The following is a 132868-nucleotide window of genomic DNA, read 5'->3' as shown; positions in this document are numbered from 1 at the left end:
CGGCAAGCTATAGAGCTTTAAAATAAATCTTTCTTTAAGATAACTAAATCTAATACACAAAGGAGGAAGGTTGGCCTCGATTTGCATAGCAGCTATTGGGCTAGTTTTAAGTGCACCCAATATTGTACGCATACATTTATTTTGTATTTTATCCAGACTATTAACAATTTTGCTGTCTGCGGCGAAACAATGAAAGCCATATTCAAAATGACTACGAATAAGCGATTTATACAAAATTAACAATATTTTAGGGTCCGCTCCCCACGACGTTGCACACAAAGATTTTAATACATTATAAGCTTTATTCGCTTTAATTATAACACTATCTGTATATTTTTTCCAAGAAAGTTTTGGAGTAAATGTTACACCTAGAAATTTTATGTCACATGAAATAGGCAGTGGAATGCCATTGTATAAAATGGGAGGCAATATGATGCGTTTACGACCAATCACAAAGACTTTTGATTTGGTTGTATTTACATTTAAATTAAGATAAGAAAAGTATTGATATAAATTTACAAGTGCTTTATTAATAGTAGCGGCTAAATTAATCAGATCAACTCCCGATACATAGACGACTAAGTCATCTGCATACTGTAGGTTTACTATATTTGGCCCCAAAATAAGGTTCAATCGTCTTATGTACATAATAAAAATTAAAGGAGACAATATTCCCCCCTGACAAACACCTAGAGAAGAAAGTCGTGGTCCATACAAATGTTTATTAAATTTTACATATACTTTTCTGTCAGTCAAAAAGGATTGTATCCAATTTATTATTTTACCTGGTATCCCTAACATTGATAACTCGTCACAAAGCACGGCAATATTTACACTATTGAAGGCACCTGAGATGTCAAAAAATACAGACAAAAGATATTGATTACTTGCTAAACATTGATGCGCATCAAGCTGTAACTGCGCTATACTCTCCCTAGAAGACCGACCTTTGCGAAAACCAAACTGATTATTAGGCAAAAGACAATTTTGTTCTATAAAGAACTCGAGACGTTGTTTTAGAAGCTGCTCAAATATCTTCCCAACACAAGACGTGAGAGCTATAGGTCTATAAGAGTCAGGTAACATTTTATTTTTGTCTGGCTTTAAAACTGGGATTAAACAGTCTGTTTTCCATTCTGCAGGAATAGTATTCTCCTTCCATAGGCGATTAAGATTATTTAAAAAGATGTTGAGACTGTGGCAATTAAGTTTTTTGAGTAAAATATATGGAATGGTATCAAGACCGAAAGATGTATCTCTTCTAGTAAATAAAGCGGATTTTAGTTCTTGTAAAGAAAAAGGCTCTATCAAATATTTATTACTATCATTAACAACATTTACATAGTTAGTTAACTCATTTGATACAAAGTCAGAAGTATACTTTTGTAGAAAATCTGGAATCCAACTATCATTCAACACACTGTCAGGAATGTAAGTTTTGTTAAATTTGCGCATGTATTTCCAAATTGAAGACAAAGGAGTACAACGATTAAATGAATTGCACAAGCCTATCCAGCTATTTCTTCTTTCACTTTTTAAGATAAGTTTTTTTAAAGCCCGCAATCTCTTAAACTCCACATAATTTTCATCAGTGGAGTTGTTTTTAAAATTAATGTAACCATTTTTAGCATTTAAAACTGCTTCTGTACACCTCTGATTCCACCAAGGCGACCAAGGATATTTAAAAGATTTTTGTGAACAAGAACTAGTAGCATTATTACTATTAGAACTTTTGGAAAACAGACAGCTAGGGATTGACTGCTTGGCAGCAGAAAGTAAAATATTACAAAAGGAATTAAAAGCATCTATTGAAGATAAAGTGTCAAATTTAACATCATCCAAATAAGAAACAACTAAGTTACTATACATATTCCAATTCACCTGCTTATAATTAGGGTGAGTGGGCAAATGTAGATTATTACATAATGTGTTTTGCAAACTAATACTATCACTACTTACTGCCATTTTTATTATTACAGGGAGATGATAACTACTGCCCAGAGGACTGTCAATAACTGACCAGTCACATAAAAGAGCCAAAGATGGAGTTACCAAAGTCAAGTCAAGAGCATTAGGACGCCAAGATGGAGATCCTATTGTGGTAGCTTGACCATTATTCAGAATAACAAGACCATTCTCATCTATAACCTCTAAAACATCTTTACCTCGAGGCAATGTATCAACACATCCCCACAACATGTGATGAGCATTGAAATCACCTGCAAATATCATTGGCTCTGGAATGGACTTAATTAAACTGTTTAAATTGTTTTTATTAAATGGAGGATTTGAATTGGAAGGACTGTAAAAACTCACAATACTCAGTTCTTTGTTATTAATTTTAATTTTAATGCAAACATTTTGTAGAGCACTATCATAATATGTATTTATGTTAGAAAATGTGATATTATTATGAATAAAAATTGCTACACCATTGTGTTTATTACCACAATCATTCCTTATTGTGTTATAGCCTTTTATTAAAAAATACTGATGTGGTTTTAACCAAGTTTCCGAAATTATAGCAATATGGATATGATTTTCATATAAAAACCTTGTAAAAATAAGCCTATTACTAATAATACTTTGAGCGTTCCACTGCACTATATTCAATGTATCCATAATAACAATTAACTAGGTGTCTTTTTTCTAAAAGTGTTATTCAGAATTTCCTTAATACTATTTGAATTTATAGTTAACTTATCTTTATTTGTACAAATTTGTAAAACTGCTTCAACCAAGAGGTTCATAAATTTGTCAGATTTTATAAGATTGCTCAGGTGTGTGTCAATATACTTTGAGTTTAATTGAGGGAAAGCAGATTCATTGAAGAGATCTGAGTATCTAACACTACGGGACTTCACTTTGTTTTCTTCAATTTTTTGTTTTTTCAGAGGACAGGTAGATGAGATAGCTATGTGATCTCCACCACAGTTGGCACATTTTGTTAAAGTTTTTGGACACATTTTAAAATTGTGATTGTCAGAACATATGGAACAAACTTCATTGTTTCTACAAAATTTAGCAATATGGCCAAATTTCATACAGCGTAGACACTGTTTAATAGGGGGTACATATACATTAACCTCATGCCTCCAGTGATCAAGTGTTACATACTCAGGTAACAACGTTGATGCAAATGTGACTGCAACAGTTTGCGTTGGAACAAAGGAGACAACACCCTGTGGGTCCTTTACTCGCCGCATGAACCTTCTCACAGCAATAACTTTTTTACTCGATGCAATTAATTGATGAATTTTTTTGTTGGAGTAATCAGTGGGAACAGAAGTAAGAACTCCAGTGACCTCCGTTTCAGAAGCCGGAATTGAGGCAACCATCTCCAACTCGCTAAGTAACTTTTCATTTTTTAAAAATACATTCGCATTGTTAGGCAGGTCAAAGGTAACACCAACTTTAAAAGCATTAACGGACCTCAGGTGCAACACACCCGATACGCAATGCCTCCTGATTCCATTTGACAGACCCAACCTGTCCTTGTCTGATATTTTGACTTCACCCTGCTTGCGATTGAGAAATACAATAAATTCCTTCTTATTTGAATTTTCGTCGTATAACCTATAATAATTTGTCGCTCTATAAGGGGTATACTTCTCTTTATCCTTTCTTCTTACAATGAGACGTTCAGTCACCTCCGCGTCAGATACCGAGGATTCGGATAGGGGAAGTTCGTCTGCTGGTTCTGCGTCGCTCTGGCCGTTCTTCGGCATTTTACCTGTACGCTTCCCCATGGCGATGGGGAAGCGCACTTAACAATTTATATATACAAAAATCGAATATTTATAAACCAGGATAAACAATTTACAAGTATGAAAAATATATGCACTATGAACAATAATTTAAACAATTTTTTTTGTATAAGCGCGCCTTCCTTCGTTCACTCGTTCCCGCCAAAAAACCGTCATTCACTTCAATATCTTTTGTCAAACGTCGAGAATTACTGTATATTTTTAATCTTCTTTCATTCAACGCAAAAGGCAGAGCCATACAGCCATCGTCAAAGGCAATAGTTACTTTTAGTGGAGTATGTGGACCATTGTATTTTTTTGGTTCAAATCAAATAAATCCAATTAAAATGACTTTATTGAGGTAGGTCACGGAAATGACACTTATGAATGTCAAAAGTTATCTTTTCTTTTTATATGTACCGCAAGTTCGGAAAGGGATGAGCTTTCATGAGAAGAAATGGCAAGAAACTCATACCCACTCTTTTAAATGAACATCTACAACTTCACTTTATCTGTTAAAAAATCATTTCAGTCACAATATATGTAATGTGATGCAACAAAAATATTCAAACGACAAAATATACTCAACGCTTTACACAAATAAGTAGGAAAAATGTAAATATAAATTGATACGTAAAAACAAGAGTACTTGAGTACTACATGCATCTACTATACATAAATCCACATACACTGTAAAGAAATAAAGGTATTTCGCGAACTTTTTATTAACGATTATAAAAAATAAAATAACTTTAATTTTAAAAATATGATCAAAGATTCTGGTTACAGGATCATCCTGCCACCACAAGTAGCACCCATTCACGAGCATGACGAATGGGTCAGCTTTCGACTGCCTTTATGGTTGGTAAAATTAATAACCTTCGTTTAATTTAATAAATAAATTATTTACATGTATGAAATGTATGTATGAAATTGAATCATGAGGAAATATTAAGTGCCCTGCGTATTCCCAGTTTGTAAAGATAAACAAATTAACATACGGTAAGGCACACATTTAAATAAAAAATACATTTACAGGGTATTTATTTCAAGTTTAATAGAATATTATTATCACTTATTAAATATTGAATAATTTATCTTAATAAAAACTGGTCAAGTGCGAGTCGTACTCGTATTCGAGGCTGAACCATCGGACGCGGTCCGATATCGAACCATATTCGATGGTATGTCACACTGTCTATCGAAAAAAAATATTTTAAATACGGCGCGGACCGTACCAAATCCGACCAAGTGCTTAGGCTATTAGATTCGTAAGAAATTATTACAAATTAGGATCTTTTATACCAATAAGTAATGAAACTTACGAAGAAGAAAGTTACGGAGTGCGCTATCCCGTTACTAAATACATACGCTATTTCACTCACATTCTACACTACTGCTACAATAGGGTGTATGCATGTAACTTATATTTAGTTCAAATGTTTTTTTTTTAATCTTTATCAATATTGACTTTATATTAAAAAGTATTTTCTAGTTAAATTTTAGCTGGATAATAAATATTAAATAAACAAGAATGCAATTGATACGTGCGAAATAAAAAACATCGAAACGCAATGCTATTAGTTGAAGCGCAGTGTGACGTCAAAGTCTAGATAAACTTAAGCAATGGTATTGTTCCTAGATATTGTTTTCGTTGGTTACCGATATATTAAATTTAATGTTGTTTTTTTTATTCAATGATCAGTATAATTATTATTTACAATGGGAAAAAGCGCAATCAGATAATCTTCCAAAAATAGAAGTGGCTATGATGCTATTTGATGACGCGTTTTTTGTGTTTCAAAGCCACAATTTATTTCTGCTGAATTTTAAAGAGTGAAAGCTACAAGGTAACTAAGTTGAAATTAATATAATTTTAAAGTTTTTTCAATTATTTTTTTCTCAAATTAATTAATTAAACTTAAGCATAATCTATAAATGCAAAATATAATTTAATTGGAATTACCATATTAAATGTTTTTTCTGTTATTAATGATCTCAACGAGAATGTGAAAATTATAACCATACCAATGTTACTGTTCTGTTTTAAGGTTACATTTTAAAGCAAAAAGCAAAAAATATATAAAAAACATGTAGTGTCGTGGGACGCTGGATAGGAACGAAGTTCCACAATATAAAAATATTAATTTTTCTGATTTAAGTACTAAAAAAATGGGCAGTTTCCACTGTCTAAAATAAAAAAGTGTATGCACGCAAGAAGTACTTCTTTGGCGTAGCAAAACAAATCCTTAAAATTATCTATTCTACGTTTGTAGAAAGAACTATATTGTAAGAATCGTGAAATAAATTATTGAATATGAACGATTACGGCTGTACTGGCTTGAACCCTTTGTCTGTCCTAATAATGGACTAGAAACCAAAAAAATTAATTAATGTCCCAAACGTCAGAAAATTTCCGAAAACTTTTAGTTTTAGACGTCGTTGTGCGCGCGCACCGTTTAATAGACGTAGAAGTTTATCTTCAATAACATCAAAAAGTTACTGTAAACGTTAATTAATGTAAACATTATGTTTTGCTTTTATGTCAATGTAATTTTGCAGTTATAAACCTATTTAAATATTCGTTTATTGTATTTTGGTTTGATTTGGCCTTATTACCAATGCTCTAATAAATAAAATAAACAATATATGTAATATTTTGTCAGAAATGTGTCATTTATCAATAATTGTTACATGTCAATTATTTATATATAAATAATAATCAGCAAGATATTGTCACGTAGCAACGATAGAGTTACGTTCTGGACGGTTTTTTTCCGGTTAGGATACCCTTCCGCATCATTCTATAAGGAACTTCGTTCCTAAAAAATATACACTAAATAAAAAATTACATATTCATTTCTAAATTGGTTCCATGTATAATATACCACAACAATATAAGCAAGTTGTTGGAGATACTTTATCTCTTCTTTTCTTACTTTCTTCTCATTGATTTTCTTTTTTTAATGGAAAAGAGGACAAACGAGCGTACGGGTCATCTGATGTTAAATTATCACCGCCGCCCATATTCTGCTACAATACCAAAGGAATCACAAGAGCGTTGCAGGCCCATTAAAAAAGTGTACGCGCTATTTTTGAAGGTACCCATGTCGTATCGTCCAAATCGTGACCGTACATTACAAGGAAGCTCATTCCACAGCTTATTCATACGTGGAAGAAAGTTCTTTGAATTTGGCGGCAGGAATCAAGTCGAACAGCTTTTCCGAACACTCCCTGTGATAAATGCATTAGTGTAGAAGACTCACAATGAAGCGACGTCCCTATGCAACGCCAAGTTATCTAGCCATTTACAAATCAGTGGTCCTCGACAATTCGAGCAGCTCTGCGTTGCACGCGGTCAAATGGTTACTGTATACACCACTTTGCTAGGCTATCCTAGCATATGAGTCTCTTGGAACTAGAACAAATACTTTATATAAGTAGTGCACTTTTCGAAGTATTTTAGTACGCACCAGAAAATACTTATAAGCAAATTTTTGCTTTGGTCAATTATTTTAAAAATCACAAAATGTAATTAAATTTATTACATTTCACCAGAATTATTATAAATTTGTTTATACAAGACAAGTGCTGACCCGGCAATACCCAGCGCCCAATCATTGTATGAATTATCATATTGTAATGAAATGTCATTGACTGAATTAGTTGTATTGCGATTTTATAGGTATTTCTAAGTTAAAAAAATATAGGTTACGAAAGTTAAGTAATCACCAACATATCATATACTTTCTCCGAAACACGCTGCATGTAATGGTAAAACTATTATTCCGATCGATTTAGTAGTTTTCGCAGTATAACCGAAGGAAAAAAGCAGCCGTACATTTATTAGTACAATATAGATTCTTAAGACTAAGAATCTGATGTCACAGTAACCCCGCGCAAAAAGGCGCGTTTGAATAGCCGAAATAGAGCCCGTGTAGAGACAGCTGTCGACGTGTGCAAATGACGAGTCGCTCGTCATTTGTCTCCGGGCCCCGTTGCGCATAAGACGAGTGTTTATTAATAAATAACGGACGTGTAATTACTCGTTTAATCATGGCCCATGAGGAGAGGACTCAATATTGGTGACCCCAATTAACACCGAACACAAAAAAAATATTTTCGGTGGTGCAAGTGACTTTGGTGAACTATTCAGTGGACAAATTAACTGCCAATTTTGATGATGAATCCGATACCAGGACAGTTATCTCAGACTGCTGCCCAGCAGGGGCCACTGCAAATGAAGCCGGAGCTTAGTGACGTGTCGGCAATTTCTGTCACTAACCGTATTCCCGAATTTCGGACTGACCAGCCAAGAGTATGGTTCATCAGAGCGGAAGCGGTACTAGGTCCTCAAAAGATTGCTGATTAAGTTCAGTTCCAGATTGTTGTGTCAAGACTGGGTAAAGAGGCTATACAGCAACTAACTGATTTACTTATCAAGCCTCCTGAGAGTAAAAAATATGAAGCTCTTAAGAGTAGGTTGCTGACTATTGATGAGGAATCGGAGAATCGCCAGATACAAAAACTGATTGGCGAAATGGAGCTAGGCGACCAAAAATCGTCGCAACTTCTTCGCCGTATGCGCGATCTAGGACGGGAGAAAATACCTGACAATATGTTAAGGATATTGTGGCAGGGCCATATTCCCACTGCTGTGCGAGCCGTGCTAGCCGTAACGGAAACTAAGGATATGGATAATTTGGCCGACAAAATCATGGAGACTTCGCAGCAGCCACAGATTTCTGAGTTATCCTCGCCTCCACCTATTGGAGGGGACGATAAGATTTTAGCTGAAATTGCGAAACTGAGCGTTAGGTTAGCCAATTTACAGAGATCTCGCAGCACTTCGCGTGGGAGAGACTCCAGTCGTTTCCGTCAACGTCCCCGGTCTCGCAATCACAGCCAGACCCGTCGCAGCCCTCAGAGCGAGGATTGGCTCTGTTTCTACCACTTCCGATTCAAGGAGCGCGCCAACAAGTATGTGCAGTCCTGTTCCTGGAAGAAGGGAAACTAGAATGTGCACAGATACATGAGGCGGATATCTGTACAGTTTCCCCAACGCATCGCCTACGTGTTATGGACTACAACAGTGGTTACAATTTTTTAGTAGACACAGATGCGAATGTTTCTGTTATTCCGGTAAGAAAACGTTATTGTAATAATTATTCAAAGTTATCCGATTACAAACTATACGCAGCTAACGGTACCGAAATTCAAACCTTCGGTATAAAGTCATTAGAGCTCAATTTGCGATTACGTCGTCCGTACCGTTGGGATTTTATCATAGCCGACGTAAAACAGCCGATTCTCGGTGCCGATTTTTTAAGCGCATATAGTTTGTTGATGGATGTAAGGTCACGCAAGTTGATAGATAAGGTGACTAATTTAAATATTTCAGCATCTATTGTGAACGTAGCTTCTGTGACCACTATTGACAAAAGTCATCCATACTGGGATGTAATTTGTAAATACCCAGATATTACTAAACCTGTTAATTATAAGAATAGTCCTAAGCATAATGTGTATCACTACATCGAAACTACAGGTTCTCCAGTTCACGCTCGTGCTCGTCAACTTCCGCCAGATAAGTACAAACGTGTAAGGGAGGAATTCATGGTAATGCAGGAGATGGGGTTATGTCGCCCATCGAAAAGCCCATGGTCTAGTCCATTGCACGTAGTACCTAAAAAAACGGCGAGATTAGGCCATGCGGAGACTATAGGCGATTAAACGCGATAACGAAGCCGGATCGTTATCCCGTGCCGCGTTTACACGATTTTGCTTATCTGTTCGATGGTATTTTCCCGGATGACATTGAAAAGACCGCGATCACGACACCCTTTGAACTTTTTGAATGATGACTTCCGGTTTTCGTAACGCAAGTCAAACTTATCAACGGTTTATGGACCATTCGGTACTTCAAGGTTTTGATTTTTTATTTACGTTTGTCGATGACGTAATCATAGCTTCAGAGTCGGTAGAACAACATAAAGAACATTTACACAAAGTTTTTGAACGTTTTTTGTAAATTCGGTTTATCTATTAATCTCAGTAAAGTTGGTTTGGAAAATCAAAAATTGAATTTTTAGGGCATACAATATGTAAGAATGGCATTCGACCTTTGGTTAGCAAAATCGAAATTATTAAAAATTATCCTAAGCCTAAAACGATTGATGAGTTACGTCGCTTCTTAGGAATGGTAAACTTTTATCGTTCTCATATTCCCAACGCAGTTAAATATCAAATAGTTTTAAATAATTATTTACGTGGTGCGAAGAAAAGAGACAAAGCACCAATTGTATGGACATCCTGTGCTGACGAAGCTTTTGATCGGTGCAAGGCGTGTTTACAAGAAGAGGTCACGTTATCTGCCCCACGTTGCGAGGTTCCAATTTCATTAATGACTGACGCTTCAAATTCTTGCGTTGGAGCAGTCTTACAACAATATGTAGATAGAAGCCGTTAGGTTATTTTCCGCAAAAAATTTCAGATGCTCAAACCAAGTATTCCTAAAGTAAGTACTTATGATCGCGAATTACTAGCAATTTACTTAGCGATACGTCATTTTAAAGATTTAATAGAAGGCCGTAAGTTACATATTTACACAGATCATAAGCCCTTAATTTACGCTTTTAAAAAAACGAGGTGCGGAAATGAAACACCTTGACGCATAAGACAGTTAGCATTCATTAGCGAGTATACTACCGACATTAGACATCTTACAGGTTCCGAAAACGTGGTAGCAGATTCCTTCTCAAGCATAGAGACGATACACTGTCCTACCTCTATTAATTATGAGGAGTTGTCAGACGCTCAAGGTGCGGATGAGGAGCTCTCAGACATTATCAATGACGTTAATAAGCGAACTTAATTCAAGAAAATAGTTATGCCCATGTGTAACACACCTATTTTTTGTGAAATATCGACGAACAACATTAGCCCTACTTACTTAAGCATTTTTGTAGATACAAAAATGCAATAAGTCCTAATTATGTATTGTGTCAAAAGTGACACAATACATAATTTAGGACATCCAGGCATACGCTCATCTAGAAAAATGGTGTCTATTAAATTTTTTTGGCCATGTATGAATCGTGACATTGGGATTTGGTCTGAGAACTGTTTAGCATGTCAACGCACTAAAGTAGTTAGACATACTAATTCAGCCGTGAAGCTTTTCCATCTTGTGGTAGATTTGAACACGTGCACATAGATCTCGTTGGACCTCTTTCAATGACGTCAGAAGGATGCAGGTGTTGCCTGACTATGATAGACAGACGCACACACTGGCCGGAAGCATTTCCTCTTAAGGATATTACTGCGGAAACTGTAGCCAAGTATGTGTATGATGGTTGGATATCACGTTTCGGTTATCTTTTAAGGATAACCAGCGACTAGGGACGCCAGTTTGAGAGCTACTTATTTGCTAAGCTTATGGTGTTGCTAGGTATCAATAAAATCCGAACAACCCCATATCACGCACAAAGCAATGGCGCCATGGAAAGGTGGCATAGATGTTTAAAAGTTTCATTAACAGTGCGTTTAATTCAAAAATCATCATCGTGGGTTGATAAATTTTCAACCGTATTGTTAGGTCTTAGAGCAGCTATTCGAACGGACAGTAAGCTTAGTGCAGCCGAGGTGTACGGTCAAACACTTCGCCTGCCGTCCGATATTTTTAATAAGGAGAAAATCACATCAAGTGATGATTTCACCTACGTTCAAAAGTTGCTTGGCATTTTGAACGGTTTAAGACCTAATTCCAAGTCTCATAGTAATTCGTAATTTTTTGTTCATTCTGATCTGAAAGACTGTGAATATGTTTTCGTTCGTAACGAGGTACATAAACCATTAAAGCCAACGTATGACGGTCCGTACCGTGTGTAGAGTCGTAAATCTAAGGTGTATAAAGTTGAGTTTCCTAACAGAAATGTTCAAATATCTATTGACCGATTGAAACCAGCATATTTCTGTTAAACATGACGATGAACATGACACCGACTTACGTACTATGACGACATGCTCAGGTCGTATTTCGCGGAGACCTGTACGTTTTGCTGATTTTAAGTTTTAAGTGTCCGTTGCACCAAATATTTTTAAGCTAATGTTTAAGCAATCGAATAACATTATATTTTATTATGAGTTGTGTGTTTCGCGCTTATAAATAGGAGTTATTGCGCAGAAAACATAATATTATATTTCATTTCAACGTTCAGCTAACAACTGTTTGATTTTTGTTTTGCATTATTAATTAACATTACCTTTTATAAAATGGGCAATTATAAGTCTAAAGAAGTTAACAATAATGTGGCTTTGGCCCAGGCCCAAGTAACTACGGTGCAAGTGAGTGTAGAAAACAAACTGAATACATTAGGAATTGTATTAATAGTTATCACGGTGCTACTTGTCATCGTATACGGACACACAATAGAATATTATGTTCACAGTTACATCTATTTGGGGAAACAAGTCTCATTCAATATAAACGGCAACTCAGAAGAAATTATGAGGAATATAACATTATCGTGGAAAAAATTCTGGTCGCTTAAAGAAATATTAAAAGGCAACTATAGCCTGCATATGAAAAAAATTGTGATGGACAGTTGTATTATGCCATGTGTGCTATATGGCTGTCAAACCTGGGCATTCACAAAAGAAATAAAACAAAAAATAGAAAAGATACAAAAAGGAATGGAGAGAAGCATAATGCGGATCAGGAAACTACAAAAAGTACGTAGCGAAGATATAAGAAAGAAAACTAAGTTTACCGATGCGACACTAGCTCACGCGCTAACATTGAAGTGGCAATGGGCTGGCCACATTGCACGCTACACATACAGAAGATGGACAATAGAGACCACCAAATGGAAGGGACCACCAGGTAAAAGAAGCACTGGTAGACCAAAGCAGCGATGGGCAGATGACATCGTGCAGGCGGTGGGGAGAAACTGGATCGATCAGGGCAAGGATAGGGAAAAATGGAAAGAGTTGCAGGAGGCCTATACCCAAAATGGACCCCATTTTGGGTATAGGCCTCCTGCAACAACCAAGAAAAAATAACTAATTCGGTCACTTTAAATAAAACTAACATTAAATTTTAAGAACTTTCAACTACTAACATTTGTTTGTAAAATAAGGGTTATGGAATAAATGGCTTATTATTATTATTATTATATTATTACTTGTCATCGTGGTTCTGTATGGAATGAAAAGGTACTGTAGAGCCAAAGTGCAAAACTGGTTGAGGAGACAAGTGATGCACGTTGCGCAACGTGCACACACATGCAACAACAACCCTTTGTTGTATAATTAGTGTAATTGTATTTTTTATGTGTAATGTTTATTATGTAATATGTGTAATGTGTAAACAAAATATTAAGTAACGTTTATCATGTATAAGTTTTTTTTATAAAGGGGAATATTGTGGGGACACCTGTCGACGTGTGCAAAAGACGAGTCGCGATTCAGTTGGCTCCGGGCCCCGTTGCGCATTAGATGAGTGTTTATTAATAAATAACGGACGTTTAATTACTCGTTTGATTTAATCATGGCATATGAGGAGTTGACTCAATACCCGAAATGTATATTAATTTTTTAACTCAAAAAGAATGTATTTAATAATAATTTGATCAGTTTGATAACTTTTAGGATTTAAATAATCAAATTTAAGTATTTTTAAAAGTCATGCATATAGCCTATTGCATGGTGGTCGTTTTGGAATTCGCTCTATTACATTTTAAAAGTTCTGATGTTTCATTACGGCTTATGAGATTCCTCATTCCTCTTGTAGAAGTTAGTTATAGTGTTCTGTGGGTAAATTTGGTTACCGTTACCCGTAAATCACGTAGTCAATGCATTGATCATTGTAAATCGACCATAAAGCAAAAAGACTTTATGCCCGTATCATACATGATGGGTGATTTAAAAATAAATAAATGTAAATAAATAAACCCCAATTTATTTTGTTTTGTAAATTTAAGCAGAATATTTTGTTTCTTTTCGAAGTAATGGGTTCGACAAAATGCTGCAGAATGTGTCTGAACTCTGAAGACTTGCACCCAATATTTTATTACCCAGAACACTACGTTAAATACACAAACATAATTTATGATACTGCCGGTATTAAGGTTAGAAATTTAAATATTAATTATAAATGTTAAATTTTGTTTTTTGTTAATTTATTGCAGTATGTTAACTCTGAAGATTGTTTCTTTAAGTTGATAATATTTTTAATATTCATGGAGTAACTTTTACGATAGATTAAGGACTCTTGAAAAAATCCTGTAATCCATCTGAAGTAAACAATTCCCACCATCCATGCTGTCTAACACCAGACGATTCAATAGATTTTTTAACTAACAATTTTTTTACCACTAACCTAAAAATATATACAACTGATAGTGTACATTATCACCAAGGAAAAGTTATTAGACCTCCTATCACGCAGGACAGTTTAATTGTACAGTATACCCAAAAAACATTTTTACACAGGATGCCAGCATGATAGGAATCATAAGGGCACCTTTTTCTGCCATCAAACAGTAGTCTTGAAGCACTCTTTCAGTATCAGTTCGAAGGGTGCTGTAATAAGTGTAATTAATTGGCGAATAAGACCTGAAGCCAGAATATATTACAGGGTCGCTGTGCAGAGCAGCACGAATAGTTGAAATATTATTTTAACCATTATGTTTGATGCATGTCACACTAGAGTGGTGCTGCACTGTGTGTTGATGGGTGTCACGGCAGAGTTGCCTCCTAGAGAATAATCTGACTTACAGCACCACAACCCGGAGTCTAGGGATACACAGTGCAACACAGCTCTTTCTCTTCCATAATTCGTTATTTTTGTGCACACAAAAAAAAATACCATATCCATGTCACAATTGCCACTATCACTCGTCTTGTATAGTTGCCCACATGTGAACTGGCTTAGAAATGACACGGTCTACTGCTAATTGCAGCTGTAATGCTATAGGTACCATTATGTGACCTGCCACTCTAACCGTGTTTGGCAACTAAATGCAAGGACTGATAATAAACACTTTTATAGACTGTGTTGAGATTGTGTTTTGGAAGTGTTTATTGCTAGAACAGTTTTTATTTTTCTACAACTTGTTTCATTGTTTCACACATGTATGATCCACTGTAGAAAAGACGAAGATTGTTCTTCTTCTGGTTTTGTAGTGAGTCTTCCAAGATTCATTTGGTACTGAGCTCTTATTTATTTTATTTATTTATCATATACAGACACTTTATCACATAATATTACATCATATTTGGTCCTTACACTAGGCACAGCCAGTCCTGTAGGCAACCAATTTACATTCTATGATTAACAATATGAACCGAAAGGTCAAAATGTGCACTCTATATGTGTGTGTGTGTATTGGTGTGTGTGAGTGTGAGTATCTGATTAATCATGTTACAAAGTATTAACATTATATGAATGCTAAGCTATCACTTTAAGAATAGCTTCGATGTCTGCATAAGTGAGTGTGTGTAACTCTGTATTTTAAATTTGACCTGATGGACCGAGCAATTTTTAATAGAACATTTTAAATTTACCTTGTTGTATGTAAGATTACTACAACATTTATTTTTCAGATACTACTATTTGTATTCTAGATTCTTTTCTGTGGTTTTTTGCCTTCTCGAGCTTGTTGTATTCCACTTGGACTGATTCTTTGTTTTTTTTTATTTTTTTTTTGTTCAGCCCTTCTGCTAAAATAATTTTGAGTTTAACTCTCATCATTCTGTGATGAGTGATAATGCTGAAATTGTTTATCACTCCAACATCAATAAATGTAGTAGATTTCATTTTTAGAGTTCCGTAGCCAAATGGCATAAAACGGAACCCTTATGTATTCGTCATGTTTGTCGGTCTGTCTGTCCGTCTGTATGTCATAGCCACTTTTATCTGAAACTATAAGAACTATACTGTTGAAACTTGGTAAGTAGATGTATTTTGTAACTCGCATTAAGATTTTCAAACAAAAATAGAAAAAAAAAACAAGAAATTTTGAACCAATACTTAGAACTGAAACTCAAAAATTTTTTGTCATCAAACCCAAACGTGTGGAGGTCTTCATGAATGATATTGAGGTTTCTAATATTATTTTTTTCTAAACTGAATAGCTTGCGCGAGAAACACTTACAAAATGCGCATTACTATGCAAACTTCCACCGAAAATTGCTTTGAACGAGATCTAGTAAGTAGTTTTTTTAACAAGTCATAAATATTAAACCGCAACCTATTAATATATTATTAATATTTAAGCTTTCATTAAATCAACTCAAATATAAAGAAAAATTATATTATGTTACTGCCTTTTTTTATGATCAAAAGGGGCGAGATGAGCAGGACGTTCAGCTGATTGTAATTGATACGCCCTGCCCATTACAATGCAGTGCCACTCAGGATTCTCGAATAACCCAAAAATTCTGAGTGGCACTACAATTGCGCTCCTTGAGACATAAGATGTTAGGTCTCGATTGCCCAGTAATTTCACTAGCTACGGCGCCCATCAGACCGAAACACATGTATACACATTACTGCATCACGGCAGAAATAGGCGCCGTTGTGGTACCCATAATCTAGTCTGCATCCTGTGCAAAGGAGCCTCCCACTATATTTTTCATTAGGTGAGATCCAAGTACATTTCCTGATCGTGCCTTTCTTGTAGAAGGTATTCATTATTCTCAAATTGCATTGTGGAGCTTGATCCACCAGTCTTTGTCCGGTGGCTCCATCATGTATTATTAATTTCTTATATTATTATTTGCAGGTAGAAATAAATGACACATTATCTCATGAAATTTGTTTACATTGCATAAGATTTATAAATAGGTCAATAAACTTTCGTAGAAAATGTGAACAGGTGCAGGAGATATTAGAAAATAAATGTAATATTAAAGTTTTAAGCAAATTGAAGATAGATCCAGATTTGACTAATATAGATATTGCAGATACATTGAGTAATTCAGATGATGATTTTAAGGATTATGATGACAATATTACTTTAGATACATTCCAAATTAACAATATACCAACAGAAAATGATAAAGCATCACATATTGAAAAGGAGGAAATGAAAGAACAATTTATTGATGAAAGTATCGCTTTTGATAAGAAAGAGAGGAGTTCAGTTCTTAAAAGAGTGAGTCGTAAAATAAAAAGCACAGATGGAAAAGAAAAGAGAAATGGCGATAGAGGCGAAGTGGAGTGTGAATATTGTCATAAAATTTTAACATCGAAACTGTCTCTACGGAATCATTACAAAATACATACTGGCTTTGATGTTGTTTGTGAGGTAGGTTTTAAATTATTTATTTTCTCAAAATGCACACTATCATTACAGAATATTATATTTTACATTTTTATACTTAAATTTTATAACATATTTTAAATAACGCTACTCTCGTGAATTCGCCCTGAGTGCAACAAAACAGATCCGTCTGTGAGGCTATTTCGAAGAGTATAATAATATATAGAGAAAAGAGAGCCCTCTCTACGCATTATGAGCTGTCTATTTGAAAACTAGCGCCATCTGGAGATTGGCCTCGAAAATAACTATGTATATATAAGCTCGAAATTATAAAATTCATTTTTAATGTTGTGACGCAATTAAATAACTAACTCTACTTTTTAATGTAGGTATTGCAGTTTTTTACTATGTTGAAATTGCGTGTAGAGTTAGTTATCTAATTTTGTCACAACATAGAACATAAAGAATAGATTTAGTAGTGTAAATATGCAAAATGGAACACGAGAGCTACACACATGCGCAAACGCTAGACTTAGCCGCCATTATAAATATATATATATATATATATATATATATTTATAGTGGGCAGTAACACAATTATAGAAAAGTTGAAAGGTTTCAAAGCGAGTGACAGCTGCCAAAGCTTTCATTTTCGGGCCAACTAACAGATGGCACTACAGTCTTCTGAAAACGTCACTATAAGGCGTCTGTCCCACTCCTATTTCATTAATTGTACGAAGTGCACGCGTCATCGCTGTCTGGCTTAACAAGTTGGTGCACGCGGTCGCTACTATCAGCAACAACGGCCGATATGGCGCCATACGTTCCTATCCGGAATTACAATATACAGTCTATTAAATATATCCGCATTATGCACCTTCCCTCTTAGCACTTTGAATAGATATGAGATCAGCGCCAGGTCCCTTCTTACCCTCAGCTCGCCATATCCTACCATACCCATAATAAATAATGTCGAGTACATAAGCGGATAAAAAGGGTAAACCCCGTATAGCCTCATGTATAAATTTATTTTGTATACGCTCTAAAATTAGAATACTTGGCTTGAGAAGCCCAGATAACGGCGGTACATTCTAACTGGCTTCTAACCAAAGTTATGAATAAATTTATAATAGCCATTATATTCGAAAAACTATGAGCGATACTTAATATAAACCCCAGATTCCTAATAGCTTTCTTACAAACCTTAGTGAAATGATCACAAAACGTCAAGTTGTCATCAAGACTCAATCCAAGATGCTTGACTTCAGATACCCTGCGTCATCTGCGCCCCGTCTACGTGGCTGTTAAACAATGTTGGATTACGAGATTTGGAGAAAGTAACAATAATAAAAGTATATAAAGTAACATAAAATTGGGCGGCGGTCATCTATTATAGCTAAGGCATTTGATCGTTTACGGCACAATGCGCTCCTCTCGAAATTCCTATCATTTGAGCTTCCCGAGAGTTTATATAAATGGACCACCAAAGATTCAAAGATATTTATTTTACCCGTACGACACAAAATGCCACTTGGGTATGAAAATAAGAAACAAAAATCTAAAATTATATCTAATGAGTTTAACTATTGCAGTTCATGCCACAAGTTAAGGTCTACTTGGAAATCAACTGCAAAGAAAAACCCAGCACAATATACAATTTTATTTTCCAGGCTAGAATTAAAATTTTTGTTGTTTGCCTATGTTGGGCTGAGCAGTTTACTTTCAGGCTTGCTCGTCATTTAAAAAGTCATTAATGGTATAGTAGCCTTTGATGCATAATTCTTGCTTGTCAACTGAAACTTATTCAAAGGGAGTTCTTGAATCTTCAGGTATCGTGTTGTAAAAGTGTACACCTCGGCCCACAAATGACAATAACATTACATAGCCGGCCGACAGCAGGCGCCAGTTTGGGCTTGCTTCTTGTATTCAAGTTATGCAACTCAGATTTTTTTTAATTCGGAGATATTTTTCTGTACATAGAGTACATTTTCAGAGATATATTGTCAAGCCAGTGTTAAAATATTTATTTCTTTAAATTGCACCACAAACCAGAATCCTCACTGGTCAAAATCCAAAGGTTGTTGTCGACTGATAGTGCTCAAACCCAAGTCGGTAAATTTTGGAGTTTCCTAAGGCTTGTTGCTATATCCTGCCCTGTTTTAACTTGGACATCATCCCCACCATCTGGACGTGCGGTGGTCCTCTACAGTGCAGTTTTTATGGAGCTTTCTTCCACGTACAAAAAGTACAAACACTTTACTTAAAAAGTAGAGTCTTGTGATTCTTCTCGTGTTACAAGATAATGTGGGCGGCGGTGTTCACTCAACACCAGGTTTTTGTCCATTTCGTTTGTCCACCTCTTCCATAAAAAAATCATGGATATTTATGCTGTCTTTGTTTATTTGGTTGGAGGAAAGACTTCTAAATCAATGAGAATCATATTTTTGTTTTAGTTAATCAAATGTAAACATTATACCTAGGTGCAGTTAGACAAACTATGTAGGAAATTTTTTTCCTCTATCACAGTGCATGTTGTAAGGTAACTTTTTCCTTGTGGATTGGTCACAGACCTAACGACCACTAATAATTAGCTCACTGAGTAGGTAACCAATTAGTTGGACTAAATCTAGTGTGCGTAACCTGATTTATCAATATGTTACGAACCCAACGCAAACTGGTAACGATTTAAAATGAATCTTAGCATCGGCTACCTAAAGTAGCTATTTACTTAAAAGCCTCTTTCTTTGACTGAAGGAAAAAACTTTAAGTTCACATAATTTTGCCGTTGTGTGTGTATAGTTAATAATTACTTTCAGCATTGTGGCAAAAAGTTCATAACACGTCGTTTATTATTGATGCACTGCCGAGCGAAGCACGGGTATGAGAAGACCGATAAATGTTCATACTGTGACTATACTGCTTCTAACGCAGAACAAGTCAAGGTACGTTACGATTTTTTTAATGACAAAAAGGACGAGACGGGCAGGACGTTCAGCTGATGATAATTGATATGCCCAGCCCATTATAATGCAGGATTCTTGAAAAATCCAAAAATTCTGAGAGGCACTACAATTATTGCGGTCGTCAATTCGTAATTTCATTACGGCGCCTTTCGGACCGAAACACAATAATGCTTACACATTCCTGCTTCACGTTACAAAAAGCCGGCATCCTGTGCAAAGAATCCTCCCTGGTAAATGCCTTTAGTCGTCTCTTACGACACCCTTGGGCCTGGGACTTCCCTATTCTTCTTATGCCCTGGGGAAAAACAGGGCAATGTTAACCATTGGCAACATATCATGTATGTTGAAAAGACAGTTTTATTAACCTTTTTAATTCTATGGGGCACACTCTCTTGTAGCAACAGAGAAAATATTGAAGTAACTCATGTCGTATAATCCTTTCTAGCACTACACAAGGAAGCTCATTCACTGACTTCAGTTTGGATGTGGCATAAAGTTACATGAAAAAAACACTGTAGATGAACGCTGCATCTAAATAGTTGGATGATGGTTTAAGTTTAAGGCGTGTAGTGGTTTGCCTAAATTTAGCAGGGATCAGGTCAAACCACAAATGATTTGACGGCGTGCGATCCAGAGCTGTTGGGATCAAGTGATCTGTTAACGGTAAGATCACTTGGCGATGTGTAGAGACGTCGCTTCATGGTATGTCTTCTACCGCATCTATGACGGGGAGTTTTCCGAAGAGCTGTTTGACCTGATTCCGCCGCCGAATTGACACCCACACTTTCGCATGACACGCCAAAAAATAGGGTATCCCCACCATCACTGGATGTTAGTGTACGTCCACAGTGCGCTTTTCCACTTTAAAACTAAGCTGTGGAATGAGCTTCTTTGTGCGGTGTTTCCGGGACGATACTATAACATCAAAAAAGGCGCGTACACTTTTTTAAAAGGCCGGTAAAGCTCCTGTGATTCTCTGGCGTTCCAGGAAAATGTGGGCGTGGGAGACCACTTTATATGACGCTACCCGTACGCTTCCTGAAAAAAACTAACTCTCCATCATAAATACGTACTAACGTGAAGCGATCGATCAGTACAGAATAAGTTTTAGAATTTCAAGAGTAAAAATATTTTTAGATCCATGAAAGACTGCATACGGGAGAGAAGCCGTACGTATGTAAGGAGTGTAACGCCGGGTTTCACAGAAAGAGTAGCTACCTGCAACACGTTGCTATCCACTTGCCCGAGAAAACTGTGCAGGTATTATGTTATCCTAGTATTTAAATCTTTTTGTTTAGCTTTAAATACCAGTTTTTAAAAGATGACATTTAATTTTGTTTTAAAATAATAAGAGGGATAATCTCATTGCCTCTCTTTTAGATCATTTTTGACATTTGCATAATATTACAAATGATTTTTTATACAATTAATGCAGGGAGGCTTCAGAAATACTGAAACTTTTTTAAACTTACCATTAACCCAGCCGTTCAATTAACTGACTCACGACACTGATGGCACAGCCTTATGGTTAAATCAGCCAGTCAATTGCATGACTAGCCCTTTCATTAACTGCCGTCATTCAATTAACCTCACTAACCAAAGTTGACCAACCCTAACCAAACATTGCACATTTACTTTAACGAAATGGCTAAACGGCATTTAATTATTTGGTAAAATGTTGTTTTTAACGAGTCAGCTAATTCTTTTTCAGCCATCTCATTCAATGACGGATTTAACGAAACGGCTATATATCCTATGCGTTGGCTAATGGCTGCGATGTGTATATATTAATTTCTTCCTTTCAGTGCGACCAATGTCCGGCGCGTTTTAAGTCAGTAACGTTAATGAGAATACACAAGAACCGGCACAGAGCGCCACAGTACAGGTACAAATGTGGCATTTGTGACAACAGTTTCGCGAGACGACGTAACGCCGCTCGACACTTGCAAAGAGTCCACGCTATGTCGCCAGACCATCACATCCACAGGCAGAATATCAACTGAGAACAATGTTATAAAGTTCCAAGGGACAGACCATAGTTTATTAATCTATGTCTCAATATATTTGAGAGATTGGACTATAACCTGGTGGCCGAACAACGGATACTGATTCTCTCCGTTCTCCAGCAGCACTCTTAGGCTGAAAAGGTTTTTAACTTTCTAGGATTGCCTTGTTTGGAGCTAAAAGAAAACTACACCCCCAACGTAGAGGCTAATTGCGAAAATAACCCAGCTAAACTAACTAAAATATATCCTATGACCCCGCATTCAGAATGCGTAAAATTGCCTACCTTGTGTCTTTGCCGGCAAGTGGTTTGGAATTTGCTTTTAGATCGAAAGTTAGAGATATACTCGCAAATATTTCGGATTAGCCCAACGAGTTTAGAAGCGATCGTATCAATAGATTTTATGTTGTTTTCTACAAGCAAAAAAAAGGTACAACTTTAATAAATAGGATAATACTAGATCACAAAGTAAAATCAAGAACAAATGAAGATCATGAAACAAAAAACATGAAGGGGGCTGGGTTTAGATAGAATCATATATTAAGTAAATGGATTGCTTATTCAAAGATAAATCCATTGTATTTTCCTTTATTGTATATGACGTAGTATTTATACATCATTATTAAGCTTATAATTTTGTGTTTTATTTCACGCCTCATTATAGTTTTTTTTTATGAAAATAAGAGAATAGTAATTGGTACGCCCTGCCGCTCAGGATTCTTGAAAAATCCAACAATTCTGAGCGGCACTACAATAATTGCTCTCGTCACCTTGAGACAAGATAAGATGTTAAGTCTCATTTGCCCAATAATAACATAAGATACGGCGCCCATCAGACCGAAACAATAATGTTTACACATTACTGCGAAAAAGGCGCCGTTGTGGTCCCCATAATCTAGCCGGCATCCTGTGCAAAGGATCCTCCCACTGGTATGAAAATCACCATCACAGCATTTTGCCACATCAAACTAAAAGTAATCCTAGGTATACAAGATCAGAGTGGATCTGATGTCGGATTGTGGATATGAAATACGGTCAATAAACAAATCGTCCACTTGAAATTTAATAATAATAATAAAGCCATTTTATTTCGTACTAAAAACAATTAACATTTGAAAAACCAATATGCTTAATAGATATAGACTATAAACTGTCTCTTAGTTAGGCGTGCCGATTGGCAAAGGCCTCCTCCAACGATTCCCACTCTTTTCTGTTTTGGGCCACTCTTCTCCAGTTAGGCCTTGCTGTCAATTTTATTTAATCTTCTCACGTTGTGTGCTGTCTTCCTCATTTTGTTTTGCCATCTCTTGTGTACTGTGCCCTGTACTATCCCCGGGGCATAAAAAGAATAGGGGAGTCCCAGGCCCATGGGTGTCCTAAGAGGCGACTAAGGGCTTTTGAGAAGTGGGCGAGTCACGGTGCCGTCTTTTGACGTCAGCACAATCGGGCCAGACTCGTCCGGGTTAATTACCACACTCGCACAGTAGCGGCCTAGTTCCGCTCTGTTTCGCATGGGTTAGTGTCGAGGACCGGTGGCCACCCGGTGGTAGAAACCGATCATCTCATGGGCTGCGTTCAAGCGCCAATTGACGATGTGCTTGCACAGATCCCCTCCGCTGAAATCGTAGTCTTTGGTGATTTCAACGGGCACAATGCCGAATGGCTTGGATCACGTACCACAGACTACGCAGGGCGATCTGTCCATAATTTTGCATTGGCGTATGGTCTGTCCCAATTGGTTGAGTCGCCAACGCGGCTCCCGGATGTGGATAGCCACATGCCGTCCTTATTAGATCTTCTGCTGACTACACATCCCGATGCTTACCAGGTCTTTGTCGACGCCCCTCTCGGAACGTCCGACCATTGCCTGGTCAGGAGTGTAGTGCCTATCCGACGCCCACGTCGCATACCACCAGTGACCCGCCGCGTTTGGCACTAAAAGTCAGCAGATTGGGATAGGATGCGTTCCTTTTTTGCATCCTACCCTTGGGGCAGGGTTTGTTTCCCTTCGGATGATCCTAGTGCCTGCGCCGTTGCAGTAGCCGATGTGATACTACAGGGCATGGATATTTTTATACCAAGCTCTGTAGTACCGATCGGTGGCAGATCACAGCCCTGGTTTGATGCGTCAGTTAAAGCAGCATCTGACTGCAAAAACAGGCGTATCCAACTTGGGTTGCGGCGCTGGACACAAAGAATCCGAACTGCATAGTTCTTAAGAGGAAATACAACCGTGCCTCCAGATTTTTTAAGCGGCAAATCGCCCGTTCAAAGTCACAACATGTCGTCAAAATCGGCGAGCAGCTTTCCCGAACGGAACACGCAAGTTCTGATCGCTGTCGAAAGCTGCTCTTGGTTACTTCAGCCAGCCAACAGCCTCCAACTCGACGCTTGACGACAACGGAAAAACATCGCCGAAACATCCCGCGGTGTCAGAGCTCTATGCCTGAAGTACAGTTCAGACAGAAAACCAATCGTGCTTACAACGTGTGCCCCTGAGTTGACGCTGGTGCTAACGCGTTTATTCCGGCACTCTTATTCCAAAGGCGTAGTCCCTGACTCATGGAAGTCAGCCCTTGTCCATCCGATCCAAAAAAAAGGAGACAGTTCGGATCCGGCAAACTACAGGCCTATTGCTATTACCTCCCTGCTCTCCAAAATCATGGAAAGCATAATAAGCCGTCAGCTCTTGGTATACCTAGAGGGTCACCAGTTAATCAACGACCGACAATACGGCTTTCGCCATGGTCGGTCAGCAGGTGATCTTCTGGTATACCTAACACATAGATGGGCTGCGGCTATTGAAAGCAAGGGGGAAGGCCTGGCAGTTAGCCTGGATATAGCGAAGGCCTTTGATCGTGTATGGCACAAGGCGCTCCTCTCAAAACTTCCATCATTTGGGCTTCCCGAGAGCTTGTGCAAGTGGACCTCCAGCTTCCTCACTGGGCGCAGCATACAGGTCGTTGTCGACGGACATTGCTCGAACCCGAAGCCCGTAAATGCTGGAGTGCCCCACGGCTGTGGTCTATCTCCTGCATACCAATGATATGTTGGACACCTCCAACATTCATTGCTATGCAGACGACAGCACTGGTGATGCCGTATACACGGGCCATGCAGGTCTCTCTCGGGAAATCATCGACCAGTGCCGGGAAAAACTTGTGTCTTCTATCGAGTCCTCTCTTGAGAAGGTCGCGGAATAGGGTAAATTGAACCTTGTCCAATTTAACCAGAAGACTCAAGTTTGCGCGTTTACCACTAAAAAAATTCCATTTGTCGTATCACCGCTCTTCGAGAACACTTCTCTTAAAGCCGCGCCTAGTATCGGAATACTGGGTCTCGAAATCTCGAGCGATTGCCAATTCCGTGGCCATCTGGATGGCAAAGCCAAATAAACTGCTCGTCATTAATAGAGCACGGCAATACTTCAAGCCGGCCCACATTCTAGCGCTGTACAAAGCGCAGGTCCGGCCACACATGGAGTATTGCTGTCATCTCTGGTCTGGCGCACCCCAGTATCAGCTCGATCCATTTGACCGCGTGCAACGCAGAGCAGCTCGAATTGTCGGGGACCCAGTGCTCTGTGAACGGCTGGATCACTTGGCGTTGCGTAGAGACGTCGCTTCATTGTGTGTCTTCTACCGCATTTATCACGGGGAGTGTTCTGAAGAGCTGTTTAATCTGATTCCTGCCGCCGAATTAGACATTCGCACGACACGCGACAAGTTAGGATATCATCCCCACCATCTGGATGTGTGGTGGTCCTCCACAATGCGGTTTTCAAGGAGCTTTCTCCCGCGTACTACAAAGCTGTGGAATGAACTTCCTTGTGCGGTGTTTCCGGGACGATACGACATGGGTACCTTCAAAAAAAGCGCGTACACCTTCCTTAAAGGCCGGCAACGCTCCTGTGATTCCTCTGGTGTTGCAAGAGATTGTGGGCGGCGGTGATCACTTAACAACAGGTGACCCGTGCGCTCGTTTGTCCTCCTATTCCATAAAAAGAATAAACCATTCTGTAAGTCTTTTGCTCCATTTTCCCACTTTATATGGCATCATGTGCCATGCCCATTTCCTCTTTTGTTGGTCGATTCGTTTGAGTAGGTCGGTAAATTTCCTTAGGTCAGTGTTTCTTATCTTGTTCTGTAGTTTATAACCGGCCATACTCCTCTCCATTGATCTCTGTTTTACTGCAAGTTTCTCTCTAAATTCTTTAGTAGGGTCCAAGTTTTGCAGCCATATGTCAGGCAAGGTAATATGCAGGTATTGAAACTTCTCGTTTTATATAGGTTCATACTTAAGTCTTTTGACTTCATAATTTATTTTAACGACCAGTATTTTTTTTTCAACTCGTTGCTATCCTGAGACTGATTTCTTTCGTCATTTGAGCTTCCATAGAGATTACTTGGCCTAGGTATAATCACATTTTCTAGAAATTCGTCTTTGATTTTTGTTTTGAGTTTTGTAGAGATTTCTATGCAATTCTCATGAAATGTCAGACATTTTAATTTTTATATGCACGAAGTCGGGGCGCATGGGCTTATTTACCTATACCTATGTTGGAGTTCTACGAACACTTGTGGGTGTAATTTACCGTACAGTAAAAGCTTCATATTCTCGGGGTATATGTTCCATAAATATGGCGCGAATATAGAATGATAATTTATATGGGATTACAGGGGATTCCTACTTGGGTGACAAAATAAAGAACAAACGTATAAAAATAAATTCTATTGAAGTGTTTACCACATTGATTAATTCTTATCTCCATATTAATGCTTTATAGAATATTGTAATTTTTCCTTGCTAGGCAGTTTTTAAAAATTGGTTGTAAGGTTTTTTACTTTTTTTTTAGTCCATTTGACGACGCTGTTACCAACGATATTGGATTGATACCTATTGGAATCCTCTTTATGTATGTACTGATGTACCGATTAGATCCGCAAATAAAAACATCTTTAGCCGCGAATAAGGGTATTAATTGCTGTATTGAATATTCTTTTTGGCTTATTTTGCAAAGGATCCAGATGGGTAGGTACTTCAAAAGCGCCTTTTTCTGCGTCAAGCAATGCAGCCACTATTTCATTTTATTGAACAGAATAAAAACGCCAACAGTGTGCCCACTCCTTTATTGTATTAAAACTATCGTTAATTCCGTCGCATCGTTAGCTCGCTGTCACAGTGGTGGTTATGTATATTTCTTACTCATTGTGGATAATAAAAATGCTGCTAGCATTTAAAAAATGTTACCTTCAAAATCGGTTACAATAACCACAAATTCGCTTTCCTTTCTTATATCTTCATTAAAGTTGGTCTAATAAATAATAATACTCTAGTCTAGTCTAGCACGCTAGTAGGATTGTAAGTGTATGGTCTTTTTTTTTATGGAAGAGGAGGACAAACGAGAGTACGGGTCACCTGGTGTTAAGTGATAACCGCCGCCCACATTCTCTTGCAACACCAGAGGAATCACAAGAGCGTTGCCGGCCTTTAAGGAAGGTGTACGCGCTTTTTTTGAAGGTACCCATGTCGTATCGTCCCGGAAACACCGCTCAAGGAAGCTCATTCCACAGCTTTGTAGTACGAGGGAGAAAGCTTCTTGAAAACCGCACTGTGGAGGACCGCCACACATCCAGATGGTGGGGATGATATCCTAACTTGTGGCGTGTCGTGCGAAGGTGAAGGTGAAAAGGTCTGTCCCACTATTAAATTGTATATGAACAAGTAATTTCAATAACCGCCATTGTGAGAAAAATAAAACAAACATAAAACATACATCATTTACTCGAGTACAAAATTATAATACAAAATACACAGTTACAAATAAATATCACTTACAAAACAACTTAACTAAAAACGCTAATAGGTCAATCCGAATGTGAAGGACTAGTCAAGATATATTACTCGAGAACATCTTATTAATAAACGCTGTGTAAAGTTACTCCAAGTTTAAAATTACTTCTCCCTGTCATGTAATTATGTAGTGACAAAAATAAGATAAAGACAAAAAGTTTTAAATTTGGAATAAATTTAATTCACGTTTATTAGTAACACAGAGTAAAACGAACCGTAGCGCCTATTGTCTATTACAACATGTCCTGAGAGCGGATATAGTTCAATGACCGAAATTCCATCCGATTCATGACATGAAAAGCTACTATTACCATGTGATTACTCCGGTCAGTTCAAAACCATAAAGTTTATTTTTTTATAATAAATAAAAATGTTTTAAATACAAATAACCGTATATATTAATACTGTTTTTAGCTGCTTTCAATCATTTTCACTATATTTAAACAGTCCACTTCCGACTTAGACCAAGTATAGTAACTAGAATAACAGCATCCGTCTCACTCACACGAGAAAAATAATAACTTATGCGAGTCTTATGTAAAGAAACGAGATAGAGTGATTAGATCTTGTTTCGCCATGCGTGCCGGTTTTTTCAAGGCACACCCGGTGTGCTAAACAAACTTGACAGCGCTGCACAGATATTTTGTTTACTTTTATTTGCGTCTAGAAAAATTGCTAATATTGTTGTGAAACGTGTGAAATATCCACTATTTATTCAACATCAGTGACAATTTTTAAGTAGAATCGAAGGAAATATGGTGCGATTATGTGTTTTACGATAAAAATGTGATAGTGAAAGAACACTTGTGTTATATTTTGTACCTATATGTAGGATATTATCTGTCTCAGGATGGCCACGCCAAGCCGATGTCTAGTTACTATACTTGGTCTATTACTTCCGAGATATCAGTCGTGATCGTTACCTTTTCTTTGTGCCACACGCGTTGACAGACTTGTAGAAGATATTGTTAAATCCTTACAAACTTATCAATCTACCCTCTTTATAAGTGCTTTGCTTACTCTTGAAATTCGTACTCAAATAAAATTCATTCATTTGGCATCACTTTTTTTTATAAATAATACGAGAAATGTTTAAGAATATTACGAAGGTATCTCTCTCTATTTAACTATATTTATTATGTATGTTTTTAAATGTTCTTGGTGCATGGGATTACTTAAATGTTTACGACAGTGCATGACCATAAAATAAAATATATCTCCCCCCATTGTGATAGATAGTGATGCGTTCCGGTATAAATATATTAAATTAATATCATTGTGATAGTACTTACTACAGATTTTATTCAATTCAAAATGATTTTCGGTCATTAACCCCGTCGTAGTAGCGTAAAATCTTATAATGTATACACATCGGAGGAACTGCTAAGGTTTAAGACCAAGATTATTTTTGTTACCCGACCGAAATAAAGTTTTTAAGAGCGTGTTGACTAGACTAGTAGTCTAGTCTAGTCAACAAGTACTTATTATGATCAACATATTCGTTTAGTATTGTTCTTTGGATTTGGAATAAGGTCTAATGCAGTTCTGCTCGAAAAATTTTAAAACTTATAAATAATTTTATAAAAAAAGGGGTTTGTTTTAGAAGTAAAATTATTAAGGCGCGAATTGAGGGTAACTCAATATTTATTCTGAAGGAAATTATCGCTAACTTCCGTCAGAAAAAAAACAATTGAAAAAATGTCTTAATCGTTAAAAATTTATCAAATTGCCCAGTAATATATTTTGGAAATCCCCATTTTTGTAATAATTAAATTATTTTTTTACTCCCGGACCAAAGTTTATAGGTTTCCTCGAAGGGTGAAAATACGGCCGAAAACGGCTACCCTCGTTTGCGAATACCAATCCCACTTGGCGCACTTTTATAATAAAATCTTATTTAAATATTATGTGTTATAATGAATATGAACTTTTTTTCAATTAATTATGCAATAGTTATTGCGATTATTGCTTTGGTAACAATAAATCTGACATTTTCCTTTCATGGATCTAAAAGGCTTCAAAATAGTGTATAATTTTATAGCATTTAATTTAGCATTCAATAATTTTAACTAACCACCTATCAATTTTATCAACAGATGGCGCTACACTTTTAACAACTGTCCCATCGCTCGGTAACCATGATGATCAATGTTATTTAATCTTTTAAGATATAACGTATTGAATGCCTTCTACCTAATACCACAGTATAGACGACCGATAGATTGCGATCTTAGATCATTTATACGTCTAGATAGAGTGTGACAGCTGTGAAAACGATTGACAGTCACATGTGAGACTGACAGTTTTGAGCAATGCACGCACACAAACACAAATCGCGAATGTAAGACTTAGATTGTCACGCACACTAAAGCATTAAACTTGGTCTACTTTTATTAGTTGTCTAACAGCAAGAGGCTATATACACGTATTAATTTTCTAAGGTTTCTTAATTCAGACCCGAATATTTCGCTGTACAATTCGACAAGTTTCAACCTAACTTTACACGATATACAAATATTAACAGCTCTATAATCAAATCCAAATGTTTTGAGTGTTAATTCAGCCAATATTCGTCCTCTAACAACACGTGTTTCGCCTCTACACGAGCCATCCTCAGGAGATGTTGACTCGCCCATCTCTGGCACGTGTCGAATTGTTTGAAGACGAATATTTGCGGAATTACCACTCAAGAAAACTCACAACATATGGATGATTATGGATTTCCGCAAAATAACGCCTACTTCAATAAACTTTCTATTATCAAAGCTATGTTATAATCACAAGCTGCCAGAATGCCGTTCAAACTAGTTTTGAGCAATAATATACTGTTTATCATAATCAACCTTAGAGTAAAAACCAAACGGAGAAGACATTTTAAGGGTTCAGCACTGAAAGCGTAACCATCGGCAACACTACTACTAAGACTCCAATGTCCATACGTCTGTCTGTCATATACCTAGTAGCAATAGTAGGACAGCCTTAAATTTTCACAGAGCGTATATTAATACTGTCGCTATGAAAAAAAGACGGTATTTCAAAATGGCCGCCATGTTAGTGAAATTTTATGGAACAATTCGAAACACTTTGAAACGTGTAGAAATAATATTCCACAGTTTTTGGAACGAAACCCCTTATCGCATGAGTGCTAGTTGAAAGAATGTGTAACATATTTTCCGTCAAAACCCCGTCTCAACCGTTCGCGAGGGGTAAAGTTAAATCATTAATTTCAACTACTGCTAGTAAGTCATGTTGACCGAGAAGTCTAAGGCGCCAGATTTATGCTCTGGTTCCCGAGAGGGCGCGTGGTTTGGAACCCTACACCTAACAAAGGTTTTTTATTATAAAATTAATGGTTAATAAGCAATTATATAAATTTATTTTAATTTCGGTTATTCTGCTGATATTAATATGTTATTTTATGTGGTTTCATAAAACCACACAACTGCTTTTTTAATTTCTCTCAGACGCTGGAAATTAATTTATTTGTATTCGTGAATCAATAATATAATTCGTTTATCAATAATATATTTATATACTACGAAAGAAACTTCAATCAAAATGAGTATTTCGCGACACTCGCTCATATTTTGAAGTGAAACCTTCTTTAGCATCGTTGTGATTTGAAAGTCGATGAAACGAAAAAGCGCGACAATAAAAAGGGACAGACTAAACAAATTCATAAGATTTAACGTTGAGAAAATAAGATTGGAAGCATTACAGTGTTTTAGTACCAGGCGATCATATTTGAAGAAGAGATTGTCATTTGTATGACACGAGTATACCTAAATGTGCGAAAACATAAATATGGTAGCGGTGATAGTAATGTCTTTCATAGCGGTTGAAATCATGTGTCATCCTAGCAACATGTACCAGGACTTCATATGCAATTTAGAGGTTTATGCAAAATGCAGTGTTCACTTATGACATGTGTACTTTGTACGCACGCAATTTTTTATTTATTTATTGTTTGTCTCTTATAATATTTATGCCTTTTGTATTCAAGTGTACTATATATACGTAACAAATAAACAATTTCTTTCTTTCTATTATATGTATTAATGCGATGAAACTAGCAGATCGCCTGTTTATGTTAAACGCATTATATGTATGTAATATAATATTGACACACCTTTTATACAAATTATCTTGCCCTGAAAAAGGCATATATAGCCTGTGTTATGGGTTGCAAGACAACGATATATTTAATGATATATATATCAACTAGCTGCCCCGACAGACGTTGTTCTGTAGATTATAAAAAAAAATACTGTTTTATAGGAATTTGCCAAAAATATTTCAAAACATCAAGAATTATTTCGTAAAAAATGATCCCTGTTGTTATAATGAAACTGTTTCACAACGGAACTATCAAACCGTGCGTCACTAAATCTCTCACATAAATTATATCCATACAAAACAAATATTGAAAATAAAAATAATTATGGGTCCTAAATCGAAAAAAAAAAACTATCCTATCTCTCAAGTTGGACCAAACTGCACTCCATGAAGTAATCACCATTAAAATCCGTTCATTAGTTTAGGAGTCCATGGCGGACAAACAACGTGTCACGTGATTTATATATATTAAGATGACAAGATCTGAATAACATTACATCAACAATCGAAAGTGATGCTATCGGCTGCGCCCAAAACTCTTGAAAATTTCTATAATATGTTGAATGTCTCATGGCGCTCTTCCTATAGCACCAACTCTCATACCCGGGTCAATTACCGACCTCGATGTTATTTTACAACTAACAACACACAAATTTGACAAGCGCACAAATAAATAATCATTCAAACAACAACAAAACCCTATCTGTGTGTGTATAGCGCAGGGTTGCCAGATTTAATTATTAAATCATGTAATTCTAGTTTATCAGTAGGTTATTTTGTTCTAGTTCCATTTCGAATGGGCAACCAACCAGTTAGGAAATAACCTGGTTGAACCCACCTTCTGCTGAACTGATAGGCCGTCTCCAGTAAATTTAATACTCTAAGATTTAAATAATATTACACTAATACACAAGTAAACCAACCCTAAATTGTTCTATAGTGAGTTGCTTGACACTATCTGTCAACGTTACGATGCAACGAAAATGATTTACATACATTTGACACCTCTTTACTTGTAAAAATATTTTTTTTTTACACATTTATAATCCATAACTCATTTAATTATAATAAAAAGTGTGTACTTATGTATGCACGCAAGAAGTTATACTTCTCTGGCCTAACAAAGCAAACCTTAAAATTATTGATTTTTTCAAAAAGAACAAAATTGTAAAAATCTTGCAACGATGGCTTTGACAATTAATTATTAAATAACTAATACGGCTGTACGAACTTGAACCTTTTGCCTATCATAATAATGGACGAAGAAACCAAAAAAAACGAGTGTTGCAAACGTCAGAAAATTTTAGAACCAACTTCACCCTTTCTTTCCTTCACTTTTGTGTTACAGTGATGCGCGCCCATCTTAAAATTTCACGTTCATTATATTTTCATAACGCGCCTAAAGAAGTATAACTTCAAAAATATAATAAAACCAAGACAGGAACATTACTAATCGGACAAAACTACACCTAGTCCGTACTCTCGTATTTTCCACATTCCACTATGGTGCAGTGACACGGACATTGAAAGCAGGGGACCGGCACAGAAATGATGCCTTCGTAATATAGTTTTGACGCCGCTTGCTCAGGATTCCTTGCTGTCTTAAAAGAACTCAGGATTCCAATAGATCAGCAGTTGTCTTTTTTTTAATGGAAAAGGAGGACAAACGAGCATACGGGTCACCACAGGAGCGTTGCCGGCCTTGAAGGATGGTGTACGCGCTTTTTTTGAAGGTACCCATGTCGTATCGCCCCGGAAATCGTATCTCTTTGAAAACCGCACTGTGAAGGACCGCCACACATCTAGATTGTGGAGATGATATCCTAACTTGTGGAGTGTCGAAGATGGAATTCGGCGGCAGGAATCAGGTGACACAGCTCTTCGGAACACTCCCCATGATAAATGCGGTAGAAGACACAATGAAGCGATGTCTCTACGCAACGCCAAGTGATCCAGCCGTTCACAGAGCACTGGGTCCCCGACAATTCCAGCTGCTTTGCGTTGCACGCGGTCAAATAAGTCAAGCTGATACTGGGGTGCGCCAGACCAGAGATGACAGCAATACTCCATGTGTGGCCGGACCTGCGCTTTGTACAGCGCTAGAATGTGGGCCGGCTTGAAGTATTGCCGTGCTCTATTTATGACGCCCAGTTTCTTCGAAGCCAAATTGGGTTTGCTCTCCAGATGACCGTGAAATTGGCAGGAGAAAAAAATTCTAGTAAAATAAAACATGTACGACATTAGTGACAGTGTCAATAAATCAATTTTCTTGTCAACATCCTGTAGTAATATTATTAGGCTGAAATGTTATAAATTTCAAATACCTAGGCCAAAGAGTATGTAGGCTCAACTAAAAAGCTGAGATATTAAACTATTCTATACATATCCACGACTAATAAATTGAAACTAGAATTTTTTATAGATATCCAAATCATAAATAACAATACCTCAGGACTGGATAAAACGATTTGAATAAAACATTGCCTCAACAATGCCCATCACAAGTCTCTTGCTCGTTTGCCCCTTGTTAAATATATCGTTATGCTAGCTGACCCAGCAAACGTTGTATTGCCGATATTAAAATCGCGATACAAAAGTAACTGTTGATCGTAGACGGGTGAAAATTTGAAGTTGTATGTATTTTTTAATGCTGACTCATAATCAAACAAATTTTAAAAAAAATGTCAAATAAATTAAAAAAAAAAATTGGCGTGGACCACCCTTAACATTTAGGGGGATGAAATAGATGTTGTCCGATTCTCAGACCTACCCAATATGCACTCTAAATTTCATGAGAATTTCGAAGGAGTTTAACTACAAACACCGCGACATGAGAATTTTATATATTAGATACATATTCATTGACCATTAAGTAAACAAACGTTATAATAAAGTAATTGTTCCAAAACGAGCCCAGGTTTTTGTACGTTTAATCATTGTGTTGTTGTTGGCAATACAGCTGTAGTACATAATTATTTTTAGGCGAGTAGTTTTATTATAAGTTCGTGACAGACGCTGAATTATGGAATTTTGGGCATAATTTGTAATAGATTTGGGAACATGCAAATGGCGCGAGTAACGCGATCTTAAAGATTGACCCCCTTATTCATAATAGTCCGCCAACCCAAAGCATTGTTAATTCTCGCTCTGTCTTCTTCTATTGACCTAAGTCAGAATGAGAAAAACACTCCGTAGCGACTGTTCTAAGTTAGCGGACCATTATGAATAAGGGGGTGAGCGTTTAGTGAAAAGGCTGACAGTAGACTAAGACACTCGATTGAGCCACTCAAAATTGCTTGCAAGATAGTAGCGTAGCTTCAATATGACAACAAAAAAGGTTAACATGGAACCATAGATTACCTATTATTATTACTTTTTTAATTACTTGTTTTACGGCCTTGCGTTCAAGGCCTTTTGTGTTTGATGAGTGATATGATGATAAGTATTAAATGAAATGAATCATTTCATCAAAAATATGCTTCTTTACCATAAAAATAAATCAGTTTTTTGAGTGTAGGTACTTCATGACTTAAAATGTAACAGTACCTACATATTTTGTCAGACCCAGAACGGTTAAATATGCCATAATATTTAAATAATTGCAAAGGTCGCCTTGATTTTTTTTTTTACCACGGAACCTAGGATGTATTTTATTGGAATTCCATGTTGATTTTTCTAGTGTCCGGCATACAATATCGCGGCCGATAGTAATAAAATTGCCATGTTATTTTGAACTGGGAAGGAATTATTCAGAATAATTCTGGTGTAAAAATCGCAAATGTCTTTAATGAACAAAAAAAACATTACTGAGGAAATACCAGTGGGAGGTTCCTTTGCACAAGATGCCGGCTAGATTATGGGTACCACAATGGCGCATATATCTGCCGTGAAGCAGTAATGAGCAGGTCTGAAGGCGCCGTGAAATTACTGGGCAAATGTGACTTAACATCTTATGTCTCAAGGTGACGAGCGCAATTTTTGGTTTCTTCAAGAAACCTAAGCGGCACTGCATTCTAATGAGCAGGGCGTATTAATTACCATCAGCTGAAAGTCCTGGTCGTCTCGTCCCTTATTTTCACTAAAAAAAATTACCAGACAGTCAGAATAAAATCAGTTCTATTCTGTCCTAATTCTTTACAAATTCGTTAACTTTCGGTAATGGGTTAAATAAAGATTATAAACGCCGTGTATTTACCAACCTTCTTTTTTACCACTTGTTTTTTAATGGCTCACTTAAGGCAACAACAGACGACCAAGCGTACCAGTCTAACATCGGCTCGACACTGAAAGCTCGCATGACCCGCTAAGAACAATTTTAGTAAACAACTGCCAAGCTATGTAAATAAAACAATAAAAAATAAAATTCCCGGCGTCTTGAGAATCGATCGGAGTTTCACAACCGATTTTGGTTTTAAAATTGCTGCTAATTAGGGAAAAATTGGTTATCCCTATTGAACCACTATAAGTTCGATACACTACAATAAATATCCATTCAGTCCGCACCCTCTGCTAGGGTGAACACATTTTGATGCGACTCCGCACGACGGCTGAGCTTATTCACCCTTCAATCTCCTGCTGAACTCCTCCTGTTGTAATTCTTTCCATTCTTTTTTCGCCTTCATCCGTTTGAGTTGACCATCCCTGGAAAATTGAGAAAAATTCCATGAGTATTAATTTAAACGCACAAAAGTGAAAACATTAATTAGCCTTTTTCGGACACTTTAATTGTCAAGCGGTGGTCATTTTCACTAAAATATTACCAGTTAAGAGAATCGCCCTTACAAACATGCCGCCACCTTTCAAAGACTCCGTATCTGTTTATTCCCTCAAATTAAAAATGAATAAATTTCTATTACATAAATATCAAAATCAGTATTCCAGCATTAGTTGCGTTCAAAGAGACTACGAGCCATTTTTTATCTTATTAATTGTCAGTAATTGTTATGAATTTTTAATTATAATAACTCTTTTTATGTTTGTTCTTGTTTTTAAGTTTAGTTTAGTAGTTAATTGTTATTAAGTTTAGCTAAGTAGGTAATTGTTGTACGTTTAATTTATTTATTTATTCAATGAACAAAATTAACTTAAAATATATTATAATAAAGACATACTCGCAAAACCTCTAAGGTTTATGTGCGAGCGATAAGTTCGCATTACAATAATTGTTTTAATTACTAGTCATATTAAAAATATACATCATAGGTATTCCAGGTTATTAGCTTCTAGATAGTATTTTTTTAGCTTTACTTTGAAATTTTTCTTTTGCAGATATATATCTATTAGATCATTAGGTAACGTATTTAATATCCTTGGTAATACATAGTTACAGGTTCTTTTACCATATTTTTTTTTATGATAATAAGGGACGAGACGAGCAGGACGTTCAGCTGATGGTAATTGATACGCCCTGCCCATTACAATGCAGTGCCGCTCAGGATTCTTGAAAAACTCAAAAATTATGAGCGGCACCACAATTGCGCTCGTCACCTTGAGACTAAGATGTTAAGTCAAATAAAATTGGCATTAAGTTAAACCTGAGAATAAACCAAGCAAAATATTTACAAATAGACATTCTGCTTAGATTGGTTTATTCGGACGTATAACGTATCCCGCGTTTATTTGCAAGGCTTCTTGACATTCGGAAAAGTTCAGAATTATCATTGTATTGAAAGTGTTGTCAGCGATATAGTGAACGTTTTGCATATTTTTGGTTTATTCTCAGGTACAACTTTAAGTTTATTTGTAAAGCTTAATATTTACAATGAAGATAGCGAATAGTAATTTTTCTCCATGTTCGAAAAGACATTGACTCCGATTAAATGAAGAAAATAAAACATGTTTCTATATATTACATACAAGCAATGACTCGCGGTTTCGCTCGCGTAGATAACGTTCTCGTGGTAGTGGAAAGACTAATAGGTCTGACTATAGATTTATTTTTGTTAACATAAAAGTTTTATTTGAATTCGTTATTATTTTACTATATACTAGCTGAACCAGCAAATGTTGTATTGCCATATAAATAGTTATTTTTAGTTGCGGATCTGCGGATGTAACAGAATAATAACGGGTCAAAATTTGAAGTTGTATGTATATTTTAAAGTTGTATCATAAAATAATAAAAAATAAATAATTTATCTAAAAATTAAAAAAAAAACAATGGGGTGGACTACCCTTACAATTTAGGGGGATGAAAAATAGATATTGTCCGATTCTCAGACCTACCCAATTTTTGCAGCACACTAAATTTCATGAGAATCGGTCAACCCGTTTCGGAGGAGTTTAACTACAAACACCGCACACACGAGAATTTTATATATTAGATCTATCATCAATAGTTTCCGCACAGCACGAAATGACAGATTTTTTATGACTAACTTTTTCACACCTTGGGTTATAGTATTGCATTTTTATATAGGATCCTACGTCACTCAGCGAAGCTTTCTCACGGTGAAAGAATATTTGAAATCGGTCCAGTAGTTTTTGTGTGAAAGCATTACAAACATACATACAAAAACACAAATGTTTCCTCTTATATAATATCAGTTTAGATATACGGCACGAGCGTCGCGGTGAGCGTTCTGAATAACTGCCTCGAAGTATCCGCACTTAAGACATGTTTTCATAAATTTCCCTCCATGTTAAAAGAGCTCTGGCGACGTACCTACTTGCGCTGCACTGGTATGCAGAACAAAATGGCGGCAAAATAAGCGATATCTCGCTATTGGTCGAGAAGTGGGCGAAATAAAAGTACAGTTACAAAAGTACGCATACAAATTATAACACAATTTTTTTCACAGTACCGGCCTTTTAGAAAGATGTACGCGCTTTTTCGAAAGTACCCATGTCGTATTGTCCTAGAAACACCGCACAAGGAAGCTCATTCCACAGATTGGTGGTACGTAGAAGAAAGTTCCTTGGAAACCGCACTATGGACGAACGAAAAACATCCAGATGGTGGGGATGATATTCTAATTATTGGCGAGTCGTGCGAAGGTGGAATTTGGCGGCAGATATTACGTAAAACAACCATTCTTTTTTTATAACAGTAAGGGTCGAGACCAGCCGTTCAGCTGATGGTAATTGATAAAGTGAGGAAGGAGGTCCAGGTCAGATACTCACCACACGAGGTCCACGAGGGAACACTCCCCGTGATAAAGCGATTGATATCAAGCGGCGTGAGGACGGAGGTCCAGGTCAGATACTCACCACACGAGGTCCACGAGGGAACACTCCCCGTGATAAAGCGATTGAATCAAGCGGTGTGAGGACGGAGGTCCAGGTCAGATACTCACCACACGAGGTCCACGAGGGAACACTCCCCGTGATAAAGCGATTGAATCAAGCGGCGTGAGGAAGGAGGTCCAGGTGAGATACTCACCACACGAGGTCCACGAGGGAACACTCCCCGTGATAAAGCGATTGATATAAAGCGGCGTGAGGAAGGAGGTCCAGGTCAGATACTCAACACACGAGGTCCACGAGGGAACACTCCCCGTGATAAAGCGATTGATATAAAGCGGCGTGAGGAAGGAGGTCCAGGTCAGATACTCAACACACGAGGTCCACGAGGGAACACTCCCCGTGATAAACCGATTAATATCAAGCGGCGTGAGGAAGGCGGTCCAGGTCAGATACTCACCACATGAGGTCTACCAGTCCGCCGCGGCGCGCGATGGCTGCCTTGACCCGGTTGGCGAAGTCCACGGCGGTCTCATGCGGTGCGCGGGTCATAGCAGGCAGGTACCACACGTCACACACGATGGCCCACGAGCTCATCATGTTCAGCAGGTAGTGGAGCATGCCGTGCCGAGAGCTGTTCCAGAACGCGTCGCCGAACCGCGGGTCGTATCTGAAACACGTTAACTAGTACAGCGACCCTTAGATAATTCACGGCCGTTCCCAATATACTATCTACAGATTGAGATAAATTACTACCTTCTACTGTCACTAATTGTCAATAATTTGAAGCTGTCACAATATACCCGATAAGTCATTCTTATCGCCTTATATTGAGACGCGTGAATTTAAATTTCCATACAAACTTCTATCGCTGGTAAGCTATACGTCGTCCAATTGACAGACAGCGTGTACGGATAAGGTGAGTTACATTCGATAGGTTTATTAAGACAGAAAAGTCAACGATAGTTACGATTTTTATCTCAAGCAAGAGATAGACTGAATATTAGGAAAGGCCGTTATACGTGTAGATACACTATGACAGCTGTGCTTTAAAGTTATTCTTTTCTTTTCATTTTTTTAAAGATGCAGTAGAACCAAGCACATCTAAATTTTGAGAAAATCAATGCCTTTACTCCTTTATGGGTCACTCAGGAAGAAATCTGATTCCCATAGTCTTCTGTATCTGTCTTTGGTAATTAGAAATCCACTACGAAAAAATTACGGTGAACCGAATATCGAAGAATCGAATATTAACATTTCAGAAATGAAATATATAATACTACATTTAATTATTTCAGATAAAAAAGATCCAAATTGTAATAGTAAGCAAGCTTATAAAACTAAATGTAAGTCTAATGCTAAGTCGTTTGTCCATCGTGGAAGTTCGGCCAGTGCCCCATTATGGGGCAATCTAGCCTACTTGCCATCACACCAAGGATGCTGTTGGTGCCATGCATGTCTCATGCATGGAAACAGGCATGGAAACCATCAATACGTTTGCTCTGCTGCATATGCTGTTAGGAAGATTAGATGTTGACCCGATTGGTGCTATATACTTGAGCTATTTTCATAGTATCATGTCTTATGGTATTCTGCTTTGGGGAAATTCGGCACATATAAACGGCATTTTTGTTCCACAAAAAAGGGCGGTACGATCAATCAACAAACTACATTTAAGATATTCCCTAAGGGGGTTTTTTAAGGACGTAGATATTTTAACACTTGCCTCTCAATATATTTATGCCAATGTAATGCATGTGCGTCAGAATTTAAATTTGTTTGAAAAGAGAAGCGACATTGACACATTCAACACAAGGCACAAACATAAATTATTGTGTTCTGGTTATTATCGTCTTCAAAGAGTACATTCTTCTTTTGTGGGAATGGGTGTTGCCTGCAAGAATTGCCCCTTAATAGATTTAAATCCGCTATCCTATTAATATTATAAATGTGAAAGTTTGTATGTCTGGATGTATGTTTGAACTTCTTTAACGCAAAAACTACTGAATGGATTTTGATGAAACTTTACAATAATATAGCTTACACACCAGAATAACATATAGGCTATTATTTATAAAACTATCGCGTGAATTATACTTTATATGGCAAAACAACGTTTGCCGGGTCAGCTAGTCAAGAATATTTTAATAAAAAGGCTTATTACACAGTTAATGACTGCCTAAATGACAAAAGCGCGTGATTACTTGGCAGAGCGCAGGGAGAGACACAATGACAATAATTTAATTTAGATTTAAATTTGTTCATAATTTTTGACAATGACAAGTGTATGTTAATACCCAAGTGCTGAATAAATGTCATTATTTCATTGTATTTTTTTTAATGGCACTCACTTGATAGCTACTGGATATATGGTTCCTCCAACTTCGAAGCTGCCCTTCTTGAACTGCATCACCGATGTGTTATTGATGCAGGTTCCTTCCGGGAATATCAATATCGGCGGGTTATCCGGGACACTTATATGTTCTTTTAAGCTGCAATACATAAATATATAAATCAAACTTAAAAATTATCAACATTTTTTTTATTTTTAAAGTGGTATCCCTCACTTCCGGGATTTATAATACAAATTAAATTTGTAACCAAAACGAGATGGGGATTTCTGGGCCAAAATGTAATAAGTTGAGATATGGTTTAAAAAAATTGTAATTTTTTTCTATTTCAAAATATATAACAAATAACCCTAATTCACAATCTAGAAAACGAGAAATCTTAAAATTAAGTTTTCATCATCTCAAAATTCATGATTAAAATGGGATATCGATTGCTATAATCGACTAATGTGAATGAGTTAATAAAATTCAACCATTTGCACCAGATGATTGATTCAATAAAAGTACAAAAAAAATACATCATAATTAACATGACATGCAAAATAATGTCTTTAGTTAAAAATATTAATATCAACATAACATTATAAAGAAATCGATCGAAGAAAAAGTCGATTCTGAATCTCGTTCTGTATTTTTAATCTGTGCTGACAGTGACAGCTACAGAATTGTCTAGAATGTCAATTGTCAATCACTCGTTTCGTAGTATCGTTTGGACGTACCTATGCGCTTTGTCATTTGAGTGTTTCCCGTTGTTTTATTGATATTTTCCTTCTTTCTATTTGACTTCTGATATTGCTAAACTTGTACGATCAATATCGTACAAAAAAAAAGCAATCGCATTTCAAAAATCAGCTGTTTAAATATAGATTGGTGCCCATATATTGCATAGCCTCAATTTTACAAAGCCTTCTATAACTCAGCTTTCAGATTGCCAAGAATTCTCAAATTATCAGTGATGCTTTTTTAATTTATAAGCTATTTATTGACACTAATTTCATCCTATTACATCTTGGCCCAATAATGTATGAAAGGGTATCTGTCTCCTTTATGAACGATGCGGGACCTCTCAGGTTCCGTCCGAGCGCACTTTCCAATCGAGTTAACCGTTCGAGTACGCATGAATCGTAAATCTTGGTATTTCTTATTCAATACTCAGGTTATGGCTCCATATATCCGATCTTTATATAGTCAATATCCTAATTTGCAAATATTCGGTTTGAGCAGGTTATCAACTGTAAAGTAGATCCTGTAGATGGAGCCACAACCTGAGAGTTGAACAAGATTTATCTATATGCGACATTCGAACAGTTGGCTCAATAGATCGCGGAGGGAACCTAAGAGGTCGCGGATTCGAGTCCTGCATCGTTCATAAATTTTGGTTACAAATTTAATTAGCTTAGCGAGATAAGTTTTTTTCATATCTAGAGATCTAAACTCTGTGACTCAGCGACCCTGGTAGAGGAGACAAGAGTGTTTGCGATAGAAACAATTTCTACTGATTGGATTAATTCAAAGCACATCTTGTTGCGGGATGTCCATGGGCTATTGCTGACCACTTCCCAACACATGAGTTTACCAGTGGGAGGCTCCTTTGCACAGGATGCCGGCTAGATTATGGATACAACAACGGCACCTTATTCCGCCGTGAAGCAGTAATGTGTAAGCATTATTGTTTTCGTCTGAAGGGTGCCGTAGCTAGCGAAATTACTGGGCAAATGAGAAAAAACATCGTATGTCTCAAGGTGACGAGCGCAGCTGTAGTGCCGCTTAGAATTTTGTAGAAGTTCTTCAAGAATCTTGAGAGGAACTGCATTGTAATGGGCAGGGTGCGTCAATTACCATCAGCTGAACGTCCTGCTCGTCTCGTCCTTTATTGTTTGACGACCTGTATATCCGAGTGGTTAGCGATCCTACCTACTAAGCTAGAGGTCCCGGGTTCGAATCCCGGTAGGTGCAAGCATTTATATGATGAATATGGATGTTTGTTTCCGAGTCATGGATGTTTAAATGTATTTATGTATGTTAAAGTAAGTATATTGTATTAAATATATCATTATCTTGTAACCCATAACACAGGCTATATATGCTTAACTCGGGGCAAGATAATTTGTGTGAAAAGTGTGTCTATATTATATTATATTGTCATAAAAAATGAGCACGTTCCCCGTCTGCCATCTCTATATAAAAATATTGATACGTACCGTCTGGCAACCGCATGTCTGTCTTTGACCTCGGACCTCTCGAACCAGATGTGGGGCGAAGCCCTGGCCAGAGCTCGCTGCAATAGCCCCAGAAACCCATTGTGTCTCTGACCGATCTGGAATTCATTTACTAGAAACTATTAAAACACTACAGAGTACTATTACCCCTGTGGATGATAATAAATATAACACTTATTTCCTCAAAATTTATTCCTTTGCTATTATTATTTGATTCCCATACTATTAGATGGGATTAGTATGGGGTCAACAGACATCGATAGTGTATGAGCAAGTTCTATTTTTTTTTATTCCCATACTATTAGATAGGTCAACGGAAATCGATGGTGTATGCGCGAGTGCTATTATCATTTAATTCCCATACTATTAGATGGGATTAATAATGGGGTCAACAGAAATCGATGGTGTCTGAGCGAGTGCAATTATAATTTGATTCCCATACTATTAGATGGGATTAATAATGGGGTCAACAGAAATCGATGGTGTCTGAGCGAGTGCAATTATTATTTGATTCCCATACTATTAGATGGGATTAATAATGGGGTCAACAGAAATCGATGGTGTCTGAGCGAGTGCAATTATTATTTGATTCCATACTATTAGATCGGATTAACAATGGGGTCAACAGAAATCGATGGTGTATGAGCGAGTGCAATTTTTATTTGATTCCCATACTATTAGATAGGATTAATAATGGGGTCAACAGAAATCGATGGTGTATGAGCGAGAGCAATTATTATTTGATTCCCATACTATTAGATGGGATTAATAATGGGGTCAACAAACATCGATGGTGTATGAGCGAGTGCAATTATCATTTGATTCCCATACTATTAGATGGGATTAATAATGGGGTCAACAGAAATCGATGGTGTCTGAGCGAGTGCAATTATTATTTGATTCCCATACTATTAGATGGGATTAATAATGGGGTCAACAGAAATCGATGGTGTCTGAGCGAGTGCAATTATTATTTGATTCCATACTATTAGATCGGATTAACAATGGGGTCAACAGAAATCGATGGTGTATGAGCGAGTGCAATTTTTATTTGATTCCCATACTATTAGATAGGATTAATAATGGGGTCAACAGAAATCGATGGTGTATGAGCGAGAGCAATTATTATTTGATTCCCATACTATTAGATGGGATTAATAATGGGGTCAACAAACATCGATGGTGTATGAGCGAGTGCAATTATCATTTGATTCCCATACTATTAGATGGGATTAATAATGGGGTCAACAGAAATCGATGGTGTATGAGCGAGTGCAATTTTTATTTGATTCCCATACTAAGATGGGATTAAAAATTATCAGTCAACAGACACCGATAGTTATTGAGCATTGTATATACATCCCAATAATGGCACCGCTGTGTTACCCACAAAGATTCAGATGTCCATCATAATAATGTTAAAAGGTTGGTATTTTTATTTACATGCTTAGTAATTAAAACGAAGTATTATTTTTGTCGCTCAGCCTGCAATGGCGAGTGCTATGCTCGGTGTTTCCCTGCGAGATCGAATCAGTAATGAGGAGATCCGTAGGAGAACCAAAGTCACTGACATAGCCCAGTTGGTTGCGAAACTGAAGTGGTAGTGGGCAGGGCACATAGCTCGATGGACAGATGACCTTTTGGGCAGTAAAGTCCACGAATTGCGACCACTTTCCGGAACACGTAGTGTTGGTAGGATCCCACAAGATGGACCAACGATTTGGTCAAGATCGCATGAATAGGTTGGGCGAGGGCAGCGCAGACGTCTTCCAGCTGACATGATGATGATTATTTTTAAGTGATTTCCCTTAACTTTGATTGTTTGAATGGATGAGATGATGGAGAAGTTGGCCGGCGGTGATCACTTAACATCAGGTGACCCGTACGCTTCAATTCAAGGTCTCCTGATAACCAATCATGTACCTATCTATTATAACGCGACTTTTCCCTTAATAATATTAGTATAACATTAATTTTATAACGGTGCCCATACAATCATACATGAAGTATCTTATCAAATGCTTACACTTAATTTGGGATAAGAACACACATCCCAGTAAAACAGACGACACATCACACAGACATATATAACAATTAAATGAAATCCAACCACATGCAATAAGCGGCCACCAAGACGATATTTACGAAATACATTTTTTTACGACTGGTAACACAATTATACAAATTACATTATTTACATTTCAATCACGCTTACACGCGCGGTTTTTTCCCGAGTTACAAATTATTATAACATTAGCAAATTATTTTAATTTTACTAATCGAATATTTTTGATTACTATTTGAAGTCTTTTTGAAAGACTTTTCTAACGACATACCACAGATTTTTAATAGGGTTTTTAAATCCGAACTATTTGCAGGGCAGTCTATGACGGAAATACGCTGTTCCGTGCGTTTCAGGGGCATTATCATATTGAAAGATCCAGGTTACAGGCTCTCCGTTGAACGGCTGGATCACTTGGCGTTGAGTAGAGAGTCGCGTCGGTTCATTGTGTGTATTCTATTGCATTTATCACGGAAAGTATTTCGATGAGGTTTTTCACGTGATTCCTGCCGTCGAATTCTACCTTCGCACGAAACACCACAAATTAGGATATCATCCCCACCATCTGGATATGTGTGGCGTTCCTCCGCAGTGCAGTTTTCAAGGAACTTTCTTCCACGTACTACACAGCTGTGGAAGAAGCTTCCTTGTACGGTGTTTCCGGACGATACCACATCGGTACCTTTAAAATAAGCGCACGTACTGCCTCAAAGGCTGGCAACGCTCCTATGATTCATCTGGTGTTGCAAGAGATTGTGGACGGCGGTGGTCACTTAACACCAGGTGACCCGTACGCTCGTTTTTCCTCCTTTTCCATATATTGTAGGGATAATTCTATTATACACTAGTGTGTTATATGTAGTTTGGTTTATGGCCCTAAGAAAGATGTAATAAGGCACATTTTACGAGCAAGTTTCTTATAGTTATTTATGGAACTGTTGTGTAATAAGGGGTATTAAAACACGAATGTGATTATAGTATGACATGATTGGTTTAATACCTTATTATCAACAGTTGCATAAAGGACTTTATCTACACCCAAAATATCCTCTATAAAAGATTCTGAAACAGTAAGCTTACTGCTAACATTAAAAAAGCCAGTCCTTGTAACCATTACAACATCCAAACGAGTGTTGTACTGAATTTCATTACAACACTCGTTTGGATGATGTAATGGTTATTAGGACATTGGGTGTTTTAATGTTGGTAATAAGCTAACTGTTTTAGAATAGTGTAGTGTAGATAAAGAATAATGTTCCATTTGTATTCACGTGTACTATACATTTTTTCTTTCTTCAAAACTGTTACCAGCCACAAAATCCCTCAACTTACCAGAGAGTAGCAGCTGTCACACATGAGCACCAGTACATCGATGGGGCTGGTGTGGTTGGCGACACAGATGCCACTCCTCGGCTTGTACTGCTCGTGATGATAGGTGATTACGGCGCTGATGCTCCGCGACAGGAAGTTGAAGCACATGAGCGACACCGCCGTGTTGATCTTCTGTTTCAACTGGCCGTCGGGTAGCGTGCCCACGACTGCCGTGAATATGATCAGCCACCACACCTAGCGGGTTGAGGGTATGGTAGGAATTGGCAGTGGTGGCCTTTGGGTGTACGCGGCTTTAAACGTTCTATGGCGAATGTATTGTGACGCGTAACAATTTATAACGCTCATAAATCAATCTTGAATTCGATTTTTTTAAATAACCTACGCGTAGTAGATTCTTTTTTTGAATTACTTCTTTTTGAAGTGAAACTTCTTTACGTATGAGAGAAATTTTATGGCAATATTGTCACGATTTTCGGTTACGCGCCATGTTGTTTTTTCTGACATTGACAGTGACATTCTTTAACCCACCTTCACTTATTAAGTTTTACTTTAATCGCGCGTAAAGATTACACGCACACACCTTTTTTTTATAAATTATAGCGCGCAATATGTGTGTGAAGATCTCGCTTCTTTCTAAACGTTCTATTGCTTAAAATTAAGCTTCATCTTTCGAATGTAATGTAACGCGTTGTAAAAGTTGTTTTTATATAAGTTTTTTTTTTATAAATTATAGCGCGCAATTCGTGTATGAAGATCTTGCTTGTTTTTCAATGTTTTATGGCCTAAAAGGAAGCTTCAAATTAGAGCGAATGTATTGTGACGCGTTGTAGAAGTATTTTTTGGCTTGTAAGACAAACATGATTTCGAAATTTTTTAAATAAATTATGGTGCGCAATACGTGTATGATATAAATCCTTTTTTATGGTTTCTTAATAACATTACAATAGTTATACTATTTTCGTACTAAAAAGACCTGAGGGAAAGTCACTTTATTTTTGAATTATATGCTTTTTAAATGTATATTTCAAACGTTTACATACCTATCTGAATAATTTACGATATAACAGTATATTAATAAAATATATTTTTATGCTTAGTTACTTATAAATATCAGCTGCATTAATGAAATTAAAATTAACACCATATTTTTCTTAAATAGTATTGACTTATATTAGTTAAATTATGCAAAATTTTTATTATTTTTCCATTTTAATGGCTTTCAAAATAGCTTACATTTGCGTGAGACATGATGATTTTGTGCAATAGTTTAACTTTTACGTGAAACCACATCAAAAAATTTCAACTACCCGCTAATAGGGCTTTACACTAAAGCCGCGAACACACCCTTAAAGACATCACAGACGTATACGAACATCGACCCAAAGCGATCGCAATAAAGATCAAAATCCTACCAAACAGAAACAAGACTTGTTACTCAGCACACACACGTCAATGATACTCGTGTGGTTGGCAACACAGAAGCTGCTCGTCTCCGGCATGTGCTGCGTGTCGTGGTACGAGGCCACGCAGGATACGCTCCGTATCAGCATTCGGTTCGCGACTTTATAGACGACACTGCCCAAGTATCGGCGGACTCTCCCATTTGGCAACATTCCGACGAGGAACATTATGGGCACCGTCGTTATGACCTGGGGTGGCCGCGATGTTTGGAGTCGAGGTTAGTTGGAGAAAAAACGTGTTAGTAAATAAAATATAATAAGGGTGACTATGAAAACATTTCAACTATAGATCTATTAAATAAAACACTTTTTAAAGGATTAAAACGCGTGTTTTTTATGACAGTACGGGACGAGACGAGCAGAAGGTGCAGCTGATGGTAATTGATACGCCCCACCCAATACAATGCAGTGCCACTGACCACTACATGATTCTTGAAATGCAAAAATTCTGAGCTGCACTACAATAATTGCGCTCGTCACCTTGAGATGTTAAGTCTGATTTGCCCATTAATTTCACTAGATACGGCTCCTTCCGACCTAAACACAATAATGCTTACACATTACTGCTTCACGGCCGTTATGGTACCCATAATCTATCCGGCATCCAGTGTAAAGGAGCCTCCCACTGGTAATTGTATCTGTGTTTCTACATCAGTCAAAATAAAATGATATAAATAGTTATAAAAACACCGTTACAATTAATTACACGCGTTGTAATCCTTTAAAAGTCTTTTATTTAAATGTGTAACACTCGCGTCAATCAAAGAATATACAACTATAGATCTTATTGTATTATCATAGAATTGTACATGCTTCTCCTTAACTAACGCAAACAAACTCATCGGACAGCTGATAGGTCAATGAACTAGACATATGTAAACATTATTTAAGGGAAAGGGTGCTTGATTTTACAGAGCGTTTTTTTTAAATAAAATATAACTTTTCTTGTGACAAGTAATGTTTAATATGTTTTAAATTTAAATATGCTTAAATAATATATACACTATCAAGTTCAAAAAAATTCATGAACAACCTTGATATATTAAATTTTAATTGAAATAAAAATCCTTCCAGTGCTAGAAATACAGACTTACTTAAAAATAATATACTCGTAGCATCACCTACTATAATATGACAGCTTTTGGGCGACTATTGTCATACTAAAACCAAAATTGATGTAACTTTTACCGAGTCATTTGTTCTACCACTATGTTATATAGGTAAGACAAGGAGAATGGATAGAATATATTTATAATAAGTCCTATGGAATAATTAAAAGAAATTTTAAAGTAATTATCATTTTGACTGTTTCATCTCAATATATTCTTGATAATGTCAGGGATATTCATAGGCACATTAACGAATTTGCTTAAAACTGTGATAATCAGGAACAAACATAAAATTTGTTATACCCACTACTAGGTTAAGTCATATTAGTCAGTCTTTTATTGGGCGATATATATATACGCTTTTACAACATGATCCCGGAAAAATTAAATTTAAAAGAATTGTTAAAAAACGTTTGTCTGGTAAAGGTTACTATAACATAAATGACTTTCTTAGCAATACCACAGATCGGGAATGGAGCAACCGCCCTTAGGCTATTAAATAATAAATAGATTAAAAAATAATTCCGCTGAGTTTCATGCGCCCGTTCTTCTCATGTCTGAGGCATACTTTTTCGAATGGGTGGTAGTTTTGGACTTTCAATAAGTGACATTAAATTTTATTATGATCAAAAATATTTGAATTTGAAGTGCTCATTCTTCAGTCCATTCTCCAAGTGTATGTGTCCGAGCATATTATGTTGTAAACTTAAAATAATTTATATATCTAGATAGCGCCTCTTGCTGCTAGACACCCGATGAAAACAGGCCAGATTTATAACATCAGTGTGCGTGACAAGCAACCTCTTACACTCGCGATTTGTTTATCACGTTGTGTTGGTGTGCGTAAATTGCTGCTCTAAATAGAGGTTGTCTGTGAAACTCAATTTTTATCGACTTTTTTACACTTTTCCAACAGTCTATCTGGATGTATAAATGATCTTAAGTTATAATATAAAACAAATTATATCATACTCTTAAATAACACTCACTCCAATGAAGAAGATCAGTATCCTCAGCGGCAACAAGAAGAAGTATCTCACTACGAAACCCATCATCCAGATAATTGTCAGCCTCCAAGTGAGAAATTCGTATTGTCTGAAATCAGATAGGTTTACATAAGGTTAGCGGTCTTTTATCGTGACCGTTTAGTGAGTGCTGGTTCTTTATTTAAACCCTTAGGGCTTTGAACAGGTTCCCAAGAAGCTACTGTAGTGGCTGCGAAATGAAACAATGCATACAAGACTAGAGATCAAATATACCAAATATTTGAACCATACAAAATTTAGGCAAATATTGTTTGTGCGATTTCAAATACAACTAGCGCCATCTCTTATCGACTAGCAAGCAAAATGATCTATACAAATGAAAACTTAACTTATTAAATCTGAACACGCTTTATTACACCGAGAAACCACGGTGACGCAACCAGTCGCGCCACCGTGGTATCCGTAAGCTACCAAATTAGACACCATACAGACAACAGAGTCACGTATGTTTAGTATGTATGTAAGTATGAAAATAAAGTTCAAGAGAACAAACACCGGTGGGTTTATCCTTATTTAGCCTTAAAATTTCAGTTTATTTTTGTATCTCAATTATCTGATGAAGATCCGCAATTGAAGGCCTAGTTTGAAATTCGATAATAAACCTTTCTGTATCGAAGTTATCCATCGTATGCAATTAGATGGGAGTGTCTGAGCTCTATAGTAAAAAGTGGTGTCGCGACCAGTAACGTTCTGTGCCCGCGCAGAGCTGGTTCCAAATTAGTTGCGCAACCAAACGGACAACAGGTGAGTAACTCTATATATTTTGTTGGTAGCGGCAACTGGTTGCGCCGCCATGGTGTCCGGTGAGTTAATAGCCATTAGTCTTTTTTTATGAAAATAAGGGACGAGACGAGCAGGACGCTCAGCTGATGGAAATTGATACGCCCTGCCCATTACAATGCAGTGCCGCTCAGGATTCTTGAAAAACCCCAAAAATTTTGAGCGGCACTACAACTGCGCCCATCACCTTGAGACATAAGATGTTAAGTCTCATTTTCCCAGTAATTTCACTAGCTACGGCGCCCTTCAGACCGAAACACAGTTATGCTAACACATTACTGCCTCACGGCAGAAATAGGCGCCGTTGTGGTACCCATAATCTAGCCGGAATCCTTCCTGTGCAAAGGAGCCTCCCACTGGTAAGTCTATGGCTATATTTCTATGATGCAATAAGGTTTACTTTGCGATTTAGTGTGATGAATATATTTAATAAGTAAATTAGTGTACCGATTAGTTCTGGTGAGCAGGTTCCAACTCCTCAACTCCTCCGCTTCGAAAACTGATGTGACTTGGTCTTCGATGATGGACTCCATGCCAGCTTTAACCAGGTCAAGGCAGTGATAGAGGTTAACTTCGAGACTATTCTGAAATTCAATAAAAAAAAGTTTTTTTCATCAGAATTTATCTACACCCATAACATGAATCCTCTATAAAAGATTCTGAAACAGTTAGCTTACTGCTAACATTAAAAAAATCCAGGCCTAGTAACCATTACATCATCCAAACGAGTGTTGTAATGTTGTACTGAATTTCATTACAACACTCATTTGGATGATGTAATGGTTATTATTACATTGGGTGTTTCCATGTTGGCAATAAGCTTCCTTTTTTAGAATCTTTAAACCCTGAAATACTATTCTGACACTTGTTAATTCTCTTTGTTGTAAGTTTTTGTTATGGCAAACTATAGTGCAGACAGTTCCCGTAGGAAATAGAGATACCTACAGACAACAGACGCATTGGTATCTGATTGGCTAATCGAATGCCAATGGACTTTCGCACCGGTTCACAACAAAATTGTCACCGAACACCTGCACAGTTCGCACGCACTTCGCATAAAATATTAAATAATTCATCAGTGGTCAACGACCTATCATCGCATCAAAGTTCTCGGTATAACGCAAATCATATTTCATTCACCAAAACGCCGAGAGGACAGTAACACTCACTTTAGCACCAGAATTCCTAGAGGATTCTCCAAAACTGGTCTCATTCTAACAAAATTTCTGAATCTATTCTTAAATTATTCAATAAAGAACGATAGGCCCCTTCTTGCTATCGTCTCCTCAAAAAGGATCGCTACCAGTACTTGCGAGATATTCCTCAATTTCCTTCATTCTGTATGATGATCAAGTATACTGCACTCATAAAGCAAAGTTGCGCAGTACCTTCATTTTCTATTGTCTGTGCCAGCAGTCAATTGTGTTGTCAAATTCATTAACTTCTGCACTGACATGTCTTAAAGAAGTTTAGCTACAAGTATAAAACATGAGATCATATACATGCAGACAACTAATAGGTGACAAACAATTTCATCAGACAAGTTTCATACAAATATTGTCTACGACAAGTTTTTTGTTATTGTATTTTGAAAACATGCATACAACTTGTATTTGTTACTTGCATGAAACTTGTCAAATACGTGTATAATTAATTTAACCTTGTAACCTTGGTGTAAACGAGGGGTAACGTTTCCCGCGTTTATTAGCAAGGCTTCTTGACAATCGGAAACTTTCCGTGGTTTATTCTCAGGTATAACTTTATGCCAAGTTTATTTGTAAGACCGATAACGTATATTAAATTATTTAGATTTTAATCTTCCTTTCGTAATTTTCCTTTCGTCGAGTAGAGGTCAGAACAGAACGGATTTTAAGAAATTTCACTCGTAAGCGGCTGCGGGGCGTTAATAGATAATAATATAAGGTTCATTCGGAAATACTTTTGAAGTTATATTTCTTTAGGCGCGTTATGAAAAAATCATGAGAGTAAATTTTAAGATGTGCGCGCATCACTGTAACACAAAAGTAACAGGGTGAAGTTGGTTCCTAAACTTCTCTGACGTTTGCGATATTTTCTTGTGTTGGTTTCTTCGTCCATTATGAGGATAGGCAAAGGGTTCAAGAGCCCTATTCGTTATTTAATAATTCATTGTCAAAGCCATCGTTTTAAGCTTTTTACAATACTGTTCTTTCTACAAACGTAGAATAGCACGAGGAATAAATAATTTTAAGGATTTTTGCTTTGTTAGGCCAAAGAAGTATAACTTCTTGGGTGCATACATAACTACACACACACTTGTTCTTGTTTCAATTCTTTCATTGGTTTTAAAAAAAAATCCTCACCTCAGGGTTGAGCTGCTCGTTCCTGTACCCATTCTGCAGCCGCTCCTGACTCTTGCTTCTCTTGTAGTTCAGCTCCGGCGAGGGTCCGAGGATCTCCTGGCGTTCTATCACGCTCATCTTCGTACCTGCAACCATTGTTGACGATCTACATGACTCATTAATTATTTTTGAAATGAAAACTTCACGGCACTTTTTGGTGGGGGAAAATCTTATGGGTTATTGCTCATGACTGGCGCACGCGATAAATAAATAATTTAAAAAAATATTTATTTATCGCGTATCGCTTACAGCAGTATATCTGTAGCTATACAGCTGACGTATTATGCAACATTACTGCTGGGTATATCTTATAAGTGAAATTGAATGGATTTAGTGAAAAGTTCAATCTGTATATACTGTGCATTGTAGAAATAGTATTTCTGTTTAATTAATATAATATTGAAAATAAGTTTTAAAATTTCAAATTGTAACACTAAAAGTTCTAAGTTTTGCTGTTCTGCCATTTTGTTTTTATAGAATACTAGTCGCTTGCTCTGACTTCGCGCTGAAGCAATTTGACAATACTAGTTGTAATATGCAGGTATAGTATACTGAAATAACAAAAAAGTACACATTCAGGTAAATGGGAGTAGGACATTGTTAACCGAGGGGAGAAAGTTGGCGTTTCCTAACGAGGATTGATTCTGAAGGCACTAGACGAAGTCGAGGGCTTCCGATCTCTCTACACCCAAATAGTGAAATCGCTCTTTTCTACTACGCCTTATGCTTATGCAATGTATGGGTTGGAATAGAAAGAATGAAATTAAAATTTTGATGGCAATAACCTTTATAAAGGCCGCCACACGTACTTAAGATTCGATTTATTTTTATGAAAATTAGGGACGAGACGAGCAGGACGTTCTGCTGATGGTAATTGATCCCCCCTGCCCGTTACAATGCAGTGCCGCTCAGGATTCTTGAAAAACCCAAAAATTCTAAGCGGCACTACAGATGCGCTCGTCACCTTGAAACATAAGATGTTGTCTCATTTGGCCGATTATTTCACTAGCTACGGCGCCCTTTAGACCGAAATACAATAATGCTTACACATTAGTGCTTCACGGGTGAAAAAGGCGCCGTTGTGGTATCCATAATCTAGCCGGCATCCTGTGCAAAGAAGCCTCCCACTGGTGGTGGTGAATACCCTTAGTCTCCTCTTAGGAAAACCTTGGGCTTGGGACTTCCCTATTATTTTCATGCCCCGAGAAAGCACAAGGCAAGTGTATCAAAATATTCAGTAGGCAAATATAAAACAAATAAAGAACGTGTTACAAATTGTTTTTGTTTCCCGCAAAACCACGAATTGTAGTAAATGCAGAAAATACGACTTGGCTACAAAAATCGTAAAGATTCTTAAAAGGCTGCAAAAAACATTTTTAGCCCAGTTGTCAAATCAATAATGCAAAGGTATTCTCCGAGAAAGTGTATTAAAAAAAATCGTCAATAGAACGAGTCATAACCCCCGCGCGTTGACACAGCGATGGAACCCTTTCATATTATAAGAGCCCCCGCACACTAGCGGCCAGATCGCGCGGTTTGGCCGCGCAGCCATGAGCGGGGCTATACGAGAGCTGCACTGAAAATTTCGGGAATCAAGGAAGTGACACAACATTACTATTTAAAAATGTATTTATTGCTTTTCGAAGTATTTTCCGCGAAATTTTACACATTATTCCATACGATGGAACCAATCATTGAAGCAACTATTCCATTCGGAAGTTGGGGTCTCCAAACTGGCCGTTTTGTAGGCGTCCACAGCTTCTTCAGGTGATGAAAATCTCTGACCACGCAATTTATTCTTTATTTTAGGGAAAGTATACAAATCATTAGGGCTTAGGTCGGGGCTGTACGGCGGATGGTCTAATAATTTTCTCGAGTCAATTCCATTTTCTCAACGACAAAACAAGTTTGACAAGTCCGAGAATCTTTTTTTAAATAAATAAATGGTATTCCATTTTTAAAACGAAATAGTTTTTAATTAAAAAGATTTTAACATGACAGGAACAGTGGAAATATTCCATTCCGGATACTTTTAGTGCAGCCTATGTATCGACTATTAAATAAACGATTTTTATTGGTTTTCACGGCTGTATCGGCGGTATCGCAGATACGCAGTTTTACTGATAAATAAAATATACTATATTTAGCATATTAGTTATGATCTTGACGAATTATCTAAATGATTATCAATAATTATTTTTGTTTATAATAATCGACCTCATAACAAAACAAACTATCTAATATATAAAATTCTCATGTCGCGGTTGTTTGTAGTTGAACTCAAACGGCTAGATCAATTCTCATGAAATTTTGAGTACATATTGGGTAGGTCTGAGAATTGGACAACATCTATTTCATATCCCTAAAGGTTAAGGGTGGGGGTTAATTTTTTATTTAAATTTTTTTGAATTTTTTTTTTAATTTGTTTGATTACGAGTCAGCATTAAAAAATACATACAACTTCAAATTTTCACCCATCAACGATCAACAGTTACTTTTGTATCGCGATTTTAATATCGGCAATACAACGTTTGCTGGGTCTGCTAGTAATATATATATGAACTTATAACAAACACGCAAGACTTGGCTACGGAAATAAAGCTTATTCTATATACATTGAGAACATTTAAATCGTTTCTCTTCTACCTTTCACCGAAATTTTACGGTTTTTGGTTTTTAAGACAGTTATGTAAAAAAGTTTTAGAGCGGTTTTTCAACCGCCGCGTCATATTTCAGAGCGCAGTTTTAATTTTAAGGCGAAAAGTAAGCAGAAAACACGCAAACATGATGTTTTTAGACAAGTTTTGTGGTGAAAGTATAGCATTTGGAGCTATGAACACTACTTAATCCTGTTACACATATCCTTAAGTCTTATTTGTAGGTTGCTACTGCTTGCTGTTGGTTATAGTTAACACTGCCGAGCCTTTTTGAACTACCACTTTTCTTTGAAGTTAAACAAGTTTTTTGGCATGGTGTGACGCATTTTTTTGGTACTTCTCTGAGAAAAGTTATTCTTATAGCTTCAACTTTTTTGTGTAGGTTCACTTATTCAGATTAGTAGTGAATAACGAGGCTTGTAAGCATTTAAACTGTTTTCCACGCAAGAATTATGAAAATATTGGCTTTGTTACATAGATGGCGGGCCGGCAGCCGTGAACTCATATCGCTCAAGGTCGCTGGCATTTAGTGTCGCCTTAAAGATATTTATCTCACATTTGTTTAACAACACTGCACTCAAATATTTTCTCCCAATTAACCGGTTCATTAGGGCTATAAAATGCTATAATATTCTTTAATTGTTAAATTTAAAACCGGTTCCAAACCTTGGAACAGAGCGATAACCGATAACCGTGTAAGTGAAATTCGCGTAAGTTCGGCTGTAATTTCATAACATAAAAAGAGGTAAAGTTTGTCAGCTTGTGAGGTTGTAGGGGGTATTCTCTGGATCTACTGCACCGATTTTGAAAATTCGAATACCAATAGAAATCCACGTTATTTGTGAGTGTCACCCTAAAAATTGAAATACTTTCGTCGTGGCCGGATTTACAAAGAAAGTCAGAGAAAAAAACAATGTTTAGCGCCACTCAGTATTATTGAAAAAAAAAAAAAAAAACAATAATCTGTACGGCATACTACTCAGTTGGGTCGAGTTAGTAAGTCTTTTGTTGGGCGATGTATATGCTTCTACAATATGATCCCAGAAAATGTACAAAACAAGTGTGTTACGAAATTTACAAGAATTGTTAAAAAACGTTTGTGTGGGAAAGGTTACCATAGCATAAACGATTTTCTCAATGACACCACGGACTGGGAATAAAGCGAACATCTTCAGGCTCTTTAATTATAAATGTTTATTGTACGATATCACATTGTAATCCATATGTTATATTTAAAAAAAAAGCCCGCTGAGTTTCTTGCGCCCATTCTTCTCAGGTCTGAGGCAGTCTCTTTTGAATGGGTGGTAGTTTTTGACGTTCAATAAATGATTTTAAATCCTATTTTGATTAAAAATATTTGAATTTGAATTGCAATTGCGGTAGTCACCTTCAATCAGTTTCTAAACATTTGCAGTATACAGCCTATAAAAAATTTAAAACTACTACTAATTAATTTACAATATTTTATATATAATCCCACTGCTAAGCAAAGGCCTCACCCTTCTACTTCCATTCGTCCTTATTGTTTTTTTTTACGAAAACAAGGGACGAGACGAGCAGGACGTTCAGCTGATGGTAATTGATACGCCCTGTCCATTACAATACAGTGCCACTCAGAATTCTTGAAAAACCCCAAAAATGCTGAGTAGAACTACAACTGCTCTCGTAATCTTGAGACATAAGATGTTAAGTCTCATTTGCCCAGTAATTTCACTAGCTACGGCGCCCATCAGATCGAAACACAGTAATGCTTACACATTACTGCTTTCATAATTTAAACCTTCACCTTTTCGTAATTTACTATAGGTATCTCCATTTAGTACCAGGTCTATCTCTTCTTCTTTTGTCATCTAAAAGGTACCACTCTGTTGATATACTGCTTCGTCTTTCGCTAGTGGCCCTTGATATGTATTATATTAATTAGTATTACAAATTAGTAATTTGCTAAGTCCTGATAAAACGCCTGCCATTTCAATAAAATCCGGACTTTTGGTTAAATTTCGTTTCTCGTCAAGATTAAAGACTCATTTGATATAAGTTAATATGTAGATTTATTACTATATTCCAATTTTCAATCTAATCACTACGTCATATTATCAAACAAAGTCTTCCACCTCGTCTGTCTATCTGTCTGTTCGCGATAAACTCAAAAACTACTGCGCCGATTTTCATGTTGATTTCACCAATGGATAGTGCGGTTCTCGACGAATTTTTTTATTTACTAGCATAACTAATTTACTAGCTGACCCAGCAAACGTTGTATTACCAATATTAAAATCGCGATACAAAAGTAAATGTTGATCGTAGATGGGTGAAAATTTGAAGTTGTTTGTATTTTTTAATGCTGACTCATAATCAAATAAAGTCAAAAGAAATTAAAAAATTAAATTTGGCGTGGGCCACCCTTAACATTTAGGGGGATGAAAAATAGATGATGTCCGATTCTCAGACCTACCCAATATGCACTTAAAATTTCATGAGAATCGGTCAAGCCGAAAACTATTATTTTATACTGGTCTACAGAAAAGTCCACGAGGGCATATATCTATCTCTTAGAAACAAAATACCACATCCATTTTAATGCTTTAAAAAATTGTCAATTATAAAGCGGTAACGTAAAGGATTGTGCAAAAGCTGTTAACACAAATACGATATTAATCTTTATCATTTTATTACAACAAAATAACTATATAATCATTCAAAAATATGTTTTTGTTTCATTTTAAACTCATTAACTTTCATTACACAATATTTCCAATGGCTTTAGACCACACTATTTCCGAATACTATTTTTTTTCTATTGACAGAACAGCGTCTGTGAGGTTAGGTAGTTTAAAATAAAATCCGGACATATTCGCATTAATCCGGACGAACGGTAACCCTTCCTACAAACAAAGGGCTCAGTTGTAAATTAAGGTGTGCCCCAAGGTTCGATCCTTGGTCCATTTTTTTTCTAGTCTATACTATCGATCTTCCATTTGTGGTAGAGAAACTCGCAGCAGATAACAACACATTCGATAACGATTCGATGCTTAATGATACTATGTTAAAAGTATTAAATTGGTTCACAAATAATAACCTATTGTTAAATAGTAAGAAAACCAATTGTATTCGATTTCAACCACCATATGAGCAACAAACAATGGGTACGGTTATGCTAGAGTCCAAAAACCTGGAATTTATAGATTCAACAGTATTTATAGTAATAACCTGGAATGTTGTCGTACTATGTCCCACAGTGTAGCTTTATGTAGACGTGTAAATTATTTAAGGACATAATATATCACAACTCGAACGGTTGGCTCAGTTGGAAGAGCACTCGCACGGAACGCGAGAGGTGGTGGGTCTGAGACCCGCATCGTTTGTTATCACTTTAAAAATATTACAAATTAAATATATAACAATTCTGTTTTGGTTCATACTTAATGATGACAGCTTTGACATTTATTTGATACATTTTATTGTTATAACATGCATACCCGGTTTACGTAAACACGGTTAGATTGTATTGGTGAAATGGCTTTGTCTTTAGTCGGGAACAAGACTGGCATTATCTAGTTTAAGTAAACTCAGATTGTAGCTTCATTGGTGAAACCGGCCCTTAGTCTCGTTCTATACTCACAATAAAAGTGGTCTGCGCGTCTAAACAAGTTTACATTTCCAATGATTGGTCATGCTACACATAGACGAGAGTTCATGATGTAATATGAAGGCGTTATATAAGTTGTTTACAAATACAGCCGGTCTTTGAAACATTACTACTATAACTGTGTGCGGGCTGCGGAGTGACGCAACGTGGAAAGCTGTTTGTAAAGAAATAGGTGACACCACAGACCCACAGTACACTAGCTAATATACGATCTGACAGCCCGATGATGCGTGAACAATTTTGATTTGTCACTTGTGTGCCTTAACTAATGGTTTTTTTAATGGATAGATAATAGAGGACAAACGAGCCTGGGTCACCTGGTATTAAGTGATCACCGCCGCCCACATTCTCTTGCAACAGCAGAGGAATCACAGGAGCGTTGCCAGCCTTTAAGGAAGGTGTATACGCTTTATTGAAGGTACGCGTGTCCCGGAAACACCGTACAAGGAAGTTCATTCCACGGCTTTGTAGTACGTGGAAGAAAGCTCGTTGAAAACCGCACAGAAACCCACGCATCCAGGTGGTGGGGATGATATCCTAACTTGTGGCGTGTCGTGCGAAGGTGGAAATCGAAACACTCCCCGTGATAAGTGCGGTAGAGGACACGCGTAAAGCGACGTCTCTACGCAACGCCAAGTGATACTCTCCGTTGCACGCGGTCAAATGGATCGATCTGATACTGGGGTGCGCCTGACCAAAGACGACAGCAATACTCCATATTATATTGCCGGACCTGCGCTTTGTAAGTTAGCTAGTTTAACTACTGTTACTGTAATCGATTTTGATTGGTATGCCTTAAATAGTCAGCCACGTTTGACATTAGCACCTCAGTATTTTTAATATTAAACAGAGCGTGCATACTATCACCCTGAAGGTAGTTGGTCAACTAGAGTCTGGTGACTTAACCATTAATTGTATCATACATACTTCAGTTACCAAAATGTAACTCATATATATCTACTAAACCACAACCAGTTCTTCTTTCCACAGGATGCCGGCTAGATACCACAATAGCGATTATTTCTACCGTGAAGCAGTAATGTTTTAACATTATTGTGTTACGGTCTGAAAGGGGCCGTAGCTGGTGAAATTACTGGACAAATGAGACTTTATTTCCTCAGCGGTACTGCATTGTAATGGGCAGGCGTATCAATTACCATCAGTTTAATGTCCTCCTCGTCTCGTCCCGAATTTACATTAAAAAAATCGTTTTAATTTTCATTAAATAAGTTAGTGCGTGCGGCAGCCTCTATAAAGGTTATTGCCATCAAAATTTTAATTTCTTTCTTTATCTTCCAACGCATATTATATTACTATGTGCAACTAATGAAGTTTAGACAACGAAAGAATATGGATTTAAAATGACGATTAAATACCTACTTATATAAGACTAGTGGACCCAACAGACGTTGTCCTGTACACACGTCTTAAATTTGAAAAATCGGTCCAGCGGTTAGGAGGAGTTCACTAACATACACATGAGCAGGAGAATTATATTATATGGATGGAATTGAGAATCTAAACCAATCTCAAATTCACTGAAACATACAAAAAATCATCAAAATCGGTCCAGCCATCTAGAAGTTCAGTGACATACACACGCACACAAGAAATATATATATAAAGATAAGTTAATTTTTAAGACGTAGTACATATATATTTAAGTATTGTGAACCTCTGTTTAGTGAAATAAAGTTTATTATTATTATTATTAGTGATTTATATACGATTAACAATAAAATTAATTCTCATCAACCCAAAGGTTGATCGCACCAATGATCGATTTTATCTCTCATAAAAAGTCTAGATGAAACATTACTTATGTACCTTAATATCAAAATTAACATCACTTATATCATAAATTTTACGAATAAAAATGTAAAATTATAATAAGATAGGTAATTTAATATTGGTTAATGCAATTTGATTATGGAACACCAAAAAAAAAAACAAAATATTGCACACTTACTGATTTCCTGTTAAAAAAATAAATTGCCTCAATTCAGTTCATTTACAACGTTTTCAGGTTTGTTTACATTTTCAGGTTAGTTTACGTAAGTCTTTTGTGGGGCGATGTATATGCTTTTACAACAAGATCTCAGAAAACATTCAAAGCAAATGTATTATACGTTATTCAAAAGAAGTGTTAGAAAACGTTTGTGTGGTAAAGGTTACTATAACATAAATGACTTTCTTACTGATACCACAGATTGAGAATGGAGCGACGGCCCTCAGGCTATTAAATAATAAGTTTAATTGTACAATATTAAACATATTTTTTGATAAAAAAAAAAGCCCGCTGAGTTTGTTACGCCCATTCTCCTCACGCCTGAGGCATTCATTTTGGAATGGGTGGTAGTTTTTATTTTTACTTTCAATAAGTGGATGTCACATCCAATTTATATAGAAATGAATTGCTGTTCGTTAGTCTCGCTAAAACTCGAGAACGGCTGGACCGATTTGGCTAATTTTGGTCTTGAATTATTTGTGGAAGTCCAGAGAAGGTTTAAAAGGTGAATGATGAAATAAATATGAAAATTCTCAAAATTAAATAAAAACAACAATTTTGCTTTTCCTTTGATGTGTTTAGAAATCAAATTGAAAGAATAGTTTAAAAAGAATATCTAATTAGAATTTATATCTTTCTAACATTCTCAGGAGGTAAAAAATAAACTTTATACAGAACAACGTCTGTCGGGTCAGCTAGTTTTGAATAAAAATATTTGAATTTGAAGGCTCATGCAGATTGTTTGTTATATCGAACATGATTGTCAACAAATCAGCTTACCATTGAGACCGTTTTCTTTGACCAGCGCTGACGGCGGCTTATCATCAGGTACGGGTGGATCTTCGTCTTCATCAGAACTGTCGAGCCTCTGCAGTTTCTTCGCCACCTCAATGTGCTGCCTTCCATACTGCGGATTTAATGTAAATGTTATCAGATATATTTAAAACAGCAATCCTTTGTTCAGGATGCCGGCTAGATTATGGGTACCACAACGGTGCGTTATTCTGCCGTGAAGCAGTAATGTGTAAACATTATTGTCGAAAAACCAGCTCTGAAACACGCTGCATCTTATAGTATAAATATTATTCGTTCTGTAGATTTCGCAGGATGACCGAAGGAAAATACCAGCTGTAGGTACATTTACTAGTATAGATTACTGGACAAAGGAACAAATAAACATATATTTCCACAATAATTGTTTATGCATATTTATATATTTTTTTAAATTCTTTATTCTTATTAAAAGTTAACTTAAAAACTAGAAAACCATCACTGTATAAGGGTGTGGTGTCCAAAAAATAAAAATATAAAGATATAAAAATTCATAATATTAATTACAAGTCAAATTTATTTTTTGTTATTCTCCATGTGAACAGATATCCATCATTTATATATAGGGCTCCTGATATCGTTAGATATAGTCGTGAGGATTTTATTTTTTGAGCTGCGCAATCGACTCAAAAATGTCGCGATTCTCGTTCTTATTACAGCGAAGAAGTCAGGGACCCCACCCTCCACGAACATGCCTGATGCGCTGCAGCATCTCGGAAGATTCGTAAGGGCCCTGTATGTATCATTATACTGGACCCTTATTCTTCTAAATGCTTTATGTGTAAATGTTACCCACAGCTGACAGGTGTACATGCCTAGGCAGTAAGCTTTGAATAGGGTAGTTTTTACATCCCTACTGCATTTAGCGAATCGTCGCGCAAGCATGTTTCCTCTGACAGCGAGGGCCCTTCGTTCTCGCTCGATATCTTCGTCATCTTGCAGCCTCTCCGTAAGCACGTGACCTAAATATTTGAACTGCTTAACATTACTAATAACCGTTCCGTTTAGATACACCTCAGGTACCCCATCCGGACCTCCACCTGCAGGGAACACCATCATTTTGGTTTTGGAAACTTTATATTTCAGACCATGAGCATTAGCATAATGCTCACAGACTGAAAGCAGCTTCCTCAACCCCTTGATCGAGGGGCTGAGAAGCACCGTATCATCAGCATAGCTAAGGTTACTGACACAAACATTTCCTACGTGACAGCCGACTTTGGTGCCTCTGAGCTCCTCGATCAAACCATTCACATACAGGTTAAAAAGATCAGGAGAGGTCACCCCACCTTGACGAACTCCACTTTCTAACCTATACTTGCTAGATGTTGCGCCGCCCCATTTTACAGAGTTCGTTGGTCCCCCGTACCAGAATCTCAGCAAATTTACCACACGTTACACACAACTTCGTCCATAGGATATTATAATTAACCAAGTCAAAAGCGCTGCTAAGGTCTAAGAAGCAAGCGTATACGGACGTGTGACGAGTTGTGTAGTGACTCACAGCGCTCTTCAGGCTAACAATAGCGGCATCTGTCGAAAGACCGGCACGGAAACCACATTGAGCATCATAAATCTTAATGTTCTTAAGAAGTACAGGTTGAATAAGACGTTCTAATATTTTACCTAGTATAGTGCCTAAGGAGATAGGTCAATAGTTCGTTGTACTACTAAGATCGCCTGTTTTATTCTTGACAATAGGTACAACTAACGTATGCATTAGAGCTTCCGGTAAGTATGCAAATTTGATACAAAGATTAAAAAGACAACTTAAATGATTAAATATTTTATCACTGGCCCAAAGTATATACTCGATACTGAGCCCATCGTGTCCCGGAGATTTGCCTCTCTTCATATGATGACTTTCGCGATATATTTGCTTGTGAATTCTATATCATCATCTTTATGATATGTTTTCGGATCGGGCATATACTAACTTTAAACCTTTTTGCAAATACTTCGGCTATATCTGACGGAGTCTGGCAACCCTCTACTGGCACAGGTAAGGTCTGTTTATAATAATAAACAGAAATCAGTTTGGTTTCACTAGGGGCTTATAAACAATTAATGCGGGTACTAGACTCATTGAGCACATCTTTGACGCCTGGGAAGAGTCACAGGATGCATTGGGCATTTTTTGTGATTTGTCAAAAGCATTTGACTGCGTCCACCATGAAACTTTACTCCTAAAACTAAAGCATTATGGAGTGAAAAATAGAGCCCTAAATCTGTTAAAATCATATTTAAGCGAAAGAGTTCAGATAGTCGATGTAAATGGCAAACGGTGTGGGAATAGGTGTTCCACATGGTGTTCTATTCTCGGTCCTTTCTTGTTTCTTATATATATTAACGATCTACCGTTTGTGGTAGATGATAGCCATGAGATTGTATTGTTTGCTGATGATACTTCACTTATTTTTAAAGTGAAGCGACGTGCGGATATTGATGACGAGGTCAGCAATGCACTCTCAAAGATAGTGCGTTGGTTTGAGACGAATAATCTGCACTTAAACAGTAAAAAAACAGTGTTTACGGTTCATTACACCAAACACAGCGGAGGTACAAACCAACGTACTTATAAATGACCAGAGTTTGGAACTTGTGGACACTACGGTCTTCTTGGGTATCACGTTAGATAAAAAGCTTCAGTGGGGTCCACATATTACCCATAGCAGCATATAGACTCAGCTCTGCGGCATATGCAGTTAGAAAGATTAGAGAGTACACGAATGTTTGCGACCGCTAGATTAGTGTACTTTAGTTATTTTCACAGCATCATGACGTACGGTATATTACTATGGGGTCATGCTGCTGACATTGATATAGTGTTTGCACTGCAAAAGAGAGCTGTTCGTGCTATATATCAGCTTGGTTATAGACAGTCTCTCAAAGAAAAATTTAAAGAAATAAATATTATGACTGTTCATTGTCAGTACATTTATGAAAATTTAATATATGTTCACAAAAATCATCACCTTTTTGCTCTTAATAGTGATTTTCATTATTATAACACTAGAAATAAGGGATTGCTTGTAACTAATTCTAGTAGGCTTCATAAGATACATAATAGCTTTAAGGGTAAATGTATACACTTCTACAATAAAGTCCCAGCCACTGTTCAGGCATTATCTATGAATAAATTTAAATGTTTTATAAAAAAATGGCTCTGTCGTAAACCCTATTACTCCACTGCTGAATATCTAAATGATCGGACAGCCTGGGACTAGATTGTGATTATTTTATAGCGATAGAAATGACTGTACAATATTGTATATTTTTATTGAAAAGAGCGCAAAAAAAAAGATTGGTGGTAGAGTTTCTTGCGCCGCTTCTTCTGTCTCAGAGCGCCATTTGTTTCCGAAGCGGTAGTAGTATCTAGTAGTATAAGAAATGACATCAAAATGTTTTGTGAGCATTTTATTCGTGATCATAAAAAAAAATAACTTTAATTTTAATAATCTGAAGGAGTGTTTCTGGTAACAGGATCATCCTGCCACCACAAGTAGCGCCCGTTCACGAGCATGACGCATGGGCCAGCCGTCGACTCCCTCGACCATATTTTACGGAAGGGGACGACCCGTCCCATGTCGTCGCCACAAGCAGTGACATTTAAGCAAGCTTGACGAAGCCTGTCACGAGAACTCAAAAAAATAACAAAAAAGTATCTTCATCTACATATTATGCAATACTCACTAAATACTCCTTAGGTATTTACAATTGACCATTCTGCTAAAATTTGTAATTATTAATATTATATATATAACTAGCTGATCCAGCAAACGTTGTATTGCCGATATTAAAATCGCGATACAAAAGTAACTGTTGATTGTAGATGGGTGAAAATTTGAAGTTGTATGTATTTTTAATGCTGACTCATAATCAAACAAATTTAAAAAAAAATGTCAAAAAAATTCAAAACCAAAATTTCGTGTATAACCACCCTAAAATTTAGGGGGATGAAAAATAGATGTTGTCCGATTCTCAGACCTACCCAATATGCACTCAAAATTTCATGAGACTCGGTCAAGCCGTTTCGAAGGAGTTCAAAGTTTAACACCATGACACGAGAATTTTATATATCTGTTTAATATAATTTATAATTTTAACGCTCCATCCAATTAGGAGCATGGTTTTGACTGAAGTATTTCTAACATTATTCAATCTACAAAAAATCTGCTGCAGGAAAAATATATGCTCGTGAACACTAAATCACTAAATTGGATTCAATCTGACCGACGGCTCGCAGTGTTGACGTAGAATTACAATGGGTCGCACGTTTAGATGAGTTAATAGATGGCTTTAATCAGCTTAAATCTAATATATAAAATTCATGTTAGGGGTGGTCCACGCCAAATTTTTTTTTAATTTTTTAGAATAAATAATAAATTATTAATTTATAAATAACATCATTATTATATAATTATATTATCATTAGTGGAAGTAGTTCTGATATGGTGATGATGATGTAGTTTTTATGATAGGTAGGTGTTATGTTAGGAGGTGAATTGATTAGGTTTAGACGTTAGAGTAACTGTTATGCATTTTTTCAACATTCTAAAATATAATAATTACTTGATTATAAATAATAATATATGTTACGTAACGTATTCGTTAACCTACGTTATTTTTTAAAATAAAATTTAGTTTTCGAAAGCGTAATTCAATAATTAATTCAATAACTACGCTTTCGAAAACTAAATTTTATTTTAAAAAATAACGTAGGTTAACGAATACGTTACGTAACATATATTATTATTTATAATCAAGTAATTAGATATTGATCTAAAACTAATTTTTGTCAGACTCCTCTGTGATTCCTCTGGTGTTGCAAGAGAATGTGGGCGGCGGTGATCACTTAACACCAGGTGACCCGTACGCTCGTTTGTCCTTCCTATTCCTATTGGTAGACTCCCGACCGAACTGTTTCCTAAATTGAATGGACTTAGAAAATGTCTAATCGCTCCATTTCAATTTAGTTGGCGTCCGAGCTTTGTTCGTGACAGACGTCTACGGAGGACATTTTAATAGGTACACTTACGGCCGTTCCCAATATTCAGTCTATCGCTTACTTGAGATAAAAATCGTAATTTAACTACTTTTCTGTTCCAATAAACTTATCGACGGTAACTAACCTTATCCGTACACACTACATACGAGGACGTATAGCTTACCAGCGATAGAAATTTGTGTGGAAATTTCAATTCACGCGTCCCAATATAAGGCGATAAGAATGACTTATCGGGTATAATGGGACAGCTTCAGATTATTGGCAGCTAATTTCTGACAGTAGAAGGTAGAAATTTATCTCTTACTGTACACAAACCCCCTTATTCATAATGGTCCGCTAACTTTATACAGCCGCTAAGGAGTGTTTTTTCTCATTCTGACTTATGTCAATAAGAAGAACACAGAGTGAGAATTAGCAATGCTTTAAGTTAGCAGACTATTATGAATAAGGGGGTTAATATTGGGAACGGCCGTGAGTTGTCAGTCGATTACTAACGTGTTTATTACAAACGATCAGCACGCCAGTTGATCTTCAACAGTTGACCAGTATTTTTGCCTTCAAATACCATATTCGTGCATTGCATTCGATTATTAAGTGAAGTAATTGTAAATTCTACTAAAGTGCTTATAGTGAGGAAGATGTTTTGTTCTACGACCTTAAACTATGTAGATTTTCTGCAGATTGAATAATGTAATAATAGCAATAGATACTAATAGTATACTTATTATCCTATGGAATATTGTTATGGGGCAATGCAGCCGATATTAATACCATCTTTGTGCTGCAGAAGAGGGCTTTTTGCCTTATTTATAACCTAGGTCTTAAAGAATCTTTGAGAGCATAATTTAAAGAAATAAATATCTTTACAGTTGACTCTAAATATTTTCTTGATAATGTTATGCATGTACATATAGGCACATAAGTGAATTTGCTAGAAACAGTCATAACCATAATGTTAACATCAGGAAATCACAACGATTCTAAAGAGGTTGTTGTTCACTAAAATGTTTTACAGTATTATAGAACGTATCAATATCTACAAAAATGTCCGCGATACAATATGTCCAACTACTGTAGTTATGCCACTAATTTTTACATTTCAAATGTTTATAAGTGCCGACAATAATAAAACCAACAACAGCTAAGTGAAATAAAACTTTAATGTTATCCAAATGTCTTCAAACAATTCGATTCGAATAGGAACACTTTCCTACGTGTTTCGCCTCTACACGAGACATCCTCAGGAGATATTGTCTCGCCAAACTCTGGCACGAGACTGAAATTAATCCAGGAACCGCTGCTTTATACCCTCGTCCCATGAAATGACGCGCTGTGATTGGTCGGCTGCTGAGACGTATTACCCCCGGAAGAGATACGTAACAATGGTGAAGGGATTTGTTTGTTCATTCAACAATAAACATGTTATTTTTGTGTTTTATTATTTCTAATTGGTCTTAAGACATTCAAGCGAAATCCTTTCTCACATGTATGTAAAATAAAATTATTATTGTTTCCGAGTGAGTGACCAGTCGCGATGTCAATTAAATGTTTCGCGAAGTGTAATTTTTCGGGATGATTATTTCTAAATGCAATAGGATCCTTTAATCTAATTTCGACCCGTTTGAGCTATATATACCCCGTTACGAGTGTCAACTTAATTTATAAACGCCGGATTTTTCGGAATTATTTAACTTTTATGTTAACAAAAATAAATCTACAGTTCGACTTTGTAAACTTTCCACTACCAAGAGATCGGTATCTAAGCGAGTGAAACCGCGGGGCATTGCTATTTATAATATATAATAGTACACGGGACTAACATCACAAATGGAATCTAGTTAAGATAAACACTCCATTCGGTCACGCAAAGGTCATTATTGTTTACAAATACATGATAAAAGTTGCATGTTAGACTCAAGGGCGCAAGGTCGACACAAATAATAAATAATATCATCTTTAACAGGCCTGTGTCACTCCATGTGTAGGTATCGAACCAGTGGGAGACTCCTTTACACAGGATGCCGGCTACATGATGGGTACCACAACGGCGCCTATTTCGGCCGTGAAGCAGTAATGTGTAAGCATTATTGTGCTTCGGTCTGAAGGGCGCCGTAACTAGTGAAATTACTGGGCAAATGAGACTTAACATCTTATGTCTCAAGGTGACGAGCGCAGTTGTAGTGCCGCTCAGAATTTATGGGTCTTTCAAGAATCCTGACCGGCACTGCATTGTACCCATTACAATGCAGAGCCGATCAGGATTCTTACGGGAGTATCAATTACCATCAGCTGAACGTCCTGCTCGTCTCGTCCCTAATGTTCATAAAAAATATCGAAATCGTTAGTAGGTCCTCTATAAAAGTTATTGCCATCAAAATTTTAATTTCTTTCTTTTTCTACCAACGCATATATTACTATCTGTAACTAATGTATTTTCACATCGAAAGAATATGGATTTAAAATGACGATTCCATACCTATTTATACCATAGAAAAAATTAAGCTTAATTTATAAGATGACCTTATACTAGATAGGTACAGTTCTAGGTAAAGAAGTCAACCCTAATGTCGTCAGAAGAGGTAGGAGTCATGCGATAGAAAGAGAGGCAACTTCTATGTAAATAAAAATGTAATTTTATAGCGCTGTGCGATCTGAATTACACCTTAGTGTGACGGCGAGAGTCCCTATTTCTTTAATTGATTTTGCAAATTGAGACTTCCGTAGTTTTTCCTTCAGTTATAATACTACGAAAACTACTGAACCGATTGGAATAATACTTAAACCATAAGATACAGCGTGTTTCGGAGAAAGTATTAGTATATGATATATTGGTGATTCATCCTCATCATCAGCCGGAAGACGTCCACTGTTGGACAAAGGCCTCCCTCAAAGATCTCCACGATGATCGGTCCTGCGGTGCCCTCATCCAATGTATTCTGGCGATCTTGACCAGATCCTCGGTCCATCTTGTAGGGGCCTACCTAAACTGTCCGTCGAGCTATGTGCTCTGCCCACTGCCACTTCTGTTTCGCAATCCTTTGGGCTATTTCAGTGACTTTAGTTCTCCTACGGATCTCCTCACTTCCGATTACATCTCCCAGGGAAACCCCTCGCGTAGCCCTCTGAGCGACCATGAGCTTTCCGAGTTGGATTCGACGAGTGACCTCTTTTGCGAAATCGGACCTGCCTAACTGGATTGTTTGTCCAAGGTAGACGTACTCCTCAACAATTGCGTGAGTACAGTGCCCAATTGTTACAGGAATAGGTGCGACATGGACATTAGACATTATCTTCGTCTTGTCCATATTCATTTTGAGACCTTTATTCCTTGGGAAGGTGTATTGAGGCCATCAAGCATATGACTTAAGTCTTCCATGGTGGTTCCATATGGTGATTCCTTATCCGGAACCTACATTTTTTGTGCCCAGAAAATGTACAAAACAAATGTGTTACGAATTTATTTCATTATTTTCTGTGTTTTGCAAATGTGTGAGTTTTGGGGACATTGGCTCCCATACTAAGGAAGTTCTAGGACACTTCCCGTAGTTTTAACTGTTCCGTGTGTCGAATAGATGATAAATATTATTCAAAGTCATTGTTAATTCGTTTATTATAAGTGGTTGTTATATAATATCAACAAAAATAATGTAGATAGTACTTATCTTAATACCTATACGGAAAGATTAAACATTATATCTGGTTTTTCACTTATTTGATAACGTGATTGACCTTTCTGGATCGACTCTGAAGACAGAAGTGTAAATAACATGTATACAGGATTGAAACGTCTCAAAAGAATATATTTTACATTGACATAGTTTGAATATTTGGTTATTAGAAATCCATAAAATATTTACATCTTTAACAAGACCATTACTTCAAAACCATTAGGCCTAAGAGAGACTTAAGACGACATAAGGTAAGATAACGTAACTACGGTCGTGTCGAACCCTGGAGGTAGATAGTCGAACGGGTGTCAATCACTCAACAACGCGCGTGTATGTTATATTTTCAATTAAATTTGTAAACAAAATTTATGAACGATACAGGACTTCTCGGGGTTGTTGTCGAGCGCTCTTCCACTGAACCAACCGTTCGAGTGACGTACCGTTCATAAATCTTGGTATGTCTTGTTCAACTCACAGGTTGTGGCTTCATCTACAGGATTTACTTTACAGTTGATACCCCAATAATTGCATATTAGGAAATTGACTTGAGAAGTCGCTCTTTCAAATCTAAACAATTTGTTACTTTTGTTTAAAGTGATATCCATCACTTTAGGGATTAATTAAAATAAATTTGTAAACAAAACATAAACTGAGATGTAAAGATAAGTGTGCATGTCGGTATGTGTATGTGTGTGTGTGTATTAACTCTTTGTTACTATGTAGAAGTATAGAAGGTTTCAATTATAGTCCAATTAATGTAACTCTTTCGTTTCTTTCTTTGCTTATGTGATGGGAATAAAAGTCCTTTCATACACTGAGAAGCAAGAAAATTGTTAAATAATCAAATCAAACGCAATCGATATACATCTGTTATCGTGCGAGTTGCAAAGTAACTTTGATCGTAGCGTGAAATAGGCGCCCGCCGTTTTATTCACGCGTGTCAGCCCTGAGCCAATAAGTACGAGTAGATCGTACTGTGCGTAAACTGATTTATCAATGTGTTACGAACCCAACGCAGCTACGAACTGTGTACGATTTAAAATTAATCTTACTACCTGGCAGTTAAAGTAGCGATTTCTTTAAAAGGTGTAACTAAGTATATTAACTTATATTATTTCTCTTTTGTACTGTATTATTTTCGATACAAAATCTCCCCAATAGTTAACCTATCCTACTATATAATATACATATACTTAGGATCACTGGTCGCTAATACTGGTGGCTCGGAAGACGAAATTAGAAGGCGAATGGCTATTACCAGATCTGCAATGCAGACGTCGACGAGGATATGGCGGGACAGGAATATCACCAAAGCTACTAAAGTTCAGTTAGTAAGATCTCTAGTGTTTCCCATACTACCATATGGTGCCGAAACATGGACAGTCAAAGAACGAGAGAGACAAAGGATTGACGCACTAGAAATGTGGTGTTGGAGACGAATGCTACGTGTATCTTGGACACAACGCCGCACAAACGTCTCGATACTTGAAGAGCTCAAGGTGAAAGAAAGGCTTTCATCTATAGTCAGAGCCCGTATCCTCAGATACTTCGGACATATCACGCGACGTGGAGAGCATGCCATAGAGACTTGTTGTTCAGGGAAGGGTCAACGGCAGATGGTCAAGAGGACGCTCCCCTATGCGCTGGACAGACCAGATCAAAGTCCTAACCAATACTCCCCTCAACACATGTGCCAGAGAAGCAACAACCAGGGATAACTGGCGTAGAATCGTTCGTCGTTCGACGTGACCACGACTGCTCTGTCAAGAGTAATCCGACGAAGAAGAACTATATAATATAGTATCCTACTATTAAAGGTCTACCTACTATTATTAAAAAAAATATAGTAGGCGATACTCCTATATTTTATCAGCATACAAAGCGCATATTTTCTGTTATGAACAAAGTGGAAAGTTGAGGTTGCTTAGAATAGTACGAAGGGTGCCACGTAAAAACCTGACAATAACAGCTCAAAGCTGTGAAAAATATTAATTTAAGAATTTTTTTAAAAAATTATTTTCTTTGTATCAATCCCTGTCTTTTATATTTTTTGGGTACTGGATCCAAAAATACAATATTCATACATTCATACATATAATCACGCCTCTTTCGCGTAGGGGTAGGCAGAGACCACTTCTTTCCACTTGCTACGATCCATACATACTTGTTTCGCTTCGTCCACTTTCATAATTCCTTTCATACATGCTCTTCGGTTTAGGCTACTCTTGACCTGGCCTTTTTTCAAGACGTCCCTGATTTGATCTTGAAATGTCCGCCTAGGTCAACCCCTTCCAACACTTTCATTCACACTGGCCTTATACACTTTTTTCGTCAATCGTTCTTCATTCATTCTCTCGACATGGCCAAACCATCTCAGCATACCATTCTCAATTTTTGTCACAACATCTTCTTTCAGACCACTACGTTTCACTATCTCACTATTTCCTATCCTGTCACTCAGTTTAACGCCTATTTCTTAACGCGATAAGATAAGATGATGATCTTATGATCTCAACTGCATTTATTCTGCTTTCATGTTTCTTCTGCCATACCCAACTTTCACTTCCGTACATGAGTGTTGGAACCAACACACCCTCATTTATTTATTTATTAGAAAAGGCTTACCAAATAGACATACAAATAAAATTGTGACTACTTATAATGTAACATTTCTTATCTATACTAATATTATAAAGCTGCAGTATTTGTTTGTTTGAACGCGCTAATCTCTGGTACTACTGATCCGATTTGAATGATTCTTTCAGTGTTGGGTAGTCCATTTATCGAGGAAGGCTATAGGCTATGTTTTCAAAATTAGGGATCCGTAATAAAATTGCTATTTTGTAACACAAGGTGTAAAATCGAAAACCTATTTTTGCGTGCGCTGCAAAAACTATTGACAATAGAACAAAATGATGTACAGGCTATAATATAGGCAATATTTTATTACTTATAAAACTATCGCGTGAATTATACTTTATATGGCAAAACAACGTTTGCCGGGTCAGCAAGTATTTAATACTTGTATATCTTACTTATAGGTATGCACAGCATTGCCTTCATTTATTATTGTAAGTTAAGTAATACTACTACAATATGTATGTTTACTTTTAATAAAAACTATAATTTTATACATCCAAATTATAAGGGCTCAAAAGCGTATTTTTTAAAATTGCCAAATGTATTAAAATTTATATCTAAATTACTATTACTATGGAATTTACTGTTATATAATTTTGAGATAAGTTGGATAGGTGAATTTGAGCCATAATTGTTTCTGAAGAATCGTACATGTACTGGCAGATATGTACTAATACGACAAGGATAAGGTGGTACACATAATCTTAGATAGAAGTAATGGACAGTCTAATTGATTATTTAATAATTTATATAAGAAAAGAATTTGTGACGCATTTCTTCGCAATTCTTAAGGTTTTCATATTGAATAATTTTTTTTTTTTTTTTATGGAATAGGAGGACAAACGAGCGTACCTGTTGTTAAGTGATCACCGCCGCCCACAATCTCTTGCAACACCAGAGGAATCACAGGAGCGTTGCCGGCCTTTAAGGAAGGTGTACGCGCTTTTTTTGAAGCTACCCATGTATTTATTATTATTTGTCATATAATCATGCAAACAAGCATACAATATTCGGTCTGAAAAAAATTGGCAACCCTATGTACGATAGTTTGATTAACAGCTGACTTACACGCGTCGCGGCGTGCGTCGGGTTGAACTTGCATCTCCATATACAGTGTGATATAACTCTGATAAAGAAGTGACCTTACATCGACAAAGTTCCGATAAGCATCATTTATTTCCGCGTAAAAAAGAATGTATAACGTGAAACCGGCCATCTTTGCCCGCATTTTTGCGTTATTTTTAATATTAGGAATAATATACGGTGGAATACTCACCGAATAGAATCATTATAATTCAATATATAAAATTCTCGTGTCATGGTGTTAAACTTTGAACTCCTCCGAAACGGCTTGACCGATTCTCATGAAATTTTGAGTGCATATTGGGTAGGTCTGAGAATCGGACAACATCTATTTTTCATCCCCCTAAATGTTAAGGGTATACACGAAATTTTTTTTTTTAATTTTATGATTTTTTTTTTAAATTTGTTTGATTATGAGTCAGCATTAAAAAATACACACAACTTCAAATTTTCACCCATCTACGATCAACAGTTACTTTTGTATCGCGATTTTAATATCGGCAATACAACGTTTGCTGGGTCAGCTAGTTATCATTATAAAATGTTCCAAATCACAAAATACTAGGCTTCTAAAGTCAATGGAATCCCGAAAATTAGCAATTTAAGGGGTGAACAAAATTAACTGCCAAAGCGCCCAACAAAACTCAGCTTTGATGCAAGAATATCGGCCTTAGGGCTTTGGAAATAATTTTGTGAAATATTCACAGTGACATCTTGTCTGTAGAATTCATATATTTCTTATTTTTATGGTGGGCAATTTTATACTATATACAAAAACACTAAATTTTCATCAATGCGTTAGGGTTGGCAAATGTCGTTATTATATAAAAAAAAAATTAACAAAAAAACAACCGACTTGAAGTCGGTTGTTTTTTTGTTTAAACAAAATGCATATTATATCTATTGTTTAAACACTATTTCAAAACAATAGATATAATATAGACTAAAAAGTATAAAAATAATTGCGTATTTTTAAATACAATCTAATTAATTAATCTAATTCTAGTTACGATTATTGTCATTTCTGTAATCGGTGTCCTTGTATGTAACAATTTGGCTAAATATGTGTAGATATACTAAATTTTTCAATGCAGCAATGAACGTAAGCGCTTCGCAATTTGATTACAGACAGTAAGAAATTCTGCCACAGATCGCACCCTTACTGTAAGTCGTTAAGGAGTCCCATTGATCATCATATTCGACCACAACAATTACTTGACCATAACTATGTTATGGTAGATGACTTAAATATCCGGATACCATAAAAAAGATTCGGCCGAGTATCGTTAATTTGCTTCTAAGAATTGAAGAGTTCCGATACTTTGTCATAGATTCCGTAATCCGAACTTAACCAAACTATCTTTGAAGTATATCCTTTCGAATAAAAAATGAATCATCGAAATCGGTTGGCGCGATATTGAGTTATTCGTAAATTTATCATCCACTTTGCTAAACGTATGTATAGCAAATTTAAGACTTTCTCATGGATGCAATTGTCAGATCTGGACCAAATTACAAAGGGACCACACGAGAAGCACCAGCTTTCAAATAAAAAAAGAATTATCAAATTCGGTTCACCCAGTCGAAAGTTTTGAAGTAACAAACATAAAAAAAGAACATACCGACGAATTGAGAACCTCGTCCTTTTTTGAAGTCGGTTAAAAAGTGTATACATTTACCCTTAAAGCTATTATGTATCCTGTATTAAGGCGAAGAGTAAGCAGAAAACACGCAGACATGGTGTTATTAGACAAGTTTTGTGGTGAAAGTATAGCATTTCGAGCTATGAACACTACTTAATCCAGTTACACATATCCTTAAGTCTTATTTGTAGGTTGCTACTGCTTGCTGTTGGTTATAGTTAACACTGCCGAGCCTTTTTGAACTACCACTTTTCTTTGAAGTTAAACAAGTTTTTTGGCATGGTGTGACGCATTTTTTTGGTACTTCTCTCAGAAAAGTTATTCTTATAGCTTGTACTTTTTTGTGTAGGTTCATATATTCAGATTAGTAGTGAATAACGAGGATTGTAAGCATATAAACTGTTTTCCACCCAAGAATTTTGAAAATATTGGTTTTGTTACATAGATGGCGGGCCGGCAGCCGTGAACTCATATCGCTCAAGGTCGCTGGCATTTAGTGTCGCCTTAAAGGACCACATTCAGTTCATGTTCATGTAACGGGGTTTCATCTGCACTATTACAAAATCTACACGCTCTGCAATCTCTGAAGCCTAGGATTGAGAAGTAAACACTCTTGGCTTAGTAAACTCAATAGCACTTACAGAAACAAATAATGTGTAATGTGTAAGCATTATTGTGTTTCGATCTGAAGGGCGCTGTAGCTAGTGAAATTACTGGACAAATGAGACTTAACATCTTATATCTCAAGGTGACGAGTCAGATTTTTTGGGTCTTTCAAGAATCCTGAGCGGTACTGCATTATAATAGTCAGGGCGTATCAATTAGCATCAGCTGAGCGTCCTGTTCGACTCATCCCTAATTGTAACAAAAAAAATGAAAAATGATAAGTATCGTTTTCGATTAAGACCTAAAATATTTATTATATACAGTCGCCATGTTGTGTACATTACCTGACCAATGAGCATTTAGTGCCCGCGCCCTCTCACCCGAGTTGGTTGAGCGAATTGTTTGCATTGCAAATAAGGTATTAAGAGTACTCCGCTACAAGATTGATAATATAAGCCCTCAAGAACATAGCAACAACAATGCAATGATTTTAACCTGATTGTACAGATATGCTTATCGTTCGTTCTAAAGTTCGTTCTCTGACGTCACTGGCTTATCACTACAATGCGAAAGGAAAGTTATCAAAATCGCCTTTTCTTTATATAACTTGATTGTTACTTTTCAATATATTCCTGATAACAGGGGCGTGCATATCATATAGGTAATTAGGCAGTGCCTACCTAACTATGAAACTAAATAAATATAGCACTAGTGTTAAAGTTTAATTCATTATAATAGATTCCGTTATTTTATGAGCAACGAGTTCTTCTATTAAACACCAGCTCATAATTTATTGAATTAGGCGTTACTTTGCGGAAATCCATAATTATACAAATTATTTAAGTTTTCTTTAGTGTTAATTCCGCCAATAATTGTTTTTAAAACAATTCGACACGTGTTTCGCCTCTACACGAGGCATCCTCAGACGAAGTCTCGTGCCAGATTTTGGCGAGACAACACGTCCTGAGGATGCCTCGTGTAGAGAATATGTCGATATCATATCTTATTTTAAATAAAAATATTTGAAACTGAATTGGGTTTCCAGGTGAAAAACTGTAAATGTCAGATTCTTTAAAAATCATGAGGTTTTGTCGCAATGAGAAAATTTTCGCGCACACTTATTATTTTGTTGTAGTCTAGTCTAAGATTATTTAAAACAATGATGTCATCGAACGCAAGACCAAGCTAAATTTAATTCTCACGTCTTCCACGGAAGTGCTAATTTTCGTGTGTTCCGTTATTACGTAATGGGTTTGGGAAAAAAGTTTCTTTGCATTTCAAATGAAACTAGAGAACTTTTTTCAAGGTTTATTAACATACTAGCTGACCCGGCAAACGTTGTTTTGCCATATAAATTGTATTGATCTTTTGCCTGCTAGTTGATAAGAGATGGCGCTAGTTGTATTCATTAGTAACAATCACACTTCTTTTATATTTTGTATAATTCACACTATAGTTTTATAAATTATAGCCTATTTGTTATTCTGATGTGTAAGCTATATTATTGTAAAGTTTCATCAAAATCTTATCAGTAGATTTTGCGTTAAAGAAGTTCAAACATACATCCAGACACACAAATTTTCACATTTATAATATTAGTTGGATGGCACAATTTTGTTCGATCACCAGATTGTAGGATAGTGACATGATCCTGTTGCTGTAGAAATTTTGTGGAATGATCAAAAAACGAGCGTATGGGTCACCTGATGTTAAGTGATCACCCACATTCTCTTGCAACACTAGAGGATTGCCGGCATTTTAGAAGGGTATACGCGCTTTTCAAGAAGGTATACCGCACAAGGAAGCTCATTCCACAGCATGGTTGTACGTGAACAAAGTTCCTTGTAAACCGCACTTTTAGCACATAACATATTTTTTTATGACATTACATAATTTGCGATAGTTTATGGATAACTCCGATCTCCATGAAAGCGTACGGTTAGAAAGAGTGTCACCTGTAGAAAAGTAAGTCCTTCTACTTTTTAATGTCCAAAAATTTATATATACAAGTTACCGTCCCCAAAGGACAAACCGGAAACCTATCACTAAGACTTCACTATCTGTCTGTCTGTCGATGTGTCACCAGGCTGTATCTCGTGAGCCGTGATAGTTAGACAGTGGAAATTCTCAACAACAAACACTAAAAAACCGAATAAAACATTTACAAATAAAACATTTAAAACATAAACAAATTATTTAACAGGGGATCCCTACAAAATTTATCATTTTTTTATAGATACGGAACTCATCGTGCGCGAGTCCGACTAGCACTTAGCCGGTATTATGATTTTTCTTCACACTTAAGGATTGTCAAAGTTCTTTCGGTATTGGCGTAATGGAACTGGAGATACAGTACAGCAACAGCGATACATGAACATCGCAAAAATGTGAGTGAATTTAAATGATACACTGAAATCTATGCTTGACAAGTCGCGGGCACCCGCTTGTCAACTATACACTAAAATCATAGACATGCCCCGGCACAACACACCTCGCTATAAAAATAATCTTATGCAAACTAGCTCTAAATTAACATTACACAGTTCCGGTCCCTACCCAATGTCAGTTAAAATTTATAATAAGTTACCAGAACACTTAAAAGCCGAAACTAATATTAAAAAATTCATAAGCTGTTTGAAAAAGTTACTTTTGGAAAAATTTTACTATTCTATTAATGAATACCTAGAGGAAAAATATATTTGAATGTCTGCCCCTCTGACGTTCATTGCTATGCCTTATTATGAGATGCATTTGATAATTATTTAGTACTACAATTTTGTTTAATAACTAAGTCGCATGTAACGCAATTTAATTAAATAAATAAATAAATAAACATTATACTCACAGAATGTACACTGTGACCCCACCCTATTCAGATTCTATTTTTACAATGTACACTGTGACCCTACCCTAATCAGATTCTATTATTGACGACCGATTACCATATTATCTACGGTATCTATGAGACTCAAATAGTTTAACATAAGAAACTGTAGACTTTGTTATTAACAATAATATAATAACTCCAAAACACATCCCAAAAATATAAGCTAATTCAAATGATACGCTGAAATCTATGCTTGCAAATGTCGCGGGCATCCGCTTATTAACATAATACTCACTCATATACTGTGACCCCACCCTATTCAACATTTATTTTTGACGAGCGATTACAATATTTACAGCATCTATGAGACAGCTAAAACAGTTATAAAGAAACTATATATTTTTTATTACCATACTAGCTGACCCGACAGACGTTGTTCTGTATATCTATACTAATATTATAAAGCTGCAGTGTTTGTTTGTTTGTTTGAACGCGCTAATCTCTGGTACTACTGGTCCGATTTGAATGATTCTTTCAGTGTTGGGTAGTCCATTTATCGAGGAAGGCTATAGGCTATGTTTTTTTTTTTTCAAAATTAGGGATCCGTAATAAAATTGCTATTTTGTAACACAAGGTGTAAAATCGAAAACCTATTTTTGTGTGCGCTGCAAAAATTATTGACAAAAGAACAAAATGATGTACAGGCTATAATATAGGCAATATTTTATTACTTATAAAACTATCGCGTGAATTATACTTTATATGGCAAAACAACGTTTGCCGGGTCAGCTAGTAATAAATAGAATAATGTTTTATATGAATTTGCCAATAATGTATCATAAAAATCAAAAATTATTTCGTAAAATATGCACCCTGCTGTCGTAATGAAATTGTTTCACAGCAGAACTGTCAAACCGTGCGTCAATAAATTCTCTCATAGAATTTATGTATGGACACATCAAAGGAAAAACAAATTTGTTGTTTTTATTTAATTTAGCAGCATTTTCCTATTTATTCACCTTTAAAACCTTCTCTGGACTTCCACAAATAATTCAAGACCAAAATTAGACAAATCGGTCCAGCCGTTCTCGAGTTTTAGCGAGACTAACGAACAGCAATTCATTTTTATATATATATATATATATTATAACAAAAATTTATGAGATGTATATAATTACATAGACAATACTACATCATTAATTTAATGAGCCTAATTACTGAATACAACCATCTTTTTCCAGGCGTTATTATTAAAAAGCGGCCAAGAGCGAGTCTAACTCGCCCATGAAGGGTTCCGTAGCAGCAAGTAACATAATATAAAAGTTCTTGTAGGTTTACGTTTTTTGATGTAATAAAAAAACCACTTACAAGATCTCGTTCAAACCAATTTTCGGTGGAAGTTTGCATGGTAATGTATATCATATATTTTTTAGTTTTATCATTCTCTTATTTTAGAAGTTACAGGGACGGACGGACATATTTTACCACTTTGGAAGTGTCTCGCGCAAACTATTAGGTATTAGAAACCTCTTTTCGAAAAAATTTTATAGACCTATCCATATATGGGTATCTAATATATAAAATTCTCGTGTCATGGTGTTAAACTTTGAACTCCTCCGAAACGGCTTGACCGATTCTCATGAAATTTGTATTGGGTAGGTCTGAGAATTACGAAATTATTTTTTAAAAATTTTTATATTTTTTTTAAATTTGTTTGATTATGAGTCAGCATTAAAAAATACATACAACTTCAAATTTTCACCCATCTACGATCAACAGTTACTTTTGTATCGCGATTTTAATATCGGCAATACAACGTTTGCTGGGTCAGCTAGTATATCTATATATATCATATATACTTATGGGTTTGATGAAAAAAATTTTTGAGTTTCAGTACTAACCTCCAAAATTGGCTGGTTTTTTTTCTATTTTTGTGTGAAAATCTTAATGCGGTTTATAAAATACTATAGATAGCGCTCGGACGGAACCCGAGAGGTCGCGGGTTCGAGTCTTGCATCGCAGGGTTATAACTTTATAAATAACAAATTGTTTAGACTTGCTATTTAGTTTAGTGTCTACGGAACGCTAACAGCTGTTCAATCTATCAATAGGTAAGTCAACCACGTACAGACGTCAAGTAATACTTCTTATATAGATAGCATACATTAATAACACTTATGACTCATCCATTAAGAGTTACAATCCTTTGTTTTGTCAAGGACTTTGTTCAAATTTAAAACAATGAGTAGGTATGGATTACAGAACAAAGATAATATTTTTATTTACAATTTAAGGCTGCCGTCTCTATAAAAGCGTTATGACGCAGTTCTTTTCAATTCTCACGTTCCGTATTCAATCAAATCAATATCACTTTATTCATTTCAGTCAAACTAAAAATGATACTTATAAAAGTCAAAAGCTACACTTTTTACCACGGACTAGTAAAAAAATAAGGACTCCGTGTCACTTTACATAACCGTGTAGGACCAAAAAAGCCGATTAACGCGTAAATACATAGGCCCACGCACACACTTACACTACTACATGCCGATAGGCGGCCATTATAAGAATTGTCATCGTCTGTGACAGATCAGTTTGCGTCTCAATAAAATATTTTAAAAATGCCGTCGTGCGTTGTGAAAAAGTGTAAAAACGATAGTATATAAGTATTTGTGGCCATATATTATTATTTAAGGGAGAAAATATTGTTGAAATGGTATCCCCCGAAACCGAACACACACTAGCATAAAGGTGCTTCACTTGCTGATATCACGGCGCGGAGTCCTCCTTTTTTTTACTACCACTGCTCAGTGCTATCACTGTAGAAAAATTCGTTCCGTTATGGACTGCCAGTATACTGCCTATGACGTCATAAATCGCCGCCATATTCTACTGTGAGCACAGGCGTTTTCGAGGTAAGGTACTCGCAGTACTTTGATCACGTGAGCAGTAAAAACCACTCGAGTACCTAAAGTCATAATTAAAATATTTTTAATTTGACAGTACTCCAACAACAGTTTTATTAATGAACTAGAAAACTTTAATACACTCATTTGAATGCTGCGTCAAAAAATTCGGCTGACAGTATACGGGATTGCATTCCGCTTTTAACAGTAACCAGTATAGCTGGCTATAAAGGAACTGTACAGTGGTCGCAGGGCATATCGGAACATACCCTTTACCTTCTAGACTTAGATTATTTATACTACATCTAGATAGACTATGACAGCTGTGAATATGTGGAAAAAAATTGAGTTCAGAACTAACCTCTATTTTGAGCAATTCACGCATACTGACACAGTGTCGTATAAACCGCGAGTAACACGTAACTTGTTACGCACACTAAACTTATATTCCTGGCCTGTTTTTATCCGTTTTCTAACAGCAAGAGAATCTATCTAGACGTAAAAATTATCTAAGCCATTTACCACCACTTCGAAAATGGTTGAGCTTTAATAATACTTCAAGTATCAAAAGTCTCTTATACAACCCTGTCACATTATCTCTGGATCTGACGTCGATGACGTCACAACGCCGCTTTGTTACGGTGTGCAAGACAAGAATCACTAGGATATTATTATTAATAAATAAACTACGTTTTTTTTTTTACAGTTTTACAGAGTGATGTAAAACTGATGAGTGTGTTGTGATGTGATTATTATTAAGTATTATAATAATGAAAAATCAATGAAAGAATCTGGGTTAAGTAAAAAAATTGCGTACGTACAAAGTAGCATGTGCCAGATGTGAAACCTCTAAACGACATATGAAGTCCTGGTACATGTTGCTAGGATGACAAAAGATTTCAACCGCTGTGAAAGACATTGCTATCACCGCTGCCATATTAATGTTCTCCTGGTGTCTATCTAGTAACGCGCATGACGTCTGAATATATTAAGGTATATTCGCGTCTTACATACAATCTCTTCTTCCACTATGATAGCCTGGTACCAAAACACTGTATAATACCTCCTATATAATTTTCTCCCACGTTCAATCTTATGAATTTGTGTCTGTCTTTTTATTGTCTCGCTTTTTCGTTTCATCGACTTTCAAATCACAATGATGCTAAAGAAGTTTTCACTTCAAAAAGTATTTATTTTTCTGGCAGTACTTACTGATACAATAAAAATGGGTCGCGGCAAATATATCTTATTATAATGGTCTTTTTACTTTCACGCAAATACTAATAAGCTTTTTAATTAAAATTGAAACTACAATAAAACACCCAACGATCCCAATCATCTGTTTAGACCCTTCCAACGTTAAAACTACTACAATTTTGTTATAGCTTTTTTTTAACCGACTGCAAAAAAGGAGGAGGTTCTCAATTAATCTAATTCTAGTTACGAATTGTAATTTTTGGGGTCGGTGTCATCCAAGATAGGTTTGAAACTACATACATAGTTATATGTGAGATGTGCTTGAGTCGTGAGGAGGCGAGAGCGGGCCGCGGCGGAAGGACACCGACTCTAAAAATTACAATAATCGTAACTATAGTTTATATATTATATTTTTATAGTTTTTAGTGCACATTATATCTATTGTTTTGGAATAGCGTTTTTGAAGTCGGTTGTTTTTTTGTTAAAAAATTTTAAATTGTTATTTAGTTTTTAACTGTTTTGACCTTAAAGATTATATGATAACAAATTTAATCGGAGTTTGTCAATTTCAATTACGAATCTTCTCAACATAAGCAACTTTGTAAATTGGAGGTAGCGTAAAAAAATTAATGGACCATTCAAAAGTGTTTTTATAAACCTACTTGAAAAAAATATTGAATAAAAACTGTGATCAAAAAACAAGATGATGTGCGTAATCGCAGTGCCTGTCAGACTTGAATACAATCAAGAATCCTGTGCGGCACTGCATTGTGACGGGCAGGGCGAAGCACTTTTTATTTTATGACAAGTTAAAATAAATAGAATTAAGGGACGAGACAAGCAGAACGTCCAGCTCATGGTAATTGATACGCCCCGCCCGTTAAAATGCAGTGAGGCTCAGGATTCTTGAAAACCCAAACTTCTTGCACTTCTGAGCAGCACTACAATGCATTCAGATGTTAAGTCTAATTTGCCCAGTAATTTTACTAGCTACGGCGCCCTTCAGACCGAAACACAATAATGCTTACACATTACTGCTTCACAGCAGTAAAAGACGCCCTGTTGTGGTACCCATAATCTATCCGGCATTCTGTGTTTCGCCTCTCAATGATAAAAACTCATGTCCTCAAACAAATCTCAGTATCAGTTAAACAGATATGAATGCGGTTTTCAACGATCATTTCTGGTATTCACCACATTACATTAAGTGCTTGTTTAAAAAAATGTTTAATTCTGCGCCCGTGCCCTTTGCTCGTACTATGCTTTTGAGGGGTTTTTCATAAACCTCTGCCAGACCTGCTGTCTTGCAGCTGTTGTATGTTTCTTTATCAAAAGATTAACAAAAACGCAATTAATAAGAATGCTATATCAATATGCATCTAAAAGGGGAATGACTTCATCAACCGTAATTGGAAAACTGACATTTTAATGTTTCTGCTACACAGCATGCCATCTATATTCCCACATAAATCTATTAAAACCATTTGCATATAGATTACTTGTTGGCAAACCATTAGACCTCACTAGCCTAACATAACTAACAATGACCTCAGAAACAAGATACATAAGGATAGCCCCTGACTCCGTACAATGGAGACACACAATGCCATATCTAATATATAAAATTCTCATGTCACTGTGTTTGTAGTTAAACTCCTTCGAAGTTTGGCTTGACCGATTCTCATGAAATTTTGAGTGCATATTGGGTAGGTCTGAGAATCGGACAACATCTATTTTTCATCTCCCTAAATATTAAGGGTGGTCAACACCATTTTTTTTTTAAATTTGTTTGATGATTAGTCAACATTAAAAAATACATACAACTTCAAATTTTCACCCATCTACGATCAACAGTTACTTTTGTATCGCGATTTTAATATAGGCAATACAACATTTGCTGGGTCAGCTAGTCTTAATATATATTTATTTTGTAACTGAACTCCTCCTTTCTGTGTGTCATCAGGTGGATTCGAGAATGGTTTAGATTCACAATTGAACTACCAACTAAATGGCTGGACCAATTTTGATGAACTTTATGTGTGTTCCAGTGAATTTGAGATTGTTTTACATTCTCAATACCATTCATATAATTATCTCCTGCTCATGTGTATGTTAGTGAACTCCCCCTAACAGATGGACCAATTTTTCAAATTTAATACATGTGTACAGGACAACATCTGTCAGGTCCACTAGTGAGATATAATAATGAACTTTATTTCATTAAAAAAGAGATCCATAACATGTACAGATATATGTATGTACTACATATGCTATATGCATATGATGTACACACATATAGTATGTACTACATATGCTATATGCATATGTAGTACATACATATATGTGTGTACATCATACTATATATGCATATACTATATGTATGTACATCATACATCATAAAAATATACTTATCTTAAATAAAGTGCAGTGTTGCGTTGAAACTGATAACCATGATAAGATCTAACTTGCGCTAAGAGTACCAGTGCTCATGTAAATCAACTCATATTGGTTTAAGTTAATAATACCATGAAAAGTGACTAAGCACACATACATTTAAAAGGTTTGTAACAATATTTTACAATAACTAATAATACAAATGATTTAAGTTTTCTTTAGTGTTAATTCGGATGTGTTGTCAACAACACGTCCTGAGGATGCCTCGTGTAGAGGCGACACACGTGTCAAATTGTTTAAAAAACAAATATTGGCAGAATTAACACTAAAGAAAACTTAAATCATTTGTATAATTATGGATTTCCGCAAAGTAACACCTAATTCAATAAAAAAAATAACTAATAATACATATTAAAAACTAAAATCATCCTATGTTGTAATAGCTATAGATAATGTAAACAGTATGTACAAATATATATAATGTATGTACTAATTTGGGTAATTCTTAAAAGTTAGATACTTGATGTGATCTTCAGTCTGTGTATGTGTTTGATAATATAGATAATTTGCACACAAAATAGGTGCATATGACATTGAGTTGCAGAAGCCGCCCATGTGAAGAAGAAGAAGTGTTTGATAGCAGCTATTTATTAACAACATATTTACACAAAACAAAATTTAGAGGATATATGTGTTGATATATTTTATTATAAAGATGACCTACAATTATTTGATGAGAGGTTGTACAAGTTGGAACTTGACATGATCTATGGGATGTGGAACCGTCAGAACTCAAATTGTTCAAAAAAGTATATACACAATGATCACAGCATGTGCCCATTCTAGTTCCAGAAATCTGGTATTTGGAGCATCTCCCCGCATTGAAACGCTTATGATGGACTGGCACAGGGCAATATTAATTAATTTTAGCATATTCCTATCAGAAAAAGATCTTGAGGTATAATAGAGATGTATAGAAGATGTGATGACAATTCATCAATTCAAACTATGTAGTAAACAGTACATTAAAGTCTATTTTATCTTAAGAGCTACCTACATCTTTAAGGTGTAAGCAAAGCTTATATTTTGACAAGAAATTGAATTAAGATTGAATGAAAATCAATAATAATGTATCAAAACTATAACAGTTTTGATACATTATTGATTTTCACTACCAATGTCAGCACTGTTTCTATATACTTCAGGACTACTCTATAGGGTAAAATCCAGGTATTACAGAACGGTCGCACAATTTATATCAAATAATGAAATCGTTAAGAACAACCTAAACAGTCACATCTGGATAACAAACAGGCGGCATTATACTGTGCTGGTATATTGACATAAAAAAATTATTATATTATGATGAAACAAATATTTCACAAGCGTAAACTGTTTAGAATTCTTAGCGAATAATTCACTTTTTAGACGAAAACGTGGGTTTAGCGGGCGGAAAAATAAATGCAACGTACATACCTCGAAAAGTTTTAGTAAGATATTCACATAAAGTCTTCGAACACCCAATGATTTTCCAATTGATGCTAAGAAGATAACACACAGTATTAATAATAGAAACGGAGTATATAAAATCGAAACTGCAACCGAAACAAACGACATAATTGCGATCGAAGCAAAATCGGACTGACTCAATGACTTGTCACTTGGACTTGAGTGATTTTAAATTTATGAATGAAATTGCTTGAGTGAGACAAGTGTCAACTGTCAACGCATACATTGCGTCATTGTGCCCTAATTGACATAAAACCACTTCAGTAATTCCTATCTACAAAACTCTCGTGTATTTGACCAATTAGGTATAAGGTTAGATTTAAAATAGAGTCTGGCAAATGAAAGATATACCCAACGATTTATAGGGATGGCCTTAGGATTAGTCTCCGCTTTGCTCCAACTACATACCGCAAGCGTATTCGCAAAGTGCGGCAAGTAACACTACGCCCAAGTGGGCGTACTCGAGCCAGTCTCGAACAATGTGTGACGTTGACGTGCAACATGATCTGTTAAACTTTGCTAATAATTGAAACTAATATGATGGGTTGGGTAGTAAAAGTTTGAAAAAATAATACTACAAAAAAACGACACTGGGATCGCATATCATCAGTAACTATGTATTTTATTAATTTTAAAGTAAAACTAGCTGACCCAGCACACGTTGTATTGCCGATATTAAAATCGCGATACAAAAGTAACTGTTGATCGTAGATGGGTGAAAATTTGAAGTTGTATTTATTTAATGCTGACTCATAATCAAACATATTTAAAAAAAAGTCAAAAAAATTAAACAAAAAATTTCGTGTGGACCACCCTTAACATTAAGGGGGATGAAAAATAGATGTCCGATTCTCAGACCTATTTTTTTTTATATGAGAGGGGGCAAACGGGCAAGAGGGTCACGGGATGGGGAGAGGTGAGGCAACCGCCCATGGACATCCGCAACAACAGGTGTGTCAAGAAATGCGTTGCCGACCCTTAAGGTGGGAGTATGCTTTTTTCTTGAAGGTCCCTAAGTCGTATCTGTTCGGGAAGACCGCTGCCGGTAGTTGATTCCACAAAGTGGCTGTGCGAGGCAAGAAATTTCGAAGAAAACGCGCGGTTGTGGAATGCCAGACGTCTACGTGATGCGGATGGTACTTTGCACGTAATGTCCGATGGTGGAATTCGGCCGCTGGAATCAACCCGAACAGCTCCTCTGAGCACTCCCCGTGATAAATGCGGTAGAAGATGCAGAGAGAACCCACATCTCTACGCAATGCTAGAGAATCAAGCCGATCGGAGATGACTTGATCGTCGATGATTCGAGCCGCTCTTCGTTGTATGCGGTCAAATGGAAGAAGCTGGTACTGGGGAGCACCCGCCCAGAGGTGAGAACAGTACTCCATGTGAGGCCGAATTTGCGCCTTATAAAGTTGCAGGCGGTGGCTTTTAGTGAAGTACTGTCTCGCCTTACTGAGTACACCAAGCTTTTTAGAGGCCAGTTTGGCCTTCTCTTCCAAGTGGCTACGGAACTGAACGTCGCTCGATATATCGACGCCAAGTATGCCAATACAGGCTGTGGCAGTTAGAGGAGTGATCTCGAATCGAGGGGATACGACAAAGGGAGACTTTTTAGTGGTGAACGCACAAACTTGTGTCTTCTTGGGGTTGAATTGGACTAAATTTTGTCGGCCCCATTCCGAGACTTTGCAAAGCATAGTCTCGATTTCAGATACAAGTTTGACCCGGTTCTCGTCGACGCTATCCCGGGACATGTTGGCACGGCCGGTGTAGGAAGCATACCCCGTGCTGTCGTCTTCGCTATGTCCAAACTCACCGCCAACGCCTCTCCCTTCGACTCAACCGCTTGCACCCATTTATGGGTGAGGTACGCTCATCAGAAGATCACCAGCTGAGCGACCCTGACGGAAACCGTACTGGCAGTCGCTGATCAGCTGGTGCCCCTCTAGGTATCCCAAGAGCTGGCGGTTGATGATCGACTCCATTACTTTGGAGAAAATGGAGGTAATGGCAATGGGGCGGTAGTTGGACGGATCTGAGCGTACACCTTTCTTAGGGATCGGGTGCACTAAAGCCGCCTTCCATAATTTCGGGAGTACGCCTGATGAGTAGGAGAGCCGGAAAAGACGGGTAAGGACCGGCGCCAGTTCCGGAGCACATGTCCGCAGCACTATCGGGGGAATGCCATCGGGCCCGCTCGATTTGTGAATGTCCAAGGTGAGAAGCGCCTTAAGCACGGCACCATGCCGGATTTTTACCTCCAACATATATGAATCGCACCGCGGAATATGCGGTGGTGGTGCACCTTGTTCATCCAGAGTCGAGTTGGACGCGAAGAGGGAGCCCAGGAGATCTGCTTTCTCTTTCGCGTCATGGGCCATAGTCATCATCCCTGTGCAGTGGCGGAATGGCTGGCTGGCAGAAGTTTCCTTGGACAGCCTTGGCAAGCGACCAGAACGCACGAGTTCCCGAGGGAAGGCGTGCAAGTCTCTCGCCAATTCTGCCAATGTGCTTCGACTTCGCGTCAGCAATAACTCTTTTGAAGCACCTGGAGGCATGATTGAAGTGTTTTTTAAGTTCGCTGGAATTCACATCCTTAGATACCACCGCATTGACCCAAGCCTGATAGCACTCCTGCTTTCGGCGAGAGGCCATTTTGCAGGAGCGGTCAAACCATGGTTGGGACCTGCCACCGATAGCCACAGAGGAGGATGGAATGAAGAGTTCCATACCTTGCAGTACCACATCAGCAACAGCATCAGCAGCGGCATCTGGATCTCCCAGCGAAAAACAGATCTGCCTCCACGGGTAGGATGCAAAAAAGCACCGCATCTCGTCCCACTCTGCTGACCTATAGTATGACACACGCGGCGACAGCCTAAGAAGCGGGGCCGTGTTGGGCGCGTGATCGGCACGGTGCTCCGGATCAGGCAATGGTCCGACGATCCCAGAGGAGGGTCAACGGAAACTAGGTAGCCGTCCGGATGTGAGGTCAACAGAAGGTCCAACAGTGAAGGTGTATGATCTTGCACATCTGGGATTCGCGTTGGCGCAATAACCAGTTGCGTCAGACCATATGCTAAGGCGAAGTCGTGAACAGATCTCCCTGCATGATCAGTGGTACGTGAGCCTAACCATTCGGCGTGGTGGGCGTTAAAATCGCCAAGAAACACGATCTCTTCAGTGGGGATCTGCTCCAACACGGAATCTGTAGCCATTTGGATGTGTTCGAGGAGCCGGTCAGTCTCTGCGTTACCGCTATGGGACCTATACAGGCATGCGTAGATTCGCGGATGGTCATCGCAGTCTACATGCAGCCAGATGATGGATAGGTCCTGTCCTTCAATAAAACTCAGGCGTCGAGAACAGCCATCCTCCCTGACGTAAACGCACACGCCAGCCCGTGGTATAAAGGAGTGTTCCAAATTATACCCCGGGTAGGAAAGGTAAGATGAATCAGCCAGGGAGGATATCTGTGTCTCGGTTAAAAAGAGTAGGGCCGGCTTCGCCGTCTCCAGGTGAAAGTGGACGGCATTTAAATTTGAGTGAAGCCCCCTGATGTTGCAAAAGTCCACAGCGAGTGTGGAGGAGGGTGGTTTGAGCCTCCTGCTCTGTTTGCCCCGAGTCAGCGCAGATTTGCCCCCTCCAGAATACGCGGGGCAGCCTGCGCAACCACTGTTAGGTACAGGCCCTAATTGTGGACGCCCAGGGACGGATTCTCCAGGGCTGCATAGCCTGGTACCGTCCTGGAGTAGTCTCGTTTTAGTCTGTGCTGCCATTTGTATTTGGGAGGGGGGGTGTAGGCCTCCGGATACCCCACTCAACGGAAGAAACACAGCGGCATAGCCGCTATTTCACGCCGGTTTCGAGTGGGGGAGTGGTATTTCTCCGGGCGTGCCGGCCCAATTCGGTTGTGTCCGTGAGGACCCAATATGGCACTACCACTCCTACCTACCCAATAAGCACTCAAAATTTCATGAGAATCGGTCAAGCTGTTTCGGAGGAGTTCAATGTCAAGTTCACCATGACACGAGAATTTTATATATAAGATAACACGAAGCGTATGTTATAAAATTTTAAAGAAGCCATTGAGCGTCAAGATGGCACGCACACAAGCTAATGTTTTTGTGTAGTGCGGTATCTAGTTGGAGCGCAGCGGAGACCAATCCTTAATCTAGGGGAATGGCAATACTAAATAAAATATCATTGTGACAATGTCAATTAATCTGTTGTGTCTTGCGGTTACACCGGAGTTTGTTTACATTGAGTTTCTTGAATATTTCTAAGCGAACATGGGCAAAACAACCAAAAGTGGCGTGCGGCGATTGTTATTTAATATAATGAGTAAATTTAACAAAAACAAGAAGAATAAGAAGTGATGCTGAGGCAAAAAAAGTAAATTTTTAGACGTCTTGGCTGACTTCTTAGATTAGTAGTACAGTGTAATGAATTTGATACTTGATTTCAGATAGTAATACAAAATTGTATATTTCTTGTGTCAGACATAGTTCACCTACCTACTATTTGCACAGTAATGTTTCTGTGTAATGTTTATATGCATTCATTCAAAACCAAATATTTTTATTCAAAAGAAGATATAAAATCACTTATTTAAAGTCAAAAACTCCCAAGACGTAGTATGTCACAGACCTGAGAAGAATGGGCCCAACAGACTAAACGGGCTTCTTTTTCATCATTCATTCAATAAAATTTATCATTTAATAGACTGCATGTGGTTGTTCTATTACCAATCAGTGGTATAATTAAGAAAGTCTTTTATGCTATAGTAACCTTTACCACACAAACGTTTTTGAAGTTATACTTCTATTGGCGCGATGGAGATAAATGATGAGAGTGAATTTTTACGATGCGCGCACACACCGTCACCTGAATTCTACATCGTGAAGTTAGTTCTAGGTGGCATGAAAATCGATTACTATGTTCAAGTTGTAAAAAAATAATTAATTTTCTATACTTGTTTACATTAACCTTAAATGCTGAGTGTTAACTAGTTGTTAAAATTAGATTTATTTTTCCATATGTCAAAGAAGTATAACTTCTAACGCTTGTACACACACTTTTTTTTAACAATTCTTTTGAATTTCGTAATACATTTGTTTTGATCATTATCTGGGATCTTGTTGTAAAAGATATACAACGCCCCAAAAAAAAACTAACAAACTCGACTTAGCCAACTAGTAGGTATTATAAGTTAATATTTGTTCATGGTGTTAACATTATTGTTATGACAGTTTCTAGCAAATTCACTTATATACCTATGTACATACATAACATTATGAAGAATATATTAAAAGGCAACAGTCAAGATGTTTATTTCTTTAAATTTTTCCCTCAATGATTCTTTAGGACCTCGGTTACTAGGATGCTGCAATCGCACGTCGTACCTCTTCGCTGTGGTATATATTTGAGCGAAGCGAGGTAAACTAAGTCTGTGTACAAAAACAAAAGAAAATTAATCCAAACAAAAACAATAAAAAGGATCTTTTAGAATTTGGTGCCATATTTAAACATGAGGAATTACCGCCTTATTTGGTCACGTGAGAAACTTGTGCTGATTTGCAAATTCAATAATTAAGAACCTGGCATTCAAATCACTCTCGATTGATAGTAGTGTTACAATTATAACTTATTGTGATTTGATCAATCGGCTCAATTTAAAAAAAATATAAATAGAGCGTGGTAATTTAGAATCAATTGTAATTCATGTTTGGTTTTAATTATCAAAATTGAATCAAGTCGAAATTCAAAATTCTGTCTGTTCTGTTCAAATTTTTTTAAAATCAGTCCATATATGGCCGAGAACCAATTTAACACAGAAATCAATTGGAGTCACCCGGTGGGAGCTCCGCTCAGCTTCGCTCAATAAATGATATCGGCAGCATTGCCTCATAGCAATATACCATAGGACATTATACTATGAAAATAACTAAACTAGTCGCGCTGTAACTACGTCGGTTAATTGTCTCATCTTTTTAACACTTAAATTAAAATATTAATATGTTTATTATATAATGCAATTAAAAAATAAAATATCAGAAAATAATAAAAAAACGACGTTTAAAAAAACCAACTTCTAAAACTAAAAAGTATCAAATAACTAAAAATTTTATTTCATACACCCACCCTTAATATTAATAAAATATTATTATTTATATGTTAATAAGTAAAATGAAATGTAAAAATATTAGACGACCTGAAAGTCCATCTACGAAAATATAATGGAGTTACAATTATTATTGTTATTTTTAGAGTCTAATGGTGGGCCGACCTATAGGTCTTAAGTTTTAGGGTGTGTTCCGATATGCACTGCGACCACTGTACAGTGTGACGTCAATTTAGTATACTGTGAAGCGGTTCCTTTATAGCCAGTTATACTGGTGACTATTTAAAACGGAACGCAATTTTGACGCAGCATTCAGATGAGTGTATTAAAGTTTTCTAGTTCATTTAAAACTTTTGTTGGAGTAGAGTCTAATTAAAAATATATTAATTAATATTTTAGGCACTCGAGTGGTTTTTATTGCTCACGTGATCAAAGTACTGCGAGTACCTCGAAAACGCCAGTGCTCACAGTCGAATATGGCGGCGATTTATGACGTCATATATTTCCTTAGAGTACTGCGGCAGTATACTGGCCGTCCATAACGGAACGAATTTTTCTACAGTGATAGCACTGTGCAGGGCTCGCAGTGCATATGGCAACATACCCTAAATCATGCTAGTAACCAAAGAGTAAATATATTATATCCACAATAGTAATAAGTTAACTTATAATATTCTGTGGCTATTACTTCATGACATATGAAAAATTAGTGCTAAATATATTCTTTGATATAACCTCAATCCCCCCCCTACTTACAAAAATCCTGAAGGGATTTAGCTTTTTTGCCGCAGTGCAATTTTTTTGGAAATAAATTTCTATTTTTGTGTCTCAACCGTATTCACTATTGTATTATACAATGTCAGACTTACCCTACGGACCCCCAGTACGAGTATCTCCCTTGATCAAGGTAATAATTTCTGACATAATTATGTAATACTGAGTTTGAAATTCGAATTTTATTTTTTAATAATTAAACCTTTTCAGACACTTTTCAAAATGAGTCTTTTGTCAAAATCGAATTTGAGAAGGCTACTTTACTTTTTACTATTTATTTAATCATGAAGTTTTTAAAGTATACATTGTATTAAAAACTGTTCCGAAGTGCAATAAGCTTGGTTGGAGTATATAACATTTTAATTACTATTAATAATCCTTTTTAGTTCGGTCGCTGGTCATTCTTATCAGTTGGTATTCTATATGGTGCCTTCCATCAGAATAGATTGTCCAAAAAGGAGGCTGTAATTAGGGAAATTGAAGCGAAAGAGAAGGTTATACGGGATGCAAAGATTAAAGAAGAAAAAGCCAGAGCAGCTGAAGGTAATTTTAGGGTTCTAAATTCAAACTTTATAAAAAAAAATGATAATTGCAGTGTCTTACAATTTCTGTTACATTTCCCTTTTGTAGCCAAATATTTTTATTCAAGTAGGTTTATAAAAAATCTACTGAAAAATCCAAAAATATATTTTGATCTTATTTATTATATATCTTATAAGAGAAGACCTGTTCTGATTTTATGGGATTATAGTATATTTTATTTTAAGAGAGAGTGTTGTAATTTGTAATTATGGATCATAGTACTTTTTGTTAGGTATAGTGTTACTTTTTGTGTGTAATATATGCCTTAAAATCATTTGTTTTCACAACATGTTTATTAGAATAAGTATTCTTGATGTTCTATTCCTTTATGATCTGCCTTTGATAAAGCCTAAGATATCCAAGTTCATTTTTCTAGTAATTTCTGATTCTAGCTTCGCCATTTAATCATTTGTTCGGAGTGTTGGTGTATTGAGTTGACACAAACAACTTTTACAACTATTTGTTGGCTTACTTAATATTTTAGTGTAAGTTGCTGTTACATTTGTCACCCATATTCTCATGATCTCTATCTAATGATGGCCTGTCGTCCCATGGTTGGGACCATGGTTGGTTGTTATTTTTTTTTTCTATTTGTGTTTCTGTATTCAAATGTAAAGACACAGACAGCTTCAAATAGGTAATTCTTAACATTAATTCTAATATCATGTATTTTTTTGCAAGTGAGGAAAAAGTTGTGTGTGTCCAATGAGAGCAAAGTATTTTGTTTCTCATGCCTTCTGTTACTAGACTCAAGATTCTTACCTTAAATCACTGGCTTACCTATAAGATGTTAGATTGAGATAAAGATATAAGAAACATTTAAACTTCTGGATGGAGACTTTGCACTAAAAGTACCATCTATTACATAATCCCTATTTTCCTTCTCTCTATATAGAAAATAAATATATTTATTTACTATAAGTCCTATAGTATAGAGTGACAATATCATAACATTTTGCAATAACACTTGGTAAATGTTTTGAAGCTACATCAGTTCAGAAAAACTCCCATATCTTGAATTATCAAAGTCCACTGATTCTGATGAGTTACCAAACAATTGTAAATGTACCCATATTACTATTGCATGAGTCTCCATAAATATTAAAAATAATTTATATTAAATTAAACTTTAAGAATTAAATTGTTAATTATTAGAGTAGTTTACTGCAGGATAATTGCATAGGTATTTATTACATTTACTATTTGCTTTGATTATGTTATTCTGTGATATTAACATAAGTAAGTTAAACAAAACAAACCTTAAAAATCAAACTATATAGTAATTTTTTCTCCATTATGCTGGTTTCAAATTACACATGTATTATAATGTAATATCATGCATATTCAGAAAATTATAAAGAATACACTTTTCCACACTCATGTGATTCCTCTGTTGTTGCAAGATAATGAGTGGCGGTGATCACTTAACATCAGGCGACATTCATGTGTCCTCTCTTCCTTGAAAATAAAAAATCTATTTATAATACAAATCAGATCTTAAGATGATACCATTCAGTTTCAAATATTTAGTGTTATTGTAATTTGCCATTGTTCTTTATCCCTCAAAACTGAGACAAAAGGGTGTGAGAAACTTATTTGGGCATCTTTTTTTGTAGTTTTCGTTATAATAAAATATATTTCCAAATTTGATAGCCTAAGAGTGGTTTCATCAATAGAGCACGGCAATGCTTCAAGCCGGCCCACATTCTAGCTTTACAAAGCGCAGTTCCGGCCACACATGGAGTATTGCTGTGTGTAGAGACGTCGCTTCATTGTGTGTCTTCTACCGCATTTATCATGGGGAGTGTTCCGAAGAGCTGTTTAATCTGATTCCTGACGCACGCGGAGACACGCCACAAGTTAGGATATCATCCCCACCATCTGGATGTGTTTCGGTCCTCCACAGTGCGGTTTTCAAGGAGCTTTCTCCCTCATACTACAAAGCTGTGAAATGAGCTTCCTTGTGCGGTGTTTCCGGGACGATATGACGTGGGTACCTTCAAAAAAAGCGCGTACACCTTCCTTAAAGGCCGGCAACGCTCTTGTGATTCCTCTGGTGTTGCAAGAGAATGTGGGCGCCGGTGATCACTTAACACCAGGTGACCCGTACACTCGTTTGTCCTCCTATTCCATAAAAAAAAGTGGTAGCTTCATTCCCCAGCTGTGGTATCACTTAGAAAGTAATTTTTCTTATAATAACCTTTGCCATATAAACATTTTTTATCAAATCACTTCAATTTCGTTACATATTTTTCTTTTTACATTTTTTTATTTTTCTAATGTGACTATGTAAGACTCTTTTAAGTAATGGGTGCTTTGGTGAATGCCCTACTGTGACAGGATGTTTTAGTTTGGAAAAAAGTCCAAATATATATTTTATTCTCCAGAATTCCATACCGATTTGTGTATACACATAATTTTTTTTTCTTTTCAGCCGAAATGAAGAATCTAGAAGAAATGATGAACCAAAAGGTTTAGATAAGTAAGAATACAAAGGGATTAACAGCCCAAATCAATATTATTTGTAATTATGTTGTATTTATCAAATAGAGATGATTAAAATCTATGGGTTTTTTTTAATTCAATAGTTCTTAAATGTTCATGCAATTTTCAAGGTTATCTAAATAGGTGAACAGAAACCATTGTTATTAAAAACGAGAAAATATGTTTATTTATTTACTAATAATCCAACAGCTTTATATAACATTACAATAGACTTACAAATAACTTTACAAATATGCCAAAAATACAAAACTTTAATAAGAATACATGTGTTATTTTATGCTAGTATTATTACATATGTTAATAATAATAGTATTTAAGAGGTGTGTGTGCGTGCGTGTATGTGTAATGTGTATATAAGTGTAGGTGAGTGAGGGTATGGGTGATTGAGTGTTTTCGTGTTTATGTTACACAATTTTATTTTCGTGTATTTTAAGTATTGAGATTTCTTGTAAAAACTGTTGCGGAGACATCATAAAAATGTCAGTACCTGCGTACTCAGTATTATAATGATAATAAGGGACGAGACGAGCACGACGTCAGCTGATGGTAATTGATACGCCCTGCCCATAACAAATGCAATGCCACTCAGGATCATTGAAAAACCCTAAAATTCTGAACGGCACCACAATTGCGCTCGTCACCTTGAGACATAAGATGTTAAGTCTCATTTGCCCAGTAATTTCACTAGCTACGGCGCCCTTCAGACCGAAACACAGTAATGTTTACACATTACTGATTCACGGCAGAAACAAGCGCCGTTGTGGTACCCATAATCTAGCCGGCATCCTGTGCAAAGGAGCCTCCCACTACGTACGTACGTTTAAAAATATTGTTCTGGGCATAGTTACATGGGGGACGTGAAATAAGGCAGTGTGACGGGTTCTATAGTCCGGTACGCTTAGATATAGATTCTAATAATTCCGAACAGTCTATAAGGTTATTCCATAACATATGGAGTAACAGTAAATCGCTTTTTTGCCGCCGTGTAAACAGAGGTTCCATTCTAAAGTGTACACAGAAATCGTCATAGGTGTCGAAATGAGAGTAATCCTTGACGCACAAGAATCTAACAAACTGCTTCTGTATGGACTCCATTCTGTTTATGTGTACTGCATAGTGAGGTGACCAAATATATGATCAAGGATACTCCTTACGTATGTTGAGTACAGAGTTTTTCATGCACGTTATATGTTACATTTTACCCTTCCTATTAGACTTCCTATTAGAGTCATAGTATGAATTTAGAGTTTTGTATATGCTAAAATATCAAACTATTTTCTTTTTGGTCAAATTATATATTTAAACAATATGTTATTGGGGCTGAGCAGGTTATCAACTGTCATGTAGATCCTGTAGATGAAGCCACAACGTGAGAGTAGAACATAGCATAAAAGTTTTTATCAATGATATGTCACTCGAACGTTTGGCTCAGTTGGAAAGAGCTCTTGTTGTGGAGTCTGGCGTTCGAGTCCCGCATCGTTCATAAAATTTTGATTTTAAATTTTATTTGTGTAATTATATATTTATTAAATTGAAATATTTACCCTATTTAATCCACTTGAGAACACACACTCGAGAAGGTAATTTGTGGTGAACTCTGGAGACTTGTACTAGACAAACTATTGAAGGCAGATTTTTTCTTCTAGAAAATATTTTTTTTACCATCTAATTAACTGTCCAAATTGCAGAAAAAACGGTAGTTGGTTGGGGCCAGCTCTGGCGAGCCATTCGGAAGATTTAGGATGGTATCTATATCTCCTATGGGTTTCAAAAGTTTCTTCGAGCCATTTGAGATCTTGCAATATTATGAATCATTAAATTTGAAGATTAGTTGACGAGCCTAGGTCTCAACTCTCACTTCCCCCTCATTGTTTGATGTTCAGTCCAATAGACATGCTATTACTACTTAAGCGTATCTGAGAAACTTGCAGTAACTTACACCATCAAGTGATGTCAGTCGCTGTCTTAGGCTAGGGTTACTATGGATGCGAGTTCTGACGAAAATTTGTTCTGACGAGTACGTCCGAAATCCTCGTCAGAACAAGGCGTTTATACTGTGCGCGTTTTCTGTTATTCTGATAGTCAGTTCGTTTCTGCCGTCCAGCGAAGATGGACGAATTTGATGAATATGATTTGACATCGATAAAGAAGGTCTTACTTCCGTTGATATTCCCGAGGTGGACTTTGAGTCCCTACACAATGTGCCAGTTTCACGGAGATATAATCATTACGGAAGAAGCGCGAATGAGACTGATAAACCTTGAAAAAATATTTTTTTAGTCCAACAGGTGAAATTCCGTTTCATTACAACCTACTGTAATAATCTATAGCCCTACAACTCATGTTCTTGATAGATAAAATGTAAACATTAATTCTAATTGCTCATGTACCTAATTAATGTAAACCCCACATCAAAATAAAAAATTGTACTTACTGCTAGTTTTTAGTTCTGTAGCAACTCTCTCCTACTTTTACCGAGAAATATCTCTGTTGTGATAATTTTTGTCTCTCATATCGCACAAACACCTGTTATCGTACACAAGACTGATCAGTTTATCCTTATCCATGGTGGAAACCAAATCACTCGAAATTCGCAGACGCAGGTCGTACGAAAAAATCAAACTCGTTTGAACGCTCAAGTGGTTCTGACGACGCCGTGCATGTTCTGACGCGTTCGTCGTTGCCAGTGTAAACACTGTCATTGGATGCCAGGCGTTAGTTTCTTCTGACGAATCCGTCAGAACTCGTCAGAACAAATTTTCGTCAGAACTCGCATCCATAGTAACCCTAGCCTTAAGCGGCCGAATTAAGATGGTCGCACGGACAGACCGGTTTGCATTCGAGGCGGTCGCGTTGGAGAGAGCCGCGCGACCGTTACCGTACGAACGGCCTGGTTAACATAACGTAATAACTTATATCTAAGTGACAGTTTAATTATCTTTGGAATCATACATTAATTAATATTCAACTTAAAAAAAATCTTTGTCCACCATTGTCCATACCTGAGGGTAATTATAGTCACTATGGGGACAATGAGAGTCAGCCTAGCCTAACAATTGTCACATACGTAACCTTTTGGCGAGTCCCATCCTGTGCAACTAGCGTGTGCCCATAAGCCACAACAAGTGCATCTATACCATAACTCATTGTTGCGACCAAATTCCATCGTCTTCATCATCGTCACATATCTGACTAAGACTAATATCTGATTCTGATGAAGTATTTAGATCTTGAAGTACGCGCCTTTTGGCCTTATTCGCAATATCTTTCTTGGTTTTCTGCTTCTTGCTAGCTTTCGGCATTAGGTGTTTTCCTTTGGATACTCTAAATGCTTTTTTATTTTCTTTTTCAACAAGGCTATCGTTGACGGGTGTTGATGTCAATATTTTTGCGTGTTGCTTCATTCGTCCTTTTCTCACGGGCTTTTCAGGAATAATTTTGATAGGTAATGGAAGCAGATCTTCAATATTGGAAATCAATATAGGAGCAGGAGCTAACATTGCAGATGAAGTCGACGGTATTGCATCAACTGCCATGGATGGTATTGATGGCATATGTTGTATTTCTGCAGACGATTTAGATGGTGTTAAAGTTGTAACCGACGAATTACACGGTATTGTAGCAGATGGAATGACGATTGAGGTATCTTGAATAATTACTTCAGGTTAAGACTTCAGCTGCGGTAAAATCTTCATCAGAAAAAATATTCGGATTATATGGGACAATACCTGATGCCCGGAATCCTGATTCACCTTTATTTATAGATGCCATGGTAGAATGTGCTCTATTTAAAATAGCTGCCACGTGGCATGGAGTTATTTTTTCTGCAAGGCGATTTTTCAAAAATAAATCGCACTCCTTTTTGTACAAAGCTTTGAGAGGACCAAAAAATGTGAGATCTAATGGCTGCATCCTGTGGGATGTATGTGGAGGCAGTGACAGCATATGTATATTATTTTGTTTACAAAAATCATAACATATCAGAGAAGTATGACTGGCGTGGTTGTCAAGTATTAATAAAACAGGCGCCTGTGACGATGGCTTGGTAGACCTACATGGCAAAGTGTTGCAGCCACTCAAATAATAGATGTTCATTGATCCACCCATTATCAGAACATTTGTATATAGCTCCTGCAGGACCGTCTTTTTCAAGCAGAGGAGTCATTCTTTTTCTAGGAAAGATGAACATTGGTGGCACAAAACTACCAGAAGCGCTCATGGCACACAAGAGTGTATTATTTTTTCCTCTTTCCCAACTTGTAATGGAGCCAACTCTTTTCATACCTTTGGGAGCTAATATTTTTCCAGGATCTTGCACTGTGGAAATACCTATCTCGTCGCAGTTATAAATATTATTAACAGTAAATTTATATTTGTCCGACAGATCTCCTAATAGTCTGTAGAAGAGTTGGACTTCTTCTTTATTGAAAGCCGTTATTCTGTTGATACTTGTAGCTTCGGGTTTCTGAATAGAAATGCCATTTCTTTTTAAAAAGCCATCTAGCCAGTCGCGTCCAGCCATTTTAGCAGCCTTGTCAAAATTGTTCGTTATTTTAAGGTCTTCTGCATACTGGTATGCTGCTTTCCTTATTTGAATCGCTGTCACTCCATAAAAAATAGTAGATAAATATTTTTACAGGAAGTCGCCCGAGACGTGGTTCTGATGAATTGTTCTTCTTTAACCGCTTTTGCAGGCTTGAAAAGGGTATATTCATGGCTTTAGCAGCACTTCTCATAGAATGGCCTTGAGTCATAAGAGCCTCAGCTTTTGACAGTGTTTCAGATGACCACTGGGCCTTATTTGTCGAACTGTGACGTATTTTTGGCATTTCTGGAATAGTAATTAATGAGTTTTTTTTTTTGATATGTTACAATGATTGCGGGCAATTGGAGTGGATTCTCATTGCCAGAACTGCAGTGACTCTTCTTACCCGATCGTACTAAATGTGTAAAAAAATAAAATAAAACCTTAATTTGCTATTAAAATACCAGAAATGGATTTTAAATCGATAATATAAGCTTAAAGACACTCAATAATCTGTAAGCATTAAAGTGTTATGTATTGATGTACTTACCGCTTATTTTGTGCACACGTAAACTTACATCAAATGAGCGCGAAACTGCGCAACGGCCTTCCAGTCCAAACGTAGGACGCGTACTAAGCGGGCGAGCGGGGTGCCGCGAGTTGTCATTTAACGAGTCTTTATGGACGATATTCGTTTATTTAGCTACTTTCGTCTAGGAACTAGAGAGCTGACCACCATTGCCCTCTGACTCTCATTGCCCCTTTTTCCCCTATCTCCAATCTCTTCGCAATATTGTCGAACTTATGCAGCGGCGTGGGGTTGGGCATTTCTGCATAAGAGTAAAATTTACGTCTCTTAATACCACGTGAGCTTCTTAAACCTCTGTCATTTATTTATTTATTAATCAGCATCGCCAACACAATCACTAACCAGTTACATTAAATATAATTCTAAATAAGTCTAACTCTAAGTGTTATTGCACTTACAGGCAACGACCACATGCAACTAAAACATACATAATTTTTGAATTTTAACAACATAAGAACTAATACTAAGATGCAATTTTTTTTTTCATATAGATATGAAAAAAAAAAATTGCTGATCGCTGATCCGACTTAGAAGTCGGATCTGCGATCAGTCACAAGACTATAAGCGGATGAGTTGGGTGAGTATGACGTTTAGACGAAGAGACCAGTGTCTCATCTGCCTTCCTATAACACATCCTTCCTTTTCAGCCTTTTCATCGCTCTGGGACGGATTAGGACATCATTAGCCAGGGTATTTGGGTGAACCGAGAGGCGATCAGCGTATTTCCTTTTGAATTTATCAATTTCCGACTGAACACTGGGAACGCCAAGATATTGATGGATCTCGTCATTTCTGGAAAACCATAGGGCACTTGTGATGGTACGCAGGATGTTGTTTTGCACACGTTGGATGTGCATGATGTTGCTTTTGCTGGCCCCCCACAGTGGGATTCCGTAGGTCCAGATGGGCTTCAATACAGCATTGTAGATTAGAAGCTTATTGTCAGTAGACAGGACAGAGTTTCTACCCATGAGCCAGTGAAGGTTTCGGAACCTATGACTAATTTCATCCCGTTTCTTCTTTATGTGAGAAATCCAGGTGAATCTTCTGTCTAAGTTAAAGCTTAGGTATTTCACTTTCTCAGAATCTGGTAGAACATCAGAGCCAATTTTGACAGGAGGGCAATTTCCCCTTCTTAACGAGAAGGTGATGTTGTTCGATTTTTGAGCACTTGCCCGAATGCGCCATTTATTCATACATGCATGGGTCTCGTCTAAAAGGTGTTGGAGCTTATTACTAGCCTGTGCTGGGTCTTCATCGCTTGCAAGGTAGGCTTCATCATCGGCATATGTTGCTACGGTGACATCTTGAGATACCGGTAAGTCTGAAGTAAATATGCTATACATTACGGGACCAAGTACTGCACCCTGTGGAACGCCGGCTTCAATTTTTCGTAGCGTAGATATGGCATCTCTCTGTTTCACTTGGAAAAGCCTGTCTTCGAGGTAGGACTTGATGATGAGGTAGAGAGAGTGTGGGAGTTTGTCTTTAACTTTGCACAATAGCCCTTTGTGCCAGACTCTGTCAAATGCTTGGTGAACGTCTAAAAATGCCGCAGAGCAGAAAAGTTTCATTTCAAAGCAGCGTCTGATCTCGTGATGAACCCGATGCATCTGCTCAATTGTCGAGTGCTGTTTCCGAAACCCGAACTGGTGCTTTGGAATGATGTTGCAGTTTACAATGAGTTCATTCAAGCGGACTAAAAATATTTTTGTCTTTAGTTTTTGACAAGCTTGCGAAAACCGTTCTAAACAATGGTAAAATCAAAGATTTCTTCCAGAGCGAAAGAAAGACACCAGTATCAAGGGACTTATTAAAAACAATAAAAAGAGGATGAACGAGAGCATCTGCACATTTAACGGCGAAAACAGAAGGGATTTCATCAGAGCCTGCACCCTTAAACTTATCAAGTCTTTTTAAGCCTGTCAGAATTTCCGTTTTGCTATAATAATTGAAGAAATTGATTTGTTGGAAAGGCTGTTTTCATTATTACGTGGAGGAATTGTAAGATTTCCATTACTGTTATAAACAGAAGAAAAATGTGAGGCAAAGAGATCACAAATGCTGTTTCCATTTGAAGCGCTACGAGTATATGTGTCGAAATGAAACTGGGAAGGATAGTAGTTGCAGCTGGAATTCTTTTTATTTTTTATAAAAGACCAAAGTAGCTTAGGGTTACATTTCAGATTTTCTTCTAATTGCCTTATATAATTTTTATAACATGTGTTAATGAGTAATTGGCACCGTTTTTTTAATAAGTTTAAAACCCATACAGCCCTAGGTTTATTAAAGTTGCGTACGCGTAACCTATACCTATACTTTTCTTTTATAAGATGCTTAAGAGCCACAGAAAACCATACCGGTTGTTTAGATCGACATACATATTTTGGAACATACTTAGAGATAACTAAATTAAGTATATCATAAAACCGGGACAGCACAGAGTCCACGTTGTCATAAACTTTTAAAATTTTATCCCAATCGGTACTGTTAAATTCTTTGATAATGTTATCATAATCAGCTTTGTGAAATTTTTATTTTATGTTATTATTATGGTCAAGCATAGAATAAGAGCGAAAAGGAAGACTGAAGTTAAGAGGGGGATATACTGGGTCAACAATCGAGAGAGGTTGAGGAGATGGTGATAACTCTAATATTGTTGTTTATTGTTGTTATGCTATATAAATATTCTGCCATCAAACCACATCTACCATTTTGAAGAAACATGTCGCCATTCGGCCGACCTTCGTAATGCCACTCCACACCATACACGAACTGCCTCCAAAAGTGACACGCTGCTCAATCCAACTTTGAGCATATCTCCCCCTACGTCGACGGTAGGCTCTTCGGCGACCGTCTGCACCACTAAAACATGTCCTACACTCATCGGTGAACAATATGGAGGCCTATTGCTCTTCAGTCCAAATGAAATCAAATCTTAAACGAGCTTGTCTGTGAGTTGCAGACAGTTTTAGACTATTTGCTGGTCAAAAAGGTGTAATTGCCGCTTACTTAAGCCTCCTTTTTCTTGATCCCGCGAATACATTGTCAAGAAAACGGTTAACTCCATTTGATGTTTACTACTACTACTTTTGTAAGAACCTGTATGTACAAACCTTCGGTATATTTTATTGTTTTTACGTCATTGGTAAAGGCGCCATGTTAAAGCCTGAACATCTTCCCTCTCTTGAAAGTTTGCTTTCAACAATATTTTCTTCTATTGAAGCTCCCTATTGGGAGCCGGAATAAAAATAAATAGCTCGCCGTTCCGTGCCTCTGGATGTGTAGATATCAACCACTCCGCAGACGTTGTCAGCTCCCAATTGCAAACATTTTATTCTTCCAGGACGCCAACACTGAGATAGCAGATTTTCGTCCTTGATTATTACCATGTCTCCAATTTTGAGATTAATTGAACTGACTTTATCTACGCCCCATTTTGTCTAATTAGAAAGAAGAAGAAGAAGAAAGGAAAATGTTTATTTGAGACCTCTATATTATTTACCTAATGTAGGTACATAGATAGGTATAAATACAAATGACATAAACTTATGAAAGAGACTAACAAAGAAAAAACAAAGTCTGAATCATATAGAATACGTTACAAAAATGGTCCCAACTCAGCATGTCTTCTGGTTGGCTACGCTGGTCTTTCATTAGGCTATTTGGTGACGTCACGCTAAATATATTAATATATAAAGCAAAACTTATTTTAGCAAGTAAACTAAAAAGTAACTTGAAACAAATACTTAACTAAAATCTTATAAACTTATATTTTAACTAATTTAATTTCTTCAGTAATTTTAAGTGTACAGTCGAACCTGGATAAGCGAGAGTTCAAGGGAGCACAATCTCATTCTCGCTTATAGAGGTTTCTCACTAACCCGAGTTTCTCGCTAATGCAGGTATATAGGTAGCGTTTCTCTCTTATAGAGGTACGCAGCAATAACAAGTCACATTCGACATATAAGTACTTTTTAAGAGTAGGTATTAAGATGCTTACGAAAACAAAACAAAAATTCATGCACTATATAATTTTATTTTATTTAGAACTTATTTACACTTAAAAAAATCCGTCAATTTCGTTTGGGTTTCTGTTTTTGTATTTTGTATGTGTTTCTCTAACTCATAAATTTTGTCGAATATTGCTTGATCAACAACCGCCGCGTATTCAAAGTACTGATGGACCGTCTCCAACGTATTTAAAGCTAGCTAAAAACATTACTTTTACGTATGCAAGTGTTGGTAAGTCCGTATGGGCAGCACAGTTGTCAATGAATAGCAGAATTTTTTTACGATTTATCTTCATTTGTTTGTCAACTTTTTTCAACCAATCTTTAAATAATATCTTGGTCATCCAAGCTTTTGTATTATTGGCATAATCAACGGGTAGAGTCTTGACACCTTTAAAACATCTAGGTCGTTTTGATTTCCCGATGATGAGAAGTGGGAGTTTGTCCGTACCACTCATGTTTACACACTGGAGAAGTGTAAGGCGTTCCTTTCTTTGTTTTCCTTCATGGCATTTTTCGCCTTTAAACGTAAATGTTCTATCCGGAAGGCACTTGAAAAACAAAGCCGTTTCATCCGCGTTGTAAATATCGTCTGGTTCATACCCTTCTAAAAGATTTGGCAGATCTTTAGTCCAGTGATTGCACATACCTTGGTCCACAGATTTACTTTCCCCAGCTGCTTTTTTAAAAGCTATATCATGACGCCTTTTAAAACCCTCTAACCAGCCGTTGCTAGCAGAAAAGTTCTGGATTCCCAGTTTTGTAGCAAACTCTTTTGATTTTTCTTTCAACAAAAGTCCATCTAAGGGAATGTTCTTGTCAAGAGTTTGTTTTATCCATTCCAAAAGGCACTTTTCAATATTAGGAAATTCAGAAACTCTAGCCCTCTTAATATTTCCATGTCCATCAGAGCACTCAGACTTTATAGAGTCTTTTGATTTTATAATTTTATAATAGGTGGATTCTGGTAAATTAAAGTCCCTCTGAATTTTATTTCGCGACTTTCCAGATTCAAACTCATTCACTATTTTAAGTTTATCACTTAATGACAGTACTTTAATTTTCCGTTTTGTCATGATGCAGAACACAACTTTCCTTCGCAATCGATTAACTATAGCTGAGTAAGCCCCAAGGTACACAGGCACACGTGTCCATTCGAAAAGGATGTCAGAAAACAATACAAAAACAATGGTAGAAAGTTCCACGAAAGTTAAGAATGAGTCATAAAATAGCAGATAATAAATTTGTTTTGTCATTTGTTACTGTACGTGTGTATTTTTTATGTATGTATGTATTTTTATTGTAGCTATAGTTCCTCCTAAATTATATAAAGAAATAAAGCTCGACTGTCGCTTATAGAGGTATAGATAAGCAGCAGTCTCACTTACGGAGGTCCATGAGAGAAAAACGACTCTCTCTTACAGAGGTTTCTGTTTCTCGCTAATAGAGGTTTTGGGAGCTTAAAATGACGGGTCCTGGCTATTACTCTCACTAATAGAGCTTTCTCACTTATCCAGTTCTCGCTTATCCAGGTTCGACTATGTTTATTATACCTAGTCTATGATCATATTGGGCTTATTAGTTTCCTTAGTGTGCATTGACCATACTAGTATGACAGCTTTTTCCGTTTTTGTTACGTAGGGCACCATGGTATAATATTGATATAATCTTTAGTAAAACCATACAGCGAAGTGCCTTCTACCTTGTCTTAACAGGGTTGGAATACTGTTAGAATTTCTTTCTTGTTCTTCTCCACGGTTCCTAGGTAAGTTAGACCACGATCTTTCAATGAACCTCAATCAAACTTCGAAAGTTTGATTGTGGTAAATCATCTTTGAGATTTTTACTGAGCCGTATTACAGATTGTGAAGGGATTTCAATGTCGCTCAGACCTTCACCATCAGATAATCTGCCATGGTATATCTATGCAATGCATACATTAAAGAGTCGGCGACTACTAACAATAGCATTTCAGTCCATGCCTATTTGGCTTGATGTGAATTCGGAACTTGAATCGTCTCCTAAATATTTCATCGTTGCTAACGTGAGTATCCATATATACTTTTGCTTGCAGTTACTGATTAACGCATCGATTAGTTCTGAAATAGCAGCGAGCACATCATGTTTTAATAGATCAGTTCTTGTTTTTTTTATATAAAACGGGGCAAACGGGCGAGAGGCTCACTGGATGGGGAGCGGTGAGGCAACCGCCCATGCACAATCGGCAACAACAGGTGTCAAAAGATGTGTTGCCGGCGTTTAAAGTGTATGCTCTTTTCTTGAAGGTCCCTAAGTTTCAGCGTCATCAAACCTCAAACAGTTTCTTAAACCAATTCTTATACAACTTGCAACGGAACATTTAGCGTCCTTGACCACCTGTCACAAAATTAAACTCTGCATTTTCGTGATTTGAGCAGAATTCTGATATATAGAACACTAAACCAATTAACTGCAATTCTCTTTTATTAATTGCTCCTAGTTCAAATTTACTCGCGTCTTTGTACATGCCTCTATAGGTAATCAGATTCCATTAATGTGTCTTCTTAATCTTCGGTAAAAACATTCCGTAATTCCTCAAAATATGTAAATTCTGTCGGACTTGCTGTGGTTCGTGTGTTGTGCGCATGACCTCGCTTTCGCTTGAATTTGCACGATGCCATTATGTGTCCAACAAAACTTGAATCCTGCATCCTGAGATCGTTTGCGTGCTTCGCGAAATAACTGCCGATTTTCTCTAGTTAGGCGTTCGTTTACGTATACGCGCTGATCTTTTGCGTCTACTAGGTCTTTTGCAGTTAGACGATTCCTAGTTTTCCCTGCCTTCACAAATTCATCGCGTTTGCTTTTTCTTACGAAGCGAATAATCAACGGCCTTGAGTGAGATTGTTGGGACGATACTTTAAGTCCCACTTTGGAGACGCAGTCGCTGTCCGATTGATCGGCCGATAAACCTATTTTGTCAGCCACTAAAAGAGCACAATGTACCGGGTTTTCATTTTGTTGCTCACGAATGCCAACTATCTCTACTTCGTTTCTTAGTGAGGTTTGAGCTTGGTTGTTTAAATGTTCTTCAAGTGAAATTACCTTTGAACGTAGTGCTGCGACTTCGACTTCGCGTTCCTCAACAATTTTAAGTCGGTTATCAGATTCAGCCAAGTGGTGAACAACGTTTTCGAGCTTAGAGTAACATTGTAACAACGATGAAGACATTGAGCCCACCTGAGTTTTTAAACCTGAGACCTCTTCTCTTAGCATACGGATTTCTCTTGCATTTTTTAAATGAAATTAACTCCTGCATGTCAGCTTTTGGATTTGATTCTATTGCAGATTTTTCAGGACGTTTGGTGATGTTTGGCCTAAGGTTTTTGTGATTCTGGTGCAGACATCTGTATCGGAGTTTTGGAGATATCACCTCCCTTTTGAGAGTTGCAGAGGCACTTAGGGCAACTCCAAGATCGGTCGTCTTTCGAATTTGTAGAGCCCAGGCATACACCACGGTGATAGGGGGTATTGCAGCTATCTCGAAAACATCTTACAAATTTTTTGTTCAAAATTTCTTTTTGGCAGCCACCACACAGTATTTTTCCCTTGGTTTTCATAATTTTTATTAACTTTATCTTGTAAAATCGTAAACAATAAAAATATAATATCAAAAATTAGGTTCAAAAATGAAGTTCACAATAAACTTTTTTTTTATTTTTTTGGTAGTTAAAAAAAAAAAAACACTTGGTGGGTATTGAACTATCGACGTAGGAACGCAGCTTGCAGCTACACCACTCGGCCACGGCAGTCATACGGCCGTTCCCAATATTCAGTCTATCTCTTACTTGAGATAAAAATCGTAACTATCGTTGACTTTTCTGTCCCAATATACTTATCGACGGTAACTGACCTTCCGTACACGCTGTCTGTCAATGGGACGCCGTATAGCTTACCAGCGATAGAAGTTTGTATGGGAATTGCAATTCGTGCGTCCCAATATAAGGCGATAAGAATGACTTACTGAAAGCCACCCGGGAACTCATGATCTCCAGACGTTTAGCTGGAAGGATCTGGGGGCTTTCCCCCAAAATCCTCCGTGAAATGTACCTATTGGCGGCTAGGCCCATTATCACATACGGTTGTGTGGTGTGGGCAAATAAGACATCTACCGTAGCGGTGAAACTATGCCTTACAAAACTGCAAAGGCTAGCACGCGTCTGTATCACAGGTGCTATGAAATCCTGCCCAACAGCAGCCATGGAGGTGATTTTAGACCTTCCACCTCTGCATTTAGCATTTACAACTGCTGCCAGAATGGCTATAATGAGAATAAAAAACAGCGGGATTAGAACGGGCATAAATGCAAGCCAACGTGACCTAAAACTACTAACAAAGTCCTCATACACCTGGTTTAAGGAAGACTACTGTGATACCACGGTAAACCTAGACAGTCATACCATAAAGTGGTACACGGATGGCTCCAGGACTCAAACACTCAATAGCCAAGCAGCTCTCAAGGCACTGACGTCCTACACAATAACTTCACGGTTAGTGTGGGAATGCAGAAGAAAACTGGATATCCTCTGCCAGAGTAATAGAGTTACCCTGGCTTGGATACCGGGGCACAAAGGTATAGTAGGTTATAGGAGAAAGCTGACCAGCTAGCTAAGGATGGAGCCTCATCCCCCTTCATAGACCCTGAACCCTTTTGTGGAGCTGGAGAATCTCTTATCCGCAATGTCCTAAGGAATCAAGAAATGCTGGAGGCAGCCAGTTACTGGTCCTCGCCAGCTACAGCTAAGCTGCTCCTAGGCAACTATCAACGTAAGTGTGCCAAAAAATACATAGGCTTGGACAGGACACAACTGAGAGCCCTCACGGGGTTCCTATCCGGCCATTGCAAGCTGAATAGCTAGCCAGAATGGGTCTTAGTGAATCAAACCTGTGGAGATTCTGCTGCGAAGCCACTGAAGACCCCATACAGATTCTTGCTGGGGTGGGGTGTCTTCCTTCACACCTTCACTTAAAGCAGAAGACGTGCCCTGCCTGGACCCTCTGAGGATCCTACGCCTTTTAAAAGTAATAGGTCTCGGGGATATAATTTAAATCCCGGCACAGTAACACGTATCCTAGTTAGTAGCCTCGATTCTCCTCCTTAACTTTTAAGTTAAGGGCAGGCGCGCTAGCGCAAGAAGGGGGCACAATAGATCCTAGGATTTAAATACGTTGAAATCCCATAATAATAATAATAAAAAATAATAATGACTTACGGGTATATTGGGACAGCTTCAAATTATTGACACCTAATTACTGACAGCAAAACGTAGTAATTTATCTCTATGTGTAGATAGTATATTGGGAACGGTGCTGCGCAAATTCCAAAAGCGAGTACGATCGGCCCCAAAAGTGAGTACGGTCGGCCCCAATAGCGGGTACCGCCGAGCGCGAGGAGCGCGGCGCTCCCTGCCGGTCTCCCCGGACGGATATCTCACTTACTTGTTTTCTCCAATAACGAGTACCGCCGAGCGCGACGAGCGCGGCGCTCCCTGCCGGTCTCCCCCGGACGGATATCTCACTTATGTAGACGACTTACGTTCCTGGCGGGGTGTTGTGCTCGGTAGAGCAGCGTCGTGCTGCGATCTGTTGAGACTCAGCCCTACGCCAGGTTATTCGTCCGAGGACGCATCGTCGCCGAGCAGAGTTGTGTGTGTGCAAACAAACAACAGCCAACATAATATTATAATAACATAATAATAATATAATATTATTATTATATTTCGTCGTGACGGACTCGTCACGACGGCCCCAGAAGCGAGTACGGTCGGCCCCAATAGCGGGTACGGTCGATTCCTCAATAGCGAGTACCGCCTAGCGCGAGGAGCGCGGCGCTCCCTGCCGGTCTCCCCGGACGGAAATCTCACTTACTTGTTTTCTCCAATAACGAGTACCGCCGAGCGCGAGGAGTGTCATCTCACACGCGGCCGCCTTCCACGCTGCCTTAACAATACGAGCGGTGACACCGTCTATCCCCGGAGCCTTGTCCGGTAAATTCCGAATTATTCGGCCTATTTGTTCTCTGGTGGGGGGACTCACCGAGTGACCACTGGGCAGACAAGCTGCCGCCAGGCGCACCTGCATATGGTAGTCAGAGTCGGCTGCCAGGTCGTCGTCCGGACACATTGCTGCCAGTATCCCTCCCAACGCGCTGCGAATATCGATAGCATACCCCTGCGCAAGCTTAAAGCCATTAATGACGTTCGCAGGTGGACGCACCCTACCGGTGGCGGCACGATACGCCATACCCCACGGATCGTCATTCCCACTGTCAGCAAGCCGCGAGAAGTGGTTGGTCTCCGCTTCGCGCATAGACTTTCTGTAGACCGCGCGGTCACGATGGAAGCGCGCCCTGCAGATATCTTCTGCCAGTCCGCCCGCGCGCCGAGACTGTTGCCATTCCCGACGTAATCTGTTATGTTCCCGCCGAAGGTTGTCGAGTTTCCTCGACCACCATTCGTGACCGCGTGTTTGGTCCTTCCCCTTAGCGAACCCTAAGCACTCCCCGGCTGTCCGATCGAGCGTTTGGACAAACTACTTGCAGAGTTCCTGCGCTGGCTTTCGGCAGTCATGCCTGCCTACTCGCCACGAGAGCGTAGAACAAAACCGGTCCCAGTTCACACTTCGATCCCGGAACCTCGTCGGTTCTTCTCCTGGTTCCAGCTCTCCCTGGTACCGCGCGGCTGATGGGTTTCCTATGGCGATGGAGAACGTAATCAGCTGGTGGTCGCTGCTGCTCTCGTCTTCCCTCACCTTCCAATGCAGTATTGGGACTCCTCTGGTTGTAAATGTCACATCAATGTTGGAGGAACCGTTGACCGTGTTGAAAGTGTACGGTTCCCCCTCCTTATTATGTACGAGGAGCCCCTTTGAGAGGATGAAACTCTCCATCGCCAATCTTCTTCGACTTGCTTCTGCACCTCTTCCCTCAAATTGCTCACGGCGACTGTGCCAGAGCGGAGAGTGCGTGTTGGTATCGGCTCCAATGATAATTTGTTTCCCTCTTAGTGCTTCCAGTACGCGGTCCAAGTGTTCAATGTGGGTTTCAATGCTCTCGCAGTACTGGAAGTACGCCGACACCATGTAGAAATCTCCGCCTTCCCCCCGGAAGTGTGCCACTAGGCAGTGCGGCGTGGAAAGATGAGGCAGGATCATTCCAGCTATCCTTGTGCTGTTGACGTAGATCCCTGCCTTCGAATCTTCCGCGCACTGTAGCAGCCCCTGCAGCTGGGCCCTCGCATACTGTTCCTGGACAAGAACAATACCGAGACCCAGCCTTTGGGCGATTTCCGGGAGTTCCGCTATCGCCGTTGCTGCTCCTTGGAGGTTAATCTGCCCGACGTTTATGCTGCGATGCCTAACATCCATAGTCGGTTCTTTCGGCTGCCCTCTTCTGCGCCGCTATCCTGGCCGGGCATGTAGAAGCCGCCGTCTTGTGGTCCTCTCCCTGCTTTCCCGCTTTGACGCAGGTGGCGCAACGCACGTTCTTCGCCTTACATTCTTTGTGCCCATGTCCAGCGTCTCCGCACCTGCTGCAGGTCTCCTTCTCCGCCCTGCAGTGCTTCGCGGAGTGCCCGTACCATTGGCATTTCGAACAGCATGTGACGTCGAGGAAGTCACGCACCAGGTACCGCTCCCAATCGATATATACCCTCTCCCTCGACATCAGTCTGTCCCGCCACTGTGCACTGCAGGCTAGCACTACCGTTGTGCACGAACCTCCTTTGGTTTTCTTGTAGAAGGCCACCCTTGGGAAGCCTTCCTTGGCGTCAACCTCGGAGAAGTTCTGCTGACGCAGTGCTCCAAGGAGTTCTTCTCCATCCTTAACATGGCCCTGGATGTTGAGGATTGCCACCAAGGGTGTCCTTTGTCCAGTCTCCTGCAGTTTCAAGGTTGCGGGCATGGCCTTCTTTATCTTCTCTAAGTCCTCCTTGCTGCGCGTTTGGAGGACAACTCCTGCGTTTCCTACCTTGCGTAGACGCGCCACCTGCAATCCCATTGTGTGGGGATTAATGGCCTCTTTTAAGGCAGCCTTCGTTTCGTCTGCAGTGCTCAGACCGCTGCTCTCCATGGGGTACACCGCGATTGATGCACCCATCTTCTGCGGCTTGGGTTGGGTCGCCATCCTACCTGTCCTCAACATACTCGCGTATGTGTTCCCTGGGGGGGGTAACGCCAGCTGTAATGGGGACGGCTCTTTCCGTCTCCTTCGCCTTCAAAAGCCTCCCTGCCAGGGTCGCCACAACCGCTGTAAGCCGCTGCACCTGGGTGCCAATGAGGCCGAGGTCCGCCTTGTTCAGTTTATTTGTGGGCCCAGTAGCGGCCGACATAATAGTGCTGCCCGCTGTGTTGGCCAGCTCAATAAGGTCCTCTATATCCTGGTCCTTCATCGACATTCCGTCTTTGCTCTTTAGACCACTCGTACTAGGCTCCAGCTTCCTTCTCAGAGCCTCCTGTACCTCCTCCGGTGACTGCAGCGGGCGCTTCTCCGCACCCTGCCTGAGCTCCTCAACACTGCCGAATCCTCCTGGAGGCGTCCTGGCCAAGGACTTCCTCGGCGTAAATAGCGCTAACGCCTCCAGCTCCTTCCGCTTCTCCTCAACCGCCTCCCGAAGGAGGCGATCGGAATTGTCCATTGTTGCAATTCAACTCACAAAATAAAAAGAAAAGTAGTCTTATACCTACACCGAGTCCTGTCTCTTCCCTAACACTAACTAACTAAATAATAAGTACCTACCTAATACCTATCACAAAATAATTACTATAAGCTATCTAAATAATGTAATGTCAATAAGTTATAATAAAACACAAAGAATATTAAATAAACAAAGTTGTTAACTAATTACTATAATAAAATCCACACACAAAAGAAAATGACTTGCAAAAAATGAACACAAAAGAAATCAAGTAAACAAAGTAATTAGCTAATGACCGTCGTAAATCAATCAGGATTAACTCCGGTCACGTACGCACCTTAGCTCCTCCCACTACACAGTCACTTGCTAACGTCGCACACAGGCTCCACCCACTCGACGCGATTGGCTAGACGAACTGCTACTAGCGATTACACACGAGAACTTGGGCGGCGACTAACGCAGAGAACACAAAACACGTCCGCTCACTGCGAGAGCCGACGACGAAGTCGTAGATAGGGACATAACCCACCTCCTTCCCATGGTCTTACCGACCTTTCGGTCATCAAGACCTAGGTTCCGACCGAAACAGCGGGAGATGTACCGGTCCGGATATTCAGGTCCAGTACATTTCTTGACTCCCTACAAGTTCTCATTTTTTTGCGTCCCTAGATGGCCCTCTCCCCCTTTCTGGGGGCGGCCGACCACAGCTATGGCTTCGTCGTCGGGCACTCCTTCTTCATCTTCTTCTCTTCTCTAAATCTTCCTTTCTGCGTCTTCGTTACCATCCTGGTTTACCCCTCCATCACTCTCCTGTCACGGTACCAACTTGTGGCAAATCTAACTAACCGCGAGAAGTTCTCCTCTGAGGACACTAGGTCTCCGTGATAAATTGGTCCCGGATTCTTCCTCTCCAGATGGTTCAATAGTTCGCCTCTAGCTTCATCGTACAAGCTGCATTCCCACAGCACGTGGTCGCGGTACTCATCCGTCACGCCACATGGACAAGTGCCGTCCCCCTTAAGCCCCAAGTCCCTAAGCCGGCCGTTGAAACTCCCATGACCCGTCAACAGCTGCGACGTGTAGTGGTCGGGCTGCACCCACGCCGCTAGGAGTCTTTCCCCGACACATGGGAAGAAGCGTCTGAGATCTCCACCTCTTTCCTCACGATCCCAGCGCTGCTGCCACATGTTTACCACTTCGGAGTGGATGTCCTTTTTCAATACCGCGAGCTCCTTTTTTACCCTGTCACCCTTCGTCGCTTCTATCTTGCCCGCGCGATAAACTTCCAGATCGGCTGGAAGTACCCCAGCTAGTACTGGCAGTGCGGCCGTACTTGTTGAGCGGTACGCCTTGGTGAGAAGCACCAACGACGTTCGTTGTGTTCTGAGCAACCGGCTGGACACCACATACAGGAGCGACCTGTGATACCAGATGCTTGCCGCGTAAGTAATGGTTGCAACGTACGTCCCCCTGTACAAGATCTTAAGTGCCTTGTATCGTATGCCCCAAGAAGTTGAAGATACCCTTGCCATCTTCCCGAAGCACCTCGCGGCTCGCTCTCCGATATCCAAGGCGTGATCGGCGAATGACCCCTTTCCATCAATCGTTATGCCTAAGATTTTAACTGATTCAACCGCACGAAGAGAATCTCCTCCCATTCTAATGACCGGGGGTCGCCCGAGAGAGCCCTTCAAGGTTATAGACTTGGTTTTCACCGACGAAAACCGGAGTCTATTCCTAACTCCCCATTCCGAGATTCTCTCGAGCGCCACCGCGGCATTGGTCTCGATAACAGCCCTTGAGTTTCCTTCGATGAGTAGCGTTACGTCGTCCGCGTATGCTATCATCCTGACCCCTTGTGGTACGCTCAGCTCCAAAAGGTCGTTCAACAGTATATTCCACAGTGTGGGACCTAATACGGATCCCTGTGGGCACCCCATTGTGGAAAGTTTCCATACGACCTCTCCTCCTGCGAACATACCCACCCGCCTATTCAGAAAGTAAGAGCATAGGCACCTGTAGATGTTGGGAGGGCAGCCGCCCTGCTTGTATTTAAGCAGGACCATAGGCCACCACGCGTTGTCAAACGCCCCTGATATGTCCAGAGTTATCGCTTGAACATATTTGTAAGAGCTGGTGGTCACTAAATCCATTATAGTGCTAAGCGCTGTTATTGTAGACCTCCCTTTCATGAATCCGTGTTGACGGGCTGATATACGACTGTACAGACCCGGAGTACATTCGCATATCAATTGCTCTAATATTTTCCCTAGTACTGGCAAGAGGGTGATCGGTCTATACGCCTTTGGGTCAGTCGCCTTCCCATCACCCTTTGGCAGTACTATTAATCGGCCTTCTTTCCATACATCAGGGAACACACCCTCATCTATACATTTCCCGTACATTAACGTCATCTCACATGCGGCCACCTTCCACGCTGCTTTAACTATACGTGCGGTGACACCATCAATTCCTGGAGCTTTGTCCGGCAGGTTGCGAATTATCGTGCCTATTTGCTCTCTGGTAGGGGGACTTACCTTCTGCCCGCTGGGTAAACAGGCCGCCGCCAGGCGAACCTGCATATGGTACGCCGAGTCGGTCGCCCGGTCGTCGTCCGGACACATCACTGCCAGTATCCCACCCATGGCGCCGCGGATGTCATCAGCGAATCCCTGCGCAAGCTTCAAACCGTTTATGACGTTCTGAGGCGGGCGCGCCCTGCCTGTAGCAGCACGGTATGCCATACCCCACGGATCGTCATTCCCACTGTCAGCAAGACGCGAGAAGTGGTTGGTCTCCGCTTCCCGCATGGATCTCCTATAGAACGCACGTGCACGATGGAAGCGCATTCTGCAGATTTCTTCTGCCAGTCCGCCCGCGCGCCGAGACTGTTGCCATTCCCGACGCATCCGGTTGTGCTCCCTACGAAGGAAGTCAAGTTTCTTTGACCACCATTCATACCCCTGCACCCGGTCTTTCCCCTTGACGAAACCTAGGCACTCCCCAGCTGTACGACTCAGCATATCAGCGAACTGTTTGCACACGTGTTGTGCCGGCTTTCGGCAGTCGAGTCTGCCTGCTCGCCACGAGAGTGTGGTACAGAACCGGTCCCAATCTACCCTTCGATCCCGGTATCTCGTTGGTTCCCCTCCTGGTTCTTGCTCTCCCTGGTACCGTGCGGCTGATGGGCTATCCTTGACGATGGAGAACGTGATTAGTTGGTGGTCGCTGCTGCTTACTTCCTCCCGAACTCTCCATTGGCGTACAGGGACTCCTCTGGTTGTTATAGTCACGTCGATGTTAGAGGAACCGTTGATCGTGTTAAATGTGAACGGTTCCCCCTCCTTATTGTGCACAAGGAGCCCCTTCGAATGTATAAAGCTCTCCATCGCCAACCTTCTTCTGTTTACCTCCGCACCTCTTCCCTCATATTGCTCGCGGCGGCTGTGCCAGAGCGGCGAGTGGGTGTTGGTGTCGGCCCCGATGACAATTGGTTTTCCCTGGAGTGCTTCCAGTACGCGGTCCAAGTGGTGTATATGGGTCTCTATGTTCTCGCAGTACTGGAAGTATGCCGACACCATATACAGATCGCCGCCATCCCCCCGGAAGTGTGCCACGAGGCAGTGCGACGTCGATAGTTGAGGAAGGTCATTCCGGAGATCTTGGTGCTATTCACATATATTTCTGCCTTTGAATCTTCCGTGCACTGCAGCAGCCCCGGCAGCTGGGCCCTCGCATACTGTTCTTGGAGAAGAACGATACCGAGACCCAGCCTTTGGGCGATTCCCGGGAGTTCCGCTGTTGCCGTGAGCGCTCCTTGTAGGTTTATCTGCCCGACGTACATGTGTTCATTCTTATGAGCCATAGTCTGTGCGTTCGGCAGCCCTCTTCTGCGCCGCTATCCGCGCTGGACAAGTAGGTGCTTCCGTCTTATGGTCTTCGGACTGCTTCCCGGCCTTCGCGCAGGTGGCGCACCGTGACTTGGTAGACTTACAGTCCTTGTGGCCATGCCCAGCTGTACCGCACTTGCTACAGGTCTCCTCCTCAGCCTTGCAGTGTTTTGCAGAGTGCCCGTACCATTGGCACTTCATGCAGCACGTCACTTCCAGGAAGTCGCGCACCAGGTACCTCTCCCATTCAAGGTATACCCGCTCCCTGGACATAAGGCGGTCCCTCCATGTACCGCTGCATGCCAGCACCACAGTGGTACAACTTCCCCCCTTCGACTTCTTGTATAAGGCCACTTTTGGGAATCCTTCCTTTTCCGGGACGTCCGCGAAGTTCTGCTTCCTCAGCGCCCCCAGGAACTCCTTCTCGTCCTTAATGTGGCCCTCGACATTAATAATAGCTACCAATGGTGTTCTTTGACCTGCGTCCTGGACTCTCAGGGTCGAGGGCATGGCCTTCTTAATTTTTTCCGCGTCCTCTTTAGTCCTTGTTTGCAGGACTACGCCTGCATTCCCTACCTTCCTCAGGCGCGCGACCTGCAGTCCCATTGACGTTGGCTTTATAGCTTCCTTCAAGACGGCCTTGGTTTCTTCCGCCGTCTTAACTCCGCTGTTGTCCGCCGGGTACACCGCAAGTACGCTACCCATCCCCTGTGGCTTAGGCTGCGTTGTTGACCTTCCAGTTCTGAGCGTACTGGCATAGCTCCTGGTTTCGCTCCTGTCTGGTTCTCGGGATGTCGCAGTGTGTGCGCACTCCTTCGCTTTGGCCAGTCTACCGGCCAGAGTCGCGACAACGGCTGTGAGACGTTGCACTTGCGTGCCTATATGTCCAATGTCCGCTTTATTCAACTTGCTTGTGTTCCCAGTTGCCGCAGCCATGATCTCGCTACCGGCCAAGTTGGCGAACTCAATGAGCTCCTCGGTGTCGCACTCCTTCATGGCCCTGCTGCTGCCCTCATTGCTGCTGCTTGTAGAGGGCTCCAACTTCCTCCGAAGTGCCTCTTGCAGCTCCTCCGGCGACTGAAGCGGGCGCTTCTCCGCGCCCCTCAACTCCTCCACACTTCCGAAGCCCCCTGGGGGGGTCCTCGCTAGTGACCTCCTTGGGGTAAAAAGAGCTAACGACTCAAGCTCGTCTAGCTCCCTCCTCTTCTCCTCTACCGCCTCCCGAAGGAGGCGCTCCGAAGTGTCCATGTTCGTATAACAAGCTTATTAGTATATACTGTTATTAATATACCAACAAAACAATAAATAGAAAAACAAAAATAAAGTCAAAAACTAAAAGCTAACTACGAGTCCTGTCTCTTCCCTAACACTTCCTAATACCTAATTACCTAACAACTACCTACTGTCTAATAATAACTAATTCCTTAGCTCCGCCCACTACACAGACACTCGCGAACGTCGAACACAGGCTCCACCCACACGACGCGATTGGCCGAACGAGCAGCGAATAGTGACACGGCGCGAGAACTTGGGCGGCGACTAACGCAGAGAGCACAAAACACGTCCGCTCGCTACGAGAGCCGACGACGAAGTAGGTAGGGACAGCGGGAATCTCGTTAATCCATTCATGCGCGTCACTAATTAGATGACGAGGCATTTGGCTATTTTCCTCCCGCTTCGTCGGTGTTTCGTGACCAATCCATTTTGATCATTAAGTTTTCACAAAAGGATTACTTGTAATCATTATGGATCCCCGAGGACACCACTGTCCCCCCCCACTGACGTTGCGAAAATTTCGCCGTGGTCCGGTTCGATGTTTCTACTGGGGACCAGTCTCCTGAGTCTTGCAACCCAGGGTAAGAACTGGCGGGAAGAACCGGCGGGTCCGGCGTCAACCCTTACCGCAGGAGCCCGGGCCCTGACTCTGGCCGATCGCTCAAGCGGTTCTCGGTCATCTGATTGAACCGCGTCCAATTCATACACGACCCTCTCAACGCAACAATCGAAACGCTATCGAAGAACAACTCCTTCAGCCGTAGCAGTTTCTTAAGATCCATATAGGATGCTCTGCTCCATACACCGCGCCAGGATATGGTGCAAGAGGTCTTTGCTGCTCCGTGCAGTCCCAAACGGCTGCGTACCCTCTCGATCAAGTCCCCGTGTTCGGCATATTTATTACGCTTCTCACGATGGGCTTGATCGAGCGGGCGCTGGCCGGAGACTACCTGTGCGTCAACGATAACTCCCTCACCATCCCTTTTGCAAATGATGTCCGGCTTCCTAAGTCCTTTATCACCAGTCTGGACGTGGGGCTCCAGTTCAACGGTCCACCCTTGCTCCGATAACGCCGAGGCGAGTATCTTCACTACCCTGTTGTGTCTTTCTATCCGGCCGCCATGTGTTCTGAAACACTTTTGTATTATATGAGCCGTCGTCTCCCTGACCATGCAGCCTGCACGGCAGTTCGACTCAGGCTCCGAAATCTCTGATCTGCGTCCCCTAGTGGTTCTAATTCGGGACGGTAATGCATTTATGTGGCACTTAACAAAGTCCACATAATCGCGGCCGGTTATTTGGTGGCATTTCGCACGAATCCAGCGGGTGGATCCCTTAACCCGCGACGACTCCCGTAATTCATAGCCGTCTACTGATCCATGCAGTTTTTCTTTCCAATACAGGGAGATAGACCTTTGGCCTGTTTTCGGGCAAACCGTTGACAACTTGGATAACATCTTCTTTGCCCACCGCATCTTGTTAATAATCCTTTTGGATTTAGCGGCGGCTGCGGCAGCCCCCCAATCCGACGCCCCCAACCTACCGTACCTACGTACGATGAGATCAGGAATCGCCGAACGAAAGGAGGGCACGCCTAGACCGCCGTCATTAACAGACGCGTGGTAATATCCGACAGCTGTATCCAATGGGAGCCTTAGCCATGACCGAATCGCCTTCCGGATTTCGATGTCGAGCATCCTTAGCCTGTCGTCCGTCACCTTCCCAAGTACGAGACCTTGTAGGAATCGGGGCAACAGGTGCCCTCTAAGGATTTCTAGTCGCTGTTGTGGCTTAAGTGGGGCCTTTGTTATGTTCTTTAATGCCTTTTTTATGTCTTGCTCTAACATCACTGATCCAGCCGGAGTGAAGTCGACTCCGAGATAGCGCCATCTTTCCACACAAGTGGCTTGCCTGATCCACTTCGCAAACACCTTAAAGGTGTTTTCGGCGATGTAATAGATCTTCTTACTGTGTCCATCTGGCACTAACGAAAGCACGGCGCTTTTCGAACGGTTCAGATGGAGGCTCATCATCATTCCAACCCTGTGCACCACATCGATGGACTCCTGGAGTCCCGCCTTTGTGCTCGCGATTAGCACGAGGTCATCGGCGTACGCTAGGGCGGAGATGATCTCCGTTCCTAGACGGTACCCTACCCCTGGAGGCAAGGAAGCCAGTATAATGTCCATCGCCATGTTGAACAGGATCGGAGACAGCGGGTCCCCCTGCCGAACTCCCTTCCCCACTTTCACAGGGTCACTCGTCCCCTCCGAAGCCGCCAACGTAGTGCGGGCTGTTCGGTAAAGGCGAGCAACGTAGTCACAGAAAGCTATGGGTAGGCCTCTCTCTACAAGTAGCTTGACAAGCGCCTCATGCGACACTGTGTCAAAGGCCTTGGAGAAGTCTAGCACAGCCACATGACATTCCCGCAACTTGCTCCTGCTATCCCCCAGAACCGTATCCAACACCGCTGTGTTCTCTAGGCAGCCGTCGGCGTGGACGAATCCTCGCTGACGATAGTCCGGGGGGCAACAATTCAAAATTCTCCGAGCCAAGAGACTATGCATATGCCTCAGCGGTATCGACGCAATCGAAATTGGCCGGTAGTCGCCGGGGCCCGCAGGCTCCTCTTTCTTTGGCACGAAGATAGTTCTGCTTTGTCGCAGTAGTTCTGGGATTTCGCCTATCCTCATCCATTCGTTGAAGAGGTCCGCCTTGGATTGCAGGGGTATACTACGCCAGTCGTCAGGCGTAATGCCGTCAGGACCTGGCGCAGTTCGAAGATCTATACGGGCCTTTCTGATCTCTTGAGCAGAAAATGGGGCCCAGAGCTGGGAATAGTCGCGCGTGCCTCCGTGCCGCTCTTTCAGCCGTAAGGCCTGCAGAGCTTCCGGTGTGGGCCCAGCAGCGGTCGACACTGCCTCAAGTATAGGCTGCCAATATGACACCATATCCCCAAGAGAGTGCTTCACGCCCCTGGTTGCGCCATCTATTACCTCAGCTGCAGCACGTCTTCGTGATTTTTTGAATATCTCCTGAATCTTAGCGTACTCTTCGCGCCTCCGCTTTCGCGAAGTCATCTTCAAGCCGGTGGCGTTTCCGGACTTGTGGGTTTTCTTCCGCCGCCCCCTACCTCGTGACTCCAGGCTCATCCGCATCTTCCGTGCCGCCTCCCTCTCGCAGAGTAGTTTGGCAAGCAGTTCCGACGCGTCTGGCCTATCCGAAGTCAGTTCGGCGAAGGGGTCATCAAGGTCAGTGGTTTGCACTCTAGAGTCGGTTGTCGGCTGGTCTTCCACGGGCGTCGTTGCTTCGCGGGACAGCTCCACCTCCCTGACGGTGGCCGCAATCCGCATCTCCTCTACGTACTCGAGCACTTTGCTTTGGTACGCAGCGGAGCGCCTTTGGCCCTTAATCGCCTCCACAGTCCTTCCGGAACCTGAGAGACGAGCCGCCAGGGTAATATTGGTGCACTTCCCGGTCTCCACAATTAATCCCGCTTCAGTACGCGCCAACATCGTCAACTCTTCATCGCTCCACCTCCTCTTTACCCTATCTGTAGGGGCGGCTTCGGCGTTCGAATGCACCGGGTGGGCCCGTCGTTTATGGACGCCCAGCCCGATAGCAGTATTGAATGGTCGTGTACAAATCGGACACGTGAACTGGAGATGACCACCGCTCGGCGATCGACCAGATTCAGCGTCCGGGTTTAGAATCGAGATGCTCTCTGACTCCTGCGGGAGGTCAGAGGTCAAATCCACTGCCGTGGTACGGCTCACATAATTCGACATAGCTTCTCTTAGATTGTCGGCCGTGGGGGCTGCTAACCCTTCACAGCCGATTCGTACGCGGCTTTCGCTAGGCTCCTCCCGAAGGGCCGCTGTACTTGAGCACCCGTAAACGGGCACCCCATCGGAGCTCATTGGGGGCTCACCCCCAATGCATCACCCGCTATGTGGCGTGGATCGTACAGGTGATAATGCACGCTCCCCGCCCAGCCTCCAGGCAAGCCTGTTGACCTAGCAGTAGAGCATGCTCCTCGCTTGAAAGCCAGGGAACGCGGCGAGGTTCAGCACTCTGGCAGTTGATGGCTGAAAGGATGTTTTGGCGTTCCCCCTCCCCCCAAAATGGATATTTCTATCCAACGTTAGTTAAGAGCGGCGGCACCGCGTGCAGGTCGTGGGTAGGAGTTGGGCTTCACTAATGTAACTGCACTTTACGCGCAGCGCAGCCCATTGCAAAGGGTAGTGCACGCACGTAATCCCCTCAAAGAGACTCAGTCTATGATCCCCCGTCCACAGTATTTTGCCAGCAAACCCATGAACGGGCCGTACACCCCCAGTGGAGCAACTCGGACTCTCCAGCCCGTTAGGGCCCTGCTCCGGGAGCATTAGCGTGTTGCAGTTAAGAGAGTCATAGTTACTCCCGCCGTTTACCCGCGCTTGCTTGAATTTCTTCACGTTGACATTCAGAGCACTGGGCAGAAATCACATTGCGTCAACACCCGCGAGGGCCATCGCAATGCTTTGTTTTAATTAGACAGTCGGATTCCCCTTGTCCGTGCCAGTTCTGAGCTGACCGTTGAACGGCGGTCGTACAGTACCGCGCCGATCGCGCACGAGACGAAACCGACGCGGACTTACGGCTAGGAAGATCCGCGAAAGGCCGGAACGCGGGTCCGGATTCAGCACGACGCGCGAGACCACCTTGCGATGGAGACACGCGCGAGCATCGACCAGGCCCGGCACCGGCCGCATCCGCTTCCCGTCCAAACCCGACACGCCCCGGTCCTCAGAGCCAATCCTTATTGCGAAGTTACGGATCCAATTTGCCGACTTCCCTTACCTACATTGTTCTATCGACTAGAGGCTCTTCACCTTGGAGACCTGCTGCGGATATGGGTACGAGCCGGCGCGACATCTCCACGTACATCCCTCACCTGAATTTTCAAGGTCCGCAGAGAGTATCCGGACACCGCCGCAAATGCGGTGCTCTTCGCGTTCGGAACCATATCTCCCTTCTATAGGATTCCATGGAACTCGAACGCTCAGGCAGAAAAGAAAACTCTTCCCGGACCACTCGGCGGCGTCTTCAGGCCACTTTGGGTTACCCCGTCGAACACTCGCTTGAGAAACGAGAGAACGATTATTGAAACGGGCGACAACGCTCGCGCACGCGACCGTTACACGTTAATGATGCGTGTCGGTCCGAAGACCTCACTACATCATTCAATCGGTAGTAGCGACGGGCGGTGTGTACAAAGGGCAGGGACGTAATCAACGCGAGCTTATGACTCGCGCTTACTAGGAATTCCCTGTTATGGTTGATAATTGCAAACCCCAATCCCCAGCACGAAGGAGTTTCAACGGGTTGCCCGGGCCTCTAGGCCAGGGAGAACATGTTGATTCCTTCAGTGTAGCGCGCGTGCGGCCCAGGACATCTAAGGGCATCACAGACCTGTTATTGCTCAATCTCGTGCGGCTCGAAGCCGCCGGTCCCTCTAAGAAGAATTTTAATACGCCGCCAGTGAGTTGCGCGACCCTGAAGCCGCGCACACCTAAATGACGACGCCTATTTAGCAGGCTAGAGTCTCGTTCGTTACCGGAATTAACCAGACAAATCGCTCCACCAACTAAGAACGGCCATGCACCACCACCCACCGAATCAAGAAAGAGCTGTTAATCTGTCAATCCTTCCGGTGTCCGAGCCTGGTGAGATTTCCCGTGTTGAGTCAAATTAAGCCGCAGGCTCCACTCCTGGTGGTGCCCTTCCGTCAATTCCTTTAAGTTTCAGCTTTGCAACCATACTCCCCCCGGAGTCCAAAATCTTTGGTTTGCCGGAAGCTGCCCGCCGAGCCATTGTAGTAACGTCGGCAGATCGCTAGATGACATATTTACGGTTAGAACTAGGGCGGTATCTAATCGCCTTCGAACCTCTAACTTTCGTTCTTGATTGATGAAAACACCTTTGGCAAATGCTTTCGCTGATGTTCGTCTTGAGACGATCCAAGAATTTCACCTCTAACGTCGCAATACGAATGCCCCCAGTTATCCCTATTAATCATTACCTCGGAGTTCTGAAAACCAACAAAATAGAACCGAGATCATATTCTATTATTCCATGCACGAAATATTCAAGCGGCATTTTGAGCCCGCTTTGAGCACTCTAATTTGTTCAAAGTAAAATTGTCGGCCTATCTCGACACTCACTGAAGAGCACCGCGATAGGATTTTGATATTGAACCGGCGTTTTACCGCCGGCTCACTGACGATATGCTCCGCAGACGTGTCAGTATCACCGCGGATGCGATGCACCGACAGCGCGGCGCACAAATGCAACTACGAGCTTTTTAACCGCAACAATTTTAGTATACGCTATTGGAGCTGGAATTACCGCGGCTGCTGGCACCAGACTTGCCCTCCAATTGTTCCTCGTTAAAATATTTAAAGTGTACTCATTCCGATTACGAGGCCTCGTAAGAGTCCCGTATCGTTATTTTTCGTCACTACCTCCCCGTGCCGGGAGTGGGTAATTTGCGCGCCTGCTGCCTTCCTTGGATGTGGTAGCCGTTTCTCAGGCTCCCTCTCCGGAATCGAACCCTGATTCCCCGTTACCCGTGACAACCATGGTAGTCGCAGAAACTACCATCGAAAGTTGATAAGGCAGACATTTGAAAGATGCGTCGCCGGTACTGGACCATGCGATCGGCAAAAGTTATCCAGATTCATCAAAATTAACGACTTCGGACGCGAGGCCCTCCGTCGATTGGTTTTGATCTAATAAAAGCACTCATCCCATCACTGGTCAGAGCTCTGATTGCATGTATTAGCTCTAGAATTACCACAGTTATCCAAGTAACTGAGTAAGATCTAAGGAACCAAAACTGATATATTGAGCCATTCGCGGTATCGCCTTAATACGGCTTGCACTGAGACATGCATGGCTTAATCTTTGAGACAAGCATATAACTACTGGCAGGATCAACCAGGGAGCTGCTGCAAACAACGATTGTTGTCGCGCTCAGCGCGTCATGCGTCGCGATCTCCCCTTAGGGCGTCGCGACTATGACATCTTGAACATATCGTGAGATATCCGTTCGCGCACTGTATACTATATATCTCAAAGGCGTACGGTGCGCGTTGAACGAATCATAAATCGGCGATGGGCCGATTGTATGTTATGAAAGTTCAGTAACGAGAGTCCCTTCGGGTAATAATAAAAATGATGACACGCAATAGAAGCGGTATCAACGTATTAATATCGGTACACGTCGTGATCACAAATCGGATCGACGCCCGGTGCTTGAGAGGAGCGTGAACGTCTCGCACGCGTGAAATGCGCGTCGCATTCCGGCTTGCGGGCCCTCACGTTAAAAATCTTAACAGAGGGAAACCGTCGAAGCCCAGTCGGCGTATTGGTGCGCGCAAAAAATTTTCACGATCGCCTTCAACGTGACGAGGATCGCCGCAGCGTATGATACTATAGAGAGAGTGAAGAGAGGAATTATGAGAAACGAAATCAAAAAAAAACCTTTCAAATCACCAAATCAAATATCATCCGCATAGGGAAACTCGAAAACGCTCGATCGACACAGAGCGGTGAGTCTGTCTCATTTTTTATATTGTAAAAAAAGAACATATAAAACAACGCGCGACATAAACACAGACACAGACACACAGCTCTGCCCCGAGAGTACCAAACCGTATTGTTATTATATCATCGTTATCATCGCGCGCATTCACAAACTTACTCAAATATAAATATATATTAAATAAAATATGAATGACGATGACGACGACGAGAATAATAAAACAGCAGCAGTTGTTGTGGCGGGGGTGTGGTTGGTGTTGTGCGTTTGTATTTTCTCGCGTGCGTTTTTCACTCTTTTTACAAGAAAAAACTTGAGCGGCGTTGAATTCGGCGTCGCGAACCGTTCGCTACGGACTCTACTCTCGACGCCGACTGCCGTATGTGTGGTGCACGCGAACGATATGAACGTGTAAACTCTGATATGTGAATAAAGTGATTTTGATTTGATTTTACTATTTATTAATTACATAATATTAAATATGCATTGCGGCTTCGAAGAAAAAATCGCGAAAATTATAAACGCGCGACACGTACATTTCATTTTCCCTCCGAAACCAAATAAAAAACCTCCGAAAAAAATATATTTCAAATCAAATCAAAATTCTTTCTTACTTACTTACTTACCTATTTACTTACTTACTTACTTGCTTACTTACTTACTTGCTTACTTACTTACTTACGTACTTACTTAATCACATTAGTTTTTCGCGATTTTCAGCAAAACGGTAGGTAAGTTTTATCATAAAAGTATCTAGGACAAAAATTGTAGATCGTAAAATTATCCATTAAAAATGTATCAATACTTAGTGTTAGATTCAAAAAGTTAGTTTCCACGCCACCTATGAGGTAGTGTACTTAGCGCGTTTTTATAAGTTTTTGAATAGTTATTATCTCAGAAACGGTGGCTCGTAGGAAAAAAAGTATCGGTACATTTTTTATAGATAATTTTATGATCTACACTTTTTGTCTTAGGTATTTTTATGATAAATTAATAATTAATAATTTATTTTATTTAATTAAAAAAAAAACGGACAGAACATGCAATTATTAGGGGACACGAATATTGGTCAAAAACTATAATGTTCTGGTGTACAAGGAACAAGAGAAGACGAACAAGAGAAGAGATGGAGACCGGCAGGGAGCGCCGCGCTCCTCGCGCTCGGCGGTACTCGTTATTGGAGAAAACAAGTAAGTGAGATATCCGTCCGGGGAGACCGGCAGGGAGCGCCGCGCTCCTCGCGCTAGGCGGTACTCGCTATTGAGGAATCGACCGTACCCGCTATTGGGGCCGACCGTACTCGCTTTTGGGGCCGATCGTACTCGCTTTTGGAATTTGCGCAGCGCGCCCAACACCACCGGAGCCGCCGCCGCCGCCGACGGCGATGTACACTTATCACAACACTCAACTCGACATAATAACCTGAAAATGATCGTACTCGTTATCATTAGAGTAGTCGCCGTGTACAACAACAACCACGTCTTTCAACTATAATAAATAATAATATATTGTAAAATTTTATAATCATGAGAAATCGCGTGACGCGTCCGTTACGACGAAATATCATGATAATATTTATATTATTATGTTATTATAATATTATATGTTGGCTGTTGTTTGTTTGCACACACACACAACTCTGCTTCTCGGCGACGATGCGTCCTCGGACGAATCACCTGGCGTAGGGCTGAGTCTCAACAGATCGCAGCACGACGCTGCTCTACCGAGCACAACACCCCGCCAGGAACGTAAGTCGTCTGCAGACTATTCCGAGCCCCGACATCGAACTGAGGTAAATTCGAAACTTCGACGCCGTGGTGCACGTGTTAATACCGCTCGCACCGTTCGTCGCGTTCCAAATGGGCTTCGACGTCGCGTCTTACGAATAAAACGCGACTAGTAAAGTCACATTGTTTAGAGCCTCCCGACACTCGGGGCTCCACAGTGAGTATATCCTTGCCGGATTCGGCTAGGCTGGCTTCGGCCTTAGAGGCGTTCAGGCATAATCCCGCGGATGGTAGCTTCGCACCACCGGCCGCTCGGCCGAGTGCATGAACCAAATGTCCGAAACTGCGGTTCCTCTCGTACTGAGCAGTATTACTATCGCAACGACACGCCATCAGGAGGGTAAAACTAACCTGTCTCACGACGGTCTAAACCCAGCTCACGTTCCCTTTTGATGGGTGAACAATCCAACGCTTGGCGAATTTTGCTTCGCAAAGATAGGAAGAGCCGACATCGAAAGATCAAAAAGCAACGTCGCTATGAACGCTTGGCCGCCACAAGCCAGTTATCCCTGTGGTAACTTTTCTGGCACCTCTTGCTAAAAACTCTTTATACTAAAGGATCGATAGGCCGTGCTTTCGCAGTCCCTATGCGTACTGAACATCTGGATCAAGCCAGCTTTTGCCCTTTTGCTCCACGCGAGGTTTCTGTCCTCGCTGAGCTGGCCTTAGGACACCTGCGTTATTCTTTGACAGATGTACCGCCCCAGTCAAACTCCCCGCCTGGCAGTGTCCTCGAACCGGATCACGCGGGAGTTGTACGGCGACGAGCGTTGCCGCCACGTCGCCACTCTGCACGCTTGGAACGAAACACCGTACGCCCGCCGATATTATCGACCGCGCACCGCTTCCGCCCAACCGAGTAAGTAATGAAACAATGAAAGTAGTGGTTTTTCAGCGACGACCGCGAACGATCTCCCACTTATGCTACACCTCTCATGTCTCCTTACAATGCCAGACTAGAGTCAAGCTCAACAGGGTCTTCTTTCCCCGCTGATTCTCCCAAGCCCGTTCCCTTGGCTGTGGTTTCGCTGGATAGTAGATAGTTTATCAAATAAATGTAAGTTTAAAGGTAAGTTTATCAAATAAATGCAAAATGCGGTTGAAATATTTTTTATTAAATTTAAAAATTATCATTGAATAATAATGTAGTTTTTAAATGTTAAATAAATTCTGAGAGGTTAACAGCGATTTAGTGAATTGGATATCAGCATTTGCTGTTTCTGCTGGTGAATCGACTAATCGACCATCGATTAGTCGATTCACCAGCATGTACTTGTAGTATACCCATATTGTTGTGGCTGATTGTAATATTCACGTGGACAATAGACATTTGGTGAATAATTTCCCATATCTGCCTGGAATATTATATTATTAATGGCATGTTTGACACAGGCCAAGGTACTTTTATCGTATTTTTTTAGTTCGTTGGCAATATGCAATCCATAACTTGTGTACGGGTCATCATTGTCCGATGTTTTCTTCAAAAGTTCATATGCACTCTTTACCATTGGATTGTCATATTCTATTTTCTTTTTCTTAGCACTTTTTTGTTTTGGAGGGCGCATTTCACTGCTTGCTTCATTGTCATTAATGCCTTGACTATCAGCATTTTCAACATCCAAAACGTCTAAATGAACCTGTCAAGCTTACAATTTACGACGTATGATATTTAGAAATCAGGTATGTCATAAATGTTTAAATTTCGCGATCTGTAGGTACGCATGGTTATAAGTAGGTACTATAGAAAAGTATTGTTCTATATTTTTTTAAATATATCTAGTAGATACTAATAATAAGTTATTATAAGGTATGTATACATACCTATGCTATGCTTTGCGTATGGCTATGCTTTGTTTGTCTTTAAAATATTTTTCTATTATAACATTTGGGTAGCACAGCCATTTCTTATTTACAAAATATTCTTTTCTTTGAAGGTACGTATTATTTTTCACATTTTGTGATCTGTTGTCTATAAACTTTTCCCTGCAATGTTTACAAACTTTTACAATATTTTAAACATTTCTTCAGGACCTATCCACAAACAT

The 132868-nt window shown here is 39.1% G+C and overlaps 3 protein-coding genes across 4 annotated transcripts; 2 read left to right on the top strand and 1 right to left on the bottom strand.

Moving 5' to 3' along the window:
- Nucleotides 1–13679: 13679 nt before the first annotated feature.
- On the top strand, nucleotides 13680–22616 carry LOC126973360 (zinc finger protein 300-like). The gene is made up of 5 exons (XM_050820593.1): nucleotides 13680–13876; nucleotides 16535–17059; nucleotides 19831–19956; nucleotides 21115–21237; nucleotides 21783–22616. The coding sequence occupies exons 1-5, from the start codon at nucleotides 13757–13759 to the stop codon at nucleotides 21978–21980; spliced, it is 1092 nt and encodes a 363-aa protein (XP_050676550.1). The 5' UTR covers nucleotides 13680–13756; the 3' UTR covers nucleotides 21981–22616.
- Nucleotides 22617–27750: 5134 nt separating this feature from the next.
- Nucleotides 27751–88638, bottom strand: LOC126973350 (glycerol-3-phosphate acyltransferase 3). Of its 2 annotated transcripts, none has more exons than XM_050820578.1 (10): nucleotides 88467–88638; nucleotides 62968–63094; nucleotides 53835–53959; nucleotides 51940–52076; nucleotides 50656–50761; nucleotides 48510–48746; nucleotides 43686–43801; nucleotides 41485–41625; nucleotides 39594–39803; nucleotides 27751–36592 (listed from the first exon to the last, which is right to left on the bottom strand). In XM_050820578.1, exons 1-10 carry the CDS (start codon nucleotides 88605–88607, stop codon nucleotides 36505–36507), a joined length of 1428 nt encoding a protein of 475 aa, XP_050676535.1. In that variant the 5' UTR covers nucleotides 88608–88638; the 3' UTR covers nucleotides 27751–36504. The 2 variants fall into 2 exon arrangements, with proteins under 2 accessions (XP_050676535.1, XP_050676536.1); XM_050820579.1 differs by lacking the exon at nucleotides 48510–48746 and adding an exon at nucleotides 47098–47331.
- A 6708-nt stretch (nucleotides 88639–95346) lies between these two features.
- LOC126973373 (ATP synthase subunit e, mitochondrial) lies at nucleotides 95347–98548 on the top strand. The gene is made up of 3 exons (XM_050820614.1): nucleotides 95347–95533; nucleotides 95787–95943; nucleotides 98417–98548. Exons 1-3 carry the CDS (start codon nucleotides 95483–95485, stop codon nucleotides 98458–98460), a joined length of 252 nt encoding a protein of 83 aa, XP_050676571.1. The 5' UTR covers nucleotides 95347–95482; the 3' UTR covers nucleotides 98461–98548.
- The last annotated feature ends 34320 nt before the right edge of the window (nucleotides 98549–132868 follow it).

Source organism: Leptidea sinapis, chromosome 29, assembly GCF_905404315.1.
Source record: "Leptidea sinapis chromosome 29, ilLepSina1.1, whole genome shotgun sequence".
Taxonomy (NCBI): domain Eukaryota; kingdom Metazoa; phylum Arthropoda; class Insecta; order Lepidoptera; family Pieridae; genus Leptidea; species Leptidea sinapis.
The sequence above is the reverse complement of the archived record's forward strand: the minus strand, read 5'-3'. Positions and strand labels throughout refer to the sequence as shown.

What these genes read in the sequence shown, in the direction of transcription:
- LOC126973360 (XM_050820593.1), top strand. Translation starts at nt 13,757, where the DNA reads ATGGGTTCGACAAAATGCTGCAGAATGTGTCTGAACTCTGAAGACTTG. An exon ending in CTAACGCAGAACAAGTCAAG is followed by an intron (nt 19,957 to 21,114) that starts GTACGTTACGAT and finishes AAATATTTTTAG; the next exon opens with ATCCATGAAAGACTGCATAC. An exon ending in TGCCCGAGAAAACTGTGCAG is followed by an intron (nt 21,238 to 21,782) that starts GTATTATGTTAT and finishes TCTTCCTTTCAG; the next exon opens with TGCGACCAATGTCCGGCGCG.
- LOC126973373 (XM_050820614.1), top strand. Translation starts at nt 95,483, where the DNA reads ATGTCAGACTTACCCTACGGACCCCCAGTACGAGTATCTCCCTTGATC. An exon ending in GAGTATCTCCCTTGATCAAG is followed by an intron (nt 95,534 to 95,786) that starts GTAATAATTTCT and finishes AATCCTTTTTAG; the next exon opens with TTCGGTCGCTGGTCATTCTT. An exon ending in AAAAGCCAGAGCAGCTGAAG is followed by an intron (nt 95,944 to 98,416) that starts GTAATTTTAGGG and finishes TTTTCTTTTCAG; the next exon opens with CCGAAATGAAGAATCTAGAA.
- LOC126973350 (XM_050820578.1), bottom strand. Translation starts at nt 88,607, where the DNA reads ATGTCGTTTGTTTCGGTTGCAGTTTCGATTTTATATACTCCGTTTCTA. An exon ending in TACTGATCTTCTTCATTGGA is followed by an intron (nt 48,747 to 50,655) that starts GTGAGTGTTATT and finishes CGGCCACCCCAG; the next exon opens with GTCATAACGACGGTGCCCAT. An exon ending in AGACATGCGGTTGCCAGACG is followed by an intron (nt 41,626 to 43,685) that starts GTACGTATCAAT and finishes TATGTATTGCAG; the next exon opens with CTTAAAAGAACATATAAGTG.